This window comes from Papio anubis, chromosome 4, assembly GCF_008728515.1.
Source record: "Papio anubis isolate 15944 chromosome 4, Panubis1.0, whole genome shotgun sequence".
In the NCBI taxonomy this organism is placed as follows: domain Eukaryota; kingdom Metazoa; phylum Chordata; class Mammalia; order Primates; family Cercopithecidae; genus Papio; species Papio anubis.
In genome coordinates, this window is record NC_044979.1 from 49,505,206 (window position 1) to 49,649,384 (window position 144,179).

Consider the following 144,179-nt stretch of genomic DNA (forward strand, 5'->3'; position numbering starts at 1 on the left):
GCTGTAACTCCTAAGTAAAACATAATTGGACCCCAAAAACATTCTAGCTTGTGATGGATTGACTTTTTTTATAATTTATTAAGATATGAGCCACACACTATAAAATCTGCCCTTTTTATGTGTACAGTTCAGTGGTTTTTCATATATTCAGAGTTGTGCAACCATCACCACTATCTAATTTTAGAACACTATCATCACTTATGGGTTGAATTTTGATCTATGAGAGATAGAAGATGGGGAGCAGACAGGAGAAAAATTGTTCACCTTCTATCCTGTGACAGACTGCATTGAGATGCAGTTGTTCCATATGGCCTCTCTGGAGAGGTCCTGCTTGACCAAACACCCAGCTGCGATTTCTTGTAAAACAGGTGACAACTCAGTAACGCAATAGCTTACATTTTATTTCCATCCTGCCTGCCTCACTTTCACTTTCCCATGCTCTAAATTTCCTAGGAGTGAAATATCCAATAACGCTAGAGCATGTAAGCTTTGCCCCAGGTTCTGTTTTTTAGGGTATGGGTAAGACACATGGCATTCAAGAATTTCCACGTTCCGATTTGTTCTACATCTTACTCCATATGTACAGCCACAACATCCTATTCATTATGCCCCAATTCTGAGATTACTTTTTTCCTAAGGAGTATATTCATTTTCCTCTGCTATTCCTTCAGTCTACAATAGACAATGTATTTTCCTAATAATTTACCCATAAGAATTTGCTTTTACTTTAGCAATTTGGCCCAGAGAAACACACCCATTTGATGTTTTAATTATTCTTTCCTTTGGATTCTCCCTGTCTTCCATGTATACTTCTGGTGAAGCATTTACTATAGTCTGCCTTGAATCATAGTCACACTTTATCACCCATCCTACTACCTGCCAAATATTAAGCTTGCTTTCAGAGCATGCTATTTGTTTATTCTCCTTTTACTTTGTGTCTCCCAAGTTTCTTGGAGCAGTATCTTCAGCATAGCAGAAGATCAATAAATGTTGAAATCAATGTTAAGTATCATAACAGAAAAGAATAGCATTTCAGATGCATATATTAGTATTAATTTCAAATGTGGTTAGTAAAGCTACTAATCATCTTACTTGCCCTATGGGTTTCAAACTATAAAGTATTTTGAATCTTCAAGGCATATTTTTCAGAAGATCCAAATTATTTTACTTTATTTTTCTTAGCATGAGGAAATATTGCATTGAAATGGTGGAAACAAAAAGCCACCTATACATTCAATCCTGTCCTAGGTAGAGTTACTTTAAAATTCTGTTTTTCATAAAACAGTTTTGTATGTACCTCTACAAAAAACTAAGAACATGGAAATTTAATAAACCACACAGAAATTCATGCTGCCTGAATAATATCAGCGTTTACCCAGAATATAGTATTTTTTCAGAAAATTCAGAATTATTTTTCCTAAGAAAAAGGTATTACTTCATATTGTTATAAGGTATTAGGTAACACTGAATTCTAATCAACTCCTAAAAACATTTGGAGCATTTGTTGCCTTGTATGTTTCCTGCTTTGTTATATATTAGATAGTCACTTAATAGCAGTGGGCTACTGTTATTACATAGTGCATTATTTTAAAACTGCATTATTGAACAGTGTTGTGCTAATTGCATTTTGTCTGGAAAAAATGCAGAGTGCTTAGGGGAATTTAGTAATAGGCTTCATTTTTATTTCCAGGGCACTAAAGAAAGCTTGTCATTACAGTATACTAATAATTAAACGGAGGATAATTTAAATATAGCAAACAACTGTTGATGACTCATCAACTCTGCCTCTTCCACACCACAAAATTCTAACAACCTGCCACTTAGAAAGTTCCTGTTGATATGTAAATAAGTGGTTTTGTTTCTTACCAGTAAGAATCAAGCCACTCAAGCAGTTGATGTGGGAGCTCAAACAACGGAAAGACAAGAGCCCAGCTGCAGGTCTTTCTGCTATTTCAGATACTATTCAGAAGTCTGCCTAAGAAGGTTTTACCTCTCATTCCTCATTTAAAACCACTAGAAGTTATCCACGAGAGGACCAAAATGTTTCAATAAAAGGCAAATCAGAAAATCACATAAATTAACAACAGGCAAAGAAACATTCATCTTTCTCAAGATAGGTGGAAATATGAGGTCTTTAATGTTATAAATGGTTAGTCCTTTGGTGAGCCTTGCAAACTGTAGATGAGTGAATCTGAGCCATTTTATCTGAACTTAGCTTTCAGAATTTCAAGTTAAACTCACCTTTTATCACAAACAACAACTGTAAAACACCGTGATGTTGATGCAAAGGTCAGAGACCTCACTGATAAAAACTGCTAATCACATAGTATTTATGTCCACTATTCATTCTTGGCACACTTCTGTTCTAAGCCTACATGTTATTCTATTTTCATTCTGCTCTGATGCCTATGCCACATCTAGCTAGGGAAATTTTGTTCTGAGAATGATGTCAATGCAATTTCCAGGAGAGCAGGAATCTTTGTCAATGTTATTTAATTATAAATACCAAGTAAATAATGCAATACCTGGAACATAATTGGTGCTCAAAAAATGTTTGTTGAAAGAAGTTTGGACAAATAGAAGGGTGAAAGGAAGAGATGCCTAATGGAGAAAGGAAGGAAGGAAGGCAAGAAGGGACGGACAGAGGGAGGGAGAGACGGAGGAAGGGAACAAAGGTTTATTGCTCTATTAATTATTCTTTTTCCTGAGCCTGTAGTCTCTTTGACAGCAATATATCTGTGTTAGTCCATTTCCATACTGCTATAAAGAACTGCCCAAGACCAGGTATTTATAAAGGAAAGAGGTTTAATTGACTCGCAGTTTACCATGGCTGGGGAGGCCTCAGGAAACTTACAATCATGGTGGAAGGTGAAGAGGAATCATGGCACCATCTTCACAAGGTGGCAGGAAGGAGAAGTGCAAGCAGGAGAAATGCTAAACCTTTATAAAACGATCAGATCTCATGAGACTCACTCATTATCACAAGAACAACATGGGGGAAACTGCCCCCATGATCCAATTACCTTCACCTGGTCCCGCCCTTGACACATGGGGATTAGGAGGATAAATGAGATTTGGGTGGGAACACAGAGCCAAACTATATCATAAAAAGTTCACATTATTTAACATTTAGATATTATAGGATAATTTTGACAATCTGATGGACAAACAGGGTTTGGGGTATGTTTAATATTTCTCAGGGTCTTTTTAGTGTCATTCTGCCTGCTATATATGAAGATTTATATAAAATTAAAACTACATCTGACTAAGTAAGAATTCAAAGACTTTTAGCTAGAGTGTCCCTGTGGAAAGGTACAGGGACTCAGGTTGGTACCCAGGTTAAGTTTTAAAAATTACAACATATCAGGCTTCTATCATAAACCATCACACAGTGAAGAACTACTTAGTGGATGACTCATTATGTATGAGAGTTTTATTGCATTTTTTGCATTAATCCAACAGATGAATGAAATATCACTTTAAGATACAAAAAAAAAAAAAAAAAAACCAGACTTAAGCTATATGCAAATTCATTTCTCTTCAGCTCTGTTTAGTAGAACATTTTTCAAAATAATGTCACACCTGCTGTGTGAACATGTTATTCTCCAGGTACACAAAATTAATTACTTATTAACATCATATTCACAAAAACCTCCAGGCATGTCTTTAGGGGAAAAAGGAGAAATGAATGTGTAGCTGAGCTCAGTCAAAGGAGAGAAAAGTAAAAACATGGTAAGCTTTAAGTAAAGTTTTAAAATAAAATTGACAGGGAATTCATTTAAATTTTATCATTTAAGTGTAAAACATGAAAATAATTTTGTTGACCAAAAAGATAGCAACGAACAAATATTGAAATAGATGGCTCTAAACCACTCACTTCAAGTAAGTGTTTGCTGTTTTCAGAGGTTAATAACCCACAGTTTGAGGGTCAAAGCAGTTCACAGTATAAAAGCTGTACAAGGCTATAGTATCTACCCTATAGTGGACAAGGGCATTGCACCTACATTAAGAGTGTCTGGCTTAGAATCAGCTCCCTCATTTTTTGGTTGTGTGACCTTCAGCAACCTTTCTATCCCAATTTCTATATGCTGCACAACAGAGAGAGGAATATATTTATCTCTTGGATTTATGAGGCCTAAATACATATAAAGCTCTTAGAACAGTGCCTGGCAAAGACTAGTAGTTCACAAACACCAGAGTATGGCTTGTGTATCAGAAGGAGGTCAAATTAGAAGTAACAAGACCACTTAGAAGTCCAAGTTGTATTGCCTCTTTCTCCTATGTTCTGTTAGCTCACTCCAATTCCTGGAGTTAAAACCCAGTTTAAAACAGACACTAGATCATTACTGGGTTTTTTGCATATCAATTTTTATGTAGCGTTAATGAATACCAGACAAAAATTAAATAACATAGAACATCAAAAATAATTTAGGCTAAATTTTTATTATGTTCTTTAAAAGAATAAATTAACATTCATTATCACTGTGATTATAGTAACATGAATACAATTGCAAATTTATCAATATACACAATTTATTCTTTTCATAGCTTCATTCATGAAGAACTACATATACATATTTCCTATAAAATCCACAATGGGATTTATGCATTTTGGTTCAAAAGACAACAACATATCCGTAGTTAATTAGACTGATTTGTGCAATGTATCCTTTGTTTGCAGCCAAAGGATATAAAATCTTAAAAGTTTACCCAGGAAGATATTAGAAGGTGAATTTCATGAGCATAAAACTTACATCAAAGTATTGCCACTAATATCACTAGCAAGTCATTTCAATAATTCTTCATTAATTCATTTATCCATTTCTTAGATATATATTAGGCAAATACATTCTGTCAGTTCCTATGTTTAAAGTTGGTAATATAAACACAAATCAGATTCATAAAGATAGTCACATCATAAAATAATAATTACGTTTAAATATGTCAAGTAAGTCAACAAAGAGCAGAAAAAAGAATATTTATCTCGATCCTGGATGGTAGGAAAGACTGAGCAAAGTGTAAACATTCCTGCAAATTTTAAAGGATGACTAGGAATTTTCCATAAATAATGAATGCCAAGAGCTCATCTAGCTCTAAAATTCTGTGATATAAATGCTTGCTGAGTGAAATAATGTATTCCTTAGATCACTGCTTCTTGTTCTCTAAGAAAAGCAAGGTGAGGCAACTTGCAAAATTGCATTAGATTTCTTGTAAGTTTTAGCTAAACTTCTTTTTACCAATGTTACTTTTAAAGTTAGTATGATATACAGAGTATATGTTGACTATTGACTGATATTGTTTAAAACAATGTTCCATTGATTTCTGCTATTTCATTCAGGTAATTGATAATATCTGAAAAAAATTATTGTTTCCCCCTCCCAATGTATGACTATTACAATCTACTATAATTTATTTCAAATTTATCATAAAGCATTAAAAATATTGCAGGTGTGTTTTATAATATCCATTAATATGCTATTAATGTAATAAAAAATTCATATGGGAAATAAAGACATAAAAGCCCCCAAACATAAAAAATAACAACTACACAAATATTTCATAATGCTCAATCACTCTTAATAGGAAACTTTCCTTTCTGCTTTTAAATTCTACTTTAAAAAAAAATAACTGAATTAATCAAAGAGTGGTGATTCTACAGATGTGCATCTGTATCTACAGAAAAATGATGATTTTATTGTTGGTCTTCTTCAATAAGTTCAAAATAATCACATGGTAATTGAGTGTCAATTCAATCTTTTCTAACAAAAACAGAGAGTCATGAAATAGGATTAGAGCTGAGCAGTTCAAATGCAGAGAAGATATTTCCCACTATTCAGATTTGGTATTATTGAGAAACACTTTACTCTGTGTGTCACACTCACTTTAAAATCAAAATGAGTTATACGAATTAGGCTAACATATTTATTATTGTTGACACAGTTAAGATCTCAATCCATATAGTAGAATAATTAAAATTTGACATATGGGCATATGGGAAATTATAGAAATATAACTTCTATAATTAATTATTTCCCACATCCAGTAAGTACAACACAAATGGAAGAAGGGCAAATGAATATTCTGTGGAGTCAGCTGAGACAGTGAGTGTCACAATGACTGAGAAGAGGCACAACATCTTAATCTGTTACTGCTTTACACTTCTGCGATTTAGCTCTTAAGAAATTATCATCATGACTGACTGACGACAGAAGGAAACAATAGGGCAGAAGGTTTGTTTGGAAGAATGCTTTATGATATGAAAAGAGCCCAAGTTTTAACTAAATTATTGGCAATGCTGTTCTAAAACAAAGACCAATTCCATACCTAATAAGACAATGATAAATTTTAAAACTTTTGGACATTAGCAAACTGTGTAATTTATATGCATCCTCTTAATAATTTTGCCAATATTTCTCATATCTCCCTTAAATAGGAAAAACACATAAATTGACTACAAACAGATGATACTGTTGTTCGTATTTATGGTTTGATGATTTGGGAAGATAGAAAAGACAAATAACAATGTTTTCACTCCTATTTGTCTTCTTTTGCAAAGGCTAATCCTATGACATGAGATCAGTATTCTTAGAGATAAACCTCTTTCAATCATGTAGGTTTTTCTCTCGTGTAGGTTATACATAGATATATATGTTTAAAAGATTAAAAGATATTTCTTTTCATATATATACTTATGTGTGTGTGTGTGTGCGTGTGTGTGTGTGTATATATATATATATATATATATGCCACATGTCATTATGGATAATGAGGCTATGCTCACCATCATATGTAAACAACTCCAAAAATTCTGACTTATACTTTGGATAATAATGATAATAATGGTAAGGAAAATTCATTCCTTGCTAATTCAATGTACTAGTAATTCTTAATGTATTAAGTATCCTATTTTCTAAGAGACATTTTGGCATAAATATCAGATAAAGTAAAATACTTTCTTTTTAAACTTTCTAGGAATAAGATTGTCACACAGCTGTAATGGTTAATACTGTCAACTTGATTGGATTGAGGGACACAAAGTATTAATCCTGGGTATGTCTGTGTGGGTGTTGCCAAAAGAGATTAACATTTGAGTCAGTGGGCTGGGGAAGGCAGACTCACCCTTAATCTGGTGGGCACAATCGAATCAGATTCCAGTGAATATAAAGCAGGCAGAAACACATGAAAAGGAGAGATAAGCCTAGCTTCCCAGCCTACAGCTTTCTCCAGTGCTGAATGTTTCCTGCCCTCGAACACTGGACTCCAGGTTCTTCAGTTTTGGGACTCAGACTGACTCTTCTTGCTCCTCAGCTTACAGACGGCCTACTGTGAGACCTTGTGATTGTTAATACTTAATAAACCCCCATATATATATATAAATATCCTATATCCTATAATCCTATCCTATTAGTTCTGTCCCTCTAAGAGAACCCTAATGCAACAGCTGACCCTGTGTAAATACTGTGAAGATTTAAGGTAATTTTTAAAGTATAATTAATGTGCTTAAAATTCTCTGGTAGTAAAAATGTACATTTTCATAATTGATATTTATTTTTATATTTGAATTAATTGCTTTATTATGCCAAATGGTAACATTACGTTGAAATTACAAGAACTGCCAATATTCCATGCCTAATTGGCCCTTAGACAAAAATTTATTTTACACACTCAATTTATTTTATATTCTCTACCTCCTGAGTTTAATTATATCTTTGTTTTGGAAAGATATCCAATTCATAAATGGTATTTACTTTGGGCTGAGAAAGATCAAGAGATCACTGCACTTGATTATGAGATTCCAATCTGTACAACAACACTTCATTGCAGTGCTTCTTTGAAATCAAAAGTATCCCAATCGTTGTATCATCAAACAACTTATTACTTAAATCTATCTATTTTAAAACTGGATTATTATTCTGATTTGATTGAGTTCTATTTGCTGTGGGGGTAATTTTTATCCTATAGTGACAAAAATCTACATTTCTATACATTTTAACATCTGTAAATGACTTATACTAACTAGGTTTAAATATCTTCATACCTACAACCAATTCAGTTACATTCTGTTTTTTTGGAATCCACTGGATAATTTTTTTAAAATTTTATTTTAGGTTAGGAGGTACATGTAAAGTTTTGTTGCATAGGTAAACACGTGTCACAAGGGTTTGTTGTACGTATTACTTCATCACCCAGGTAATAAGTCCAGTACCCAATAGTTGTCTTTTCTGCTCCTCTCCTTCCTCCCACCCTCCCCACTGAAGTAGACCCCAGGGTGTCTGTTGTTTCCTTCTTTGTGTTTTAATTTCTTATTATATAGCTCCCACTTGAAAGTGAGAATACGCAATATTTGATTTTCTGTTCCTGCATTAGTTTGCTAAGGATAGTAGCCTCCAGCTCCTTCCATGTTCCCACAAAAGACATGATCTAGTGCTTCTGTATGGCTGCATAGTCAACTGGATAATTCTAAAACTGAATTAGGTCCATTCAGACCTATGGCTAAGAGATGACTGTTTATATTGTTTATATAGTTGTTCTCAGTATATGCAGGAGATTGAATCCATGACTCCTGCTTATACTACAATCCCCACATATGCAAGTCCCACAGTCAGCCCTGTGGAAATGGCATATGAGAAAACGCCCCTTGTAAATGCAGGTTGCTCATTGTGTGAATACTACATTTAAAATGTGTGCTTGGTTGACAAAAGTCTGTGTATGTGTATACCCGAGCAGTCCAAAGCTGTGCTCTTTAAGGACAAACTGTATTTGTAAAATGTGGCTAGTATATCATAAGAGAAGGTAAAAATTTTGAGATAAGAATTTTTAATCTAAAAAAATAGGGTTTATTGCAATACAATATTATTTTTAATGAAAGGGCTTTTTGTTTTGTCAACAGAAGACTCATATATTACACTTCTAGAATTTAACTAAAACCAAAGAGAGTGTACATTGTCCACTAGGATAAGATTTTAATAGCTCACAATAATTCTGTAAATAATTTTAAAATTCTCAAATATCAGAATCTCAATTGAATCTCATAACTGTATCTTCCTTAAATTCAGTATGCAAATTAAAAGTTTAGTCAAAACTAGGGAAGAACAGATCCAAAAAAATCACACGTAACTAATGGCTACTTACAGAGGTCAATTTGCCTAGATTCCTTTGGGAAATACAGAATATTGTGGGCTTTTGCTAGAACTCATTTTGCATTCTGCTTTTGAGCTCTCTGGGAGAATATGTGAAGAGGAATTTGTTGTTGTTAAGTTCCAGAAGATACTGAAGTAAGGATATTTCCAAAACAAAAGAGAGACTTCAAGTTATAACCCAGTATGGAAGATAAGGGTAGGATGAGAAGAGAGGAGTCTTGGAGTAGCAGGTGGGATGAGGAGATAGTCTGGAAAAGGATATCAGTTAACCATGAGCTAATAGAGACTCATGGTTAGTAACATTAGGAACATCAAGATGTTAAGGAGAGTTTAATGAGAGCAACTCAGTGATGTGCCATGTATTAGAAGGGCTTTGAATAAAACAGTTCACAAGAGCTGTCTTTGTAAAAAGCCATGTAGCCCTGGCACAACCATGTATTCTGATTTGTTCTACATCATTGCCATTTATACCACTTATGACAGTATAATTGATAATAGCATCCCCATTTGCTCTCCAGTATTTTTCCTGGTTTGGATGATTAAATGATATGGTTAGTTTTAGGTGAAGAGCAAACCCTGAGAGAACGTTTTGTATGCTAAGTGATTTATTAATGAAATGCTCCCAGAGGAAATGGGTAAAGGAAGAAGAGCAGCAAAGGAAAGGAGAAGTCAAGGAGGATACGAGTCCATGCAGTTTTACTGAAGATGGCTTTTACTTAGTCGTTCAAGGGATGTCGGAATAGAAAATACACCACAGAGATTATCCGAAAATGAGGCAGTGGAGCTGGGTTTCATAGGGACTGGGTGCCCTAGTCACTTGCTAATTGTACCCCCAAGCACTTTAGGAGTAAGTAAAATGACTTCAGCAGCTGAGGACAGTCCTCTAAGAAAGAACCTCAGTATTGGATATGAAAAGCACCACAAGGCTGAAGGAGGAAGGCACAGAGTGTTAAATAGAAACAGGAGATCTGGATAAAGCATCAACAGTGTTCACTGCCATCACTCTATGTGGCAGCCTCCAGATGATTCACCAAGGAATCATATTCTGACCCATCCAGTATAAGACTATTTAATTAAACTAGATTCCAAGGATAAGATTTAGGGGAGCCTATGAACCTGAGGAAATTGTATAATTGATTTTTTAATGTCTGCTTATATCTGCATATTTGTAGAGACAGAATACTATCTTTCTTCCGATTATCACAATAGTCCATAGTCTATGTGAAACTCTGTGGACATTGCAGGAGAAACGGAAAGAAAAGTCAGTGTCTTGTGAAATCCACTTGAATAAAGATGACTCTTTAGGGAAAGAAAGAATTGGCCCAATTCACCAATAACCTCATGTGGAAATAATAGATTTTTACATTGTTTGTATATACCCCTCAGAAGTAAAGAATCCATCAGCCGGGGAACCTAATGGTGTTGGAACCTCAGAATCACATGCTGGCCTTAAATCTGTTATCATGATGTTGAATTTTTATCTGACTCATATTTCTGAGGAAGGATTTATCTGGGCAAATGAGCATTATAAAGAAATGGCTCTTTTTCTCTTGCCAACCTATCAGTAGACTACAGATATAACCAACAACCAATAAACCAACTTGTCTAAAGAACCTTTAAGAGGCTGTAGAAATATGAAATAAGATACTTTCAAAAATAAGTTAGCAAACTTTTTACATTTTTGTTACTAAGAGCCTATATACATTTTGGATAACTCCTTTAAATGAAGTAGTTCAACACAAATGCTAACTACTCCAATAATAAGTAATTTATTATTTTCTCTTTGTATACTTCAGCCCAAGAATCGCGGATACCTCTTGATTCTTACTTGTCTGGCCATACCTTAATAGTGTGATCTTAGTCTTTGTTTATTTACTTCTGAGACATTTAGCAACTTCTCAGTATAAGAGTTGCAAAAATAAAGTTGTTCTTTCTGACTAGAATCTCTAGCTTTCCTCTCTCAAATGGTTTTCATTCCACCTTGAACTGTAAAATACATTATTCTTAATTAACATTTTATAGTCTAACTTAAAAGCATTTTCTACCTAGTTTTCTGGCCTCTCAGAAGTTTTCATTGCCTTGCTACATTCCATACCACTTAATGAGAAACAAAGGTCATATTCAAATATGAAAACTAATGATTAAATTAAAAAGAAACAATAAAAACTAAATAGGCCGGGCGCGGTGGCTCAAGCCTGTAATCCCAGCACTTTGGGAGGCCGAGACGAGCATATCACGAGGTCGGGAGATCGAGACCATCCTGTCTAACACGGTGAAACCCCGTCTCTACTAAAAATACAAAAAACTAGCCGGGCGTAGTGGCGGGCGCCTGTAGTCCCAGCTACTTGGGAGGCTGAGGCAGGAGAATGGCGAGAACCCGGGAGGCGGAGCTTGCAGTGAGCCGAGATCGCGCCACCGCACTCCAGCCTGGGTGACTGAGCAAGACTCCGTCTCAAAAAAAAAAAAAAAAAAAAAAACTAAATAATTATATGTCTGCCAAAATAAATTTTAAGGATTGAATAATGAGTTGAAATAAATGATCAAGATGAAGAGAGTCTATGACATTTGCCTAACATTTGCTTTATGATACTTTACATTTATAATCATATTTCTCCCTCATCAAATTCAAAGTTTGTATTACCAATATCTGTCATAATTTATACTATATTTCTGCCATCATTTCCTGACCTTTCCCATCCATAAAGCTTTTTCACATGGATTGATTTGATAAATAATCTATGTTTTATTTTCTTTCATATCACCTGTTAGTCCTACGCTCTAATTCTTTTATGCCATCCTTTCTTTTTAAAGCAATTTCTAGGAAACACTACTTAGCCTTCAAAGATTCTGGTCTAAAATCAGCAGTATTCATAACACACAAGAAGTTAGATCAGACAGGGTCAATGCAACATGAGGATGTGCTCTACTTTTCAACTTTTATACTGAGAGTCTTGTGTATCCTAAACATCTCTTCCATTCACCAGCCCTTGCTCCTCCTCCAATGCAAACCTGGTAAATATTAAAATCATGAAAATTTTGTCACTTGTAGGGAATATTCCAGAGACAAGCCAGAAAATTGCTGTGGAAACCAAAGGTGGGAGCCTAAGAGATATCCTGTGTTCTTGCAGAGTGTTTGAATTTTAAAAAATGATATGCGCTTCTTCATCCTGGCTCTTAATGCTGACCTACTGTCTCCTTGTAAACTTTGTTTATTAAAATAAAACATTAGAAAATAAACAGAATCATTAAGAAATTATAAATCATCTAAACATAGTTCAAAAAAATTATCCAGAATTTTTCTTTTTTTTTTTTTTTTTAATTTATTTATTATTATTATACTGTAAGTTGTAGGGTACATGTGCATAACGTGCAGGTTTGTTACATATGTATACTTGTGCCTTGTTGGTGTGCTGCACCCATCAACTCGTCATTTACATCAGGTATAACTCCCAATGCAATCCCTCCCCCCTCCCCCCTCCCCATGATGCATTTGGTGCTGATGTTCCCCTTCGGGTCGTGAATTAATTTGTTCAGTTCCACTGTAATTTACAGAGACATCACGATTATTTGGTTTTCCTGTTCTTGTGATAGTTTGCTAGAATGATGGATGGCTGCATCTATGTCCCTACAAAGGGACTTCAAACTCATCCCCTTTTTGTAAGCTTGCATAGTATTCCATGGTGTATGTGTGCCACATTTTCTTAATCAATCTATCGCTGAGGAAGTGGACATTTGGGTTGATTCCAAGTCTTTGCTATTGTGAATAGTGCTGCAATAAACATGCATTGTGCATGTGTCTTTAGAGCAGCATAATTTATATAATCCTTTGGGTATATACCCAGTAATGGGATGGCTGGGTCATGTAGAAGATTTTTACATCTAGTTCTAGATCCTTGAGAATGCATGTACTGTTTTCCATAATGGTTGAACTAGTTTACAATCCCACCAACAGTGTTAAAAGTGTTATATTTCTCCCACATCCTCTCCAGCACCTGTTGTTTCCCTGACTTTTTTAATGATGTATTCTAACTGGTGTGAGGATGAATTTATCTCATTGTGGTTTGATTTGCATTTCTCAGTGGCCAGTGATGATGAGCACATTTTCATGTGTTTTTGTTGGCTGTATGAATGTCTTCTTTTTGAAATGTCTAATCATATCCTTGCCTTTTGGTAGGGTTGTTTGTTTTCTTATGAGATTTGTTTGAGTTCTTTGTGGGGTTCTGGATGTATGCCTATGGATAGGTAGATTGCAAAATTTTCTCCCATTCTGTAGGTTTGCCTGTTCACTCAGTGGTGGTTTCTTTTTGCTGTGCAGAGGCTCTTAGTTTCATTAGATCCATTTTGTCAATTTTGGCTTTTTGCTGCCGTTGCTTTTGGTGTTTTAGACGTAGAGTCTTTTGCCATGCCACATGTCCCTGAATGGTACTACCTGGGTTTTCCTCTAGGATTTTTTGTGAACATTAGGTCCTGCTGTTTAAGTCTCCTAATCCCATCTTGAATTAATTTATAAGGGTAAGGAAAGGATCCAGTTTCAACTTTTCTACTTATGAAAGCTTAATAATTTTCCCACAAGCACCATTTATTAAATGCGGAAGTCACTTTCCCATTTTCTTATTTCTCTCAGGTTTGTCAAAAGATCAGATGGCTGTAGATCTTGTAATTGTATTTCTGAGGACTCTGTTCTGTTCCATTGGTCTATATCTCTGTTTTGGTACCAATTACCATGCTGTTTTCAGGTTATTATAGCCTTGTGGTAAGTTTGAAGTCGAATTTGGCGTGACCTCCAGCTGTTCTTTGACTTGGGATTTGTCTCCGGGGTGGGCTCTTTTTTTGGTTTCCATATAGACTTTCTGAAACTTAGTTTTCAATTCTGGCGAAGAAACTCATTTGGTAGCTTGATGGGGATGGCATTGAATCTATAAATTACCTTGGGCAGTATGGCCATTTCCGCGATATTGATTCTTCCTATCCATGAGCGTGGTATGTTCTTCCATTTGTTTGTGTCCTCTTTTATTTCAGTGAGCAGTGGTTTGTAGTTCTCCTTGAAGGGTCCTTTACATCCCCACTTAGTTGGATTCCCTAGGTGGCTGATTCTCTTTGAAGCAATTGGCTAGATGGAAGTTCATTCCTTGATTTGGCTCTCTGTTTGTCTGTTACTGGTGTGCCAGGGAATGCTTGTGATTTTGCACGATAATTTGTATCCTAGGACTTTGCTGGAGTTGCTTATCAGCTTAAGGAGATTTTAGGCTGAGACAAGTAGGTTTTCTAAATATACAATCCCATGTCATCTGCAAACAGGGACAATTTGACTTCTTCTTTTCCCTAGCTGAATTACCCTGATTTTAACCTCTTGCCCTCATTGCTAGCCAGAACTTCCAACACTATGATATTTGAATAGGGTGGTGAGAGAGGGGCATCTATCTTAATGCCAGTTTTCAAAGGGAATTCTTCCAGTTTTACCCATTCAGTATGATATTGGCTGTAGGTTTTATCATAAATAGCTCTTATTATTTTTTAAGTGCATTCCATCAATACAAAGAATTTATTGAGAAGCGATTTTTTAGCATGAGGAGCTGTAGATTTTGTGTCAAAGCCTTTTCTGCATCTATTGAGATAACCATGTAGTTTCTTGTCTTTGGTTCTGTTTATATGCTGGATTATGTTTATTGATTTGCGAATGTTAGACCAACCTTGCATCCCAGGATTGAAACCCCTTGATCTGGTGGACGGCGTTAACATGTTGCTGAATCGGTTTTGCCAGTATTTTTGTGGGGATTTTTTGCATGCGATGTTCACCATCAGGATATTATGATTATAAAATTCTCTTTTTCAGTAACCATCTCTGCCAGGCTTTGGTATCAGGATGATGTTGGCCTCATAAAGATATCAGGTTGGGGAGGATTTCCCTCTTTTCTGTCAGTTGGAATAGTTTCAGAAGGAATGTTCACCAACTCCTCCTTGTACCTCCTGGTAGAATTCAAAGCTGTGAATCCATCTAGTCCTGGACTTTTTTTGGTTGGTAGGCTATTAATTGTTGCCTCAATTTCAGACCTGCTATTGGTCTATTCAGTTCAACTTCTTCCCTGGTTTAGTCTTGGAAGGTGTAAGTGTCCAGGAAATTATCCATTTCTTCCTAGATTTTCCAGTTTATTTTCGTAGAATTGTTTATAGTATTCTCTGATGGTGATTGTATTTCTGTGGAGATTGATTGGTGAGTATCCCTTTATCCTCATTTTAATTTAAATTCGATTTGATTCTTCTCTCTTTTCTTCTTTTGTGAGATGCTTGCTAGGTGGTCTGTATCAATTTTGTTGATCTTTTCAAAAGACCAACTCCTGGATTCATTGATTTTTTTGGAGGGTTTCTGTGTCTCTATCTCCTTCAGTTCTGCTCTGATCTTAGTTATTTCCACTTGCTAGCTTTGAGAATAAATATTTTGCTCTTGCTTCTCTAATTCTTTTAATTCGCGATGTTAGAATTAATCAATTTAGATCTTTCCTACTTTCTCTTGTGGGCATTTAATTGTTCTCAAATTTCCCTCCTTTTCTTTAAATGTGTCCAAGAGATTCCTAGCATGTTATCTTGCTTTTGTTCTCTCATTGGTTTCAAAAGAACATCTTTATTTCTCACTTATTCATTTAGATTTATGTACCCAGTAGTCATTCAAGAGACAGGTTGTTCAGTTTCCATGGTTGGCGGTTTGATTGAGTTTCTTAGTTGTGAGTTCTAGTTTGTTGATTACACTGTGGTCCCACAGAAGAGACAGTTTGTTATAATTTCTGTTCTTGTACATTTTGCTGAGGTGCTTTGCTTCCCAATTCATTGGTCATTTTTGGAATAAGATGCAGTGTGGTGCTTTGAGGAAGAATGTATATTCTGTTGATTTGGGGTGGGAGGAAGTTCTATAGATGTCTATTAGGTCTACTTGCTTAAAGGAGATGAGTTCAATTCCTGGATATCCTTGTTAATACTGTCACGGTGAGTCTACATCTAATGTTGATAGTGGAGTGTTGAAGTCTCCCATTATTATTGTATGGAGTCTAAGTCTCTTTGTAAGTCTCTAAGGACTTGCTTTATGAATCTAGGTGTATCTCTGTGGGATTTTGTATATATTTAGGATAGTTAGCTCTTCCTGTTGAAGATTGATCCCTTTACCATTATGCTTAGTAGCCTTCTTTGTCTCTTTTGATCTTTTTGATGGTTTAAAGTCTGTTTATCAGAGACTGGGATTGCAACCCCGGCTTTTTGTTCTCCATTTTGCTTGGTAAATCTTCCTCCATCCCTTTATTTTGAGCCTGCTTGTGTCTGGAATTGTGAGATGGGTCTCCTGAATACAGCAGACTGATGGGTCTCCGACAGCATCCAGTTTGCCAGTCTGTGTTAACCCTATACTTAATTGGAGCATTTAGTCCATTTACATTTTAAAGGTTAAGATTGTTATGTGAGAACTTGATCCTGCATTATGATATTAACTAGTTATTTGCTCATTAGTTATTATAGTTTATTCTAACCTCGATGGTCTTTATTTGGCATGTTTTTTGGGATGGCTGTTACCTGTTGTTCCTTTCCATGTTTGAGTACTTCCCCTTCAGGGTCTCTTGTAAGGCAGGCCTAGTGTTGAACAAAGATCTCTAAGCATTTGTAGCACATCTGTAAGGATTTTCATTTTCTCCTTCACTTCCATAAGGAAACTTAGTTTGGCTGGATGAAATTCTGGGTTTTAAAATTCTTTTCTTTAAGAATGTTGAATGTGGCCCCCCACTCTCTTCACCAGCCTTAGAGTTTCTGCGAGATCTGCTGTGGAGTCCCAGTGGGCTTTCCTTTGTGCGCCGTGCCGACCTTTCTCTCTGGCTGCCCTTAAGATTTTTCCCTTCATTTCAACTTTGGGTGAATCTAGCAATTATGTGTGCTGGGTTGCTCTTCTTTCGAGGAATTATCTTTGTAAAAGCGTTCTCTGTATTTCCCTAGATTTTGGAATGTTGGCCTACTTCTTTATAGAGTTGGGAAGTTCTCTGGATGATGTATATCTATGAAGGTGTTTTCAACTTGGTTCCATTTTCCCCCCTCACTTTCAGGCACCCCAATCAGGCGTAGATTTGGTCTTTTACATAATCCATACTTCTTGCAGGCTTTGTTCATTTCTTTTCTTCTTTTTTCTTTTGGTTTCTCTTCTGGCTTCATTTCATTTTCATTTGATCCTCAATGCAGCTGATACTCTGCTTCCAGTTGGTCCCGATTAGGTTACTGAAGCTTGTGCATTTGTCACGTCATTTTCGTGTCATGCGCTTTTCATCTCTTTCGTTTCGTTTATGACCTTCTCTGCATTAATTAGTCCTGGCCATCAATTCACCCACTTTTTCAAAGATTTTAGTTTCACTTTGTGCTGGGTACATAAAGATTCCCTCCTTTAGCTCTGAGAAATTTGATGGACTGAAGCCTTCTTCTCATCGTCAAAGTCATTTCTCCGTCCAGCTTTGATCTGTGACTTTGCTGCAGCGATGGGCCTCTGCGCTCCTTTGCCAGGGGAGATGCGCTCTTGTTTTGAATTCCAGCTTTTTTCTGCCCACTTTTCCCCATCTTTGTGGTTTTATCACCTTTGGTCTTTGTGATGGTGATGTGCACTGATGGGGTTTTTGAATTGTCAGTGTCCTTCCTGTTTGATGGTTTTCCTTCCAACAGTCAGGATGTTGACCCTCAGCTGTAGGTCTGTTGGAGTTGCTTGGGGAGTTCACTCCCAGACCCTGCCTGGGTATCAGCAGCAGGACTGCGGAAGATAGAATATTTCCTGAACAGCAAATTGTACCCCTTAATGCAGTTCTTTGCTTTTGGAAGCTACACTCTCGGGGTGTGCTCACCCTGTGAGGGTGTTGGAAATCAGGCTACCCCTAGTGGGGATGTCTCCCAGTTAAGAGCCTCAGGGTCAGGGACCCGGCGACAGGGAGTCTGTCCCTTCTCAGATCTCAACCTCGTGTTGGGAGATCCCACTGCTTTCTCTTCAAGCTGTCCAGACGAAGTCGTTTGGGTCTGCAGAGGGTATCTGCTGCTTTGTTGTGTTTACTGTGCCTGCCCCCGGAGGGTTAGGGTCTGCAGGGGCAGGCGGGTTTCCTTGAGCTGCTGTAGAGCTCCCACCGGATTCGACTTCCCAGCAGCTTTGTTTTACCTGCACTTGAGAAGCTACAGGCAATGGCGCCCCTCCCCAACCTGGCTGCTGCCTTGCCCAGTAGATCACAGACTGCTGTGAGAGTAGCAGCAATGGGGGAGGCTCCTAGAGCAAGGTTGCGTGGGACCTCCCAGCCAGGTGGGATATGATCTCCTGGTGGTACCTGTTGTTTACTCCAAAGCATTATTGGGGTGCAGTTGCAGGTTGCCGGGTGTTGTTATTATGGTTCCCCTGGCTAGGAAAAGGGATTCCCTTCCCCTTCAGCACAGGTGAGGCGATACCTCGCCCTGCTTCCCATCTCGCTGGTACGGACTTTCGCAGCAGCGACCAGTACGGATCTTCCGGCACTCCCCAGTGAGATGAACCCAGTACCTCAGTTGAAAATGCCGAAATCACCGGTCTTCTGTGTCGCTGGCGCTGGGAGTTGAAGACTGGAGCCGCTCCTATTCGGCCATCTTGCTCTGCCCCCCATCCAGAATTTTTCTAACCCTCCTGGAATTGGCTCAGCAAGTTGCAAAGTATTTTCAATGCCGGCTCTGTGCTGTGTTTGGCAAGTGGCAGAATAGGTCTGATGCAATTAAATTTTAGAAATATTAAGAGATTGCTATGTTCATTTCAGATATATTTTAGTGGAAGATATATTTTAGTGGAATATTGGGAGTGGGTTCTATAGAAATATTAATTATTTCTTCTGATAATTATGATCATGGTACCAAGGATAAATTAAAGAATAGTCTTATAACACATAGATTAAATGTTCTGGATAGAGAATTTGGTTAGAAGACTAAGCATTTATCATCTGATGTTCCATTCACAATATCTTGCCTGAGTCAAACCCAATACATCTTCAGTCCCAAAGACGAAATATTCAGCCAAGGTGAATAGTTTTTAACAATTCATTTACTTCTCATTTTATTTTAGCATTGCAAGAGTTCTATCCCCTTGTCAATCTTTTTATCGCCAGGCTTTTTGCCAATTTTTCCACTTCTGTAATGGAAGGCTTATTTTTGAACTTGGGCACATATGTTTGGGGATCTCTCTAACAAAAATCATAAAACCCATGCTGTCTGGTGGCCAAAGAAGTCATATAATGAGAAAAGAGTCAGTCCCAAAACCTAGAATCTCAGATTTTTAAGTAAAGGAAGTAATAGATCATAAAAAGCTGGTTCATTCAAAGACATTGTTCTAGCACTCAACACAACCATTTGCAATCATTTACGATCATGATATTTGAACACAATGCAAATGAAAATAAAGAAATGTGGGTGTTATTTACATTTTTTAGCTTTTTCAAGAAATAGAACTCTAAAAGGCATTTTGTGACAATATCAAATACTGACAAGGATGTGGAGCAACAGGGGGTCTTATTTAGTGCTAGCAGAAATGCAATGTGGAAGACAGTTTGGCGTTTCTTAGAAAATTAAACATACTTTCTACCATACAATACACTAATTGCGCTCCTTGGTATTTATCCAAACACGTTGAAAACTTATGTTTACACAAAAACTGGCACAGGGATGTTTATAGAAGCCTTATTCATAATTGCCAAAACATGGAAGCAACCAAGATATCCTTCAGTAGGTGAATGGATAAATAAACTGTGGTACATATAGACAACAGGATGTTACTCAGTCCTAAAACAAATGAGCTGTCACAGCATAGAGAGACACGGAGGAACCTCAGACACCATCACTAAATGAAAGAAACAAATCTGAAAAGGCTACCTGCTGTATGGTTACAACTATATCACATTCTGGAAAAGGCAACATTACTATGGAGACAGTATTTATACTATGTATAATACATATAATAGTACTGTGGAGTATCTATACTATGTATAATAGTACTGTGGAGTATTTATACTATGTATAATTAATAGTACTGTGGAGTATTTATACTATGTATAGTACTACTATACATATTGAATAAAGTTCAATGTTCATTGAATAAAGGACATCTTTAATAAGATTTAAGCTGGCATACCCAGTGTAGCAAACTGACAGTGTAGTACAAGTATTGGTGAATGGAGATACAAAAGTAGAGAAAGAGTGTTGCAGGACGAAAAAGTGAGGGTCATGATCAACTCAGTATACCACTGGAGGCTATATGAGTAAACAGCAAACTGTTCTCATAAATGCAGAATGTTGGCAAACTGACAAACTGCGTCTCCCTCCCAGAAGGAATGCTGAGGGCAGTCATGCCCCAAGTGCAGTGTTGCTTGTGATTAGACACATCTGAAGCCTGTTAGCAATAATGTGAACCTGTGATCAATCAAGCAGCTGACCAATCGTTACCTCCTGCTCCCTGCTCTTTCTACCCAATAAATACAAAGGGCTGTTGAGGCTCAGGCGGCTGCCCTTGCTCACTAGAAGCAGGGAGCCCTCTTCTTCCCTGAACCCCTTCTTTAAAGCAGTTTCTTTTGCTTTAAGTTTTCATTTCTCATTCGTCCTCTTTCGCTCAGTCCTGTAGTAACCGTGGCAAACCGTGACAAAAGACAGCTGGATGTGGTGGCTCGTACCTGTAATCCCAGCACTTTGGGAGGCTGAGACAGGAGGATCACTTAAGCTCAGAAGTAAAAAAATAAATAAATATATACACACACACACACACACACACACACATATATATATATATATATATTCAGGCATGATAACACATGCCTCTAGTCCCAGCTAATTGGGAAGCTAAGGTAGGAGGACCGCTTGAGCCCAGGAGGTCAAGGCTGCAGTGACCCCAGTCCGCATCACTGTGCTTCAGCCTGAGTGACAAATCAAGACCCTGTCTCAAAAAGAAAAAAAAAGTAGAGAAAGAAGAAATGTGCTATTCAACAGGACAACAGGCAGTGAATTTAAAAGTTTTTTCAAATAAGTTTGGGAAACTTTTTTTGTGACAGCTACTTATAATGTCTTTCACTATGCTAAATACATTTTGTGAGTTTCAAACAGACTTTGCATCATGTAATATCTCCAAACTTATTTGGTAATAAACTAATTTTTGTGGAAGCATCTCTTGAAGTCAGAAACTGGCTGAACAAGCTTTTGAAAGCTCTTATTTTCTGTGCTATTTCCATTTGGTCTTGGGAACCGTAATATTTGATACATAAAATTCACCCTGCCAACATGCTAGAACTTAAAAAAGTAAATGAGGTAGAGCTCCTATATTAACAACTTTAGCTTCTGTGTATGAATGGGGGAAAGGGCAAACATTTACAATACAGCTTAGCAAATGATATGATAGTGATATACACAGAGTAACAACTAATGAAATACATGTAAAGTTATCATTGATCTGTATCAGGAGTCATCTAACTATAGACCATGGGCAAAACTATCTTGAATCATCAAGGCTGGGCATGGTGGCTCAAGCCTGTAATTCCAGCACTTTGGGAGGTCAAGGCAAGAGGGTCACTTAAGGCCAGAAGTTTGAGAACAGCCTGGGCAACATAGTGAGATCCAGTCTTTAAAAAAGAAAAAAAATTAGGCAGGCCTGGTGGCATATGCCTATAGTCCTAGCTACTTAGAAAGCTGAGACAGGAGATTTCCTGAGCCCAAAAGTTCAAGGCTACAGTGAGCTATGATTGCACTACTGCACTCCAGCCTGGGTTACAGAGTGAGATTCTGACTCTTAAAAATTATATATGTTTTGCATTGCTTGTTTCTGCAAATAAAATGTTGGATTAAAAGCATGCACATTCATTTGTTTATTGTCCATGGCTGCTTTGGCAGAGTGAGTAGTGATGGCAAACCATCTGGACCACAAAACCTAAAATATTTATTATCTGGCCCTTTATTAAAATGTTTTTGCCAACTTGATAGATGTAAAAAATAACTCACTGTAAGTCATGAGTGCTGTAACTTATGGAAATAAATGAAGCCTTATGGAGAGTTTGTTAATTAATCGAGAATATTATTTCATCATACAATGTGTGTGGTTCATAAAACATGGCCAAATACTGTTGCATCCTAATTTGGTAGGATGAATCCCTGTTCAGAAGTCAGGAAACTCATCTTCTCATTTTTCTCATGTAAAATAGGCTATTGGACTACAACAATACGAAATTTTCTGCTAGTTCTAAAATGTTATATTTATGTTTACTTAATACCTATCTTGGTTAAACCTTAAACCATTCTAGGGGTTTTGACAAATGTATAATGATGTGTATACACCATTATATTATCATACAGGATAGTTTCACTGCCCCCAAAATCCTCTGTGCTTCCACCAGTAATATCTTTCCCCCCCTAAGCCCTTGGCAAACACTGATCTCCACAGTACTACTATGCAAAAGTGGCTCTAATACAAAAAGTTTATCAGATGATAAACTAAACATTTATCATCTGATGTTCCATTCACAATATCTTGAATAAAGGACTGTGAACATTGTCCTTTATTCAATGAATATTTTTAAAAGCATTTGAAAAGTCTTTTTTTAAAACAGAAATTTGTTTTTTAGAGAAGTTCATAAAAAAAAATGAGTGAAAGTACACAGAGTTCCTGTATACCCTTGACCAGCCCACATCCACAGCCTCTCCCTCTATCAACAGTCCTGACCACAGTGATACACTTGTCACAACTGGTGAACCTACACTGACTCATGATTATCACTCAAAGTCCATAGTTTCCGTTAGGATTCACTCTCTGTGTTGCTTTAGTTGCACTAGTTGCATTAGGATTCACTTTCTGTGTTGCACTTTTATATTGAATTTTCCATTGAGAACAAATTATTAAATTGTGCTCTGCATAGAATTCAAAACAATAAAAGGGAGAATACTAAACTAAAATCAAGAAAGGTGGACCCTGTAACTTCGTAGTTTTTTTATTTTTTTATTTTCTCACTTCATAGGAACAAATAGATTTTTTTTAAAGTCTTTGGTGAAAGGCCAGAGACTTTCATAGAAACTGGTGGGTGAGAGACTAGACAAAATTTTACATTACAAAAACTAAGTCTATTAATTTTTAGTCAAATAGCAACAAGGGCTTTTTTTTCTATCTGAAAGTACCATATTCAGAAATACTAGTAGAATGAAACGATTGGTTTTACTTACTAAATTTACTATCAATTTCACTTAACTGTCCAATTGTTTAAATAAATTATTTTGAATCATAATACCAAATCTGTGTTCCTTTCTCCTTGGGTTGTCATGCTGTCACTTTTCATTTATTTCATCTAAATTCAAAGGCTCATTGTAAATGCATGAATAATGCAACTGTTTCCATTAAGGCATTTGATTTTTTTAATTAAATATTTTTGCCTGAAGCAGATGATATGTTTTAAAATATCAGTAGTAACAGCATTTCATTTTAGAATGTCTGGTGCTATAATTTTTCTTCTTTCATTAAACACCTTATGAAGAAGCCAAAGTTTTTCATATGATATCTCAAACTAATTTCAAGTCATTATTGAAATAAATAATTCTTAAATCTGCCTATCATGTTTTTCAACGGTTTTAAAAGCTAAAGCTTAAATATAGCATGTGATTGCTATTTTAATCTTAACCCCAATTTTTATAAAAATCAGATATCTATTAATTCTAACTATCGCAAAATAATATAGATGGATCATCTTTCAATTTTTTATTTGGTGCATAATAATTTTATAGATTTATGGGGTAGATATATTGATACACCCATTCAATGTGTAATGATCAAATCAGAGTGTTTAAGATAACCATCATCTCAAATGCTTATCATTTCTTTGTGTTGGAAACATTTCAAATCTTCTTTTCTAGCTATTTTTAAATATACAATATATTGTTGTTAACTATAGTCAACCCACCATTCTAGTGTTTACCCTACTGAACACTAGAACTTATTTCTTCTATCTAACTGTATGGTTTACCTATTAATCTACCTTTCCTTGTCCTCCCCACCACTTTTCCCAGCCTCTGATAACCCTTATTCTACTTTCTACTTTCAACCTCCATAAAGTCAACTTTTTAAGCTTTCATATATGATGGGGACATGTAATATCTGTCTTTCTGTGCCTGGCTTATTTCACTTAACATAATGTCCTCCAGTTCCATCTATGCTGCTGCAAATGACAGAATTCCATTCTTCTGATGACTGAATTTTATTCCATTGTGTATATATATCACCTTTTCTTCATCCATTTGTCTATGAATGAACACTTAGTTTGATTCCACATCTTGGCTATTGTGAATAATGCTGCAATAAATGTGGGGGTGCAGGTATCCCTTTGATATGCTGACTTTTCTTTCCTTTGGATAAATATCCACTAGTGGGATTGCTGGATCATCTGGTATTTCTATTTTTAGTGTTTTGAGAAGTCTCCCTACTGTTTTCCATTATGGCCCTGCTATTTTACATTCAAATCAACAGTATGTAAGAATTCAGTTTTCTCAACATTCTTGCCTCATTTATTATTTTTTTTCTTCTTCATTTTTTTGGTGTGAACCCGGGAGGTGGAGCTTGTAGTGAGCCAGGATCTCACCACTGCACTCCAGCCTGGGTGACAGCACGAGACTCCGTCTCAAAAAAAAGAGCGGGGGGCCCACGTGAGAACAATGGTCATGAACTCAAAGTAAGCCCACTCAGTATGGTCCTTTTGCTTTTCTCCATGGGTACAGAAACAGAATAGAAGTCCAGCAGAATTAAGGAGGGGAATCTGTGTAATTTCCAAAAAACTTCATGAGAGTAAATAGCAGCTTTGAATAACTGGTTAAATCTGGAAGATATTAAGGTCATATTGTGTAAGACCGTTCCTTCTTCCCTTTTTTAATCCCGTAGCCTGATGCTGGAGGTGTCAGAAACAGCAGCTAGCAAGTTGGGAGGGGATTTTACGGCCTGCAAAAGAAATTGGACTCTCCTGATCATTCCTAACTTCGCATTTCTAAATTAAAATTGGCATTATCCAGAAAAAAAGATTTAATTTTGGAATAAGTTGGAAATTGTATATTATATTATGCTGGGCTGAGTCATTATTATATATTTACATATTATATAATTGGGAGCTTTTATAATGATAGACAGGGTCTGGCAAGAACTTTGGGACCTTTCCAGAGCAGATTTGAAGGAACATTTGATTAAAATATGTAATATAAATTCCACATGCTTTAAAAATTTTTAGCACATGTTTCAAATATTCAGTTACTATAAAGAGATTGTAGTAGGGAGAATTTCCTTACTCTCATTATTCACTCAAACGCTGTTGAGAGGGATTTCGTGGATGTAACTGCTGTCTTAATTCAGCTGACCTTACGATAATAGAGATTAGGCCTGACCCAGTCATGGGAGACATTTAAAAGCAGGATGTTTCCCTGCTTTTAATGATCACAGCTAATTGCAGCATCGAACTCCTGGACTCATGCAATCCTCCCACTTCAACCTCCAAAGTAGCTAGGATTTTAGGTTTGAACCATCATGCCTGGATCACTAAATATCATTTTAAAGCCACTGTTTCAACTCAAGCTGAAGCTCTGGTATCCCACAGTTGTTTAAACACTTTCACATCTTATGTAACAGCATTGAAGGGCCTTTCCTCTTTTAATACCATCACTGTGTCAATTATTCCATGTCTCCAGTTCAGTTGTTCAGTCTCATGTGAGCTCTTTGTTAGTCTTCATTAGTGTACTGACATTCATAACCAATTTACTTTAGATTTTAAAGATGTAAAAGCCTTGGACAGAGAACACTGATATCTCTTTACCTATCATTGGTTTAATTATAGCTAATATCTCATAAGAATATAGTTTTGGAATATTTTCTTAAAGCATTTTTCACTTAGTAATGTAAATAGCCAACTGAGGGGCAGTGTTGTTTTTATTTAACCCCCTCCAGATTTACTGATGTATTATTGACAAAAATTGTATACATTTAAGTTGTACACTGTTATGTATAGAAATACATATTCCTTTTGAAATGAATACCAAAATCAAGATAATTAACATATCAGTCACCTCACATAGTTACCATTGTGTAGTATGCATGTGGCGAGGACATTTAATATCTAATCTCTTAGCAAATTTCAAGAAGAAAATATGTTATTATTAACCATAGCACCAGGCTGTACATTCAGTCTCCAAAAGTAATTCATCCTATATCAGAAACTTTATACATTTTGACCTATATCTCTCCCTTTCCCCCACCCTCAACAACTTGTACTCAGGATTCTACTCACTGTCCTATCAGTTTGACTTTTTTAGATTACACATATAGTGATATTACACAGTATTTTTCTTTCGGTGTTGTATTAGTTCATTCTCACGCTGCTATGAAGAAGTACCTGAGAATGGGTAATTTAGAAAGGAAAGAGGTTTTATTGACTCACAGTTCCATGGGGCTGGGGAGGCCTCAGGAAACCTACAGTCATGGTGGAAGAGGAATCAAATGTGTCCTTCTTCACATGGCAGCATGAAGGAGAAGTACCAAGCAAAGGGGGAAAAGCGCCTTATAAAATGACAAGATGTCATGAGAACTCTCTCACTATCATAAGAACAGCATGGAAGTAACCCCCCGGCCCTGATTCAATTACCTCCCACTGGGTCCCTCCCATGACATATGGGGATTATGGGAACTAAAATTCAAAATGAGATTTGGGTGGGGACATAGCCAAATCATATCATTCCGCTCATGGCCCCTCCCAAATCTCATTCCCTCATATTTCAAAACACAATCATACCTTTCCAGTAGTCCTCCAAAGTCTTAGCCCATTCCAGCCTTAACCCAAAAGTCCAAGGCCAAAGTTTCATCCAAGTAAAGGCAAATCCCTTCTGCCTATGAGCCTGGGAGTCTGTAAAACTGAAAGCAAATTAGTTGTTTCCTAGATACAATAAGGGTACAGGCATTGGGTGAATACACCCATCCCAAATGGGAGAAACAGGCCAAAGGGGCTACAGGTCCCATGAAAATCCAAAATTCAATAGAGAGTTTAAACTTTAAAAGGGATCATTAAACTTTAAAGTTCCAAAATGATCTCTTTTGACTCCATGTCTCACACCCAGGTCAATCTGATACAAGAAGTGGGCTCCCGTGGCCTTGGGCAGCTCCGCCCCTGTGGCTTTGCAGGGGATGGCCCCACTCCTGGCTGCTTTCACAAACTGGCATTGTCTATGGCTTTTCTAGGTGCATGGTGCAAGCTGTCAGTGGATATACCATTCTGGGATCTGAAGGACAGGGCCCTCTTCTGATAGCTCTACTAGGTCATGCCCCAATGAGGACTGTGTGTGAGGGCTTCAACCCCACATTTCCCTTCCATACTGCTCTAGCAGAAGTTTGCCATGAGGGCTCCAACCCTGCAGGAGACTTTTGCCTAAACATCCAGGCATTTCCATACATCCTCTGAAATCTAGGTGGAGGTCCCCAAACCTCAATTCTTATCTTCTGCACACCACCAAGCCCAACACCATGTGGAAGCTGTCAAGGTTTGGGGCTTGCATCCACTGAAGTGATGTCCTGAATTGTACCTTAGTTCCTTTTAGCTATTGCTGGAGCAGATGGAACACAGGGCACCAAGTCCCAAGGCTGCACACAACAGGCGAGACCTGGACCTAGCCCAGGAAACCAATTTTCCCTCCTAGGCTTACAGGCCTGTGATGGGAGGGCTGCTGTGAAGGTATCTGGCATGCCCTGGAGGCATTTTTCATATTGCCTTAATGATGAGCATTTGGCTTATTACTTATGTGAATTTATGCAGCCAGCTTGAATTTCTCCTCTACTGCATCATTAGGCTGCAAATTTTCTAAACTTTTATGCTCTGTCACCTCTTGAATGCTTGGCTGCTTACAAGTTTCTTCCACCAGATACCCTAAATCATCTATCTCTAGTTCAAAGTTCCACAGATCTCTAGGGCAGGGGCAGAAAGCCACCAGTGACTTCGGTAAAGCATAACAAAAATGAATTTTACTCCATTTCCCAACAAGTTCCTCATCTCCATCTGAGACCACTTCAGCCTGGACTTCATTGTCAATGTCACTGTCAGCATTTTGGTCAAAGCCATTCCACAAGTCTCTAGGCTGTTCCAAAATTTCCCACATCTTCCTGTCTTTTGAGCTCTCCAAGTCCCTAGGAAGTTTCCAGCTTTCCCACATTTTTCTGTCTTCTTCTGAGCCCTCCAAACTGTCCCTTACCTGGGCCTGCTACCCAGTTCCAAAGTTGCTTCCACATTTTTGGGTTTCCTTACAGCAGTGTCCCACTCCCTCAGTGCCAACTTACTGTATTAGTCTGTTCTCAAATTGCTATGAAGAAATACCTGAGACCGGGTAATTTATAAAGGAAAGAGGTTTAATTGACTCACAGTTCCACAGGGCTGGGGAGAACTCAGAAAACCTACAATCATGGCAGAAGGGGAAGCAAACACATCCTTCTTTATGTGGTGGCAGGAAGAAGTGCTGAGTAAGCGGGGGAAAGACCCTTATAAAACCATTAGTTCTCATGAGAACTAACTATTATTATAACAGCATAAGAGTAACCACCCCCATGATTTAATTACCTTTCACTTGGTCCCTCCCATGACTCATGGGGATTAAGGGAACTGCATTTCAAGATGAGATTTGGGTGGGGACACAGCCAAACCATATCATGTGTGTAACCTACTTCCCTTGGCAAAATGTCCTCTAGGTTCATCTGTGTTGCAGCAAATGGCAGGATTTCCTTCTTTTTGTAAGCCTGAATAATGTTCTGGCTTATACACACACACACACACACACACACACACACACACATACACAAATACACACACACACACACACACACACATGTATATATACACATATACATACACACTTTCTGGTTTTTATATATAGCATTTTCGATATCCATTCTTTCGTTGATGGACACAGGCTCTTTCCTTACTTTGGCTATTGTGAATAATTCTACAATAAATATCGGAATGCAAATATCTCTTCAAAATAGTAATTTTATTTCCTCTGTATGTATACCCAGAAGTGAAATTGCTGAATAATATGGTCATTTTAATTTTTATGAAGGTCCATACTTTCTGTAATAACTGTACCAAGTTACATTCCCACTAACAATGTACAAGGGTTTCTTTCGCCACATTTTTTCCAATTCTTGTTAGCTTTTGAATTTTTGATAATGACGATCCCAATAAGGCTGAGATGCTATCTTATTGTAGCTTTGATTTACATTTTCCTGATGATTACTGAAGTCAAGCATCTTTTCATAGACCTATAGGCAATTTATATGTCTAATTTGCAAAAATACTATTCAGATCCTAGTGTAGTCTTTTACACAATAATTCAATCAACACATTCACATGATTTGCATACTTAAGATGCAACTGTTATTCAGGGTTGACCTTACCACAAAGCATATGGATTGAGTATCAAAATGCAATCCTATATTTAGCCCAGTAGTGTAATATATCAACTGTGGAATGCGGATATTTTTTGACCTATTGAAAGAAAAGTTAACATATTAAGCTGTGGTCTTGGGTCTTAGGTACCCTCAATGTAGATTCTCAGTCAAATTTAATGGAAAAATAATGTATCAAATCAGATCAATAGATCCAGGGAGAAAAATGAGAGTGAAAAGATTATTTTCTTAACAACTTCACAGTATAAATTTAGCCATCCAGGCAATCAGTTAAATGCAAGATATTTGTCAATTTAGATATGTGCCTACTATTTACTCTTTTAATTCTCTCTCTCTCTGTTTCTCTCTCTTCTCCTTTTCTTCACGCTCAGGTTTATTTTCAGCCTGTGTAAAAATAAAACCCCTAGCAAACCAGTCTGTGTTCCCATATTCTTTCCCTGTCTGTCACCAACCACAACCTGAAGACATGAATTTGAATAATTTAATGGATCTGTCTATGTTTAGCTCTTTGACTAACATAGTAGTAAGGAATCCTGGAAATACATCGCAGTATTCTGTTTTACCCCCTGCTCCCACCAAACACACACCTAGGCTTTGAATTACAAGAATGAAGACGCCATTCTTACCCACTTGAATACATTAGTATTATAAAATGCTCAGTATTTCCAGCTAACACTGTTCTTCAGTTACTGTGGGACTACTTCTTTCATGAGTTATGTTATTACTCATAGTTTCAGAAGAATTCATGCCTGACCTGATTAGTTATTGCTTAGAAAGCAGCTCCCGGTCACAAATGAAAGCATTTTTTTTTTCCTCTAGTATATATTAAGAACTGTGAAGGACATGATATTTGATGATACTTGCAAGCTTACAAGTTAGTTTGCTATAGGATCATGAATGCTGGCAGAAGACTTGAGACTCCTGGATCAGAGACAAAGGACAGTATATTACTCACTGCAGTAGCTGCAGTCAGATTATCAGCATTTGGCTGAGTTTCTGAGCCTGAATTCCTATATGGCAATGCAGTGGGCCAGGTGATAACTGCACACATGATGGATTATATTACAGGGGATGAACCATGATCTTAAAGAGCTTGAGTCTTTTATAATGAGCATAATTACATTTGTACTTTGCTCTGGAGGGAAACATTATGCCTTTCAAAGTTCTTCACTATAGAAGTGTCCTTGAAAATATAGTTCAGAACAATGAAAGTCAGTGTCTCTGCTCACAAGATGTGCAGAAACATGAGAGACCTATGGAGAATTGTCTCTTAAAGTGTATTAAAGTCAAAGCTGGGGGAAGAAAATAAACATTCATTATTTAAAGCTATCTTTTGCATTTCAAATAACATTTCTGAGAGTTGTTTTCTTTGGATAAAAAATTAGATGCATATTCCATTAACTTATTCTAATCAAAGTGTATATTCTTTTTTGAACTACAACTCATGTATTATAACTTATAGTGGGTTTTAGAGAAATTTTTTATATATTGATCTCTGGATGCCAAACAATGATTTAAAAAGTAAATTAGATTACTCAGATGTTTGACCTCTTTAATATAGACTTTTAGAGCTTCAGAAAATATCCAATTTACTGACAATTCTTCAGCATATTTTGGCATTATGCTGAGTTAGTCTTGACTCATAAAAAATGATAATAACAAGGTGATCAATATTGCATACACCATGGCCATAAGAAGCCTGGTGTCTGTGATGCCCTAAGAGATGGGTAGTCAATGAGGTAACAAAACATGGAGGGATATATTGGTTAGAGAATGTATTTTTTAAAAAGTAATGGCTAGGCTAGAGCTGTGAAAGGAATGAATATTATCTGGGTAAATAAGAGTCATTAATTAGGTGTATGAGTCTACTGATAAACCTATGAAAGTCTCCTTTATAGTTTGTTTTTATTATTTCTAGCACATTCTTTTGATTCTTTCTTAGATTATACATTCGTATGCTTGAATTATTCATGCATTCTTACATGTCTACTTTTTAACTATAGCCCTAAATATATTAATTATAGTTATTTTAAATTTTTCTATCTGATAATTGCAATATCTTTGTCACATAAGAATCTGGTTCTGATGATAATTGTGTTTTTTCAGACACAATTTTTCTTGATTTTCGTCATGTCTTCTAATTTTTTTAAACCAGACATATTGGGTAACAGAAACCAGACTTAACAGTGTGAGGATTTGTGTTAATTTGTGTGAGGGTTGGGCTGTGTTTATTATTTGCTATAGCTCTAGGTACCACAGACTTTGAGATTCTCTAATGTCCTTGTTTTTGTTCCCTGTTTCTCTTTGTGTTTCCCTAAGAACTCCTCCTCATATAGAGATCTGGCCTTCCAGCTCTTTCAGCTATAATCCAGTTATTACATGAGAGTCTTGTTGATATGTTGGTAAGGAATAGGCAAGGGGAGAATTCTATAATTTTCAGAAGTTTTCCAAAATTATTATTTATATGTTTCTATCAGTTTATAGCTCCAGTATCTTCTGGTCAAAGTAAGAAGTCTCATCTGTATCTCTCTGGATAACACCTGTCTTTCTAAATTTGGCTGATTATTTAACCTTCAAAGTCAATTATCTAATGGCTCCAACAAAAGTCTTTTGTTCCAAACTTTTTCTTCCTATTATTTGCTATAAGAGTGAGAATGACAACTTCCAAGTTGTTTACATGTCAGAGCTGAAACTGTAGCTTTACATTCATAATTTTTAAAATACTACAAGATTTTGACAATTTGTTATAAAGAATTCCAACCATATGTAAAAGTCAAAGGACTGTACAACATAATTACATGCCTATGACAGCACAGAAATTTAATGATTGTTTATACATTGCCATAATTTCTTCAACTATTTTTTCACAGAGTTTTTAAAAAGTAAATTGCAGCTATTATGACATTTCAGTCCTAAATATTTTATTACATACTGACAATATTATTATCTAACCTAATAAAGCTGGCGATAATCCAAAAATAGCATTTAATGACAAGTTTATATGCAGAATTTCCCAGGGGCCTCAACAAATATAGCTCATTAGTTTAATCAGTCAGTCAGTAACCAGTCATGAGCGATGCCATGTGTGGTCATTGTAGCTTTTAAATGAGCTTTAACCTAGAACAGATCCTTTTCTTCATGGCATCCATTGTTAAAGATAGAAGGCCAGTTGTCCTGTAGAATGTCTTATCTTTTGAATTGGCCTGCTTGTGTTCTCGATGATGTTTAACTTATAGCTTTGTTATCTATATTTTCTGTAAACTAGAAGTTAGACCCAAAAGTAAGTGCTGATTACAACCATTTTGCCAAGATTACTTCATAGATTATACTGTTTCATATGTATCATATCAGAAAGCATAGAAAGCCAGCTGCCCTTCAATTGGTGATGCAATAATGGCTAGTTGCTTAAAATGGAAACAGTCAGCTCTACACATTGAAGTTTTCTACTTTTCTCTTGCCAACCAACAAGCACTCCTGTCCTCAACCATGAAGAGAGAACTGCCCAAGTTCCCACTTTCCCTGGATTATCCCAAGGATAGTTATTTAGGTTGTGAAGTAGTCTACTGACTTCAATTCTATTTGACTTGAAGGAAAAGACCCTTTTTCTAATGCACAAAGCTACCATGTAGGGCAGTGGTGGCCCTGATAATTATATATTATGATTTCCACATAGGAGAGATTATCCTTTTGCATTGTGGAAAAAAGGATTTGAGTGGTGTTAGGTAGAAACTGCAAATTCAAGTAAAACATGGCTGTTCTAGACAAAAGATGAGGCAGTTTTAAATATATGAGTAGTTATAGAAATTGGACAGAGAGAATTCAAGAAATATCGAGGTAGCAGATAGAAATTACAGAATTCTGTGTAAAAATACTTTGTATATTTGAAATCATCATCAAATATCTTCCTGGCTTTATCATGAAATAGAAATAATGAAAATATTGCAAGGAATATAGCAAAAGCAGAATATATAAATAGATCACAGAAATTATGTTTATGATACCAAGTAATTTCAGGCTTTTCATAGCCTTAACATTAAAATGAAAAGTAATATTGTAGTCAATTCAATTATAGAATAAGGTATAATTATGTAGTTTCTCTTATTCATATATATCTACCCCCAATATAGGCCCAGACAAAACTATTAAAGAGAAAGATTGCACTGGAAACTTGTTAAAAATGGCAAGGAAGATTTTATTCAAGACTATTGCAATTAGGGACAAAGACTGTTGGAATAAAAGTTGAGCTTGAACTCAACTTCCCTGAAACAAAAAGCAGGAGGATTTTTAAATGCTCAGGTTAGCTAATGGAAAAGTTCTGTAAAAAAGTTGTAAAAAAGAATTTATAACTAAAAGCTTTCTAAAATAAAAGCTCTAAGGAAATAGAGGTAAGAGGCCTATAGTTAAGAAGAAGCTTGTCTAAAATTTAGTCAACTTGAGGAGACCATTAAAGATGTCTCGATCAAAACTCACTCAAGAAAAGAGAGTAAAAACAAAATAAGTTTCCTGGGTTGAGAATTTTTGGATGTAAATAATATAATTGCCATTTTTTCTGTTTAGCTGCATTATTAAGATAGCATAATGTAAATAAAAACATTCTTTTTTACAGTAGTGAGAAAGATTAATGCCAATAGAAGGAAAAAAAATGATCTCTTGATTTTCAGTTTATGAATTCTGTTGCTATTAATTCATCTTGAAAGACTTCAAATATAAGTAAGCTTTGTAAATATACTGATAGTGAGTGTGTTCAACCAGAGAGACAATTTTTTCCCTGTGTCTATGAGGCACAAACAGTTGCTATAATCTTCTCTAATTATTGGAGTGGAGTCTCGTTTAATCACATGTGTTCTAACTCTGCTCTAAGTGAGCATAGGTGATTTGGATAGTGAGATTCTGAAAGAGAAACAAACTAGACAGACAAAAAAAACTAGACAAAAGTATGTAGCCTTAGATGAGGAAACATTTTGTGAGTATGAAAATTCATGTAATATGCTGCTTCAAGTAAATAGCTAACTTTAGAATTTGTGTGCTAAGTGAAATTGTTGAATATTAATTTTTGTTTTATTTTGATTTTCTAAGATATTACAGGATGAATTGTATCTCCTAAGGAAAAAGAAAAAATAGATATGTTGGAGATCTAATTCCCAGTGTCTGACCTTATTTGGAGATAGAGTCATTACAAAGGAGATCAGTTTAAAATGAGGTCATTATTGTGGACTCTTAAGACAATATAACTGGTGTCCATATAAAAAGGAAAAATTTGTACACAAAGTCAAGATACACACTGAGGAAAGACAATGTGAAAACACACAGAGAGAAGATGATCATCTTTAAGCCAAGGGTAGAGGCTTAGATTCTTCCTTCACAGCCTGTTAGAGTAGGTAACTAGGCAGACATGACCAGCGCAAGAGAGCCCCCATCCCAGGAATGTCAGGCGACCATCAGGTGATGGTCAGGCAGTTGTTAAACTGTCTCACTAAAATAATAATTGGTTACAGCTGGTGCTAGGGAAAGGCCTTCTCCCTATAGATAGAAAACACGTGAAGCTGGTGATCACCAACTTCCTGATGAGATCTCAGGAGATCTCAGAACACATTCACTATCAGTATATTTATGAAGCTTGCTTAAATTTGAAGTCTTTCAAGATGAATTAATAGCTGCAGAATTCATAAACTGAAAATCAAGAGATTTTTTTTTTCCCTCTTGAGTGTGCTCGAGCATGTGCACTAAGAGGTAAAATAGCAGTTTAACTGGTATATGAACTTCCCATAGGAACACTCAACTGGTAAGGGAAAAACACCTCAGATGAGCACATGTACAACTTCAGTAAACACGCTGTGCATGCAGCCCCACCTAAGTGCTGGCAGGCTACTATGCATGTGGTCAGTCCACCCCAAGAAAAACCTGAGAGAGGAGAGGTGCAAAAGCCCTGGAACCATGACAATGTATAAAAGCTCAAGTCAAAGGTCAAACAGGACACTTGGATCACTCCAGTTGCCTGCTTGGCCCTTAAGTGAACTTTACTTCCTTTCATTCCTTCTCTAAAACTTTTTAACAAACTCGCACTCTTGCTCAAAAACTTGCCTCACCCTCTCACCCTGCCTTATGCCCCTCACATAAATTCTTTCCTTTGAGGAGTCACTGCAGACCCCCTGTATGGATTCACCACTGCTAACAAGCCCTCAGAAGGAATCAACCCTCTTGACTCCTTGATTTTGGACTTCTGACCTCCAGAACTGTAAGATAATACATTTCTCATGTTTAAGCCACCTAATACGTGGTACTTCGTTATGGCAGCCCTAGAAAGCTAATACACGGGTCTTAGAACTAAAAAGCATTTAAAAATGTTTTAGATTTCTATCTTCTCATTAAACTGTATTTTTGAAAATAATGTTATACCTTCACTTCTATTGACCTTTGTGCCATTTTTTATGTTCACTTGGTTTGATTTATTCAGATGTTTGTCCAAAGCAATTTTATTTGAATTTGCTTTCTAAAAATGAAACACTTAGGGTTCTTGGAACTTTGTATAAATAAATTTTTACTAAATCCAACTGGATTTCTTAGCCAGAATGTTAACGACTTTTCTGATTGACTCAATAAAAACTTGAGTGAGACACAAACATACCTCTAAATCTTTAGTGAGCAATAAATATGCCCAGGTTCATAAAATAATTAACATATCTATTATTTTATACAAATGGTCTAATTCTTTCAAATGTGAAAACTCTTGCCCTGGAAAATCATGTATGTACATTTTAAATGCTTATTATTATTCAGAACCAAAGTACGACTAGGTCTGAAGTGTATTCAATGACTTAGCCATGAATATACACATGTATTTAATTCATATGTGTTTATATGTATGCATACACATTTGTATTTAAAACATTTCACATTTGTATTTAAAACATTTCAAAGGAAATTTTACATAATATTTAAAATTACATGTATTACATAATATGAAAATTTTCATACCACACAAAGGTATGGAAATTTATTGAAAAATACAGGTTTAACTTTAAAATAGCTGTCAAACCAACTACTGTAATTTTTATAATGTAATGTAATTTTTATTTCATATTTTGCATTTGAAAGACTTGAAAGATCGATAAATTATTCCAGTTGTTACAAAATAGAAAAGAAAGAATTCAGCCCATCAATACTATAATATGATAATAATCAGACACTAAGATATTAATCAGATACTAAGAAGAAAATATAGAGGAATACATTTTTAATAAAGAAAATGCCAGGTATATAAATTGTTGAATATTCAAGGTCTCAATGTTATATTTATTTTATAAATGATACTGCCTTCAGGTTTATCTTACTTCCCAATGTTCTTGATGGATCCCAAGATAGATGGATCCCAAGGATACTACAGGAACTTAAAATTTGATATCTTTGAATAGATGAAAACCAATCATAAATAATGCATTTTTGCATTTAGATAAGATGTTCTGCTTGGCTATTTTAAGTTTAAAAAAAAAAAAAAAAAGGAGCAATCCCATGCAGGCGTTTTCAGCAACAAATCAAACACTAATAACCATTTTGCTTGTGTTATGCAGTTTGTCATCAGTACTGTCCTACCTTAAAAATAATATACAATAATCTCTGTCAGTGACATATTAATCGGTTTTCTATGTGTCTCATTTTAGAATGTTTAAGTGCCAAGCTGGGCTAGTATTCATTATTGGAGAGTGCTGCCAATATGTACTTTGTAGGAGAGGAACTGAAAAGCTGAGTCAGGTTCTGAATACAACTGTGACTCCCTCTTCTTCCCACCTCCCACTGGGAAGGAAAGAAGGCCACGCATGATGGCAGAGCCTAAATTCTCAGAGGGTGAGTAGAGGATGAACCTCTCCTTGGTGCCAGAATGCAGAGAGGGGCATGTGCCTTGCCTTGAAGACTTAGCTCTAGCTATTCCCTCTCCCTGGAATGCTCTTCCTAAGAAAGTCACTTGATTCCATCGCTCATGCCCTTCAAGTCTTCTCTAATATCTCCTCAATGAGAAGACGCTCCTAAGTATCCCATTTAATACAGCAAACTTTCTCTCCCTAAAATTTGAGGTCTTTTTTACTCTCTTACTTTTCTTCTTTTGACAATATTTATCACTTTTTGGCATACTATATTATTTAATAATTTATTGTATTTGTGGTTCATTACCTTTAAACCCCAATAAACTCCATGAGCAGAGATCTTTTTTCAGTTTTCTTCCTGTTGTTCTATGTGCTAGGAATACTTTCTAACACAGTAGGTTTTCATAAATATTTGTTGAATGATTGAATAAATGGCTAGCTACAGAGAAGAGTGCCTGCTACCCCTTGTTGAATAAATAAACAAGCAAACAATTCCTGGTGTGGATTTTTTGAGGAGTCAGGACTCTACACCCACCTGTTGGCGGTGGATTTGGGGGAAGTTGCTCTGATGAGCCAAGTGGCTCCCAGATTCTGCAGTGGAGAAAACTGTTTGTTGTTACACACGTTGGGAAAACTGTTGCTAGAGAGAGACTGGATTTTTCTGCTCATTGGATGTCAGCTCCAATGAATACCAAAAGAATATTTGGTATTCTTGGTCTTGTGGTCTCTCAAAAGACAGATCTGTCTGGAATGCATGTGCCCAGCTAAAGGTTCCGCCACAGCAGAGCAGGTGTGGCTTTACCCAAACAGCTTCAAAGATGCCTGGCAGTCTTTGCCCCCTACTCTGTTGCCTACTCCTCCAAAAATATCTCATCGGATTTTTGAAAGGAAGTTTGTAGGATCTTCTACAAAGAAAGAAGTATTTTCCTTCTAGTAGCTGCTGTGAGACGTTATATGTCTCTAACTGAGACCTTTCACATTCAATATTGTGTTATTACCTTTTGTTTACATTTATCACTCTTATTAGACTGCTCCTTGTTATAAAGACCTATTTCTGCTGATTTTTTTTTTGTGTGGCTTCAAAGTGTCTTGGTCTAGTGGCATTGACCCAGTAGCATTCTACAAGCATTCATTTTGAAGTGAAGGGAGTTTCAGCATTTTACTTTGTAAATGTATCTTCAGAAACTTCTTCCTATGATCCAATATATTAGACATAAGCACCTTTATGTACTAGCTTATATTTCTTACTGGCTAAACTTTGATAATTTAGTGGCATTTAGAGAGTTGTTTCTATTTGGTTTATATTAAATTTGAATTCTATTTTAAATTAGACAGGAAAAAAGTGTATGTTTGAATGTGCACATACGTGTCCCTTGTTTACAAATTATATTATATACCTTGAATATCTACAAGATTATCAATTATTTGAGATTCATTATAAGGTATCTTGTTACTATGAAAAAATCATTATGAGTGCATTTTGGTGAATTTTTTTCTTCCATCTTTTCTCTTCTCTCTATAGCTTCCTGTTTAGCTAAAGAATGAAGGTAATTAAAAAACACACACACTCATCTTTCCAAAACTGTATATTAGGAATATCCTTAACTATAAAATTCATAAGCACTCATACAATATACACATAAACTTTAAAACTATTTATTTAAAGTTCAATGTGTGATGGAATCTTTTCTTTCACATAACTGCATTCTTCACTATTCCTATTTACTATTTGAAGTAACAGCTACTCAAAAATATTAATCAGGGAGAATTCAGTATATTCATGTATGTAGATAATTATATATAAAAATAAAAAAGCAATTATAATAGAAAATATAAAATGTTATATTTAATGTTCTATGTAATCCAATTAATACTTTTAGAAATAAAACAATAGTATCTTTCTGACTGCAAGTATAAATCATGGTTGAAAATAAATCATGAAAGTCACCCAGAAAACATAAATAAATAGATGCCTCTTTGTGACTCCATGAAGAGCTTATTCTAATGGGGTGTGTGTGTGTGTGTGTATATATATATTAAAAAAATAAATATATATGTATATGTACATATATTAAATATGTGTATATATACACACATTATATATACACATATATTATATATACATAAGTATATATACATTAGAATAATATATATTTCAAGCATATGTATGTATATTTCAAGCATTCTCAGCTTTTTAACTTTTCAGTATATTGCAGATATGTTTTTATTTAAGTTTTATTTAAATAAGAAGATTTTAAGGAAAAATAAATTTTAAAGACAGGAGCTTCATTTGGGTTCACACTGAAAGAAAGGAAAAATTTTATTCAATTGCAAATGCCAAAATCTGGACTAACAACATTATGCTTGTTCGAGTTAGCAATTTGTCACTTCAGTTATCAGAAAATGCAATGAGTTGTTTACAGTCTTGAATTTATAATTGTGACCCAGTGAGTGTGTTTGATTCCACAGATCAGAAATTAAAGTTTATATTTGACATCTTGCATTTTTGTATCTGTTTTGCTACCATTTTTGTGCTGACCTTTCAGGTATTCAGAATTTTCAAGGAGAAGAAACTGATGGTGCATTTAACCCTTTTATTATCTATAAATACAGTAAGAAGTGAGAGTTTATAAAAATATAAAGCTTGAGTTAAATTGTTTTTGGATCTTAAAATATTGCCAAGAATTTCACAGAAAATCATAGACACTACCAAGCACCGTACCAAAACAGAAAGTAAGCCCTTGATAATCATCTGTCAATCTCATAGAAATCATCACAGAATTGGTATGCTGAACTTGGGCCCTCTAATTCATGGAGAAATATATGTATAAAATTGATATTCCACAATAAAATTTCTCAGGAAAAAAGTGAGCAGAAATTGCACACTTAAAAGCATTTCTTTTGACTAATTTGCTTATGATTAGCATTTACAAGTTTAATTAATAATGATCAAATAATGCTAAATTTATTCTCTAAGAAAACAGCTATTTTGTAATCTGCCTAACAATACTTACTTTGAAACTGACCCTTCACAATTTGTCCTCATCTCTAGGGAATCTCAGCTCCTACTACCTGTACTCACTAGTACAGGGTAATTAATATATATCCCAGCAGCTTAGTCTCTGTTTCACTGTGATTATTTTAAGAAGTGTCAGGGGACAGATTCCTTTCTCTTAGAAAATAGAGCATGAACTATAATGAAGGTCTTTTCAAAATCATGGGCATTGTCACAGTTCAGCTGGTTTAAACTGAGAGGCAGCTGTCCAAATATCTTTGCCATAATTAATGCCCAGCTACGATTTAGTTATTTATCCTCTTCTCTATTATTTGGCCTAAAGATTTTACCAAGATGCATAAGAAAATGCTTCAAAATGGACAGAAGAAACTGGAGTAAATTCTCAACTTTATGAATTAATGTTTAGGTCAGAAATAATGTAATTCAAACATCTCTTTACTTTTACAGCTGAACTAACAGGATTCTGATACTGAGTTGCTTATCTGTCTTGCTAGCTAGCTGACTACCTACCTATCTGTCCATCTAATTATCTGTTGCTGTGTTAAAATACCCCAAAATGTAGCCATTTAATAACCATTTGTATCAAACTTTTGTGGGTCATGAAATCAGGCAGTTTCTAAGACAGCTACACTCATATGCCTGGTAACTTGACAGGAATGTTGGAAGGTTGAAAACAGGTATACATTTCTTCCCTATATAGGCTCAAAGTCTCATGGTGGTTCTCTCCAGTAGGGTAGCCGGACCTATTACATGGAAACCCAGGACTTCTAGAGATCAAGACAGTTCTTTCAAAGAATAGACCCAGAATATGCAATATTATTAGTCATACCCATTATTCAACATAGTCATTTACTATTCTGATTCAAATGGTGGGGAAACCAACATAACCACTCATTGGAATGAGTGTCAAATAATTTTTGCGATTTTTAATATACCATAGTCCTCACTCTGGTCACAAATTATTCAATTTTCTCATGCAACTTCTTGACTTCCCAGGATCCCCCAAAGTCTTATCTTATTTTAAAATTGACTTGATATCCACTGTCTCATTATCTAAATTAGGTCAGACGTGGATGAGACTCCCTCAGTAAGATTCCTGTTAATGCAAAGATTTTTTAATTAAAGACATAAGTAAGTTATATTCCCCACCCCCAACACACACATATAAAATACAATTAAAAGGGGGGCATAAGATAACTTCAGTAAACATGCATTTGCAAAAAGAAGGGAAGAGGAAGCATATAACAATCAATAGGCTATAGAAATTCTGAAGTCCATTCATACATTCCTAGTTCATTAATTAGAACCCAGTCCTGCTCCCTGGGACAGATTCTCTGCAATCTCGGCTTCATTATCTGGGCTCTATATTCTGCCTTCTGAATCATCTTTCCTCTTACATTAAAAAAAATGTCCAATGTCAATAGCTGAATAGCCCTATCAGTCAGCTTCCTGCTCACTGAAAGTTGGAAACTCCAACTTCTTCTGAACTACTGCTTTCCCTTTTGATTTATGCTTCTGCCAATGCAATTTTTTTGAAAAACAAACGAAAACTCTGTGGCTTTACTCTAAGCTTTATTGGTGTTCACTTCATTAGGAAAAAAAATCTTACAACTATATTTTTCTGAGATAGGCTTTGCTCAAGTTTGGGTTGTCTGCAACGTAGCTGTAGAAAACTCCCCTGAGATTCTGAAAGCACCCATCTGTTATGCAACAAAGAGGGTCTGAAGTCTTACCAAAGTTTGTTACAGCCTTACATCTATTCCCTGATATCATGTTTCATGGCTCTGGATTTTATCTTTCACCTGAGACTATTTCTTCTTTTGATAACTCTTTGCTGGCTAGAAAGACTGTTCTGCATACATTGTATTTCTCCAAATTTAACTTGAAAACTTAACAGTTGCTTCTTTAGTACATATATCAGAGGCCACTAGAACTAAGTTGGCGCTTTACAAATTCTGCATAGAAATCATCTTAGATCATTAAGCCACTTGGCATTATTTCCCATCATTCATATTACTATAGGTAACAGCATTGCTAAACCTTCCACCACTGTATAAAAAGGATAACCTTTAATCCAGTCATCAAATACCCTTTCCTCACTGTCCCTCAGGGCCCCATCTACTTCTAAGCTTTCACTGTCAGTCTACTTGAGGTCCTCCAAGCATCTACCTACTGCCTGGCCCAAAGCTAATGCCACACGTTTTAGGTTTTTGTTACAGCAGCATCCCACTTCCAGGTAACAAATTCAGTTCCAACTATATATTGCTGCATTTACAAACTACTAAATACATACTGGCTTCAAACAAAAACTATACTTTTATATCTCATGATTTTATGGGCAGGAAAAGCCAGTCTGAACAGAAGTAGCTCCATACGAAACATTTCTGTTGAATGAATTTCTAGTGTAACCAGGAACTACAGCCCATTTAAGTGGTCATGTTCAAACAATGTGAAATGTATTCTTTAAGAAGAAAGCTATTAGTAAACAGCAATCCAAGCTGCCAAGTTGGCTAGGCAATTCAGCTTTATATGCCATCCTTAGGGATTACTCAGAGGTATTTAGCTGATGTCTGAGCTGGAGTAGAGGGGTCCAGCACACCTTCAATCACATGCCTTTACAGAGATAGTTAGAAAGCTGGGCTTGAACTGCCCTTCTCCCTCTCCCTATGGTCTCAGGGGATCTCCATATCTTCTCTCTGGCTAGGTAGCTGAACTTCTTATATGGTAGCTTAGGACTTCTGGAGACAAAGGTGAAGCTATCAGTCCTCTTAAAGACTAGGGTAGTAACTGGGAGGGTGTCAATTCAATTCTGCCATATTTCACTGGACAAATCAGTCAAAGCCCAGCCCAGAACCAGGGGTGGAGAAAGGACTTCACTTCTGAGTAAAAGGGCTATCAAAGAATTTGTGATAGATTTTAATCCACTAGAAACAACATGCCCCAGATCACTCTGTGAGTTAGTATGGTCATATCGTCAGATGTGGAATCAGGTCTTCTGAACCCCAATCCTTCTTTGTAAATGTTTATATTATCTTTGGATATATATATATTTATACACACACACATGCATACATATATATACACACACATATGTATTATTCTTTCACCTATCACCTCTTTTTTTCTTAAGATAAATTTCTTTTATAGTAATTTAATTAAATTTTTTGATCGTAATTTAAATTACTACTCTTTCACAATCTCATATGAGCAAATTATCTGAGTAACATTTCATGTCAGGATCTGGAAATACAATGTTGAACAAAATAGAGTGTGGCCTGCGAGTCGTTCAGCATTTTTAAACATACAGTATTCTTTGTCTACATTGACGAGTTGATGGGTGCTGACGAGTTGATGGGTGCAGCACACCAACATGGTACAAGTATACATATGTAACAAAGCTGCACGTTATGCACATGTACCCTAAAACTTAAAGTATAATAATAAAAAAAAAATTTATATAATAAAAATTTCAGTGAAATAATATATACAGTATATAAATATAATATAATGAGGTCCATGTTCTCAGCAGTCACTTAAGGAATAATTCAGTTAGATAGGAAGAATAAGTTTTAGTTATCTATTGCACAGAATATTGGTTATAATATATAATGATGAATTATTTCAAAGCTGCTTCAAGAGTATATTTTATGTGTTTTCATCACCAAAAAAAGATAAGTATGTGAGGTGATATAATTGTTAATTAGCCTGATTTAGTCATTCCACATTGAAAACATATTTCAAAACATCACATTGTACCCCAAAACTGTATACAAAAATTGTCAATTAAAATAAAATTCAAAAAGGAAATAAGATATTACCTATACCTTTAGTCTTCTGTGTGCCTCCTTTTGATATTAATCACCTTCTTTATATGTTTATATATACACACACACATATATAAAAGTAGACATAGTATTTTTTCTTTTCTATTCAGCACTATTCTATATGTTGTATTTAAATCTTGGCCAGGGTTTTCTAATTTAGATATTCTAATATTACTTCTAGGCACTTGTGTACTCTGCAATTAACTTCCCCTAGACCATTGACCTTGGAATAACCATTTTACTTATTTTAAATATTGTCTTCTGGAAAATAGACATCTCCCATTGTAACACTTTGCTCTAATTATATTTTCTTTTTTGTAAATTTTTAACTGAAAATTAAGTTTTATAATTGACAAATTAAGTTCTTAATTGACACATAAAATTACACAGATATATGGTATACAACATGATGTTTTGAAATATGTATACATTGTGGCTGATTAGATTTTCACCCCCTCTAGAATTTGTGTGTGTGTGTGTGTGTGTGTGTGTGTGTGTGTGTGTGTGGCATGGTAAGAGGTAAATACATTTTTTATTTGTTTCATGTGGGTAACTGATTTCATCATCATTATCTGTGTATGAATCAATTATTTCCCTCATTGATCTCTAGTGCTGTATGTAACATAAATCAGGGCTTAATATGTGTATTTTTTTTATTTTGTCTATTCTGTTCCATTAGTAAATTTATCTATCTTTCTAAACAAATACCATAAGTTACTTTTGATGTGTGAGTGGTAAATACCCACCAACATATTCTTTTTCTTAAATCTTTTCAGTAATTCTTGGCCCTTTCAATTACCTTATAATTGGTATATATGACTTGCAAATTCCATAAAAATTAAGACAGGGGTATCAATTAAGATGGTATTATTCTATATGTGTCATTAAGACTTTCCAGCCATGGACATGAAATATTTCTGTACATTAAATAATTCCTGAAATACTAGAATATGACTATCTCAATCATAAAGTGTTTCCTTTTGAGACATTATTAGATTTGGTTAGATAGTATAAAGTTATTTGTACATGTACTAATAAGTGAAATTGTCCTGTAGTTAATTTCTCTTTGAAAGCAGCAGAGTTTAATGCTTTAAAGCATGGATTCTAGAGTCAGGTTGTTTGCATTTAAGTTCATTCACTACCAATTACGATCATTGTTGTCTCAGAAAAATTACTAAAATTTTCCGTTCCTTCAACTTCTCATACGCAAAATGGGAACAGGAGGAGAACCTACTTCAGCTGGTTGTTAGAAGGATTAAATGAGTCAATAAGTGTTTAGAATAATGCCTAGCACATAATGAAAGCTACATGGGTTTTGTAAACACAAATAGCAAGGTGCACTTTCATGTTTTCATTATCTAATGTATATCAAACTTCTAAAAGTAGACGGATATAATTAACGTGTTTTTTCCTTAAGGGATTTTTAATAAAATGTCAATAATCTATTCCTGGAATATTTGACAGTGAGTCTAGTTTTGCTTTTAAGTTTTTGTTTGTTCATTTGGAGAAGCATGTATGAATTAGTTTTAAGTTCTTATTTCTTGAAGGTCTATTCAAGTTTTCTATGTTTTTAATGCACAATTTTCAATAATAAGAGATAATGCAGGCAAAGTTTCCCATTTGTGGAGCTTCCATTTTTGTGATAAGGAGACAGAAACAGATTCCAAGAATAAATAATTCAAAATAAAAGCAAGAGACAGAGTAATAGGGTCATGGTTTTAATTGATGTCAAATGCTGAGGGAAGTCCTCTTTCATTAGAGGATGTATTCATTTCCTAGGGATGTTGTAACAGAGTTCTACCAACTAGGTAGCTTAAACAAGAGAAATGTATTGTCTCACAGTTCTGGACCTTGGAAGTCCAAAATGAAGGTGTCAGCAGGGTTGATACCTTCTGAGGACTGTGAAAGAAGGATCTGTTTCAGGAATCTATTCTTAGTATGCAGATGGCTTTCTGTTCATTTGGCATTTTCCCTGAATGTTTGTCTTCCAAGCCTCCCCTTTCTATATAAGGACACCAGTTACATTGGATTAGGGCCCATCCTAATGATTTCATTGGAACATAACTACATCTGCAACAACCCAATTTCCAAATAAATCAAATGTTTAGATACTCAGGGTTAAGAATTCAACGTACGAATGGGGTTGTGCATAATTCAACCTAAAACAGATGCTAATCGAGCAGAGATCTGAATAAGAGAAAGATAATCATAAGAATTACTGAGGAAGAGTGTTCCAGGCAAAAGGACTAGTCAAAAGTTATGAGGTAGGAACTTGCCTGGCGTTTCCCAAGAACAGCATGTGTCAGTGTATATGGTACAGAAATGAAGGAGGGGAAGGGTGGAAAGAAATGGGATCAGAAAAGCAGCAGGGCATCAGATCTGGAGGAGCCAAGCCTAGAAGACCATGGTTAAGGTCTGGGGTTTATTCTGTATGAGATAGGAAAACACTGAGAGTTCTGAGCAGATGAGTGGCACCATCTGTCTTGGTTGAGAATAAATAAAGGAGTCAAGTTCAAAGAAACTTGTATGCAGCAATCACAGTGATCTAGAGGAGAGATTATGGTGCTAAGAGTAGAATGGTATTGGGAGAGATTGTGAGAACTGGCTTTATATCAAATGTATTCTGAAAGTAGATTCCACATATTTTGCTAACAAGAATTAGATTGAAGTACTACTAATCAGTGACTGTTTAAATTAATTTACCAGGCTGTAATTTGCCAGAACACATGGGTAATGTAAATTTGAACTTTAAACTTGCAGTGGGTCAGGGATGTGGTTAGATTTTCTGAGAGGAGTCACACACAAAAAAACAAAAACAAACAACAAAACCTCCTAGCCCCCAAGCTGAATTAGACCACTTCTAGTTTTGTTTTGTTTTTCTTTTGATAGGTTGGCAGATTTCTTTTTTTCTAGTTCTATTTTACTAAAGATGTGAAGACTAGAGCTTTACGGATACAATTCTCTATGCTGGGAAAGCCCAAGGAGTCCTCATTACACCCATGCCCAATCCATTCCACTTCCATGTTTACCTAGAGGCTGCTATAAGATCTCAGTCTCTAGGTCAAAGAGATAACAAATATCCAGGGAATCATGCTCCCAAGTTAGTGTATCACTGCAGCTCACTCTTGGTATTTGTTGTCAACAGATTTTTCATTCACTTACTGAAATCAGGCCTACAATTTAAAAGAATGTTCAATTGTATCCAGCATCCTGAAAGTTTGGAAGTGGGCAGTTTCTCTGGACATATATTCTGGTAAAGAAACAGAAACATGCACACAATGTTTGTGATATAAGGTAAAATGGCATGCCTCATCTGAATTCACAATACAACTTGATCAGCTAGAAATTATTGAGGATAAGTGCAACTCTTGATTATTTTCCATACAAAACTGCACATTCATCTTGGTAGCATGTACATAGTACCATTTCTCAGCAGCTATACTTACAATTCTTTTTTTTTTTTTTTTATTTTGAGACAGAGTCTCACTCTGTCACCCAGGCTGGAGTGCAGTGGCACATTCTCAGCTCACTGCAGGCTCCGCCTCCTGGGTTCGCGCCATTCTCCTGCCTGCCTCAGCCTCCCGAGTAGCTGGGACTAAGGACACCTGCCACCACGCCTGGCTAATTTTTTCTATTTTTTTAGTAGAGACGGTTTCACCGTGTTAGCCAGGATGGTCTCGATCTCCCGACCTCCTGATCCGCTGGCCTCGGCCTCCCAAAGTGCTAGGATTATAGGCATGAGCCACTGCACCCGGCCTATACTTACAATTCTTTTATTCAAGAAACCATGTTTCCTTTTGTTTTGAAATTTTCTTGTGTTTTGACATGCCAGGCTTTCATATTATTTGAGTTATTAGAGTTCAGTGTTAACAATAATGAAATTAGGGAAAAATTTGCTACATAAATGCCATTTTAATACTGAATTTTTTTGTTTTCGTTTGCTCTTGGGTACCAGTACAAGAAATTTAAAACAAATAAAATTGCTAAATAAAAAATTAAGAATAAAAGAGATTAAGTAGGGCAGGCCAAGATGGCCAATTAGAAGCAAATGCAGCCTGTGACTCTCACAGAGAAGGAAAATGGCAAGTGAATTCTACACCTTCAACTGAGGTATCCATATTCTCACATTGAAACTGATTAGGTGGTGGGCATGGCCCACAGAGAGCAAGGAAAAGCAGGGTGGGACAATAGCCCACCTAGGAGCTGCATGGAGCAATGGGAGCTCCCAGCCCAAGCCAAGGGAGGCAGTAAGTGATCAGGCAAGGAAACCATGCTTTTCCAATGGATCTTTGCACCTGTAGATCAGGAGATCCCCTTGTGAGCCTACGTCACCAGGGCCTTGGGTCCGAAACACAGAGCTGTTCAGACTCGTGGTGGCAGCTCAGGCATGCACAAAGACACACGGAATGTGGCTGAAGCCAAGGAGCCAAGGGAATTCAATGAGGCAGGAGATCCATTCATTCTGCTAGGAAAGGGGCTAAAGCCAGGGAGCCAAGTGGCATCATTCTGCAGGCCCCACTCCTACAACACCTCATAAGTTAAGGCCCACAGGCTTGGAATTCCAGCCAGCAATCAGAAGTAGGCTGGAGATGCCTGAGATGACCAAATTCCTGGGCGGAAGGAAGGCCACTATTGCTGTGGCTCCAGTTGGCCGTCCTGCTTCACTGGCTCTGGGGATTCTGGCTGATTTGGACTGGGAGAAATTCCCCACTGCACAGCATAGCTGCTATGGCAGATTGTGGCCAGATTGCCTATTTAAATGGGACAGCAAACTATCTCTCCTCACTGGGCAGGGCCTCCCTGCAGGAATTTCAGCAACTCCAGCCACAGTTTTACAAACAGAACTCTAATCTCCTTGGGACGGAGACCCTCAGGGGAGGGACAGCCATGGTCTCTGTGGTTCAGTCAAGTCAGCCTTTCCTGCCTGCTGGTTCTGGAGAGTCTGGGGGGTCTGGACAAGGAAGGTTTCCCTCAGCACAGTGCACCCACTTTGCCAAGGGGTATCCAGACTGTTTCTTTAAACAGGCCCCTAATCCTATTCTTCCTGACTGGGTGAGACCTCCCAACAGTGGTCTCCAGACACCTACAGTAACGTTCGGTCCAGCATCAAGTCAATGACCCTCTGGGACAGAGCTTCCAGAAGAAGGAGCAGACTGCCATCTTTGCTGTTTTTTAGTCTCCATTGGTGATACTTCCAGGTGCAGGAGGGACCCAGGCAATTAGAGTCTGGAGTAAACTGTACTCTAATTGCCTACAGCAAACTGTAGCAGCCCTACAGAAGAAGGGCCTGACTGTTAAAAAAAAAAAAAAAAAACCAGAAAACACAACAACAACAAAGATTCCACAAAAACCCCACTCAAAGGTCAGCAACCTCAAAGATCAAAGGTAGAAAGATCTCAAATCAACAACTTAAAATCACAACTAAAATAACTAGAGAACTAAGATCAGAGTGGAACTGAAGGAGATAGAGACACAAAAAACCCTTCAAAAACTCAATGAATCCAGGAGAGGAGTTTTTGAAAATATTAATAAAATACACAGACCATTAAGCTAGACTAATAAAGGAGAAAAGAGAGAAGAAGCAAATAGACACAATCAGAAATAATAAGGGGACTATCACCAATGAACCTACAGATGTAACAACCATGAGAGAATACTATAAATACCTCTATGCAAATAAACTAAAAAATAATCTAGAAAAAAATGGATACATTCCTATACACATACACCCTACCAAGCCTGAATCAGGAAGAAACTAAATCCCCGAATAGACCAATAATGGGTTCTAAAATTGAGGCAGTAATAAGTAGCCTACCAACCAAAAAAAGCCAAAGACCAAACTGATTTACATCTAAATTCTACCAGAGGTACAAGGAGGAGCTGGTACCATTTCTTCTGAAACTATTCTTAACAATTATAAATGAGGGACTTCTCTCTAACTGATTTTATGAGGACAGCATCATCCTGATACAAAAACCTGGCAGAGATACAACAAAAAAGAAAACTTCTGGCCGATAATCTTCATGTACATCAATGCAAAAATCCTCATTTAAATACTGGCAAACTGAATCCAGCAGCACATCAAAAAGCTTATGTACCAAGATCAAGTCGGCTTCATCCCCAAGATGCAAGGTTGGTTCAACACACACAAATCAAAACATGTAATTCATAACATAATCTGAACTAAAGACAAAAACCACATGATTCTCTCAATAGATGTAGAAAAGTCTTTGAATATAATTCAACATCCCTTTATGTTAAAAACTCTCAATAAACTAGGCTTTGAAGGAACATACCTCAAAATAATAAGAACCATATATGACAAACCCACAGCCAATATCATACTGTGTGGGCAAAAGCTGGAAGCATTCCCCTTGAAAACTGGCACAAGATGAGGATGCCCTCTGTTGCCACTGCTATTCAACATAGTGTTGGAAGTTCTGACCAGGGCAATCAGGCAAGAGAAAAAAGAAAAGTCTTCCAAATAAGAAGAAAGGAAGTCAAATTATCTTTATTTGCAGATAACCTAATTCTATATCTAGAAAAACCTATTGTGTCAGCCCCCAAATCTTCTTAAGCTGATAAGCCACTTCAGTGAAGTCTCAGGATACAAAATCGACTTGCACAACAGGCAAGCAGAGAGACAAACCATGAATGAACTCCCATTCACAACTGCTACAAAGAGAAGAAAATACCTAGGAATACAGCTAACAAGGGAAGTGAAGGATCTCTTCAGGGATAACTACAAAGCACTGCTCAAGAAAATCAGAGTAGACACAAACAAATGGGAAAACATTTCATGCTCGTGGATAGAAAGAATCAATATTGTGAAAATGGCCATACTGTCCAAAGTAATTCATAGACTCAATGGTATTCCCATTAAACTACCATTAACATTCTTCATAGAATAAGAAAAAAAAATTAAAATTCACATGGAACCAAAAACGAGCCCAAATAGCCAAGACAACCCTAAGCAAAAAGAACAAAGCTGAAGTCATTATGCTACTTGACTTCAAACTATACTACAGGTCTACAATGACCAAAATACATGGTTCTGGTACAAAAACAGACACACAGACCAATGGAACAGAATAGAGAACTCAGAAATAAGACCACACACCTAAAACCATCTGATCTTTACCAAGCATGACAAAAACAAGCAATGGGGAAAGGATTCCCTACTTAACAAATGGTGCTGGGAGAACTGGCTAGCCACATGCAGAAAATTGAAACTGGATCCCTTCCTTACCCCTTATACAAAAATTAACTCAAATTGGATTAAAGACTTGAATGTAAAACCCAGAACTTTAAAAACCCTAGAAGAAAATCCAGGCAATACCATTCAGGACATAGGCACGGGCAAAGACTTCATGATGAAAATGCCAAAAGCAATTGCAAAGAAACCAAAAATTGACAAATGGCATCTAATTAAACTCAAGAGCCTCTGCATAGCAAAAGAAACTGTGCAGAGTGAAGAGAAAACCTACAGAATGGGAGAAAATTTTTGTAATCTATTTGACAAAGGTCAAATATCCAGAGTCTACAAGGAACTTGAACAAATTATCAGGAAAACAAAACAACAAAAACAAAACAAAACAAAAAAACAAAAAAAACCACACCCCATTAAAAAGCGGGCAAAAGACATTAACAGATGCTTCTCAAAAGAAGACATTCATGTGGCCAAAAAAACATGAAAGAAAGCTCAACAACACTGATCATTAGTGAAATGCACATCAAAACCACAATGAGATACCCTCTCATGCCAGTCAGAATGGCAATTATTAAAAGTCAAGAAACAACAGATGCTGGTGGAGATGCGGAGAAAAGGGAATGCTTTTACACTGTTGGTGGAAATGTAAATTAGTTCAACCACTGTAGAAGATCCTCAAAGATTTAGAAGCAGAAATACCATTTGACCCAGCAATCCATTACTGGATATATACCAAAGGAATGTAAATAATTCTATTATAAAGATACATGCACTCGTGTGTTAATTGCAGCACTACTCACAATAGCAAAGACAAGAAATCAACACAGATGCCCATCAATGATAGACTGGATAAAGAAAATGTGGTACATAAACACCAAGGAATACTATGAAGCGATAAAAAGGAATACGATCATGTTCTTTGCACTGACATGATGGAGCTGGAAGCCATTATCCTCAGCAAACTAATGCGGAAACAGAAAAGCAAACACCGCATATCCTCAGTTATAACTGGGAGCTGAACAAGGAGAACACATGGACACATGGAGGAGAACAACACACACTTGGGCCTGTCAGCAGGGGCAGGAGGAGGGAAAGCATCAGGAAGAATAGCTAATGGATACTGGGCTTAGTATCTAGGTGATGGGTTGATCTGTGCAGCTAACCACCATGACATGTTTACCTGTGTAACAAACCTGCACATCCTGCCAATATACCCTGGAACTTAAAATAAAAATTGAAGACAAAAAAAAAAAAGGTAAAAGAAACTTCTGATAATTTTGCTCTTCACAGGACCTACAACCAAAAGCATTAACCATAATGGCAATATTGACATTTAGATTACTAAAATGTTTAGTATACAATTAAATATATATTTATAATTATTTACAATTTACAATTTAACACCAAAGAAAAATAGACAATTTATAAGTTTAGGTCTCTATGAATTCACAAAGTAAACATGCCATTTTAACCAAAACTTAACAAGAAACAAATCATGGGAAACCATTGTTGAGGCTTAAAACAGCAAAGATACGCTTAGACTAATTTTGAGCTTCAAATAAGTACAATGATACAATATGTATTTTAAACTGTGCTTGTGAAAATTACTCATTATTTTGTGTGTAGTTTTATTTTATTTATTCTCAATGAAGTTTAGCATTATCTGTTATGCTACTGATAAACATCTAGGTTTTTTCCAGTTTGAGACTATTATACGTTTTCTACATAAATTTTACTATGCATATCTTTTGATTATCATATATGTATATATGCAGTTCTTTGGGGAATATATTTAGAAATAGAATATCTGGTCATAGGGTTTCCACATGTACTGTTATAGCAGTTACTGCCAAAGTGTTTTCCAAAGAGACTGCATAATTTGCAGTCTCACTGGTGGTATGTAATGTTCCAATTTTCCACAACCTTACCAACAATTCACTTCATTATAGCCAAAGTAGTGTCTGTGAAGTTGTATTGCATTGCATTTTAATTTGTATATCTCTGATAACTAACAAAGTTAAGTCCTCCTCAAATGTTTATGGATGGTGTGGGCATCTTGTTTTGTGAAAATGTCTCAACTCTTTTGTCCAAAGTTCTTTTTATTTGGTAACCTACTCTTTTCTTAAATGTTTGTAAGAAGTTTGTATATATTCTAGATATATATCTAGAATGGTTTGAGTCCTTTGAAAGTTATTGTTTTGCAGTTTTTTCTCAATTCTGTGACTTGCCTTTTCATACTTTTAATCTCTTTTGATTAACATAAATTATTGATTTTAATGTAGTCGAATGTATAAATGATTTCCTTTATGTTCAGTAAATTTTGTTCTGTTTGGAAAAAACATTTGCTTATCCACACAGTCATTTTTCTTTCTATGCTTTCTTTCAAATGTTTCATTGTACATATTATATTGTTTGTAAAAAAATTAGAGATTTGCATTTTTCTTTAGTTTTTATTGCTTTATTGTACTATTTACTACCCGGGTGAATGTGAACTAAATGTCAGTATAGCAGATAACCTTGTTTTATTCCTGATGTGTAAGTGTTCAATAATTTATAATTGAATATTTATATAGGTTTTCTATAATCAATATTTGTCAGATTAAGATAAAATTAAAATATTATCAAATTATCACAAACATTGTATCTTAAAATAACACGAATTTGTTATCTTATATTAACAGTTCTAGAGATCAGAAGTCCAAAATGAGTTTTACGGGCTCAAATCAAGATGTCAGCAGAGCTGTATCCTTTCTGGAGGCTCTAGGAAAGAATCATTTGACTTTCCTATTCCAGTTTCTAGAGGTTGCCTGCATTCTTTAGCTGATGGCTCTCTTTTTATCTTCCAAGTCAGAAATTTCATTTATCTTCACACCTCTGTCTCTAACTTTTTACTCTTCTGCTTTCTTCTTTTCCTTACAAGAGACCCTGTGATTACATTATGTTCACCCACAAAATCCAGGATAGTCTATCCTCAAATCTTTAATTAAGTCATATGTTTAGTATCTTTTGCCATATAAGATAACACATTCATAGGTTTTAGATAATAGGATGTGGACATCTTGGGGAAGCCTCATTGTTCTGCTTATTACCATAACTTTTCACTGTTTTTTTATATTACTTTTGCTGTATTATTTATCTTTCATCTTTTTTATCACTTCTCAACTACCATTCAGATATTCTCTATCAGCCTGCCTTCTAGTCCCCTAATGTAAATTCTGCTAAATTCTTAATAACAGGTATTGCATTTTTCATCTATATAATTTTTATTTGATTCTATAATGCATTCATTTTTATTGAAATTCTTTAATAATCTATTTTCTTTCCTTTTTTTGAAAATATAAATTATACTCCTTCTAAAGTCCTGGTTGGCTAATTCCAAAATGAGGGTCAATTATGTGTCTGGTTCTATTGTCTGTTTTTTCTCTTGTTCAGTTATATAGTCGTGTTTCTTATATACTTAGGATCTATTTTTTACTAAATACTGGAACTGGTATATTTAAAAACTGAAGAGGGTCCAGATAAATAATAATATTTCTTTTCATGTAGAATACATCCATTTCTCCTCTAGGCAGATGTATTAAAGTGGTATGTTATCTAACATTCTCAGTGACACTATGGTAGGTAATATTATTACTAGCCATTCATAGATGAAGGCATTGAGGTTTCCATTTGCAGTGATTGACCTACTCCTGCCGGGGCCTGTAGAGATACTTTCTTTGATTAAGTTTACTTCCATCTTATTCAATTTATAATGCATTTATATTCCATTTTCTCTCGCAATGTATAGGGACATTTATAAGTACTCAGGAATGCTAACAAAAAAAAAAAAAAGTTGTACATGAGTTATGATAAGGAATATTCATGTTTGAGTCCAGCTCATCATCTGAGTCCCTTCCAACTTTTCAGCCTGATTCTCTGCAATAAAACCAATACTACTATTAATTAATAAAAATATTTCTCTTTTTTCTCTAAACTATATTTTTCTGCCAATTTAAAATCTGTTCCTACTCATCATTATGCTTCGTCTTACCTCAGGCCACTATTCTGTAGTATCCAAATACCAGCTCTGTAGGAAAGTGTCTAAGAATTATTATGTCATACTTAACTTGGCAATTTTCTTTCCTCTTTGCTTCCACTTCAGTGTGGGTTGTGCTGAGTGAGAGTGGGAAAAGAAAATGATGAGAGAGATAAAAAGTTGAGAAAAATACTCAGATTAATCTGTCAATCTACCTTGACACAAGAAAACAACTTGTCTAGAGCAGTATTATGCAGAGAAACTAAAGTTGTATCCATCCAGTCTCTTTCTCAAGCCTGTAAGGCTTTTCTTGACCACTAGGGTTTCCCCTTCAAAAAAAATAAGGGTCTTTTGATTTGCATTTCTCTGATGGCTAGTGATGATGAGCATTTTTTCATGTATCTGTTGGCTGCAAAACCACAGTGAGATACCATCTCACACCAGTTTGAATGGTGATCATTAAAAAGTCAGGAAACAACAGGTGCTGGAAAAGATGTGGAGAAATAGGAAAACTTTTACACTGTTGGTGGGACTGTAAACTAGTTCAACCATTGTGGAAGACAGTGTGGCGATTCCTCAAGGATCTAGAACTAGAAATACCATTTGACCCAGCCATCCCATTACTGGGTATATATCCAAAGGATTATAAATCATGCTGCTATAAGGACACACGCACACGTATGTTTACTGTGGCACTATTCACAATAGCAAAGACTTGGAACCAACCCAAATGCCCATCAATGACAGACTAGATTAAGAAAATGTGGCACATATATACCATGGAATACTATGCAGCCATAAAAAAGGATGAGTTCATGTCCTTTGTTGGGACATGGATGAAGCTGGAAACCATCATTCTCAGCAAACTATCACAAGAACGGAAAACCAAACACTGCATGTTCTCACTCATAGGTGGGAATTGAACAATGAGAACACTTGGACACAGGAAGGGGAACATCACACACTGGGGCCTGTTGTGGGGTGGTGGGGTAGGGGGAAAGATAGCATTAGGAGATATACCTAATGTAAATGACGAGTTAATGGGTGCAGCACACCAACATGGCACATGTATACATATGTAACAAACCTGCACATTGTGCACATGTACCCTAGAACATAAAGTAAAATTTTTTTTAAAAAGTGTCTCTCTGTATTCTCAAAGAACCTAAGGGTGCCTTTACCCTAGCATTCACTACACTCTGAAGTCATGTCTTGGAATTCACAAGGAGTTGGTTTTAAGACTCCTCAGGCACACCAAAATCTGCAGATGCTCAAGTTCTTCATATAAAATGGTATATTATTTGCATATATCTACACATATCCTCTGGTATACTTTAAAACAGATTATTTGCATATATCTACACATATCCTCTGGTATACTTTAAAATATCTCTAAATTACTCATAATACCTAATGCAATGTAAATGCTATGCAAATAGTTGTTATACTGTATTTTCTATTTGTATTATTTCTTGTTTTGTTCCCCCAATATTTTCAATCCATGGTTGATTGAATTCTTAGACGCAGAACCCACAGACACGGGGGCCAATCATATTTAATATCTGAATATGTTTTTGTTTCCCTCTTGTATACTGTAAGTCCTAGAGGCCAAAGGTTACAGCTTAATTATCTATATACTATCACGACTCTATTCTTCCCTTCACAGTAGATTTATTAAATGAGAAGTTGGCACTCACTCTGCACTTTCTCATGGCTCATTCACTCCTTAGCTCAATGTAAACTACCCATGCTGTCTCATAACAACACTAGTCCTCTCAATAACAACACTAGTTATTATTTTATACTGTGTCAAAAATAGCCCATATTACCAGATCCCACAGGAAAACCTTAGGCCCTGTTATGCAACATCTCTGGAATAAATAACTGCTAATCACTCTTTTTTGAAATTCTTTTTTTCTGTTTCTATAACACTTACCTCTTTGATTCAATTCCTATGCTTCTGGTCATTACTTTTCAGTATTCTCTATATACTGTAATTTCTCTACTGTGCTATTATGTGCCTCTATTCATTTACATTCCTCACTTCATTTTGCCCACTTCACTTTAAGATAGCATCTGTTAGAGCCATCTGCTCCTAAGGAGAATTAACAGGTTACAACGGTCTACTGCATGGCCAATTGATCCACTGACTTCACTGATGACATATTTCTTTATCTCATCTCTACATAATAGGTGTGGTTATCTTGCTCAGAAAAACAAGAAACAAAAATGGAAAAAACTACCTATGGCTGATGAGGAAAATCGACTTCCTGGCAAAGTGCTATCAGGAAACCCATTTGTCTGCAAAAGGGAACGACTCTATCTGCATGGCAAAGATGTCTGCCATAACCACAGGAAAAGAGTCAAGGGAATGTGCATGTATGGGTTCTGCAATGCTACAGAAGAACATTTCCTTTTGCTCTTTTATTTTTACCTATATCTAGTTTATACATTACAAAATTGGTTCCATGACTAAAATGAGTCACATCTAAATTCTACTACAAAATGAGTCCATTCTTGCACATCTTCTGATACCAATTATAACATTTGGTGGAGGTCCAAATAGGCAAATGTGTTTTTTCTTCCCAGTAACCTCTGGTGCCACATTGAATTTAAAGAGCATTTATCTTCTGAAATCTCCTGAAGTTCCTCAAGGTAGGAAAAAAAAAGATTGTACTTTTATTTCAGAAAGGAAACCCCAAAAGTACTGAGAGTATAAGATATGAAAAGGACCATCAGAAGAATCAGGATGAATTCCTTAATTCCTGCGAGTGTGCCATTTAGCAAATCGCCTGAAATCTGGGAATAATTATTTGCATTATGTTTGATGTGGCTAAAACTTATACTTCTTAATATTCTTGAAAAACAAAAAGGATTTCAATATCATTATGATTCAATCCACATACATCCTCTTGTAGCTCCCATAATTCCCACGTGTTGTGGGAGGGATCTGTTGGGGGATGATTGAATCATAGAGGCAGGTCTTTCCCATCCTGTTCTCATGACAGTGAATGGGTCTCACGAGATCTGATGCTTTTAAAAACGGGAATTTCCCGCACAGGCTCTCTCTTTGCCTGCTGCCACCCACATAAGATGTGGCTTGCTTCTCCTTGCCTTCCAAAATGATTGTGAGGGCTCCCCAGCCGTGTGGAACTGTAAGTCCAATCAATAAACCTTTTTCTTTTATAAGTTGCCCCGTCTTGGGTATGTCTTTATCAGCAGTGTAAAAACAGACTAATATATATCCTCTCATTCTAAAATCATATGAGTATTCCATTCTCTGTGAATATTCTGACCATTCAGAATTCAGTTTGTGGCTTATTTTCTTTTGTAAGAGATAGAAATATTTTAAGAGCATAGAATAGAATCTGTCTATGTTTAATGTGGAATCTCTCCAGGACACATGGAAATAGTGATGTGAACTCTCAGGAAGGTGTTAGAAGGAAAACAACCTTCTCAGTTGCTTCATATGGACAATTACAAAGAATATGAAGGAAGCAGTCTGGTGACATAGTAGGCAGCTGGGAGGGGCTAAGAGAGCAGAGCAGGAGGAATGAATCGTAATTGACCTTCCCCAAGCCATCCTCACCGAGAACACATCCCTTCATAGTCAGCGTGGCTGTCTGCTCAAAAGGACAGATCACAACTTCCTGCAAACAGTCCTAACACAACGTAGTGATGGACTAGACAGTTTGGGACTACAACTTGAAACTGAAATAAGTTGATTTGATTTTCCTTTTAAAAAATGGCAATGAGTTGTACTTCTAGATCAAAGGTGTAATACCCAATTTTCATAGAAACAGTTATATTTTATCAACTTGAAATTCTGAATCTCTAAATATTAAACATATTAATTGCATGTAAATTACCAAAAACTGGCTGACTTAATACAACACATATTTATTCTGTCACATTTCTGGAGGCAGGAATTGTGAATCAAGGTGTCAGCAGGGCCATGCTCCCTCTGTGGGCGCTAGGGAATAGTCCCTTGGCTCTTCCTACCTTCTGGTGCTTGCTGGTGGTTTTTGGCATTTCTTGGCTTGCACTTGCATCTCTCTGATCTGCCTGCCTTCTTACCTCCTTCCTCCCTGTGTTTCTTGGTGTCCTTTCCTCTTTGCACCAGTCACTGAATTTAGAAGTCATCCTAATCTAGTATGGCCTCTTATTAACTAATTACAGTTGCAAAGACCCTGTTTGCAAATAAGACCACATTCTGAGATTCCCAGTGAATATGAATTTAGGGTTGTGGGGGGAGGAATTTTACACGTGTATAAACAGGTTTTTCTTTTCAGAAGAATTCATATTTGACTAAGTTTGTATTTTATTCTGCATTGTAATACATTGGGGAACAGAATGTTCTTATCAAAAAGTTATTTGAAAGAGATGCAAGGTTTCATTTGTGATAATAACATACTTCTAATTGTCTTCTCATCCAGTCTCAGTCATATCTCAATATTATGGATTTGATCAGTAAAAGTGAAAGCTATAGCTCCATTGACATCCACTGTGCCTATCATTTCACTCTGTGGGGCGGATTGCTATAAATACGAAGTTCTACCTTGTACTCAGTCACCAATTTTCCAAATTGCAGCCATCTTCATGGGTCATCATCTATGCCTAGACCACAGCAATCAACCTGGGATTTCCTTTTCACCACCATTGTAGAGAGTCTCTCTCATTTTCCTGTGTTTGAACATCTGTTTCCTGTTCCCATCCCATCTTTCTATTCAACTTTATTGGTTAAGTTGCTCATTTTTGTAGAACACATCCTCTTGTACCTTCTAAAGAAAGGTGAATAAGCAATTAAATTTTATTTTTCTTGTAAGTCTGAAATATAATTCATGGTATCTGTGCAAAAAATAGATTCGTTAGTCGGAAACAATTTTCTTTCAGATATTTGAAGTCATCACACATTGTTTCTTGCTTCCAGCATGTTTGTTGACAAATCCCAAGATTTCAAATAGTTGTCTAATTTTGTAACACTTTCTACTCAGTCTTTCTTTTTGTCTTTTTGCTTAAATCTCTGAGAGAGCTCCCAGACTTTATATCATAACATCTTCATAGGGCTCTTTTTTCCACAATACATGTATTTTTAGTTTTTATTATGTTCTCTGATAATTTCCTTTGTGTCATTTTGTTTTAGTTTTATAAATGCAATAGCCTCTATTACCACTCTTAGGATATTAATATCAAGTTCATTTTTTCTTTCTTCATCTTTGTTTCCTCCAAGATGCTGTTTTTTTCCTATTGGTTTATTTTGGTTGCTATCTTTCTCATTAAAGATTTTTCCCCAAGATATTTGGTAATCTATTTACTTGCTTATAATTAAGATGGGGTGGAGAGCTCAAAAGCAGATAAAAGCTCTGAGCCTCTAAGTGGGGACTAGCAAACTTGAACTCTACAGCAGAAAGATATGGCCAGTTTTCAGGAAAACCAGGATGTCAGTATCTTTGTTTTCTTCTCTTATGGGAAGGCAAATTTTCCAGAGATAGATCTTCTAGTCTCCTGCTATAGAATAGAAGTCTGGTTTCCCATGTTCTAGAAGTCAAGCAGAAGTAAGGGACAAAAATATCAGTATTTATATGTAAGTGATCCATTCATTCTCTTTATGATACTGTTTGTTGGCCCTCAACAGTCCAGTCCACGCACAGTTTAACCTTCACCTAGCACCCAAATCTCAAGAGCACTGACAGAGTAATTGGTGATCAAATGATATGCAAGAGATTATCCAGGAATCTTTTTTAACATCCTCAAATCTTCTTTAACAGCAAATTACTTCACTCTTGGTTCCATAACTGCTAGTTCCTGAGGTTTTTGAAAATTTTACAGTTCAATTTTGGTTCTTTCACAGTTTTTTTCTATTTCTAGGTTAGTGTTTGCTAAGTGGGTAGTCCTTGCCCATCTGCTTTCTAACACCCAAAATGCTGTTGCAGTGGTTTTTCTCTCCTGTCTTTGTGGGTCTATGTCTCTGAAAAAAATTACTTTATGATAGTTTTAGTGAAGTTTGGATGGATCAATATTAGTTGTTTATATTAATCTGTCATCTTTATACAATTTTATTGTATAAAGGATTTTAAAATTATTAGATATAAATGAATAAAAATAAAGTAATTGACTATCCAGAAAGGTAGGATCTCTGTCTCTTGAACAAATTAATACAAAATGTAAGCTAAAATCTACAAACAATGTGAGATCGTTAGCTGATTTTTTTATTCCCCCAGAGGAAAACAGGGATCTGAAATACTAGAGGCAAAGATACAAGTCTATTGATAATCAGCACCACTTCCAATAAATCTACCATAATTGTACAGGTAAGAATGTTGGCTAGGCGTGGCGGCTCATGCCTGTAATCCCAGCATGTTGGTAGGCTGAGGCGGTCTCATCACCTGAGGTCAGGAGTTCTAGACCAGCCTGACTAATATGATGAAACCCTGTGTCTACTAAAAATATAAAAATTAGCCCGGCATAGTGGTAGGCACCTATAATCCCAGCTACTTGGGAGGCTGAGACAGGAGAATTGCTTGAACCTAGGAAGCAGAGGTTGTGGTGAGCTGCAATTGTGCCATTGCACTCCAACCTGGGCAACAAGAGCAAAACTCCGTCTCAAAAAAAAAACAAAAAGTACAGGAACAAAGAAAAACGTATGAATATTACGGAGAAAATAAAAATGTATCATTTTTATTAAAATGAGACAACAATCATAAGTGACTACTGATATCACAAAAAAGAAACAACCAGATATCACGTACCTTCTGATGTAGGTGGACTATGTCATAGTTTGGGCAAAATATTGAATGTAAATCAAATCAAGATCTAAATATGACTATCAATTTACAGGAAGCAGAGGGATTATATCAGATTAACTGACATATCAGGGTAGAATCGGAAAATAAAACCTACATTCGGAAATGACAGCAGTGCACTCTAAGAACTTTCTGCAGTAATGGGATTGGTCTTTTTCTGCATTCTTCAGTAGAGTAGCCACTAGCCACATGGGCTATGAAACACTTGGAATATGCAGGTGTGCCTGCTGTAACATTGTAAATTGTACGTAATTCAATTTTGTATTCTTTTTACTATTAATTGATTGAAATTTAATAGCTAACTGTGGCTAGGAGCAACTACATTGGACCATATCAAACATTCACTCAATACCTAAATAGCAAACAAATAAAGAAATATAGAAGGGGATTCTATAGAAATGACTTAAAATGTATCCATCAATTGCAAAGTATAAATATTTGAATTCAAATTTAAAGAAATTATACAAAATTGTTACAAGATATTCAGGGGAATATGAGTACTCATATTTGATGATACTAAGGAATTATTGTTACTTTACATATGATAAAAATGTTATGGTTTCGTTTCAAATAGTTTCTACATGAAATATCTATGTAAACTCTTCCCACAAGAAATTATTTGATGACTTTGATTTGGTTCAGCATAATCCAGAATTGGGTGGACAGATGAAACAAGGAACAGATGAAACAAGATTGGCCATAAATTTGTTGAAGTTGGTTATGTGGAAATACATCATACAATTTTCTTTACTCTTAAATATTCTTGAAATTTTCTAATACTTAATGTTTATAATACTATGTCCCAATTGCAGTCATTCTGACTCTAATGTACAACTAGGGTTGAGATAACTGGGGAAGAGAAAACAATGTAGAGTCAATATTTTAAGTGTAGTTTTAAGTTGGGAATAGAAATAGTTAAGAGACATTGCATAAAGTGATAGATGAGTCTTCTTTACCCTTCAGGAAATTCTACTACAAAATTATTTCAAACTCATTTGAGGTTTTAGGATGATGATAATTTTAAATAATCAATTTTTTAACTTCAGAATTTTGGTACATGCATAAAGGGAGGCAAATGTAAGTTGCAGAAGCAATCAATAAAAATAGATACATCCTTTTAAGGTATCCTTACCATGCCCCATGTGAAGCTAACAAGGCTCTACCTCCAGAGAGATGAAAACCTTGGCACGTACTCACTGTAAGTCTTCAGAAATGAAACCAAATATGAGCAAAGACCATAAATAAAGATATTTATTAATCATTAAAGTCATTTGAGAAACCAGGAGGTTTTCAGTATGTTTTAATTAAATAATCAGGATCAGCTAATGCAGACAGAATTAATAAAATTATTTTTTCTCTTTCCCATTGATTCAATCATTTATTTTCCTCTGAATGTGGAGCATTTTTTTCTACTTGGAAGTTTAACAAGAAGCCATTCTTAAAAATAATCCTTCAACGAAGTCTCGGGGGCCATAAGTATTTGCATCTATATCATTGCAGGCTTTGCAATAACTGCAAAAGATCCACTTTTCTGATCAATCTCTTTTAATCGTCATATCAATTAAAACCATTTTATTTATTCAAAATTTGCAATGATTAAATTCATAACGTAGTGTTCCTACTGGCATAAAGAGGAGGAATTTATTATGCACTGTGCCTGCCAATTTAAATATATTTTCTTACCTTAAATCTCTTCTCAATTTCATTATTATTATTTCTATGGGGTGGATCAGAAAGTCAAGAGATCGAGATTATCCTGGCCAACATGGTGAAACCCCATCTCTACTAAAAATACAAAAATTAGCTGAGCATGGTGGTGGGCACCTGCAGTCCCAGCTACTCGAGAGGCTGAGGTAGAATCACTTGAACCTGGGAGGCGGAGGTTGCAGTGAGCCGAGATCGCGCTACTGCACTCCAGCCTGGCAACAGAGTGAGACTCTGTCTCAAAAGAAAAGAAACAAAAAACAACAACAAAAAAATAAGTAGGTTCAGAGGGGTTAACTCAGTTGCTCAAGTTTATACAGTGAAGGAATAGACTTTAAAACTAGTTTGACTTTAATTCAAAAATTATTTTCATGATACCATATTATCTTCTACTCTGCTTTTTATCTAGCTTTTACATGTACACAAGAAAGGGAGAGGGACGGAAGGAAAAGGAGAGAAGTTGAGAGAGAGAGAGAGAAATTGCCAGTCACACATTCTGTTGGGAGGATGGTTTAAAGTGTTATCTAAAATAGAATGCCAATTAGAATGAAAATTTCAGGAAATATGAATGCATTTGTTTCCTGAGGCAGCCATAACAAATTACTACAAAAAAATGTATTATCTCACAGAAGCTCTGGCAGCAGCAGGCTCCATACCCCTCTGCACCCACCCCTCTGGCCTCTGTCTGCATGCTTGGCTTTGCCCTTGGAGTCATTTTGTCTCTAGAACGGTAGCATATATTCTCAATCAATGATCCCTATCAGCTCACTTCCTACCTATAGAATCTCAAAAGCCGAACACCCATTCTTCATTTCATTCTATCTCTGTCCTCTTTTGTCCAAGCTGGCAGCGTTTCTGCTAAAACAGTAGTCTCAAACATCTTGTCTGTCTCCCATGTAAGCCATGGGTGTACATACTATGAGACAAAAGCATTCTCCACACATTCTTCCTAGAAAATTCCAGCCCTATTACTGGCTTTTGTTGAGAGGGTTGATTGGATCCAGGAGTCATACACCCAATTCCTTCAGCAAAAGTTATCCAGACACGTACTCCAAGCTTTCTCCAGAGAATGCTTTCCTAACAGTAAACAGCCTAGTTTAGCATACTTTAAAATCTGCACAAGTTAGAAACCCATCCAAAGAATCCAGTGCCAATTCTACTTTGATTAACAGTTCTTTCCTGAGTTTATCTCTTTCTTCTCACATTTTGCTATATGCAATAAGGAGAAACCAAGGCACATAATTAACACTAAAAAAGTTGTCAGAATCAAAATGGAGTCACTTATGCAAATCCCTAACAAAAATAGAGCTGGGAGGCCATAAAGGAAAGGCTCTCATGCACATATGCCTGTGATAAAATATTACAAGGATTCTCTGAAAAACACAGTCTTTCACAATGGCCACCACAACCTTACACGAAGAATACTTCTGCGAGGACATCTGCCCAGCAGCTGTTTGTTCATCCTTCGAACTGATGCATGTTCAGCCTTTGATCCCCATAGCCAAGAACAAATATTTCAAAATAACTTATGTAACTCTGCTTATTCTGTCTTTAAAAACCCTTGCCTTGCTTTGCCTCTGTGGGTACACCTGTGTCCCTTTATGGTTCTCCATGGCAATTATCTTCCCAGATTTAATCTCTTATCTATTCCTGAGTAAATTCATTTTTTAAGAGCCACTCTTTCTGTTGTTATTTTAGGTTGACAACACCTTGTTTGCAAATTTGCTCAATTAAACACCCACTCCACTGCTTACAAGTTCTGTTTACCACCCAACAGTAGAAAACAATTCAACCAAGTTGTCTTCCTATTTGTAACAAGAGACATTTTTTCTCTGGTCTTCAATATTATGCTATTCATGTCCTTATGAGATCTCACCAGAAACACCTCTAATGTCTATATTTCTACCAAGAATCTCTTCAAGAAAATCTAGGCTTTTTTCTTTAATATGCCACAAAATTCTCCCAGCCCCTAACCATTATCTAATTCCAGAGCCACTTCCTATTATAACAATTTGTATTAGTTTCCTAGGAATGCCATAAGAAAGCTATTAATAACGCAAACTTAGTGGACTGGAACAACAGAAAATTACATAGAGAAAATTATATATAAAAAACATTTTATGTATATATAAAACATTACTACAGAATCTATATTCTGACACATATACATGTATATACACACACACACATATATACGGCTCTGGCTCTCCTGGCTTCTGTTGGTTGTCAGCAATCTTTGACATGCCTTAGCTAATAAGGGCATTATTACAATCTTTACCTCTGCCTTTACATCACCTTTTTCTTTCTTTTTTTTTTTTTTTTGTCTCTAAGACTGTCCCCAACTTATGATAGTTCAACTTATTATTTTACTTTATGATCACATGAAAGTGATACATGTTCAGTAGAAACCATACTTTGAGTATTAAAGTTTGATTCAAATTTTTTATAACTTTTTAATAAAATAGGTTTGTGTTAGATGATTTTGTCCAAGTGTGGTCTAAGGTAAGGTAAGGTAAGGTGTTATCAGCACTTTTAAGGTTGTCTAGGCCAAGCCGTGATGTCCCATAGGTTAGGTGTATTAAATGCAATTTTTGAATTATGATTTTTCAACTTACGATGAGGTTTGATGGGGACGTAACCCCATCATAAGTTTAGGAGCAACTGGGTGATACACCTGTGATTCACTTTTGTAAAGACACCAGTGATTGGGTTTTGGGTTCACCCAGGTAATCCAAGATGATCTTAAGACCATTAAGTTAATTGCACCTTTTGTCCAAAAAAGGTTACATTCAGAGTTACCAAGAGTTACAATTTGAACATATATTTTTGGGAGCTATCATTCAACCTACTAGAGTAGACTATATGTACATGTAAGTGCATGTGTGTATGTGTATATATATGTACATATGAATACATATGTATTATTGAAGAAAAGTATGTAGCTACATAGATCTGATTAAAATTTTGAAAGATTGAAAAGTGTGGAACGAAATTTGTTTCGTTAATGATGCTAAAATTAAGCTTATATGTAATATTATATGTTCAAATCATACTTTCACAGCTGATGAAAACATTACATTCAATCAAATAAATTTCATAGAAATAAACAAATATTCACCCAGAATTGTTGGGGAAATACAGATACAGACATGAAATACAGATATACAGAATACAGAATGATGGAATACAGATATGAAACCAACCAGAAACAGCTGATCCTTAACGGAGTAATAAGTTTATATTTACATTATCTGCTCTGCCCCTGTCTTTGAAAGATATCAGATATTTATTCTTTAGGTACTGCTATCAAATCAGTTCAGAAAAGCAGACAATGCTAAAGTAAAGACACGTCAAAAAGAATGTTCTTTATATAACACAAGAGTAAGGATGGACTTAAACACATTTTGAAACTAGAGGAAATGGTAGTAAAAAAGATTCCATGTTTCCATCTTGAATTATAAATCTACATTTTTGTTTATTTATTTATGGTTGAGGGTGAATATACAAGCTAGTATAAATTTTTTAAGTCCGTCTTGTTTTCGATTGTCTGGGTATCTAATATTTCACACTTGGCCTCATTCTACCATGTAGTTGAAGACTTCTAGACAACTACTCTGTAATATGGCTGCTCTTCTGCAGATAGGATTTACGCATAGTGTTGAATCTGCAAGAATTATACTCCATGTGTCTATATCAGGGTTTTTAATGCTCTCAGGACAAGTTATCAATTGTTTAAAACCCACATCACCATTGAATCCACTTCTTTGCTAGGAATAACTATATTATAGTAGCAGTATCATTTTGTATAATGTTTTGAAAGAAAAGAATTATTGCTCCATATAGGAAACTTCCATTACTGAAAAACATATGGAATATACTTTATTTTCTTAGCTGCTGGTATAAAATTTCTCTTTGTGCAGACCTATCTTTTTTGAGATAATAGAATATCGCTGATGAAGCCTAAGTTCCACAGTGCCTGACTGTATTTGGACTGCTGTTTTGGTTAGAAAGAGTGTAGAGGAACTTCTCATTCACACCTGTGGAAGGAACGTATTTGTTCCTAAGAGGTAGTAGAGAAAGAAAACATTGGAGGTAAAGCATCAAAGACAGAAATAAAGAACACTATCAAGAAAGCAAAAAGACAATCCACAGAATGGGGGAAAGTATTTGCAAACCATGTATCTCATAAGGGTCTAGTATCTAAAATATATAAAGAGCACTTACAGCTCAACAACAAAAAGACAACTCAGTTTAAAAAGGGCCAAGGACTTGTAGAAATGTTTCTCTAAGTATAGAAATGGCCAACAAACTTAACATTATTCACTGTTTGAGAAATGCAAATCCAAAGCAAATTGAAATCTCACATCATGGATGATATCTACTAGGATAATTTTAATTGAAAATAAACAAACAAAAAGTGGAAAATAACAGTGTGTTATCAAGAATGTGGAGAAATTGGAGCCCTTGTACATTGCTGATGTGAATATAAAATTGTGCAATTGTCCTTGATAAGTTAAATATAGAATTACTATATGATCTAGAAGTTCAGCTCCTGAGTATATATCCAAAAGATTTGAAATCAGGAGTGCAAACAAAACTTGTTCACAAATATTCATAGCAGCACTATTCATAATTGCCAAAAGATGGAAAAAAACAAATATTTATTGCTGAATGCATAAAATGTGGTACATACATACAATAGAATATGGTTCAGCAATAAACAGAAATAAAGTACTGATACATGCTACAGCACAGATAGACTTTGAAAATAAGCAAAGTGAAAGACGCATAATATAGAAGGTTACATATTGTATGATGCCATTATGAAATCATGAGTAGGCAATTTCATAGAGACATAAAACAGATTATACTTGGTATTGGGTTCCTTTTTGTGGTGATGAAAATATTCCAGAATTAGATAGTGGTAATGACTGCATAGCACTGTGAACGTACTAAATGCCACTCGTGGCGAATTTTATGATATGTATTTTATCACCATAAAAATGAAAAAAATAAACATGAAAATACTTGGGAAAAAGGAAGAACAGAAAGAAACCTAGGAAATTGCTAGGTGAGCCATGCAATACCTTCTTCTTTCCACCACGACCGTATACTTTGGTCTTTTCTAAAAACTAATTAAATAAGTGAATGGATTCCTTTGGGAAATTGGTGTCAAAACTGAGTTAACATTATGCCCCCATCATCAGCCTGTGTAGGTGGGGGCAGCAAATGTGTGATATACAGATTTAATTTAAAAATTATTGAACATCTCTTTATCGCTATTCTAAAACTTGGGAGCTGTACAGCAATATAGCAAGATTACTGTCAGAATCTATCCCCATAGTCATGCTTTCCTAAAAATAATGCTCAATGTTCTCCCTCATCCTTCCCCCTGTGACGCTGTGGAGGAAACCTTCAATATTAAATTTGAACTCAATTGAACATGGACATAAACGATGATCACCAAGTCCCGGAACAGGTTGTGTGAGCCCCTTGAGGCGTTCATCCAGTGCTGTTTTGGAGAAATCTCTATTTCAATCTATTCCTATATGCTAGTTATTGGAAAACAAGAGACAATCACAAAAACAAGTTGACCTTTTTGTGTTCCTTGAGCCCAGTCACGAAGGGCCCTCACAACTGGGCCTCATGCCATGCAACTTTTTACAAAATAAGTTAGGGTCCCAGACTGCGCTGAACCTTCATGAGACCTCTTCTCATCTGTGCATGGATGGGTGGCGACTCTGGAGCCCAGGCTGTTGCTTCCCAGTCTGGTGGTGAATCCTCCGGAGTCTGGTGAGAGTAAATATATACCTTTTCCCTTCTCCCTTTCCCATTGCAATTTGCTTATCATTTGCTTTTTGTATCATTTGCTTATTAAATCAATTTGCTTATTATATTACTTTGCTTATTATATCATTTGCTTAATATATCCCATTGCCATTTACGTAGGATAAAGCTTGTTTACCCTTAAAGGTATTGTGTGTGTGCCTTTTCTTCTCCCCTTGCATGTTTCCCGCACAGAACAGACACATACAGGCATATACCTATCGAAAACTCAGGGACTTTCCCTGACTGGTTTCAGGTATTTCATGACATCAAAAAACTCACCATCTTGTCAACCCTACCAAACTTTATAAACTATGTGTTGGTTTGGTAGGGTTGCCACATTAGTGCTCTTCTCCTGTTTTTGGTTACCAGATTTGTTCCCTGTGTCTAAATTACTGTCTTCCAATTTTTCTAGGAAGCACCTCTCACCATCTTTTATTAAAACTACTTACCCTTTCCTCTGAAACAAAGCACAGACAGCCCTGAATCTGAAACCCAGGTCTTTGGCCAAAAACTTGCTTCCTACTGCCAAATATGCCTAATGCCTCCTGCCTCATTGAATTGCTAAATACTGTCTGCTTTTAATTTCTCTGCTACTTGGCTCCCCTCTTCTGTCTGCCAGGACACTGTTATTTCATGCTGGTCCCCCCTCAAAACCTGTGATTGTTGGGGCCATGATTTATTACTATGATTATTTTAATAGTAACAGACATATTGATGACTAACATTTATTTTGTAGTATGTACAAGGAAGCATAGTAAACACTTTAACTATCTGATTTCCTTTTCCCATCAGACAGGCAACTAAGGCTTATTTCATAGATTATAGCAATTTCCCAGGGTCACCCAGCTTGTAAATTCATGAGCTAGAACTTGAACTTGGGTTGTTCTGGCCCCAAAGATGATGATTTTCAATTACTATAACATATTGTTAGGTCTAGGGCTCATCACTGCACTACGGCCACTGTTACATTAAAGCAGTGTTCCTACAAAAGCCCAGCTGGTGGGTAGGCTGGACGTGAGTCTTATTTGGATGATGGGCTCCAGACCATGGCTGACTGGGGATAGATGTTTGAATTTTGACTTAACTAAACTGTCACAAAGACCCCAAAGGGGTTTCAAGGAGTGTGCATTATGAAACATGGTGTGGACTATTGGAACATGATGTCAAAGAATTGTTGACACTCATAAAAAGTTCCTTTGAGTACATTGTTTTTGATATAGGTGAAAATGGAAGATAACTATTTACTTGACATCCCTCTTAAGGTGTTTGTCCTACGTCTCAAGCAAGTTCTCAAAATACACGGAATTGGGATACCTACAGAGTGCCTTTGTTATAAAGGCATTTGAGATATAAGATCCATATATATTGACAATTCTTATTGGTAAGTATATTTTGAAACTATGAAGAGCTTTGCCAAACAGTATACACAAACAATTGTGCTATTTTATTTTTTTCTAATGCATGTTATTTATTTCAACTTCTTGTAAATGTTTCTAACATTTGGGAATTTGTTTTTAAAACTTCGTCTTTCATTCCATCCTATTACACTCAGGTAATCTGCCAAGTTCCTAGAGTACTGAAAATTCAAATAAAGCTACTCATAGCCTCAAAATAAAATACATTTCTCTCAAGAATTATTTGATTATAGAAGGATTTTCCTATAGGTGTCTCTGTAGGAGAATTCATTATTTGGTAATACCGCAAAGGCTGCACAGATCTGGAGGAAAGTATTAGATGAATTGTGGTCACATTTGATTAGATTTGGACCTGAGGGAATAATTCCATACATCAAGGTAACAGGAGAATGAGCTCATCTGCGGTGCTTTGTCCCTGATGAATTTCACTCTCTACTAAACATGAATAGTTAATTTTTAAGGAGGATACAAGAAGCACATGCATACCACATTTAGAGGTGAAACTATTTAATCTCATACTTTGCTATAAAATGTATTTTAGGTCTAATCACTAGAAACCAGAAAATAGCTTTTGCTGTTACAGTGAGTCAGTAATTTATGTGACTCTGACAAGTTAAAATTGCCTAGCTTGCACATCTAAAGGGAAATTTAAAAATTAGTAACAAGAAATGATATATTCTTGTCAGGGAAAAATAAATACTATAATTCTAACTTACATGTGAAGTATTTATGATGATCTTGGGATTTTTTCTTGTTTATATATATTTTTTTCTTATTTGGATTTTCAAAGGAATTTATTAGCTGTTTTGCTATTTTTCTATGCTTAAAATTTTCCAAGGATATGCATTTAAGATTCTATATTTTACTGTAGTAGGAACAGCAAGCAATGAGTTTAAGGAAGAGACTCTAGAAAGAAATATTTATTTTATGTTAAGCATTTTGTTAAACTATAGATTAATTTTATCTCATTACACACTTACTTTTCAGGGTAGATGTAACAGGATTTCAAAGTAGAAATCCTGTTGTCTCAAATTTAACTGAGGCTCTGATGTCAAAGAGCAGAGCAATAGGTCTGAACCAAGTGGTTTGACCACACCTATGCAGAACTGGCAAAGAAGGTGCCTGTTGTTCTGATTTGCATGTCTCACCTCAACATCCACGTCAATAATATTTAAGTGGTTAGAGAGGGAAAGAGAGGGAAAGTATTTGAATTTCTTTGGACAGTGGTGGTATTCATATGAGACGAGTGATAAATATTTATTCCACATTTTAAGCCATCAAAAGGGTATTTTAAGACTCGGGGAACTTGACTTTGTACCTTATGAAATATTGAGACAGATGCCAGACTGTTATCTATGAAGGTCCAAATATATGAGTTTGTGGTTATGGTTACCTAGTTGCTACAAGAGCATGGAGAGTTAAGTTGGGAAGTAGCTGCCTTCCGCTTGTCAAATGTTAGTGTTTGGGGGGAACTAGTTGTGTATATTTTGATGGGAGCTAGCAAGAACTTAGTTTGGATTACACCAAAACAGGGCTGTGTAAGAGATGATGGGACCCAAATACAGAGGATCTTCTTCCAAATGCTCACTTATTCACTCATTCATTCAACAAATATTTATTGAACATCTTCTACATGCCAGGCATAATTCCAGGTACAGGAGATGTAGTAATGAATAACATGGGTAATTTTTGCCTTCTAAAATCTTATAGTCTATTGAAAAGGACAGAAAATAAGGAAATGTGTAAAATTGTGAAAAGTACTTTGGCCAAAAATAAACCATTGAGTAGGGGAAGAAAGGTCTAGTAGAAGGTGGTTAACAAGGGCCTGAATTCAGGAGGAATCTGAAGTGACCAGCCACCTCAGAAAAGATGCATTGGCTGCATCACAGGGAGTCTACCTGGACATTTACAGGGAGTTGGGGGTGAACTCAGAGAAACCAAAAATATCCAAGGTGAGAGTCAACTTTCAACCATCTGCCAAGCCTAGAAAAGACAAATATCATTTCACAATGGGACATTTCCTCATATCTCTCCTCTCACCTTACCCATCCGAATACTGGAGAAGCCAGGGGTGAACTAATGGGTGGTAATGTGGTTTGGCTGTGTCCCCACCCAAATCTCACCTGGAACTGCGCTAATCCCAACATGTCAAGGGCACGGCCAGGTGGAGATAATTGAATCATGGGGGCAGTTTCCCCCATACTGTTCTCATGGTAGTGAATAAGTCTCATGAGAGCTGATGGTTTTACAAATGGGAGTTCCCCTGCACAAACTCTCTTGGCTGTCACCATGTACAATATGCCTTTGCTTCTTGTTTGCCTCCCACCATGATTGTGAGGCCTCCCCAGCCATGTAAAACTGTGAGTCCTTTAAACCTCTTTCCTTTATAAATTACCCAGTCTCAAATATGTCTTCATTAGCAGTATGAGAACAGGATAATACAGGTGGAAAGATGGGAGACTGGGGGATCAGAAGGAGAGGAGGATTAGCAGAAAAAGGGGGAATAGGGAAGTAGACCACACTGGCCTTTCCCACTTCTGTTTCAACCCTGCAGAACACTCAAGGTGTGGGAGGGGAATGTTGGAACCTCAAATGAAAGTTTGAATTTTGATTGTTCAATTGCACTCACATTGTAATGAAATGAGAGTGAGCTTGCTTCTGACTAGAAACATACTGAGGACTTTTTTTAAAATCTAAGAGCAACTGGAAAAGTCATGGGACTTCTGTGAGAGTCCATGTTAGAAGTAACTAACAACTAATGCACCAAGGTCGTTTGAAAGGAAGTGGGAGGAAAATAAAATTGCTTAATGATCAAGTCCTATTAAGTTCTACTCTCTTAACTTAACTGTGACAGTCAGCGTTACTAGAGAAGTAATGAAGCTTAGAGAGTGAATTGACCTATTCAAGTCCATACAACTAAGAAATGATGGAGCCTGAAGGCAAACATAGGAAAATCGAAGCTCTAATTGACTTGTGTGGAAGAAGTACTCTGGCCCCAATGCCTTGAAGCAGAAGAGCATTCAAGAATAAGACTTTCTTTATGAAGGATTCTTTTCCCTTAAAGTCCTTTAAGGGCCACACAGATTGAGGTTCAATACATGTTGTGTATTGAAAAGGGAAACATTTCTTCACTGAATGTATAGTCTTGAATGTGGTAGCATCATTCCCCCACTTCCCTACATAGGATTGGCCGATAGTGTCTTCCACTGCTTCTTTGTCCCATATGCCCAACCTGATCCTCACTCATTAGAAATGCAGGGTGTAAGTCTGAACTGGTATTAACGTTAACATAGATTCACAATGCACTTTCATCCAACTGATTATTTGATCTCACAATAATCCTAAGAAGAATAAGTATTTTTATGATTACTTTGTCATAATAATAAAAAATAAAACTGAAGTTAAAAGAGGATAAAAACTGAATCTAAAGAGTGAATTGCCCAGGGTCATAATACTACCAACTATTAGAAACAGACCTTGAGCATTCCTCTTCTAGTTCACAGTTAAATGTTCTTAAGGGAAACTTAAGAAGATTAAAGAGAGCACTGTTAACCATAGTAGATAAAATACTGTGTCTGAACCAGATATGCTAAATATTTTTCAGTTTTTGCTACTTTTAAATTTAATATTTGCTATACTTTAGTCTTTTTTAGCTATACAAATTCCCTCTGGCACTCTACTGAGAACAGTTGTTTGTTTGAAGGTTTTGTTTAACTTCAATTTTTTTTCTGTCCTTGTGCTTCCCTAATTTCTAAGTCAGAAAAAAGCTAAACGTTTCTCTCATTAACGTGTATAGCCTACTCCCAGTGTTTCATGTGTAGTAAGAAAATTCACTTGTGTACTATTGCTTCCTAAAGAAAAACTGCTAAGGCTTTACTAAAGGTGATTCTAACAGGTGATAATATTCTAACAGGTGATAAATATTGAAAATTCTAACAGGGGATAAATATTGAAAGAACTTAGCCAGTGGATCCAAAAGATGAATTGCAAACAACCAAGTTGAAATTTTTGTTTTTATTAATGTACACACATTTGAGATGTGTTAATAGATGTAATATGCATTAATTAAATCTTCACCAAGTTATAATCAGTAAAAGGAACTTTAAGATTGTAATGTTGAAATATCATAAGAATCTTTACCTATAAATGTGCAATCATTTATTAAATAAATTTTTCATTTAACATATACTTAATGTCTCCACCTATTGACCTACTATTGTTTCTGTTTTGGAGTTGCTACTATATAGTATGCAAAAAACTGAAAATCTTTTTATAGAATTGAAAATAGAAATAGACTACCGAAATGACCAAGTTATAATGATTACACAGATGTGTATATATACTCCCATATGCATAAAAAATATTACAGTGCATATGTCCTTCAAGGGCAAATGTATTATTAGGCCATTCATCAGTTGACTAGAACTTAGGGTGTTTGATAATGACAGCGCTTACTTTTTGGAAAAAAAAAAAAAGTTGCAGATTACTAAAGTTGAGGTTAATATTTTACAAGGTACTTCACAATTTTTTCACTACGAATTATCATCAGTGTTATCAACATAAAAGAACTCTCTCCAGTGAAATGCTCAGATTAAATGAGGATTACATGCTTTTCCATTACTTTTCTTATCTTTATATTCTATTTGTAGCTATATATACAGATATCCTTGAAATTAGAAATACAGCCAAAGTGTTTTCTTCGTAATAAAATCACATTTTAAATGAATATTAATATGACCAACATTTTATTTTTAAACTTTTTATTACAGATATTTTTAAACATCTGCCAATTCAGAGAGAATAGTATAAAGGGCATTCATATTTCCATTAAACAGCTTCAACAAATGGCCAATATTGTTTTATCTATTCCTTCCACTTTGTAATTATTTTGAAACAAACACAAGACATATTAAAACTTATTCTTAGCAAACTATCACAAGGACAGAAAACCAAACACCACATGTTCTCACTCATAGGCGGGAACTGAACAATGAGAACATTTGGACACAGGAAGGGGAACATCACACACCGGGGCCTGTTGTGGGGTGGGGGTGTGGGGGAGGGGTGGCATTAGGAGATATACCTAATATAAAAGACAAGTTAATGGGTGCAGCACACCAACATGGCGCATGTATACATATGTAACAAACCTGCACATTGTGCACATGTACCCTACAACTTAAAGTATAATAAAAAAGAAAAAAAAGTATTCTCTACTTTATGTTATATCTTTAAGAGATACTCTTTTAGAAAACATAACCACAATAGCCCTATAATCCTAAATAATAGTAATTGCTATATACCATCGAATATTTAGTTTATATTCATTCAAATGTCTACACTTTGGTTCCATTTATTTTACTTAATATATCTACATATTGTTTCTTTTGTAGCTTTCTTCTCTCACTTTCATTATTCTATTTATTTATTGAAGAACCCGGACTATTTTTCTTAAAACATTTTCTAAAGATTAGATTTTGCTAATTGCATTCCTGTTTGTCTCTGTACTTCCCACAAAATGACAGACTAACCGATTAGGATTTTGTCAAAAATGAATATAGCTGACTTTTCTTTTTTTGCACCATATCTGAAGGCATCTAACAAGTGATTGCTTTTGTTTTTGAGACTGATCAATAGGTTCAAGTGTTGCCACCTCCACTCATTCATTAAAAAGTTTCCTGGCAGGGGTGGTGGCTCATGCCTGTAATGCCAGCACTTTGGGAGGCCAAGATGGGTGAATCACCTGAGGACAGGATTTTGAGACCAGCTGGCTAACATGGCAAAACTCTGTTTCTACTAAAACAGTACAAAAATTAGCTGGGCATGGTGGCACGCCCCTGTAGTCCCAGCTACTTGGGAGGCTGAGGCAGAGGTTGCAGTGAGCAGAGATTGTGCCATTGCACTGCAGCCTGGGTGACAGAGTGAGACTCCATCTCCAAAAAAAAAAGTTTCCCATCTGCTTTTCACTCACTAGTGTCAGCAGACATTGATATTACAAAGATTCAGTAATTACAGAGATCCAAAAATCTCTATTGTAAAGTGGTAGAATTCCAATTCAATTGTTTCTTGTACATTTATCAGCTGCGTGTTTTTCTATAGAGGCAGACACTTATTCATCTACTATTTGGTTAACTTGAGGTGCAGATTTTATAATAAATGGAAGATAAATGCTTGCTTGTTCATTTTATTTACTGGGTTTTAGAATTATGAAGTGTCTCCACAGATGATCCACATTTGCACAATGAAAAATGAGTTCTTTTTAGTTGATTTTTAATATACACAATATATTGCATCACATTATTCTTATTATTCTTTTTGTTGCTCATGAAATAGAAGGACCTTACAATTTGGTTTTAGAGTTCTTTATACACACGTTAGTAGTCTTCATTACCTATCTCGCTTTCTTTTACAATAAGAAACGCTAGGATCTTTTAGCCTGTTTTTTCCTAGACCTGGAATCAGACATTTCTCCAAGAAACCTGGCTTGTTGTAGTGGGAAATGGAATTTAAAGGCTACAATCCATACTTTATTGAGTTAATCATTGATTAATGTGTTTTTAAATCAGAATGCCAGATCTCCATCGGTCAGGAAAATATTTTAAGGCTCATATAGGTTTTCTGTACTTGAGTTTTATATATGTCTCTTATAAATAGAATATATATTTTCGTTGTTGTTGATTTGTTTATTGTCTCTCAGTCTGATAATACCTTAATATCCTCAGGGGAAATGACAGTCCTACTAGTTGTCTTCTACCATGTTTGGATTTTATCATTTTATTGCTTTTTATTTGTTTTACTTTCTTACCTTCTACAGTTGTCTGTATAATGATATAGATACATTTTGCATTCTGTTTCTATTTATAATTGCTTTTCATGAATAATGTTTAACATGTATATTTGAAGTCCAAAGTTGGTCAACATCTCTACCTTTCTACTGAACAATAAAAGGACATTAAAAAAAAAAAACAGTTCTCTCTCATTATCTCTCTCATTATCTATGCTATTTTCCCCCAAGCATTCCAGAATTTTAGTTCTTTTTGTATTTCTATAACAACACAATTTGAATATTACTATTATAATTCATGCATGTATGTTTAGATTTACCAATGTTTACTAAATTTTGTGGACCATGCCCTCTTCCATCTCAGATCATTCTTTAAATTTTTGTTTTTTTACTTTCCTTGAATGGATTATTTAGGTTTTTTGTTAGGTAATGACTAGGTCCCTAATCATTTTTAAAGTGGAAGACAAAATTTTACCTCCAAGTTCTTGCTTGTGGTCATTTTCTCTATGACTGTGGGCAGGATCTATAAGACAGCCAAACAGAAACCTCTGAAGCTTGAGAGACTGCTTGCCCAGTGGGAAATAAGGTCATTTTTCCCTACCCTTTTCCCAGCCTCCCATTATAACCACCACCAGCCTAACCTCCAACTATGCTCTCGGGTTCTTTTTTAGTAAAAAGTGGAAGTTTAATCAAGATGGCCATATTATCCAATTCTATGTTACTGAAGACTTACTAAGGTATATTAAAGTATATATGCATGGCATTTAAGAAGTCAATTTAGAGATATTTCCCAGCAAAACATCATTTGAAGACAGAAAAGGACTTATAACATAAATTGGAATATATATATATATTCTATTTAAAAGTAGATATTTGATTAAAGATAATGTGAGGCTTATTTTTGTCTTTGAACTCAGCAAACTGGTTTATTTCATTCTATTAATGTTTACTTTGACCTCTGGCTAAACAGACTTTGTGTCTTTTTTTTTTTTAAGTGCTTTCCTCCTAATATGGCTATTCACTGGTTTTATATTTATATCTTATCTTTCCTTGGAGAGTAATGGTTAGTAGTCATAAAATATCTTAAGTCCAGTTTAGTCCGGAGGCATCCCAGAATCTTTCTAACATAAACTCATACCTCCTTTTTAACATCTCTGCTATCCTCTGATCACATCTCCCCACACAAAATATTTTTCTCCCTAAACAGACACTTACACACACAGCTACCATGTATAACATTCTAGAATAACCATACTCTCCTCTAGTTATGACAGTTGGAATATATCACATAAATGAATTTCTTCAATAATATTAAAATGTATTTATTCCCAGAAATTTCAATATATTAATCTCTAATGGTAGGAATTAAAAAATAGAAGTACATATACAAAGGTAAACATACAAAAACTGTAAATTCCTAAGAATATGTTGGATCAATGTAGCAATTAGGATGTATATACTAATAATTAGAAAATAGCATGTATTCTGTTCTAAGACCCAACTGAGTGAAAAAATACTTAGATGCTAAAATACCAACCTTAATGGCTATTTATCTGCACCTGATGTATAAGCATTATTATATTTACATTCACTCAACAAACATATTGGCTCCTAAGTGTTATATTCTCTGTGCTACAATCACTTGCAAATCATAAGGTACCTTACAGTTGGCAAAATATTTTAATATGGTTTGGCTCTGTGTCCCCACACAAATCTCACCTTAAATTGTAGTTCCCACAATCCCCATGTGTCATGGAAGGCACCTGGTAGGAGGTAATTGAATCGGGAGGGCAGTTACCCTCATGCAGTTCTCACGATAGTGAGTGAGTTCTCATGAGATCTGATGGTTTTACAAGGGGCTTTTCCCTCTTTTGCTTGGCACTTCTTTCTGCCATCATGTGAAGAAGGATGTGTTTGCTTCCCCATCCACCACAATTGAAAGTTTCCTGAGGCCTCAGCAACCATGTGGAACTGTGAGTCAATTGAACCTCTCTCCTTTGTAAATTGCCCAGTCTCAGGCAGTTCTTCATAGCAGCATGAGAATGGACTAATACATACTTCATACAAAAATAAACTATTTTGGAAGAAAAATTATCCATGTGAAAGACAATATGATATAAATTACTAGTGAATTAATACAGTAAGGGATACAATGGCATCATAATTTCTAAGGGTGAAGGTCTATGACAATAGCCGTGGTTTTCCACAGTACCAAGGCTTGGGGCATGTGTACAAGTTAAAGATGATGTGTTTCTCCACGTGGCAGTTGGCCTTTCTGCTAAGAAAAATTTCCCTTATGAAATTAACTATTAAACATTGGTTTCATTGACACTGTAACTCACTAAATTAAAATATCCCAAATAATTAACAAGATTAAAAACTTCAAAGATAATATCTACTGAAATGACATTAACAAAATATGTGTTGTCCACATGCAAAGTGCATTTAAGTTTTTCAGTTCTATAGATTGACTCTTATAACTCAAATATTAAAACCTTCTATAATTCAAAGAGATTTTAATATAGTATAAATACATCGAATACAATGGTATAAAAATATGCTTTTTTATAATCACTGTGAAAGACTTGGTAATGCAATGGCAAGAGAAGGTGCATACACTGATTGTATAATCAAATGACTATTTTCCTAAGACAATTGAAATTTTGAAATAATTATAAACCGCCAGCAATGGCAGAAACCCTAATTTCTTCTATGAAAAATTAAATTCAAATTCAATATATTATAAAACACTTCTCTTGGTATGTTCTTCATCATTCATTAAAATACAGAGGACTATCACTATGATTTTAAAGTGTCTGATAAATCAGAACCATTAATCTAAATAAATAATTTATCATTAATTACAAAGGTAAAATTTGACAACTCACAGAAATGCTATTATACTCTAGGTGGCATCTTAAATAAGGGACCATATCTTTGATGGTGTTGAAAATCAGATCTAAAAATGCAGTGGGATGGGCTAAGAATGCTACACAAAAATAAAAAATAAACTGCTGGATATTGTGGTAGTATAGTATTTATTACTTATGCTTTCCTGAAATTTCTTGGTTTATAACTAATGACAAGCAGAAGAGAACATAGATTCATATTCATTATTGGGAAAGAAACAAGTATCCCTATTATATGGAAACATGACTATATGGCTCCAAAAAATCGGTTATTTGGCCAATTTAGTTAACAACTAAATATTTCAATGAAAAAGGAATGATTATTTGTGACAATATGGTATTAAATTGGCTAAGAAATATATTTGGATGACGATTTTGGTCTTTGTATTTGTACTTGGATGGCTGTAGCACTAGGTCACTGGAGCTTCAGTACCTGGTCTTTCTTCTTTAGCTCTTTTTGCCATACTGTAGCTTGGTACCAAGGGTTTCCTTTTTTTCTTTTGACCCTGGCAGACTTTTAGACTATTTTGAGTTATGTTTTATTTGAGTTATACATTTTGTTTATCCGCTTGTAGCAGGAAAGAGATCTCTATTAGTATATTCTTCTATGGTGAAGAAACAGCACATCTTAACTCACTTTGTACTATTGTCAGCTTGTCTTAGCCTAGGTTCTGCCAAGAAAATAAAGGCGATCTATTTGAGGAAGTGATTCCAAGAAAAAGGAAGTGATCACAAGAAAAGGGAAGAGATCACAAGAAAAGGGAAGAGATCATAAGAAAGGTGAAGAGTGAAACGAAAAGAGAAGAAAGTCCAAGGGTGAGTAACTAAGTCACCCAGCCTTGTGGGCAGTTAGGACCTGACCCTGCTAGGAATCTTGTGAAGAGCCCTGTGAAGAGCTAGTCCCCCCTCAAAATTATCCACCCAAAAGGAGAAAGAGGAGAGACTTTAGATATCCACCTGTTCCTATACCATATTTGGCAAGGGTGGATTCATGGGGTGTTCATCCGCGTGCACTTCTAAGCTTATGCCTGAGTCAGATTGAGCAGCTCCTTGCAGGCAATCCACACAGTGGCAGCAGAGAAGCCCTGAGTAGAAAGCAAGGATATCTGATGCAGCTGTGGTGATGTAATGGCAAGTCGCATCTGCTTGCAATAGCTGGTCTCAAGAATTGTGGTAACAAGGGGAGGCTAAGAGGATGAGAGGCATGGTGCAAGAGAGGTTTATGTATTACTTCTTGGAGGAAAAATATCTTACTGCAGTTTAATTTTCTTTGAAATGAGTGAAATCCTTTTTTGTTAAACTACATTTTGTTAAAGAACGGAAAAATCACAAAAACAGTGAATGCAGGCATATTATCCTCCAACTTCTCTTACCTGATCAACTTTTCAAAGCAAAAACATAGGTATTTCTTTCACCAGTGAGACCCTTTGATTGCTTTTACTTCTTCGGAGCTCTTCCCTAACCATTATCTGCTCCAACGATTTTGCTTATCCAGTTATGCTTTTAATTGTAGACTGTGTATTTTTTAAAACTATGCCTTTTCTCCAAGAATCCTAATTAAACACTATATTGACACTGTCAAATAATCTACCCTTATCCTTTATCATCAGTTTATATTTAACTATGTGTAGAAAATTATATATGTGATGCATGTGAATGTTTGTGTTTTAGACTTCCTGTTAGCCATTTAATTGGCTACTGGAGGAAAAGATTAGCAGGTAAGTAAACTATTGCTTAAAAAATTCATGAATATAAAAATGCCCAGGTAAATTTTGAGGATCTGTAATTAAATTGGAGAAGACAAAGCAGCTCTGCTAGGTCTTACAAATTATATGGAATGAAGTCCATAGTGTTGATCACTCATGGATTTATCAAAACGAACTCAATTTAATTCTCAAATATCATTGCTGCAATGTTAAATTTACAACCAATGTATGAAGCAAGAACACCATGCATGCATTATGTCTAAGAGCTATTTATTCCTGAGTTAAATAAGCAAATATAAATTGATAAGTTATCATTTTCAAGAGAAAAGCCATTGGTCTTTGCTAAACTCCATTGTATGTACTTTTGCAAATAGCATTCTTTATAGTAAAAGCTAAAATTATGTTACTCTCTTTGAATCGTTTATTACAACAAAATTAAGCCAAGCAAAGTCTTTATTACATAGACATTTAAATCTCACATAGATATGAAAAGTAATTTAATGAATTATTCACTTTCATTGTAGTGTGTTCTGATCACCTCCTATTCACTCCATTGTTAATGAGGGAATCCCTTGCACTAAATAGTACATGATGGCCAAATGGATGACACCTATCATTGGCCCAATGAAACTGACAACAGTTTATTAGTCATATATATTCACAGACTAGGACATCCCATGCCATGCAAGGCTACATGGGGTTTTTACTTGGTAATAGAGTGAACACGGATATTGGAGACAGGCTTTATAGTAATAGGAGGGTGAGGTGTCTGCCTTCTGGTTCCTGCAGAAGAATGTGATTGGTTTGTTAGAGTAATTCCCCAGAATGGCAGTTAGGTTGAGAGCCAGGTGGAGTGCAACTGATCTGGCATAATAGAGGAACTAGCCAGGTAGGCGTGCTTTCTTTAAGAGAGTCAGGACATGTATCTGGCAAGAGCAGGGAAGCTTGTAAGATTTACGGGTCTTGTGAGTCCCAAAAACGTCAAAGCAGCACTTGAAATTTTAGACCTTACCATGCAATGTATTTAATATCATTCTAAAGGGATTGGCCTTTCAACATGGGGTCACTGAAACCAGATGTTTAAAAGATAGACTTACAATAGCCATATTTTTATTGACTACAATGATTCTTAATGGGAAATATTTAAGCTTGGTATAATAGGTAGTTATAAAATGAAATTCAAATGTTAGCTGCTGTGGTACCAAGATACTGAAATACAGATTTATATTTGGATTTACAAACACAAAGGCTACTATGGGGAACTTCAGCTGTTGATACAATAGTAAATCCTCTAATCATACTATACGGTATTTTCCTCAACTTTTGTTCACTCTAATAAAGCTATCTTGCTTTCTACCTGCCTACCTCCAGGAATCATGATATTAAAAAAAAAATAGAAAGCAAAACATAATGAAAAAAAACATAATAAAAAAATATGTATAATAGATGCAATTATTTATCTTTGCTAATTGTAATCACAAAAAGTCACTTGGAAAAATGAATTCAAAATTATATATAAGAAGAACCTTATCAAAATTATGTGAAATCTTAGTATCCAGAGAGAATAACATGCGTATATTTAGCAGAACATTACATTTGTTCTAGTTTTTTGCTGTAATAAAAAATGAACATTTTAATATCCTTGTTGATATGTCCACATAAGTTAAAATATATATTACTGTTTTAAAACAAATAGATATGTTTAGCTGTGTATAGATATATTAAAATGAGGGATTTTACTTAAATATAATAAAATAACATATCCCAACTTCTGTGATGTGTTCACATAAAAGTGGCCAAAGGTAACATAGAACTAAGGTTAAACTCAAGTAACAGAATTAGTTCCACTAACTTTTGCTTTATTTTTCTGCTGAGATGATCTTTTAGAAAGATTCATGAAGCTTTACTAAAGCTCAGACTAGAAGCAGTGTGGAAGAGGTAAAGTTAAGTGAAACAGATTTATATGATGAAATCTGATTTATAGAGCTCATACCTGCCATCCAAGCAGAAAATGTAAATGCTCTATGTTGGAAATGGGAGAATATTTTAATTCCGAATTCCCTGAAGGCATTAATTTTTCACTTTTATTATTCTTTGGATTAACATTCAGATTTGAGTTGTTCCCATTTGCTTTGATATACTCAAAACATTGTCAAATAAATAAATGTATTACATATGGTGATATATTGTTGGTGATATATTATATATTTATTATATTTGTTTTCTAATCATCTTTCACAAGCTTTAAATTTTATCATATTCTCTATGTAGCAATAAAGCCATTTCCATTGCAAACTTATAACAATAATGGATAGCAACCTTCAGGGGATACATTTCTGAGAAATTTATTTCCCCTCATATTGCTTAGCCACCCAAGGAATGAATTTGTTTCCATGACAGATAAGGACTACGCCGATCATTTTTAAAATGGTCTTGGGGCACCACAAATCAATAACAGAAAAAGAAAATGCAAGATAATATTTCCTTTCATTAGGTTGATAGATGGCATTCCAGATTTATGCATCGAAATTGTCTCTTTAACAGTTATTAAATAACCCTAAGCATACATCTTGGTTATGTGGGTTCTGTTTCACATTGAGTAATCAAGGCCCAATTCTATTTGGTGACAATGTGGTTAATTTACAGAAACATAATAAGATTATATCAAATCTAAAAGATAGAAGATAATTACCACAAGGCATAATATTCTACACTGAAATCTAAAAGTCACATGATGATATAACTTTAAATTAATTTTTAGTAGAAGATACTTCTGCAACATCAATGCATTCCATAGGAATGTTTGTTGTTGTTTTGTTTTGTTTTTTAAACTCTCACTTGAGCAATATGTACTAATAATGGTGATCTACAAAATTGTCATAGAAATGGACATACATTCCATAGCCTATATTAAATTCAGATATGTTGAATTTCTTACAAAAATATTCCTTTAAAAGTAATTTGAGACAAACTGAAATGGTAACATTCTAAAAAGGTATTTTCCTATGATTGCTGTCGTTTTCCTCTGAGTGTTATAAATGCGTAAATCACATATTATAAATGGAAAAAATGTTTCCTTTAGAGAAATTCCCTAAGCATTTCTTTAGAAAACTGATTTTAAGGTTTTACTTATATGAAAGTTGTTTGTATCCTTTTAGCATTCAGATATCAAACTAAAATATATTTTGAAGTGCTATTTTTGCAAAAATTACCAATTGCTTTGTTGAAAAGTGCAAAATTTATGTAATTAAGTGAAGAAAAAATTTCCCATTTGATGTAAAGCTCCATTTGATTGTCTGAATTCTTCATCCTTCATTAAGTACACATCATCTACATACCAGAGAATTGAAAATGTTTATTAATTCGAGTTCTATAGATAATTAATGGACATATTCCAGGATCCTCAATAGGTCAAGGGAAAAATAAATGAAGTGGATAGGTGAAAGTAAATATTGGCAGTTCCTTCCCTAACTGATCTTATCTTAGAATTTAAGGGGCCAGATGATTCCTTTAACAGATGGGGGACAATCTTCTGAGATAACCCATGTCTCTTTAAATATTTACTTTTCTTCATCATCAGGTGTGACAAATCTAAGTGAATGACTTAAAAATTTCATTTAAGAATAAGTATATTATGCCTCACAAATTGTAGTTCAATCAAATATAAAGCATTGTATTTAGCCATTACACATCAATGAGAATGACTAAAATAAAAAGGTTGAAAACATCAAAAATCATCCATGGCTTTGTTGAGAAGTGCAAAATTTATGTAATTAAGTGAAGAAAAAAATTCCTATTTGATATAAAACTCCATTTGATTGCCTGAATTTTTCACCCTTCATTAGGTACACATCATATATATATACCAGAGTCTTGAAAATGTCTATTAATTTGAGTACTATGGATAATTAATGGATTGAAAAATGTACAGATTCAATCCATTACTTATCAAAATCCAACTTTTATTTTTGCAAAGATGAAAAATATAATCCTAATATCCTTAAGGAATTGCAAAGGAACTCAGATACCCAAAAGAATCTTTAAAAACAAGAACAAAATTCGAGGACTTACACTTCCTGATTTTAAAACGTATCATAAAGCTACAGTAACAAAAACAATGAGATACTAAGTCATATAGGTTAGAGAATAAAATTGAGAGTCCAATAATATACCCATCATAATCTATGGTCAATTGATTTTTGACATGGCACCAAAACTATTCAATGGGGAAAAATAGCCTTTTCAACAAATTCTGGGAATACTGAATACCTATGTATAAAATTATTAAGTTGGACAGCTATGTTATGTCATTCACAAAAATTGACACAAAATGGATAAAAGCCCTAAATATGAGTCAAAACTATACAACATTTTAGTAAAAATAAATACTGATCAATCTTCATAGCCTTGGATTTTGCAATACACCCTGAGATACGGCACCAAATACACAACCACCAAAATAAAAATAAATTGAATTTCATTCAAGTTAAAAATTTTTGTATCTCAAAAGACACTATAAAGAAACCAAGTGAAAGAAAACCTCACAAAATAGGAGAATATTTTTGCAAATGTTATATCTGATAAGGGTGTAGTATTTAGGATATACAGAGAATACTTACAGTTCAACAACACAAAGACAAAGAAGCCAATTTAAAAGCCAACAAATTACTTCAGTCCTCATTTCTTCAAAGAAGATAGACACATAGCCATGAACAACAAAATGCTTAATATCACTAATTACTAGGGAAATGAAAATTTTAAAAAATGAGATATCACTTCACATACAGTGTAACTTTTCAAAAAGTGTTGGTGAGAATGTGGAGAAATTGGAGTTCTCATACATTGCTGATGGGAATGTAAAATAAGTACAACTGCTTTGGAAAATAGTCTGGCATTTCCTCAAAAACTTAAATATAAAATTACCTTATGACCTAGAAATTTTACTCTTAACCACTATCCAGGAGAATTGAAAATATGTGTTCCAAAAAAAATTAAATATAAATGTTCATAGAAGCATTATTCGCAGTAGCCCTAAAGTGGAAACAGTCCAAATGTCCATCAACTGATAAATGGATAAAAAATGTGGTATGTCGATACAATGGAATATTATTCAATCATAAAAAGGAATGAAGTACTGATACAGCCATGATGTGGACAAATCTGGAAAACATTATGCTAAGTGAAAGAAACCAGATACAAAGGTCACACATTTTATTATGCCTATTATATAAAATATCCATAATAAGCAAATTCACAGAGATAGAAAGTAGATTAGTGGTTTCCAGAGGCTGTGATTAGGTGGGAATGGGAAATGACTGCTTAACTGGTATAAGGTTTCTTTTTGAGGAGATGGAAACATTCTGGGATGAGAGAGTGGTGATGGTTGCACAACACTGTGAATGTACTAAGCCACTGAAATATATTTTTAAATGGTTAAAATGGTAAATTTTATGTTATAAAAATTTTACTTCAATAAAAGAATATAAAGAGGGAAATAGTGATATAACAGCATGGGTGGACCAAGACACACGATATTGTATAAAGAAGGCTTGGCCTTTATGCAATAAAGAGTACCTATTACATAATCCATTCATATGAAGTTCTAGAGTAGGTAAAACAAACCTATAGTGAAGAACAACTTATATGAAGCAATAGAGAATTTTCTAGGCTTGTGAAATTTTTCTTTATCTTGAGGAAGGTGTGGATTACACAGTTTATGCATTTGTCAACATCTGAACAGTGTGATTAAAAATTATACATTCTATTGACAATCAGTTCTAACACTTGTTTTGAAAACATAAATTCGTTCCAACCTGACTAATATATTAATCAGAATGGAATTTTGTGTTTGCTTGTGCAGGATTTGGTCCATGAAAAAAAAACTAGCTGCATGCCAAAAATTTCACCAAGCTTAAATGAGATAAATAATGCACAAACAAACATTTCAAACATCTAGCAACTATTTCAGTTCACCATGTGTGCTGTAATACATTCCAATGCTCATTTAGTGTTACAACTTTCTGTCCAATTTCAAATAACCCACTGTACTGGATTGAATAGTATCCCTTCAAAATCGATGCCCACTCAGAACCTATAAATATGAACGTATTTGGAAATAGGGTCTTTGCCAATGCAATCAAGTTAAAGTGAGGTCATACTACATTAGGGTTAGTCTTAAAATCAATGTGACTGTTGTCCTCATAAAAGGAAGATTTGGACCCAAAGACACAGAGTCACAAGGGAGAAGGCCATGTGAAGACAGAGGCAGACATTATAGTGATGCGTCTACAAGTCAAGAAACACCAAGGATTACCAGCAAGCACCAGAAGCTAGACAAAACAGGGAAGAACTCTTCCCAAGAAACTTCAGAAGAAGCAACAACTGTCAACACCTTGAATTCAGACTTCTTACCTCCCAAAGTATGAGAAAATAAATTTCTGTTGTTTTAAACCTCCCTGTTGGTATTAATTTGTCATAGCAACCCTAGGAAACTAATATACCCACCTTCCACCACTTCACAATAACTTGTAAGCTAAACCCTTCGGAAGCACACTTCCACAAGCAAATGTCTGGTCTTTTAAACACTTAAAGCATCATATATATTATAGCATTTATTTTTATCATGTCCATTTAATACATGTAAAACTTTGCTACCATTTATCTAGGTTCATGTCATTTTTTATGTCACTGATATATTCCCCTCAACCCACTTTTCCCATAAGCACTGTGTTTTGTTGGGCAATTTTCCATAGCACAGTAATTTGGGGAGCACATATATAACATTACAGCAGAACTGACAGTGTATAAATGTTACCTCAATAAAAAATAAGTATACAATTCTTTAGGTATCATTTAGAGCTCTAAATTTGTATAATAAAAATGCCTGAAATCAGTAATCTATGTTTCAAAAAGTTTTAAAAAAGATTATTTTTAACACCTTTATTGATTTATCATTTCTACACCATGAAATTCATCCATTATAACTGTTCAATTCAGTGAATTTTTTTAAATATATAGTTTTGCAACTATCACTATACTCCAATTCTCAAACATCATAATCACTCTGAAAGCTTGCTTATGTATCTTTGCTTTTTCTTGACATTTCATATAAACAGAATCATAAAATATATAGTACTCTGTGCCTGGCTTCTTTATCCTAATGTTTTTGAGGTTCATCCCTGTATTGCACGTGTCAGTAAATCTGTTCCTTTTTATTGCTGAGTAGTAATCCCTTGTATGGAAATACAAAGTTTGCTCATCCATTTGCCAGTTAGTCAACATTTGCACTCTTTCCAGTGTTGGAATACATTATGAATAATGTTTCATGCTTCAAACATTAATTGGCAAGTCTTTGTGTGGGCATATGATTCAATTTCCTTTCTGTAAACATAGAAATGGAATTACTGGGTCACATGTAAGTATATGTTTCACTTTTAGGAAATTGCCAAATTGTTTTCCAAAACGACTCTGACATTTTACATTCCCATAAACAATGTATAATCTTTTTAGTCTTTCTATACCCTTGTAAATGCTTAGTAGTTTCTTCTTTTGATTAAAGCCATTATATCGAGTGTCTAATGGTATCTGATTGTGGTTTCAATTTTCATAATTATAATTTCCCTAATGACTAATCAAAATGAGCATATTTAGTAACATAGCTATTAACCGTTTGTATATCTTCATGGGTTATTTGTCTCTTTGTATCTTTAGTCCCTTTTTAAGAAATCGTTTGTTTATTTTCTTATCATTTAGTTGTAAGAATTCTTTATATATCCTGGATATTCTGGATACAAGCACTTCGTCAGATAGATATTGAAAATATTTTCTCCTAGTCTTGAACAGCAAAATATTTTAAGTTTTAATATTGATGAAGTTCAAGTTATCAGTATTTCTTTTTGTGGATATTTTGGCTACATATGTAGGAACTCCTTGCCGAACCAAAGTTTTCAGAAGTTCTGTGGTACTAGATTTTATATGTAAGTCTATGCTCTATTGATCTATTTTGAGTTAATTTGTGTTATGGTGTGAGGTAAGGGTCTAAATATTCCCAAGTCCTGTGTGTGTGTATATATGTATATATGTATATATGTGTATATGTATACATATGTATACATGTATACATGAAATTCAATTGTTCCAGAACTATTTGTTGAAAGTGTATTCTTTTCCAAATTTTAAATTTTGAGACACTTTTTAAACTATTGCACACGTTGGCGTGCAGTGGCACCAGAACAGCTCATTGCAGTCTCCATCTCCTAGGCTCAAGTGATCTTTCCTCCTTAGCCTCCTGAGTAGCTTGGTCTACAGGTACCTGCCACCACATGTGACTAATTTTTTAATTTTTTTGTAAAGACAGTCTTACTATGTTGCCCAAGTTGGTCTTGACCTCCTGGGCTCAACCAATCCTCCAGTCTCAGTCTTAAAGGCTTGAGCCACCATAATCACCATGATCTGTCTTAACTTATTTCTTAAAAATCAGTTGACATAAATATAAGGATTTCTGAACATTTAATTCTATTCCATTTATCAATATCAGAGGAAAGTAAACTTTTATAAAAGGGCCAGATAGGTAATATTTTAGGCTTTTGTAGGCCATGTGATCTCAATTACAACTACTCAAATCTGTCATTGCAGTGTAAAGCAGCCATAGATAAAATGTAAATAAACGGGCATAACTGGGTTCCAATATGATTTTCATTATTTAAAAAAAAGAGGTTGGACATATTTGGCCCACAGGTATTAGTTTGTTGACCCACAGTCTATCTGATTCTTCTTATATCAATATCCCACTGTCTTGATTGCTTCAGCTTAGGTTTAAAATTGGGTAATGTAAGCCTCAAATTTTGTTCTTCTTTTTGAAAGCTGCTTTGGCTATTCCAGCTCTTTGAATATCTATATAAATTTTCTAATCATCTCAATTTCTGCTGAAAAGCTTACCAAGACTTTGATAGGAATTGCTTAGAATACATTGATAACTGGGATGTATTGTAATTAAAACATACCAATGAATATGCATAACAATCAATGAAAATGCTTTGCCTCTCCTTTTAGTTAGATCTTCTTTAATTACTCTCAAGCGATTTGTAGTTTTCAGTATGAAAGTCTGGAACCTCTTCTGTTGCATTTATTAATCAGCATATTATTCTTTTTGGTGCTATTGTAAATGGGATGGCTTAATTTCATTTTCTGAAAATACATTGCTAGTATATAGAAACACAATGATTTTATAAATTGATCTTGTGCCCTACAAATATGCTAAACTTGTTTATTAATTTTAATGTTGTATTTCTTCTGAAATCCAAATGTACATGCAAAAATATGCCATCTATGAATCAAGATAGTTTTATCTCTTCATTTTCCACTTGGATGCATTTATGCCGCCTTCTGCCCCTGTGTCCCATATAACGTTAAATAAAAATGGTATAAATGTACATTCTTGCCTTGGTCATCTTATAGAAAAAAAATCAGTCTTTAACATAGCATATGCAACATTAGATATCATGTTAGCTCACAGTTTTATATAGATACCCTTTAGGAGGTTGAGGAAGTTCCCCTTAAAACCTAGTTTCTTGAGAGTTGTTAAATGAATAGGTGCTAGATTTTGCCAGAAACCTTTCCACACCTTTTGAATGACCATGTAGTACTCATCCTTCACTCTATTGACATAGAATATTTTGTTAATTGTTTTATGTTAAACTCACTTTGCATTCTTGAGATCAGTTCTACTTGGTCATAATGTATAATTATTTATATATTTTGCAGGACTAGGCTCGCAAACAGTACTTTGTTAGGAAATAATTTCCTCAATTTTCTTGGTCATTCTAGTTAAAGGTTTACCAATGTTGTTAATATTTCAAAGAACCAAGTTTTGCTTCATTGATATTGCTCTTTACATTTTCTATTTCATTGATTTCTACTCTGATCTTTTATTTTTAATTTTCTGAGATACTTTTTAAATTTTGAGACACTTTTTAAACTATTGCACATGTTGGAGTGCAGTGGCATGAGCACGGCTCATTGCAGTCTCCATCTCCCAGGCTCAAGTGATCTTTCCTCCTTATCCTCCTGAGTAGCTTGGTCTACAGGTACATGCCACCACACGCGACTAATTTTTTATGTTTTTTGTAAAAACAATCTTGCTATCTTGCTCTGGTTGGTCTTGACCTCCTGGGCTCAACCAATCCTCCAGTCTCAGTCTTAAAGACTTGAGCCACCATAATCAGCCTCTGCTCTGATCTTTATTATTGTTTTTTCTGGGGGCTTTTCTTAAATTTCATATGGTAGAAACAGCGAATTGATTTCAGATATGTCCTTGCTGCTTATATTTCCATTAAAGCTATAAATTTCTGTAAGCACTGTCAGCTATCTCCCTCATATGTTTAGATGTGTTATTTTTATTCCATTCAAAATATTTTCAAATTTTTCTTGTGACTTCTTCTTTGACCCATGAGTTATTTATAAGTCTGTAGTTTAATTTTCAAGTTTGTGTGCATTTGATTAATTAAAATCTGAGTCACCTCTACTCTCTACACCTTCTTACTTACTTCCTAAAAACTCTGGCAATCTAGATTCTGTCTCTTTGATTCCACTAAAATTCCTCTCAACAAGATTGACAAAGATCTCCTGTTTTCCAATCTCATACAAATTAGTTCATCTTCATGTTGCTTTATAATTTGGAAACTTTTTAGGGCATTGGCTTTCTTCTTTTCATGAGTCTTCCAATATCAAAACGGCCAATTTAATAACACTGCCATCTCATAGATTTCCTCATCTCTTCAGTTGCTTCTCATGATTATCACTTGTGGCACATTTTTCTTTGCCTATCATTTAAATGAGGATGTTCTTCACGCTGCTAATTGTTAATGCAAATTAGTGGCTTTCTGCCTAAGAAGGTAAATTAGAGAAGCTAACTTGAGCATAGTCCTAACATAGGCTTTTACTGTGGTTCAAGAGAAGTGCTGTGAAAAGCATTTGTATAAGAATTATTCTTCACCCTAATTCCAATTTATTCAGTGACATTGAACATACTACTTGTTTTCAGTTATGCAGACACACACACACACACACACACACACACACACATATATATATATATATATGCTTTTTACTTCACTGAAATGCTAGAACATCTCCAAGCTGTTTGCAAATCATTTTTTAAAGCTTCTGAGGATGTTATATAAACTCCAATAAATGAAAATGTTATTGAAGTCACAGCTCAAGAAATTTTTAAATCTGTAGTGTTGTTATATTACTAGTAATTTGGTAATGTTCACAGTGATAAAGTCAACACCTAGTTGCAAATTTACAGGCATTTACTCTAAAGTACTTAATTTTATAAATATTTTGATTCATATCAGATACCAACAAACATACAAATACTTTCTTAGTATGGGTTGTCCTGGAGTGTGATAATGAATCATCCTTACCTTGGGTTATTGAAAACTACCACATCCTAACTAAAGTAATGTACTAAAATAAGTTGCAATGTCATCTCTTTCTCATTCTTCAAACCCTCATTATTGGCTAGATATGTTTCCAGGCCTACATTAAAGACATATTCCCAATGCCATATACTTTTATTATTGAGAGATACTTCTTCATTGAGTTATCAAAGGAGAAGGCATGTACTGTGGTTTTATAATTTTAGAAATAGAAGGAGCCTAGAGCTCATCAAGAGAGTCAAAGTAGCATCCTGGTTAGCAACATTGGCTCTGCAGCCAGATGGAATGGGTTTCAGTTCTATCTCTGCTACTTAGTACCTGTGTGAAATTGGGCAAGGTATTTAATCTAGCTGTGCTCAGTTTTCTCATCTGTAAAGTGGGGTTGGTAATTGTATCTATACCATAAGGTTAACATTAAACAAGTGTGTGTGTACATATGTAAGTTTTATAACAGTACTCATCACATATTAAACAACCACCAAATATTAACTATGATTATTATCTACTTCAACTCTTAGCTCATACATGAGCCCATGCCACTCAGTTCAAATGAAATCGTTTCAGTAGGCAGATCTCTCCAGATCATGCAGAACTGTAGATGGACAGTTACATTGAGGAGAATCATCTTTAGAGAATTCCTTTGGCATAGTTGTCATCACTGCACTCATGATTCGTATGTGGTGGTTCCATATCTGTTTCAGGGTCATCAAATATTTTACACCAGGTACATGAGCAGAGAATCAATGGAGTTAGGGTAACAAGAGTTTATAAGAAGAACAGAAGAAACTGTTTTATTCATTGGTACTCCTACGAAGTATATTACAGCAGCTAAAAAAGCGAAAAGGAAAGATTGCATTGACTGACATGAAGCAAATTTTTATTCTCACTGAAATTTGTATTTTCTTTGTTGAAATAATAGGGATAGTGTACATATATGTTTTTCTTTCTTTTGTAATCCATTCCAGTTAGCAATTATTCAAGAGTCAATCAGTAGGGACCATATTCAATTAAATATTCAACAGAGTGCATTGGTTGTTGTGTTTCAAAAAAGGCTAAATTTTTGAATGCCATAATTTTTAAAAATGTAAATTTCTTTCTAGAAAAAAATAAGAATACACTAGATTCTTTAAATCTTACTATGAAATATAAATAACAAAGAAAAATGGTACATATTTTATTTTCCTTAGAGTTATATCATCTTTCCAAATCTTTTTCTTTGCTTTATGTTTCCTTTCATAAGTACACCTGCTACTCCTAAAAGAGGAGGTATTATTTTATTTTGGTTTTGGTAAAACCAAAAATAATTACATAAAAATGAAAATAAGCTACCTATATTATATCTACTTGCTCTTGCTTGCCATTGTTGCTCTATGCATTTAACGTTCTCCTAAAGTAATATATTCTTTTATAAAGTAATGAATCAGATGAGTTATTTTTTGTTAACCAATGTAGTCTTTTCAGTTGAATTCCACATAGTAAAACCAATAAACACCTTCTGGTTTAGAATAGCAACATTTTGAACGTGTTTTATACAATAGCAATTAACACTTCCAATTCCCAAACATTAAAATAATATTAGTATGTGTTTTTGTTTCACCAGTATATAATTTATCTAACTTGCCCCAATACACAGTTTTACATTGGTTGCTTTTTAAAGACTAGAATAAAAACTTGATTATATGTGCTGTATTCAAATAAAAAAAATCTATGGAAGACTTAAAAAGTAAAAGATATACATTCTGATATGGAGTAAGCTGACCATTTGTCACCCATTCCCTTTTATAGACTACAACAAGAAGCTATCCTGAAAAGAATGTAATTTATACCAGGCTAAACATAAAAAAGTACTGCCAAACATAGCAAAACACAGACAATTTAAAATATGTACTTTTTTGCATTTTGCATCTATGCTTGAATAATTATGCCACAAGGTAAAAAGTGTTTGTGATTCTCTTTAACAGTGTAATTACATGGACTGTCTATTTTTTCTTTCTTTTTTCTTTTTCTTTCTTTTTTTTTTTTTTCTAGACAGAGTCTTGCTGTGTTGCCAGGCTGGAGTGCAGTGGCGTGATCTTGGCTCACTACAACTTCTGCCTCCCAGGTTAAAGCAATTCCCCTGCCTCAGCCTCTCAAGTAGCTGGGACTACAGGCATGCCCGGCTAATTTTTTTTACTTTAGTAGAAACAGGGTTTCACCATGTTGGCCAGGATAGTCTCAATCTCCTGACCTCGTGATCCGTCCACCTCGGCCTCCCAAAGTGCTGGGATTACAGGCATGAACCGCTGTGCCCAGCCGACTGTCTATTTCTTTCAGGTAACTTAGAATCCAAACAATTAATAACAGAAGGAAAGCAAAGATAAGCCATTACTTTCAGTACCCATACCTTCTAACATAGAAATGCAATGGTCAGTGTTTCCTTCCTTTTGCCTTACCTTGACATTCTTCAGCTTGCAGCAACCTGTTGTTGTTCTGTGCACTTACTTTGTTACTAATCAAGGAAGAGAAGGTTAACAGGATGCTTCTATCATCCTGTCTAGAAGTCTAGGTATAGGCTTGGTATATTTTTCAGTTTTAAAGAGCTTCCTAAATGCACTAGGTACTCAAACTTTCCCTCCAGGAATGTCTGTGGGATCCACCATATTGCTTTTCCTATTGCTTACACTGTAGAGGCCAACAGTTTTATTAATTTTGATGGTTCATTTGTCATGCTTCTTTATCATCCATCTCTGGGAAAACAACTTCAATCCTTTGGAATCGAGTTAAAGCACTACAGTTTTTAGGAAAGCATGTCTGACCCTCTTTTAATCACCCCTGACTCCCCTGAACTCTTCTGAATCCTTTTAGCAACATTTGTGTCACCCATTTTACAAAATCATATGTAACATGTTTTGCAATTTTATATGTCTATGTATAGTCTCCCTAAGACCTTATATTCGCCAGGGTACCTCCCATGACTGCCCTTAATGGATGCTTAGTGATACTAGAATCCTTGCCTTTGACTGATGTTTGCATCTCTCATTGTGGAATTTGTTCTTGCAAGCTGTGCCTCATAAAATATGACACTTTGCTTAAAATATGGCAGGTTGGCCAATATTATATGCTGAGATTCAAAGGGATTCAACTTAAACCAATCTCCCAAAAACATCATTGTCTTTGATTGCCCTTCAGAAAAAGAATTTAGTGTTTCATCATGTGTAAATTTGAACATCCAAAAGTAGGCTTCTTGAAAAAGCCATGTGTGTTCATCACATGGCAGAATTGGACTGTTACACTAAAGTGAGAGTGCAGCAATATTTGTCAACGAATGTAACAAATATTGTCTCAGTAACCAAGATGTAATGCCATAATGGAGAGGATGCAGAAAAATCTAATACAAGTGGTCTCTGCAAAGCAATGAATCAAGAACATGCAATGCTAAATTCTTAGATGTGTTCCTCTGTGTATTTCTTGCCCTTCTAAACAAGCTGCTTTTGTTCTGGTGAAGATCTTCCATGGTATGCAAGAAATGCTTGACTATTGAATTTACTCTAATGTTTTAATATAACATTTCTCAGAAAATTATTTGCATTTCAAAAGGGAGAATTTAGTCCAAGCAACAAACAACTAAAGGTAGGTGTTGTTTTATCCATTGTAATCTGTAAGAGAAAGAGGAATACTCATTGACCATAACTATGAGCATTAAAACTAAATTTTGTAGGTAATTACCTACTCTGCTTTCAGGTGATGGAAACCCACACAAGGGCTCCCTACTTGATTTAATTTTATCTCCTATGATGCAAACTTCCATTGTCCTTCCCTTGAGTTACTCAGTCACTTCCAGTATATCTCCCTGCTTCTATTCTTGCCTTTCTCCACCCGATCTTTTTTTAAAAGTTAGATCATTAAAAAAAAAAAAAAAAAAAACTAGATCCCAGTTTTAAATAAGCTAAGCACTACCTCCCCACAGCAAGAAAGCGTGATGTTTCCACTGTGCTTACAATAAAATCCAAATTTTTTATGCCCTATGAGCAATTTCATGATCTGACCCCTGCCTTTCTGACATTGTCTTACTAACCCCTTTATTTAACTCCATTGGCTTTTTCCCTGTCTTTTGTCAAACCCAAGTCATTCCACCTTTGGTCCTTTACACTTGCTCTTTTGGGTGCCTGGAAAAGTCGACCCAAATGTTACTTCTTTGGAGAAATCTTAGTCTCTCAATCTAGACTTCCCACCCCCGATCCAGTCACTTCCCCACATCACTCCCTTTTGCTGTCTCCACTGCAGACAGAAATATCTAAAATGTGCTTAGTGTTTACTTTTGGCTTCCCCTCTTTAGATAGAATCTCCTTGATCCGTTCTGTCATGAGAACCTAGAGCAGCACCTAGGCACTTAGTGTATATTGGCTGAATGAAACATGACTAAAGGCAAAAGCAACACATCTCAGTGCTCAGTGACATAATTCACAAAGAGAAGAACAAGGGTCTGAATTTAAAACAAGGACAAAGAGAGGAAAAATTAATTTATCCTGGGGAGGTAAAGAGACTGCTGACATTCTTCCAAAATTCAGGAACTTCTGTTAGTGTTTCTCCCCTACTCATTGAAGCAGAAAATGCCAATGAAAAAATCTGAGACAACAGGATAATTAAGTAAATAAAGTAGAACAAATTGAATATTAAATGTTAAGATAACTTCCGTTTTTATTATTCAATGTAAAAGAAATAATGCCTGAGTATAATAGGTGATTCCTTTTACTTTAAAAAATTTAAATGTGTTATGAATAAGCATGTACCTATTATTTTAATTAAATACAAATTAGGTATAATGTGCATCAGTGTATCATAAAATTTAACCTCCATCTAGGAATAACCCACCTTCAAATATGCACAGTTGATGGAGACTTGACAAGTGAATTGGTAACCTTTAGTATTAAATTGTCACTTGCCCTGTATTTCCCTGCCTTTAATGAATTTATATTTCTTGTGCCCCAATAAGATAGCTGAGTCTCTGACTGCATTTCTTCCTCTTTGTCCTAGACAAGCCGCTATTGTTTTTCCCTCACAGATATGTCACCCCTGTCTATTTGCCTGTGACTAAACCCATGTAACCTGATCGGCCTCCTAAAACCCTTTCATCTAATCTACTCATCGAGATTCTTCTTCTCCTTCAAATGAATCCCCAGTTTAATCTTCAGATGGGCTGAGTAATCAATGGTTCAGGTAAAGACTATTTCCTTTTCATCTTGATCTTATGTATGAGGATTTTTCAGCTGCTGAATTCAAGATGGCCAGAAAAGTACTTTATTTTGGTGCCACATTTTCCTCCTTTGCTTAATTTAGAAATAATTTCACTCCTGCAAACAGATCTTGCATATTTGTGAGCGTGAGCAGGTTAAGTGGTCACCTATTATCTCTATGAAGTCCATTGAACTTTTCAGAAAATAGAATTCTTTCATGAAGCATGGAACACATGACTTGCAACATCCTAAAAATGTATAGTGTAAGTGAAGGTATTTCCATTGCATATTTTACCTTTGCTTTAAAAGGAGTTTATGTGTTTATCAGTTGGGAAAGATTCTAAATTTAATGAATGCAAAAGCATTGTTCAAGTTTGTCATAAAAATGACAACTCCATTGACCTTTCCATATTCTGTCACAAGTGGGAGTGATAGATTGACAGATGGTCCTGCACTGAATACTGCGAAAAACATTACCAGGACTCTTTGTGTGTATTTATGATACAGAGAATTGAGTTGCTTAAGAAACATTCAAAACAGTCCTAGAAAATAAAGGCTTTAAACTTTTCATCTGAAACTATTTTTAAAGGGAAAAAAAATGAGTCATTGATATGATCTGAACACAGTATTATTCTAGAATCAACTCATATGGATTATTTTCTCAATACAAAAAGAGTAAACAATCACACATCACTGTTTGTCTCAAGTATTGCTTTACTGTAATGCTAATCAAAATGGTAGGAATGATTTCTGTGTTTTACAATGCTTCATCAAAAGAGCACTTTATAAAATAATGAGCTGTAGAATGCACATCATCCCTTCAAGAAGGTAAATAAAACTAACATTTACTATTGTTTTTATTGTTGTTACCAATCATTAGTATTGTTATTCTTAACAATGATTATTATGGTTGCTTTTATTTTACCTTTCAGAAAGAAATATTCAAAAGGAGCCATACAACAGAAAGTGGTGTACATCAGAATCTTTAAGAGCTTTTATTAGGATGCTCTCATGGATGATGGTGGGAGAGGGAGTAGAAAAGAAAGAGGAAAGGCAGAGAGGTATAGAAGGAGAGAGGGAAAAACAGAGGCTACCAGTTAGAGAAACATATCGCATGTTTTGAAAAAGAAGAGAGATCATTTTAAGCTTATGGGTAAAAGGCACAGGTAAGATACAATTTTAACATCTTTTCCTTCTACAACCATTGTCTAGTCTAGAATAAAGCCTGAAAGTCTAAAGTTTGTCATGTCTAGCAAAAAAAAAAAAAAAAAAAAGACTTTGACTGTCACGAAGACGTTATGTGCTACTACCATTCTATGCAAATGTTAAGTTCCTAAAAATTGTATTAGTGATAGGTTCCAAACTACTTCAATTATCAGCCTAATGAGATACCACTCTTTCCATGTATCAGTCCTAAAGTTTCAGTATTATTTTTTATACAACCTAGATTTTTAAAGAAGAGCATGAGGTTTCAAACAAGAATAGAAAAGGATGGTGCGTAATGTGATAGACAAGAAACAGGAGAAATAAAAGTAATGCCCGGGGAGAGAAGACTCAGGAGAGCAGACACATTTCAGCGTGATGAAAGAGTGCTCTGAAGAACCGTAGGCCACTTGAGATTTAGTATTCATTGAAAAGACAGTGCCTCCAACAAGAGAACCATAGTTAGGTTTTATCTATTTCATGTTTTTATCAAGCATGGAAGGGTTCTGCAGGACAGGAAGAAAGCCTATGGGAGAATGAGGCAGAGTTCATAAATCAATCCCCTTATTTTACATAATATTCCCACATACATAGCTGCCTCTCTTTCCAGAAGTTTTTAGATGGCCCCATTTCCTTGAACTTACAAACAAGAACAATGTAAATGCCAGAAACGGTATTCTTTACATATAATAGCATATTCAGCAAATGTTTGTTAAATATCTGAATACCTACTCACTGCCAGACACTGAAGATAGAAAGATGACTATAATGTCACAGTATGTAAAATCTAAGACTGAGAAGTAAGGCAACATTAACAACTCAGTGTGGGACAGGAGAGCTGCGTGCAGGGCACCACAGGAGCACAGGAAAGTCATGCAACTCACACTAGGAAACCATGGAAGATTTCCTGGAGAAGACACTGCATGAGCTGATGCTTGAAGAATTGGTAAAAGTTCTTTTGGTAGAGAAAAGGAGATTAGAATGTCTAGACAGCAAGAACAGGATGCACAAGGACATTGAAGTGGAAACAGCATGATGCAGTCAGAAAATACAAGTCTCTGTGTGTATTTTATATGGGGGAGTGCCAGGAGTTGAGACAAGGGCCATTGGCTATGAGGCTGAATTAAGAAAGCATTTTTAGGCTAATGAGGAAGTCTAACCTTTATCCTAAAGATGTGGAAATTTGCTGAAAAAATTTTAAAATAAATTTTGAGTTATAATTTATGTACAATAAAGTACATTCATTTAAAAAGTATAATTCAATGAGTTTTGACAGGCAAATAAAGCTGTATAAACGTCACTATAATGAGTATCAGAACATTCCTATCACTCTCTCAAATTTCTTCATGATCTCTTTGTAATCTATTCCCCTGTCCCAATCCAGCCCCAGGTAACCAACCTGTCCCAATCCAGCCCCAGGTAACCAATAGTTTATTCTTGTCTCTGTAGATCAGTGTTGTCTGTATGTGTCAAACAAGTGGTTTCCCAGTTTGATGCTAATACAAATAGAGTTACCATAAACATTTAGGAATAAGTTTTGTGTAGACATGTTTTCATTTCTCTTGGGAAAATACCTAGGGATGGAATTATTTGGCCCATATGTCAGATGCATGTTTAATATTTCAAGAGATTACAAGTTTTCCAAGGTGGTTATATGATTTCATATTTGCATCAGCCATGTATGATTGTTCCAATTGCTCTGCAACATCAACAACAATTGGTATTATCAGTTTTCTAATAGGTGTGTAGTGGTATCTCTTTGTGCTTTTAATTAGCATTTCCCTGATGACTAATGATGTTGAGCGTCTCTTCATGTATTTTTCGTTTATTCATACAAGTGCAGCTTTTTTGGTGGGTTGTCATTTTAAATATTGTGTCTGATTTTTCATGGGTAAGGAAGTGTTTGTTATTGATATAGGAGTTTTGCATATATGCTGGATATAAGATCTTTGTCAGATATATTATTGTGAATATTTTCTCCCATTCTGCATCTCAAGTTTTCATTTTCTTATCTTTGAAAGAAAGTTTAAATTTAATAACATCCAGTTTATTCTATTTTTTATTCTATGATTCATGTTTTTGTTCCCTAAGAATATCAAACCATGGAAGAGTTAATGTAACCTGGGACAAAAGACTAAATGTGCATTTTTTGTTCCGTGTACATGTGAACTGCATATCCTCCTCTTTCATCATTGGAATAGAAAATAATGAATACCATAAACCTTTAGTCATGTTAATTTTCTCCAGCAATAGATACCATGTCTAACATAGCAGGCATGATCAGAACCACTTGGATAAGTTTGTATTGAAGTCTACAGTCAATCTCCAGAATCCACCTGGTTTCTGCAGGAGCCAAAGCAGTTATTTAAATTGGACCTACAATAGGTAATACAATCTGCTATGTTTTCTTTTGAAAAATGAATAAAACTTTATTTTAACACCTAATGGAAAACTTCAATTGATGGAAAAACATTGCGTTCCTGGATAGAATGACTAGAAATATAATATCATAGTTAATTAGATGGACTACGGAGGCAAACACCTGTTTGAATCCCAGCTCTCCTGCTGATTAACTTCTTGAACTTGAACCAGGATTCATGGAAATACAGGAACACATAGCATGCCATCAGGCCTCACAAAGGCAGAAGGAAGATTTTTTAGGATCCAATACAACCGTGGCCACCAGATCATCCAGAGCAGTGTTTCCCAAACTTTAAGGTGAGATTCAACTAGAAATCTTGTGAAAATGTAGATTCTGAGTCATTAAGTCTGAGAATTGACCTAAGATTCTTCATTCCCCACAATCTCATGGTGATGCCAATGCAGCTAGTCTATAGACCACACTTTGAGTAGACAGGATCTAAGCTTCTTCAGCTGAGAGGTTACTGATCCCTCTTCTGCTGCTCTGCTGACATTGTGATTCTTTCTCTATGCGTCAGTAGTTTCTATCCCATTTCCAATTACTACAAATTCCACAAGAAAACAATGATTGTATTGATTTATCTCAGGGCAGTAGGCATATAAGCATATTTTAGAATGCCCTTTTATACCTTGGAGTTGTTCAACAATGAGCTAGCATTACTCACATAATCAAAAAAAATATTTTCTGCTATTTGGGACTAATAACATTGCTACTTTGGCTGCCTTAAATGCAATCCTGGCCAAACAGAAACCCTTCAGGGACCCACAGAACTGGAGAGAAAATACAGACTTGAGAAGCAAAGAATAAAACACAGAGTAGTAAAGAATACATCCTGTGAACACAGCCAACATCTTTGGAAAGAATTACTGGATTCTAAGGGGCCAACAAATTGCATTCTAACAAGAAGAGCCTTGCTCAACTGGACTGAGGATACTTCTAATATTCTTGTATGTCAGTGAGTCCAAATATGCAGTGCAGCTATGTGAGCTAACTGGAAGAGCTAGAGAGAGCTTTGTCACTCATGTTCCTCTAGTCTGCAACTGTGTTCTTCTTTAAACAAACTTGTAGTGTCTCCTCTTCCTGCCAGGCATGGTTCATTGTCATCTGAACACACTTAAAAGGAGAAAGAGAGCTTTCCCTTAGCTAGAACTAGCCTCATGGGTAACTAAAAGGCCTAATAAAATATTTCTGCATATTTGCACTAATTATCAGCACACGGTTTAATCAGCCCAAGATGGTATATTTTGCCGGGCTTTTCTATTGTGCCCTAACGTAACTTTGTAAGAGGAACAAGTGGCAAACACAATGTAGTGTGGGTTTAAACCAACATACAGCCCTCTCCTTCTGTGCAGAGCTCCAGGGTTTGACTGAACACTGCTTCATCAAATGGTCCAAAGACCTTACTGGGCCTCTCAGTAGTTCCGAGCTGAAGGATGATTCCACTTTCACTGGATTTCTGCCTTTGTTGCAGTAAAAGAAAGGACGTTTCTCAGTCTTCCCCTTCGCATGTCATTAACCTATATAGCAGCTGCCTGAGAGGCATTAGGTATGATGGGGCTCTTTCTGGATTTATCGGCTGGGAAATTAGCTGATCCTGCCTCATATTGACTCTCACCTGCCACCTCTCAGTTGACCTCAGCTGCAAATTGCACTTGTCTGGAGATTAACCCTAAAATTATCTGCCCATGTTTCAGTGGGAAGGACAAGCCTCGATTCTATCCCTTAATAGAGTTCTGCCAGCCCAATCCTGTTTTCTTGGTGGGAATTCTCAAGACTCACATATGCTACTATTAGCATTTTATGAGCTCTGAAGGTTTCAGACAGATAGGGCACCACATTTCATCAATTCAGCAAGGAAGGGTTTATAATGTATGGTATAGGCATTATCACATTGTGTCACCTGAGCCAACTGATAAGCATAGATATTCATAGTTTATCTACATAAATAGTTTTTGGTACTGATTTGTTTTGCTAGCATTCCAACTTTATCTCTGAAAACATTCAAACACTATCTGTACCTCTTTGATGTAATAAAGACTTTCCATGGTGGTTTGAGGATGTTTACTTCCTTTTTCAATGCATTGTCACCATGGTTCAAAAAATCAGAATTTTGAAAAGGAGGAAAATCTGTGTGACTAGGAAAAATAGAGAAAAAAGACATCCACTGGTGGAACAACAGAAGACTGTATGCAGAATAATAGAAATGTCTAATGGGCAATTTTTTAAATGTTCACTGAAGGTATATGATATAAACTTCTTTTGCTATCTCTTCCATAAAATCTTTGATAAAATGTATGGTACTAACAATTTTGCGTGAGTGAATATTTGAGTATTTGAAGATTTGCTGTGTTCCATGTTCTGGTGGATGTAAAGAAAACATGCAGACAGAACTCCTGGGCACACGAGCTATTAGATGGGGACACTGGGTGTATTTGTCTAGGTGGTATACTCTTCGGGGAAGTACTACTCACTTTTTAGTAGATGCCAAAATAGTGATGTACTCAATCTGCTCAACCATCTGTTGTGGTCCTAAATTAACAATCAGCTGATATGTGCATTATGCTTTTTTAAACTGATATGTATATAATCTATTATATATACATATTTTCAGATTACATGTGATAATTTGATATATTCATATAATCAAGTCAGGATAATTAGGATACTCATTACCTTAAATATTTATTTTTCCTTTTTGCTAGTTATATTCTAATCATTCTCTTCTAGCTATTTTGAAATGTACAACCAATTAATGTTAACTATAGTAGTTAACGTCATTTAACGTTATAGTTAAATACTATATATAATATAGTAATTAATGTTATAGTTAACGTTATAGTTATTTAATGTTTTGATAGATCAGTAGGGTTGACCCTTCTGATCTATCAAACACCAGGTCTTATTTCTTCTATCTGAGTATATAGATACATATTAGTCAACCTTTCTTCATCCACATCTCTTTCCTACCCTTCCTGGTGTTTGGTAACCACTAATTTACAAGATGCAACTATATGTTGCCTACAAGAAATCCACCTTACATTAAAGACATACATAGGCAGGCCACACTGGCTCATGTCTGCAACCCCAGCACATTGGGAGGCTGAGGCAGGTGGATTACTTGAGGTCAGGAGTTCAAGACCAGCCTGATCAACATGGCAAAACCTGTCTCTACTAAAAATATAAAAATTGATCAGGCATGATGGTACATGCCTGTAGTGCCAGCTACTTGGGAGGCTGAGATATGAGAATCACTTGAACCAGGGAGGTGAAGGTTGCAGTGAGCTGAGATCGCACCACTGCACTCCAGCCTGGGTGACAGAGAGAGACACTATCTCTTAAAAAAAAAAAAAAAAAAATACACACATAAACCAAAAAGTGAAAGGATAGAAAAAGATGTTCCATGTAAGTGAAAACCAAATTAATAGGCTTAACTACATACATGAGATAAAATGGTTACAAGACTAAGACTGTAAGAAGAGACAAAGAAGGTTACTATATAATGGTAAAGAGGTCAATATAGTCAGAGGATATAACAATTATAAATATCTATGCACTCAACACCAGAGCTCCCAAGCACATAAAGCAAACATCACTAGATCTAAAGGGAAGAATAGACTGCAATACAATATAGTAGGGGACTTCAACACTCCACTCTCAGTAATAGACAGATCATTAGGTGGAAAATCAACAAAGCAACCTCTGAGTTAAACTACACACTAGACCAAATAGGCCTAACTGACATTTACTGAGCATTTCACGTTAAGCGCTGCAGAACACAAATTCTTTTCATCAGCACATGGAACATTCTCCAAAACAGACCACATTTTAGGCCACAAAATAAGTCTCATCAAATTTTAAAGAGTAGACATTATATCAAGTATATTTTCTGACCACAATGGAATAAAGCTAAAAATCAATAACTAGAGGAACCCCAGAAATTACTCCAACACATGGAATAAACAACATGCTCCTGAACAACCAATGGGCTAATGAAGAAACTAAGAAAATTAACAATTTTTCTGAAACAAATGAAAATGGATAGCTGGGCACAGTGACGCATGACTGATGACTGTAGTCCCAGCCACTCAGGGGCCTAAGGCGAGAGGATCACTTAAGTCCAAGATTTCAAGGTTACAATGAGCTATAGTCACACCACAGCACTCCAGCCTGGGTGACAGAGTGAAAACCTAACACACACATATATACACACACACACACACACGTGCCTACAAGAAATCTACCTTACATTAAAGACACACATAGGCAGGCCACATTGGCTCTTGTCTGCAACCCCAGCACATTGGGAGGCATGTGTGTGTGTGTGTATATATATGTGTGTATATGTGTGTGTGTGTATATATATACACACAGATATATACTTTTTAAAGTTACATATATATATATACTTTTTAAAGTTATCAAATAGCTGTGAAGCATAAAAGACTAGATGAATTAAAATTACAGAGAATGAATAGTCCCAATTAGGTAAATTAAGGTTGCTGTCTATTAGGAAATTTGCTGAGTCAGAGTCCGAGATGAGGTTCAGATATCACCTAGGCAGAGGGATTCTACTAAGGGAAGGAGAAACCAGTAGAAATGTTCATGGGCATGCCAGTCGGTTTGACAGGTTGGAACATAACGGAGTATCAAACAAATGGCTCTTTTCTCTCATACAACATTTGCTGAGAACTCGGCTAGCATGGCAGGTTTGGTGCTGAGCTGATAAGGCAGAGTGAACTCCCCGGCAGTCTCTCAGTACCTGGGAGACAGATTGCCAAAGGGAGTGGTCTGCAATAAATACATGTCAGATTTCACTTCTGAGATTACTGATATTAAAAGTTGGGCTGAATCTGACAAAGTTGCACTCACCTATGACCTGGATTAAATCCAAATGGATTGAGGTGATCAACTTTAATCTTCTCTGCCTGACAGAAAAAAAGGAAAAGCTTTCTGGAAGAAAATATCTAATTCAATATATACAGTTACTGTATATGGCCAGTATACAATAAAAATGAGGAGACATATGAAGAGAAAGGAAAATATGACTAATAATAGAAAGAAGCAAACAATAGAAGCAGAAACAGAGATGATCCAATTGTTTAAGTTCACAGATAAGAACTTTAAAATAATTAGGATTATTTTTTAAACAATAGAGGAAAAGATGGAAAGTAGATGAAAAGATGGAGAATTTCAACAGAGAACTGGAATTTGTAAGGAGACACAAAATGAACTTCAAGAACAGAACTCTCTGAATAGGTTTAACAGCAAATCGGACGACACAACAGGAGACAGAATTAGTGAATTCATGGATAGGTCAATAGAAAATATCCAAATTAACGCCCACATACCTGCAAAAAATGGAAAACAATGGAATATAACAGAGATATGTAACTGGTTCTAGCAGCAGAGAATAAAAGTAATGGGCAGAAGCAATATTTGAAAACATAGTATCTGAAAACTTTCCAGTCTGATGAATGACTCCATCTCCAGATTCAAGGAGTACAGCAAACCCTAAGTGGGACAAATTCAAAGACAGCCACACTTCAGTTTTTCATGCTGTTAGATTACTAAAAATCAAAGGTAAAGATAAAAATCTTAAGAGTAGATAGAGAAAAAAATAACATTATACTTAAAAGGGCAACATAAGAATAATGTCTGATTTTTCCTTTTTTTTTTTTTTTTTGAGATGGAGTTTTACTCTGTTGCCTAGGCTGGAGTGCAATGGCACAATCTGGGCTCACTGTAGTCTCCCCCCGCCGGCTTCAGGTTGAAGGGATTCTCCTGCCTCAGGCTCCCAAGTAGCTGGGATTACAGGGATGCACCACCCGCCTAGCTAATTTTCTTTTCTTTTCTTTTCTTTTCTTTTCTTTTCTTTTCTTTTCTTTTCTTTTCTCTGCTTACTGCAAGCTCCGCCTCCCAGGTTCACGCCATTCTCCTGCCTCAGGCTCCAGAGTAGCTGGGACTACAGGTGCCCGCTACCACGCCTGGCTAATTTTTTTTGTATTTTTAGTAGAGACGGGGTTTCACCGTGTTAGCCAGGATGGTCTTGCTCTCCTGACCTCATGATCCACCCGCCTCAGCTTTCCAAAGTGCTGGGATTACAGGCGTAAGCCATCGCGCCTGGCCCCGCCCAGATAATTTTTTTTGTATTTAGTAGAGACGGGGTTTCACCATGTTAGGCTGGTCTCGAACTCCTGACCTCAAATGATCCACCCGCCTTGGCCTCCCAAAGTTCTGGGATTACAGGCGAAAGCCACTGCACCCAGCATATCTGATTTTTCAATAGAAACCATGGAAGCCAGAACACGTGGAATGGCATGTTTAAAAAGTTGAAAAACAGAAGAAACATTTGCAGTCCTAGAATTAAATAACCGGTGAAAATATGTTTAAAGTGAAGGCAAAATAAAGATATTTTCAGACAAACAAAAACTGAACTATTTATTTTCAGCACAGTGAAGGGAGTTTTTTGGGTTGAAGAAAAATAATTCTACAAAGAAACACATAAGTGTAAAAACAAATGAAGGACACTTGCAAGGGTAAATGTGTGAGTACAATAAATATGAAGAACATTGATTGTTTTAAGTAATCATCATGTCTTGTAGGGTCTAGAATATACACACAAGGAAAATATATAACAACAGTAACCCAAATGGCAGGACAGGTAAATGGAACTGAATTGTTGAAAGCCTCTAGCGTTGTTCAGGAAGTGATAAATATATCAGTTTAAGTTAGATTATAATAAATCAAGGATATCTATTGTAATCTCTAGGGTAGTCATTAAAACAATAATGTAAAAAGATATAATTAAAAAACTAGCAGAGAAGATAAAATTGGAAAACAAATATTTGTAATTATCATAAGATGAAAAAGTAGTAAGAAAAAAAGAATAATTGGAGCAAATAGAAAACAAATAACAAGATGTAAGCTTAAACCTAACCATATGAGTAATTACATTAAATGTAAATAGACAATATGTACTGCATTCCAACTAAAAAACAGTGTGTGTTTGTGTGCTGGCCTGATGGCACATGCCTGTGGTCCTGGCTATTTGAGAGGCTGAGGTGGGAGGATTGCTTGAGCCCAGGAGTTTGATACCTGCCTAGGCAATGCAGTGAATCCCCTGGTCTCAAAAATAAACAAACAAACAAAAAAAGACTTTAGGTATACAGAAGAAAAAAAAATAGAAGACTGAATTTGAAAAATTAAAAACCCAAAACCAAACTATGTGCTATTTGTAATATACTTTAAATATTAATATACAGACTTTTTGAAAGTAAAAGAATGGAAAATAATATACCATGCAAAAACTGACAAAAAGAAAGCTGGCATGACAACATAAAAATCAGGAAATTATGTGGAAGTACCTACTAAAGCTAAACATATATCTATCTTTTGATCTTGCAATTTCACTCTATGAGTGTCTATGTCCACCAAAAGACAAATATAAGAAAGTTCTTAGCAGAACTTCCCAAAGCTTGGGAAAACACTCAAATGTCCATTATCATGAGAATGAATAAATTGTGATATATTTATATAATAAAATATTTAAGGCAATAAAATAACGATTGATATCTGTAACAATATAGATGTATTTAATAAATATTATGTTGAGTAAATGAAGCTAGACACACACACACACACATACACACGAAAATGGAAACACAACATACCAAAATCTATGGGATACAGCAATGACAGTACAAATGGGAAGTTAATAGCAATAACCACCTACGTTAAAAAAAAAAAAAAACAGAAAGGCTTCAAATAAACTGTAACAATGTTCCTCAAGAAAATGGAAAAGCAAAACAAACCAAATTAGTAGAATGAAATAAATAATAAAGATTAGAGCAGAAATAAATGAAATTTAATCTAAAAAATACTGAAGATCAATGAAATAAAAAGTTGATTTTTGGGAAAAAAAATATTTAGCTGAACTAACAAGAAAAGAGAGAAGACCCAAGTAAATGGACAGAACAACTGAGACCATAGGAACACAAAGAATCATTAAAGACTATTAAGAATAATTATATGCCAACAAATTGGAAAACCTAGAAGAAATAAACTCCCAGAGACATAAAATCTACCAAGATTGAAACATGAAGAAAATAAAACCTCAACAAACCAATAATGAGTGATGAGATCGAAGCCATAATAAAAAGTCTCCCATCAAATAAAGCCCAGGACCTGATGGATTCACTGCAGAATTCCACCAAATTCCAAGAAAAGCAAATACCAATTCTGCTCAGAACATTCCAAAAAAATGAAGAAGGAGAAATGCTGTCCAATTCTTTCTATGAAGCTAACATTACCCTGAAAGCAAGACTAAACAAGGTTACAACAAAAAAAAATAAAGACTACAGGCATCAATATCACTGATTAACATAGATGCAAAAATTATCAACAAAATACTAGCAAACTGCATTCAACAACATCATTCACTACGATTGTGATTCATACCAAGGATGCAAGGCTGGCTCAATATGCACAAATCAATAAACATGATGAATCACAATAATGGAACCAAGAACAAAAAACATAGGATCATTTCAACAGATGCTGAAAAGTTATTAAATAAGATTCGACATATTAATGACAAAACCCTCAACAAACTGAGTATAGAAGGAACATACCTCAAAATAATAAGGGCCATATATGACAAACCCACAGCTAACATCATACTAAATGAAGAACATTTGAAAGAGTTTTCTCTAAAATCTGAAATAAGACATCATCATCACTTTTATTCACCATAATACTAAAAGTTTGGACCAGAGCAAACAGGCAAGAGAAAGATATAAAGCCCATCCAAATTGGAAAGGAAGAAGCCAAATTAGCCTTGTACACAGACAACATGATCTTTATTTTATTTTATTTTATTTTATTTTATTTTTTTGAGATGGAGTTTCATTCTTGTTGTCCAGGCTGGAGTGCAAAGGCACGGTCTTGGCACACCACAACCTCCGCCTCTGAAGTTCAAGTGATTCTCCTGTCTCAGCCTCCTGAGTAGCTGGGATTACAGGCGTGCACCACCATGCCTGGGTAATTTTGTATTTTTTTTTTTTTAGTAGAGATGGGGTTTCTCCATGTTGGTCAGACTGGTCTTGATCTCCCAACCTCAGGTGATCCACCCACCTTGGCCTCCCAAAGTGCTGGGATTACAGGTGTGAGCCACCACGCCCAGCCACATGATCTTATATGTAGAAAAAATTAAAAACTCCTCCAAAAAAAGAAAAAAAAAAAAAACAGAATGGATAAATTTATTCAGCAACAGCACAGGATACAGAATTAACATACAAAAGTCAATAGCATTTATTTACATCAACAGTCAAAAATCTGTAAAGGAAATCAAGAATGTAATCTTATTTAAAATAGCTACAAAGAATATAAAATAGAGAATCAACTTAACCAAAGATGTGATGTTCTAATTAAAATATATATATATATATATATAACTGTTGAAAAAAATACAAGAGGACATACAAAAAGTGGAAAAATATCTTATAGTCACAGATTGGAAGAACTAACATTCTTAAAATTAAAATACTACCCAAAGCAATATGCAGATTCAATGAACTGTCTAATCAAAATACCAATTACATTCTTCACAGAAATGAAAAAAAAAAAGAAAGTCCTAAAATTTATATGGAACCATTAAAGACTCTAAGTAAACAAAGCAATCTTAAGAAAAAAATAAAATAAAATAACTGAAGGCCTGACACTACCTGACTTCAAAGTATACTACAAAGCTATAGTAAACAAATCAGTCTAATATGTTTAAAAAGAGACAGACCAAAGTAATAGAATAGAGGACTTAGATATAAAGCAACATATTTACAGCCAACTCATTTTTTACTAAGACACCAAGAACATATAATGAAGAAAGGGAAATTGTTTCAATAAATTGTGCTGACAAAACTGAATTACCATTTGAAAAAGAGTTACACAGCACCCATATCTCTCACCATATATAAAAAATCAAATCAAAATGCACTTAAAACTTAAGTCTAAGACCTGAAACTATGAAACTAGTAGAAAAATCTCTGAAGAAACACACCAGGATATTGGTCTAGGAAAATATTTTTTCTGGAAGACCTTAAAAGCACAAGCAATAGAAACAAAAATAGACAGATGGGATTATGTCAAGCTAAAAAGCTTCTCAAATAAAACAATCAACAAGGTGAAGACATAACCTTTCAAACATGAGAAAATATTTGCAAACTATCCATCTGACAAGGGATTAATAACCATATATATAAGGAACTCAATTCAATAGGAAAAACACAATCTGATTTAAAAACAGACAAATATCTGAATAGACATTTCTCAAAAGACATACAAATGGCCAACAAGCATATGAAAAAAATACTCAACATCACTAATCATTAGACAAATGCAAATCAAAATCATGTGAGATATCATCCCAAACCAGTGAGAATGAATTTTATCAAAAAGACATGAATAACAGATGCTGGTGAGAATGAGGAAAAGGGGGAACTCTTGTTCACTGTTAGTAGAAATGTAATTTAGTAGAGTCACTACAGAAAACAGTATAGAGGTTCTTCAAAAAACTAAAACTAGAACTGCCATATGACCCAGTAATGCTACCACTGGGTATATATCGAAAAGAAAAGATATCAATACGTCATAAAGATACCAGCACTCCCTTGTTTATTTCAGCACTATTCACAATAGCCAAAATATGGAATCACCCTAAGTGCCCATCATTGGATGAATGGATAAGGAAAATGTGGTATATATACACACAATGAAATATTATTCGGCCATAAAAGAAAAGAATAAAATCCCATCATCTGCCACAAGATGGATGGAAGAGGTTCATTATGTTAAGTGAAATGAGTCAAGCATAGACAAATATTGCATGTTCTCACTCATATGTAAGACCTAAAAAAGCATGTATCTCATGAAGATAGATAGATTGGTGGTTACCAGCTATGGTTTGAATGTGTCTCCTCTCCAAAATTTGTGCTGAAACATATCCATTGTAGTGTTATTAAGAGGTTGGGCCTTTGGGGGAAGTGATTAAGTCATAAATGGATTAGTGCCTTATAAAAAGGCTAGAGGGAACTAGCATAGCCACTTCTCTCTCTCTCTTTTTTTTTTTTTTTTTTTTTTTTTTTTGCTTTTCATCTTATCTGCCAATCAGGAAACAAAATCCACCTCCCCTCAAGGAGGCAGCAACATTGCACCATCTTGAAAGCAGAGACCAGGACTTCACCAGACACCAAACCTGCCAATGCCTTGATGCTAGATTTCCAGTCCCTAAAGTCATGAGAATTAAATTTCTGTTCTTTATAAATTACTCAGTTTTAGGTATTTTATTATAGCAGCACAAACAGATTAAAATGCCAGCCCTGCATCCTTGAGATTCTATATCCCCACTAATCTCTGCCATCACCTCCCTAACCCACATACCACCAGGATGGGATATTGCATTTTATTTGTCCCTCAGTCAATGGAAAGAGGACAACCCTCTCCACTATGGTTGTCATTTCCACATAAGCCAAGGACTGATAGTAGAAGTTGTTCCAACTGCCAATGATGTTAATCTTGTTCATACATGCAGTGAGCACTGGCTGGGTATATGGACATAGTAGACCAACTGTAAGCCAAATTTGGGCCAAAACTTCATTTATTACTTGGTCTTCAGAGCTTTCTACTTTAATATAGGTCAGTGCCGCTCTTCTTGTCCTCAAATATCAATGTCAACTCAAATCCTATATCTAATAATCCTCAAAATGTCCGGATATTCATTCTTCTCCTATGTATACTCACCCAAGTAAATAGCCATGGGTCTTTTGAGGCAAATACATATTTGCTACGGTTTTGCAGGCTTCCTCCTGCAGACACTCCACCTCTTTAGTCAATGATTTCTGGGTCTGAAAACTGCCTCAGGTATTTGGGTAACAAAATCATGGCTTTTTACTGGGAAAACCTCCCTGAGCTCATCTATTCTTGCTTTCTCTTGCACAATTTAACAATATTTAACAAGAATATATAACACTATCCTTATTAGCTGCCTACCCTATTTTATCCATAGGAAACCATGTTCCACTAACTATCCCCACAATTCTCTTTGGGTTAAGTTTCACTATTCCTACCTTTCTAATCACTGCATTAGCTGTGGAGTCCTAGCTTCTGGCAGATAAACACCATAACCTGGCTTCTACTTCTTTGGGGTTTCATCCTACCCTTTGCTATTAACAAGCGAAGAGGCTCTGAAACAACCTCTCTTGCAGTCAGCCCTGACCTACAGAAAAGAGCCACCACTAATCTCATTGATGATGCTGGCAACTGTCTCACCAGCACATTCCTGGTGGCCTTGGTAAATAGTGTGACTTCCAGACTGTCCAGTGGACACCTCTTGTGAGTATTCTGGTTTCACATAACAGTATTCTAGCATGCTCACTTTCATGAACCTTTTAAACCCTTCTAGCCATCATCTGCCACAGCAATTCATGTATGACACCTCTGTTCTGTGTAGGCCATCATATTCTTCAGTCTTCTAGAAGCCACTCTAGGGAAGAGTTTGCACCATAACCTGGCCTACTTCTCATGGGATTAAAATCCTAAATCCCATGAGCATGCTCCAAGCCAATAAGCTATTCCTTATGAAGTGTTAGATTCTGGCTCTCCTGATCAAGCAATCTCCAAGTCTAGTCTCAGGGGTATTCACCTAGCTCCTGTTGATACACTCTAGTTAATTCTCTAAAATTCTTTGGAGGCAAGGAGAAGATTATCTCTTTCTAATATTCCCAGATTTACATGCCTGGCTCGTTTATGCTGTTAATTAACTCTAGTAATGAGGAGAGAAGAAGATAGATACGGAAAGATTTTCCTTTTGTCTTGCAAGGGAAGGCCTCTGCAGTGTCTTTCTAAATGGGAAGAGCACTAGCTCTTTATAGGGGAGAAGTGGGCATGTGGTAAGCTCCGAGGATTCAAAGAACTTTATGGAGCCAGTATCTTTAAGGACCTTCATCCAGTGGTCCCTATTCTATCTGTCATGTTCCCTGGTTTTCCCATCCAAGGTCCTGACCTTGTCATAACAAACACCTCAGTTGAGCATTCAATCATTTTTGCAGCAGGCAGCTCTGATTTTAAATCTCGAGTTGGTCTTCAGTTATTTGTACTTCCCTCCTGCAAGAGATAAACACCTCTTTGTAAGCTTCTGAAGAAGCTCAATAACTTTTGCGTTAAGTTTTTAATTGTTTGTTAACTGCCCTAAGCTTTTCAATATACCTCTGTTGGGCATCGATGCAATTTACTACCAACAAACCAGTTCCATCATCTCACTCTCCCATTGTCCCTTTCAAAGATTTGAATCATTACATCAGCATCAGATCCCCTTCCAAGGGAATTTTGTTCAAAAATATTTTCCTTGTGAAAGTTTAAGAAATTACATTGCCATTGTGTGCCGTAGATAATTTCTGTCCTACATAGCACCTAGATGGGGGTACTCAGTGTTAATCAGGCAGGGAGAACCATTTATTTTTCTGGCTGCTTTCTCAAAACGGTCTTGGTACCAACTGTATCAGGCAGGTTCTCCAGGATGCAAACAGAGTTAGGAGTACAACAGGTTTGCAATGGCTGTAATCTCCAGTGCAGGATTGGGGAAAAAAAAAAACAAAAACAAAACCCTTACCATGTTCCTGATTTTAGGGGCATACCATACAGTATTTCACCAATAAGTATGCTAGTTATAAGCTTTTCTTAAATGTCTTTATCAATTTAATAACTCTTGATAGTTTTCTGATAATTTTTATAATGAACAGATGTTTATTTTTAAAAAACGCTTGTTCTGCATGGATTGTAAGGATCGTATGATTTTTGTACTTTATTCTGTGATTTTTGAATATTAAGCCAACCTTGCATTTCTATGATAAACCTCAGGTGGTCACTTGGCTTTACTTTAGGTATTTCTGGATTCTATTTTAAAAATTTTGTAAACTTATGTTTATGAGAAATATTGGTCTGTAGAATTTTTTGCAATATATTTGGTTTTGTTATCCATAATGCTGACTTCATAAAAAGTTTAGAAAAATTTGTTCCCCTTTTTATTTTGTGAAGTATTTGTTTGATATTGCACTTAAATGTTTGGTATAATTTACCTTCTGGAAATTCAGAATGTTGAATAGATTATTTAACTCACATTTCTTCTTAAGTTTTGTCGTTGGTGTTTCAAGAAATTTAACCACTTACTACAATTTGTAGAAAGTGTTTTCATAGTGTTGTTAAGGTTCCTATTTAATGTTCAAATTTCATCTTAATTACTTCTTAAACTCAAAGAGGTTCTTATTTCCTGTTAATGACTACAGAACATATAGTAATAACCTACAAATTGGGTTCTCTCTCCTTTTTGAATTGTTTAATTCATGGCGTATCAATTTTGTTGATAATTTTAAAGAATTCACTTTGGCTTTATTAAAATTCACCATTATTTGCCTATTTTCTAGTTCACTGAATTTTTTTATTTTGAATTTTATTTTAGACATGGGGGTACATGTGTAGGTTTGTTACATGAAAATACTGCATAATGCTGAGGTTTGGGGTAAAGATCTCATCACCCAAGTAGTGAGAATAACATTTGATAGGTAGTTTTTCAACCCACACCCAAATCCCCTACCTTGGCAGTGTCAAATTGTTTTTGTCCTTGTGTGTCCATATTTGTCTATATGTGCCCCACCTAAAAGTGAGAACGTGAGGTATTTGGTTTCCTGTTCCTACATTAATTCACATAGGATTATGGCCTCCAACTTCATCCATGTTGCTACAAAGGACATAATTTTGTTCTTTTTTATGGGCATGTAGTATTCCATGACATGTATGTGCCATATATTCTTTATATGATCTACCATTCATGGCACCTGTGTTGATTCCATGACTTTACTATTGTGAATAAAGCAGTAATAAATGTATGAGTGCATGTCTTTTTGGTAGAATAATTTATTTTTCTTTGAAATATATACCCAGTAATGGGACTGCTAAGTCAAATGGTAGCTCTATTTTATGTTCATTGAGAAATCTCCAGACTGCTTTCCGCAGAGGCTGTTGGCAAAATCCCCAAAAGCAATTTCAACAAACACAGAAATAGACAAATGGGTCCTAATTAAAGTAAAGAGCTTCTGCACAGCAAAAGAAACTACAACAGGAGGTAAAGCAAGATGGTGAAATAGAAAGCTCCACCAATCATTTCCCCTGCAAGGACACCAAGTTAAAAACTATCTATAAAATAAAATAAAATAAAACTTTTGTAAGAACCAAAAATCAGGTGAGCACTCACAGTACCTGATTTTAACTACAAATCACTGAAAGAGACAATGAAGAAATAGAAAAACCAGTCCTAAATCACTGATGCCATCCCTCCCCCACTTTCAGCAGTGGCAACACGGTTTGGAGAGCATCTCTAGGTGCTGTGGGAGGAAGAATATAGCACTTGCGAGGAAGTGAATTAAGTGCTGTTCTGTTAGAGCAGAAAGGAAAACCAGACCAAACTCAGCTGATGCCCACCAACAGAGGGAGCATTTCAACCAGCCCTTAGCCAGAGAGGAATCACCAATCCTGGGGGTCTGAAATTGAGTACCCGCAAACCTCACCATCTAGAGCCAAAGTGCTGTTGGTCTCTAAGTAAACTTGAAAGGCTGACTACACCATAAGAACTGCAACTTGTAGGCAAGTCCTAGAGCTAAACTCCTAGGTGAGTCCTAGGATGAAGACAGTGGACTGTGGGGGCATACCACATACTGAGACACCAGCTGGGGCATAATATTACCTCTCCTCTAACCCCAGGCAGCACAGCTCATGGCTTCAAAAGAAACCCCTTCCTCTCACTTGAGGAGAGAAGAGGGAAAGGTGGGGAGGACATTGTCTTGCACTTTGAATACCAGCTCAGCCACAGCAGGATACGGCACTGGTCAGAGTCAAGAGGGACCCATTCCAGGCCCTAGCTCCCAGACAAAATTTCTAGACAACCCTGGGGCAGAAGGGAACCCACTGACTTGAAGGAAAGGACCCAGTTCTGCTAGCATTCATCACCTGCTAACTGAAGAGCCCTTGGGCCCTGAATAACCAGCAGCAATACCCAGATACTACATCAAGGGCCTTGGTGAGCCTCTAAGGCTTGCTAGCTTCAGATAAGACTCAGCATGTTACCAGCTGTGATGACTATGGGGCAAAGCTCCTTCTGCTTTAATAAAGCAGAGGGAAAAGGAAAGGGGATTTTGTCTTGCACTTTAGTTAGGTGTCAAGACCACTTCAGGGGGTTAGAGCACCAAACAGGCTCTTGGGGTCCCCAGTTCCAGGACTTGACTCCTAGACAGCATTTCTGGACCTGCCCTGGGCCTGAGGGGAGCCCACTGCCTTGAATGGTGAGTCCCAGGCCAGTCAACATTTACCACAAGCTGACTTAAGACACCTTGGCCCTTAAGGGAATATTGGTGGCAGTCCAGAGGTACTCCTCATGGCCAGGGGTAGTGGTGGTGGCTACTGGGCGAGGCTCCTGTTCCTTTGGAAAGTGGAAGGAAGAGTGAGAAGGACTGCATCTTGTGGTCTGAGTGCCAGCTCAACTGCAATACAATAGAATACCAGATAGACTTCTAAGGTTTTTGACTCTAGCTCTGACTCCTGCATGTACTTCTGGACCCACCCAGGGCCCAGGGGAACTCGCTGCTTTGAAGGGAAGGACACAGGCCTGGCTGGCTTTTCCAACTGCTGTTGTAGAGCCCCAGGGCCTTGAGTGAACAAAAGCACTAGCCAGGGAGTGGTTACAGCCGGCCCTTTGGAAGACCCGGCACTGTACTGGTTTCAGGTCTGACCCAGCACAGTAATAGTGGTGGTGGCTACCGGTGCTTGTGTCACTCCATCTCCAGTTTTAGGTGGCCCAGAACACAGACAGAGACTCTGTATGTTTGGGAGAAAGCAAGGGAAAAGAACAAGTCTCTGTCCTCTATAGAGTTCTCCCATATCTTGCCCAAGACAATCAAGGCAGTACCCTCTATAAGTCTGCAAGAACCATAGTGTTATTGGGCCTGGGGTGCCCCCTAAAGCAGATACAGCTTAGATCACATCCCCAAATTTTTTTCAAATAACTAGAAAGCCTTTCCAAGAAGGATGACTACAAATAATCCCAGACAGTGATGACTGCATTGAGAAAACTCAAATTCAAGATAACACAGAGAATGAATTCAGAATTCTATCAAATAAGTTTAACAACAAAATTGAAATAATGGAAAATAACCAAGCAGAAATTCTGGAGTTGAAAAATGCAATTAGTATATTGAAGAATGGAGCACAGTCCTTTAACAGAAGAATGGATCAAGCAGCAGAAAGAACTAGTGAGCCTGAAGATAGGTTATTTGAAAATACATACTCAGAGGAGACAAAAGAAAAAGAATAAAAAACAATGAAGCATGCCTACAGAATCTAGAAAATAGCCTCAAAAGAGCAAATCTGAGAGTTATTGACCTTCAAGAGGAGGTTGAGAAAGAGAGATGTAGAAAGTTTATTCAAAGGGATAATAATAGAGAAAGAAAGATGACTGCAAATAATCCCAGTGAAGACTACAATATCTAACTCTTCAATGCCCACTCAAGAACATCTGCTAGCATCAATACCATCCAGGAAAATATAATCTCATCAAATGAATTAAATAAGGCACCAGCGACTAATACCAGAGAAACAGAGATATGTGACCCTTCAGAGAGTGAATTCAAAATAGCTGCATTGAGAAAACTCAAAAGAAATTCAAGATAACACAGAGAAGGAATTCAAAATTCCATCAAATAAATTTAACAAGAAATTGAAATAATGAAAAACAACTAAGCAGAAATTCTGGAGCTGAAAAATGCAATTGATATACTGAAGAACGGATCAGGGTCCTTTAACAGTAGAATGGATCAAGCAGTAGAAAACATTAGTGAGCTTGAAGACCGGTTATTTGAAAATACACAGAGGAGACACAAGAAAAAGAATATAAAACAATGAAGCATGCCTACAGAATCTAGAAAATAGCTTCAAAAGAGCAAATTTGAGAGTTATTGGCCTTAAAGAGGAGGTAGAGACAGAGATAGAGGTAGAAGGTTTATTCAAAGGGATAATAACAGAGACCTTCTCAAACCTAGAGAAATATACCAATATCCAAATATGAGAAGGTTAGAGAATACCAAGCATATTTAACCCAAAGAATACTACCTCAAGGCATTAAATAATCAAATTCCCAAAGGTCAAGGATAAAGAAAGGATCCTAAGAGCAGCGAGAGAAAAGAAACAAATAACATATAATGGAGCTTCAATACATCTGGCTGCAGACTTTTCAGTGGAAATCATACAGGTCAGGAGAGAGTGGCATTACATATTAAACTGCTGAACAGAAAAAGCTTTTACTCTGGAATAGTATATCTGGTGAAACTATCTTTCAAGCATGAAGGAGAAATAAAGACTCCAGAAAAACAAAAGCTGAGGAATGTAATCAATACAAGACCCATCCTATAAGAAATGTTAAAGGAAATACTTCAACTAAAAAGAAAAGGACATTAATGAGCAAGAAATAGTCACCTAAAGGTACAAACTAACTGGTAACAGTTAATACACAGAAAAACACAGAATATTATAACACTGTAACTGTTCTGTGTGAACTACTCTTATCTAAGTGGAAAGACTAAACAACGAACCAATTAAAAATAAGAACTACTGGCCGGGTGCTATGGCTCACGCCTGTAATCCCAGCACTTTGGGAGGCTGAGGCGGGCAGATCAGGAGGTTAGGAGTCGAGACCATCCGGGCTAACATGGTGAAACCCCATCTCTACTAAAAATACAAAAAATAAAAATTAAAAAATTAAAAAAATAGCCAGGCGTAGTGGCGGGCGCCTGTAGTCCCAGCTACTCGGGAGACTGAGGCAGGAGTTTGGCGTGAACCCGGGAGGCGGAGCTTGCAGTGAGCTGAGATCGCGCCACTGCGCTCCAGTCTGGGCGACAGAGCGAGACTCCGTTTCAAAAAATAAGAAGAAGAAGAACTACAACAACTTTTCAAGACATAGTCAGCACAACAGTGTATGAATAAAAACAACAAAAAGTGAAAAAGCAGGGGCATGATGTTAAGGTGAATTTTTTATTAGTTTTTTCTGTTGTTTATTTGGTGATGCAAATAATGTTAAGTTGTTATCAGATGAAAATAGTGGTTATAAGAGTATTTGCAAGCCTTGTGGTAACTTCAAATGAAAAAACATACAATACACAAAAAATAAAAATTAAGAAATGAAATCATATCACCAGAGAAAATTATCTTCAATAGAAAAAAACAGAAATAAAAGAAAAGAAAAAGGGAAGACCACAAATCAACCAGAAAACAAATTTTAAAACGGCAGGAGTAAGTCCTTATTTATCAATAATAACATTGAATGTGAATGGACTAAACTCTTCAATCAAAAGACATAGAGTGGCTGAATAAATTAAAACACACACACACACACACACACACACACGACCCATTGATCTGTCACCTGCAAGAAACACACTTCACCTATAAAGACACACATAGGGTGAAAATAAAGGGATGGAAAAAGATATTCCATGCAATGGAAACCAAAAAAGAGCAGGATTCACTATACTTATATCAGAGAAAATAAAGTTCAAGACAAAAACTCTAAGAAGGGACAAAGAAGGTCATTATAGTCAATTCAGCAAGACGATATACCAATTTTAAATATACATGCATCCAACACAGGGGCACTCAAATATATAAAGGGAATATTATTAGAACACAAGAGAGAGATGGGCTCCAATACAATAAGAACTGGAGACTTCAGCCCTTCACTTTCAGCATTGGATACATCTTCCAGACAGAAAATTAACAATGAAACATCAGACTTAATCTGTACTACAGATCAAATGGATGTGATAGATATTTACGGAACGTTTCATCCAAGAGTTGCAGGATGCATATTCTTTTTTTTTTCTCAGCACAAATCTTATACAGTCATAAAAGAGAATGAAATTTTGTCATTTGCAGAAACATTGGTAAAATTGGTAGACATTATGCTAAATGAAACAAGATGGTTACCAGTGGCTTGGAAGATTTTGGGATCTAAAGAGCTGGATTACATAGAAAAAGTATGTTCTAGTGTTCAATAGCACAGTGAGTAATTAGAGTTAACAATATTGTATTGCATATTTCAAAATAGCTAGAAAGGAAGATTTGAAATGTTTCCAACACAAAAAAATGGTAAATGTTTGAGATGATACATATCCTAAATACCCTGATTTGACCATTTACAAAGATCACAGTTACCCCATAAATATGTACAATTACTATCAATAAACAATGACTTTTACTGGAAAAAATTATTCTCAAAGATAGATCATACAATCATACATTAGATCACAAAGCAAGTCTTTTTTTTATTTTTTATTTTTTTGAGAAGGAGTCTCACTCTGTCACCCAGGCTGGAGTGCAGTGGCGCGATCTCGGCTCACTGCAAGCTCCACCTCCCAGGTTCACGCCATTCTCCTTGCCTCAGTCTCCAGAGTAGCTGGGGCTACAGACGCCCGCCACCACGCCCAGCTATTTTTGTTTGTTTGTTTGTTTGTTTGTTTTTTAGTAGAGATAGGGTTTCACCGTGCTAGCCAGGGTGATCTCAATCTCCTGACCTTGTGATCCGCCCACCTTGGCCTCCCAAAGTGCTAGGATTACAGGTATGAGCCACCACGCCCAGCCAAAATAAGTCTTAAAACATTAAAAAAAAATTAAAATATCAAACATCTTCTCTGACCACAGTGGAATAAAACTAGAAATTAATAAGAGGAGTTTAGAAAATGATACAAATATATGGAAATTAAACAATATTCTCCAGAATGACTGATGGGTTAATGAATAAATTAATAAGGAAATTTAAAAATTTCTCAAAACAACTGATAATGGAAACACAACATACCAAAACCTATGGGATACAGCAAAATCAGTAAACAGAGGGAAGGTGATAGCTATAAGTGTCTACATCAAAAAAGAGAGAAAAAAAATCTTTGAATAAACAATCTAATGTCTCATCTCAAAGAACTAGAAAAGCAAGGGCAAACTGAACCTAAATCTAATAGAAGAGAAGAAATAATAAAGATCAGAGCATAAATAAATAGAAATAAAATGAAAAATATACAAAATATCAATGAGATACAAAATTGGTTTTTTAAAAAGTTAAACAAAATTGACAAACCTTTAGCTAGACTAAGAAAAAAGAAAGAAGATGCAAATAAATAAAATTAGAAATGAAAAAAGTGAAATTACAACTGAAACTGCAGAAATTCAAAGTACCATTAGTGGCTACTATGAGCAACTATGTGGCAATAAATTGGAAAATCTAGAAGAAATTGACAAATTTCTAAATACATACAGCCTACCAAGATGGAACCAGGAAAAAAATCCAAAACCTGAACCGACCAATAACAAGTAACATGATCAAAGCCATAATAAAATGTCTTCCAGTAAAGAAAAGCCCAGGACCTGATGGCTTCACTGCTGAATTCTACCAAATACTTAAAGAAGAACTGATACCAATCCTACTCAAACTATTCTGAAAAATGGAGAAAGGATCCTTCCGAACTCATCCTACAAGGGTAATATTACCCTGATACCAAAACCAGACAAAGACACATCAAGAAAAGAAAACTACCTGCCAATATATCTGTTGAGTATTGATGTAAATATCCTGAACAAAATACTAGCAAACAAAATTCAACAATATATTAGAAGATCATTCATCATGACCAACTGGGATTTATCCTTGGGATTAAAGGATGGTTCAACATATGCAAATCAATCAGTGTGATACATCATATCAAAGAATTAAGGATAAGAACCATGTGATCATACGGTGTTTGGTTTTCTGTTCTTGCGTCGTTTGGAAAGCGGTGAACAGCTGCATCCATGTCCCTACAAAGGACACAAATTGTCGCATGGCGCATGTTCCATGGTGTATACAACGCGCATTTTCTTAATCCAGTTTGTGCTGTTGGTTGGTTGGTTCAAGTCTTTAACTGTTGTGAATAGTGCGTGAACATGCGTGTGCATGTGTCTTTCTAGCAGCATGATTTATAATCCTTTGGGTATATCTACGTAATGGGATGGCTGGGTCATGATATCTAGTTCTAGATCCTTGAGGAATCGCCATACTGACTTCCATAATGGTTGAACAGTTTACAATCCCACCAACAATTAATAAAAGTGTTCCTATTTCTCACATCCTCCTCCAGCACCTGTTGTTTCCTGACTTTTTAATGATTGCCATTCTAACTGGTGTGAGATGGTATCTCATTGTAGTTTTGATTTGCATTTCTCACGATAGCCAGTGATGATGAAACGTGCATGTATCTGTTGGCTTTGTAGATATTCTTTTGAAATGTCTGGTTGCATCGCTTTGATGGATTTATTTGTTTCTTCTTAAATTTGTTTGAGTTCTTTGTAGGTTCTGGATATTAGCCCTTTGTCAATGAGTAGATTGCAAAATTTTCTCCCATTCATGGAGTTGCCTGTTCACTCTGATGGTAGTTTCTTTTTGCTTGTGCAAGAAGCTTTACAGTTTAATGAGGATCCGTTTTGTCGGTGCGAGCTTTGCTGCCCGTCACTCATAGGTGGGAACTGAACAATGAGATCCACTTAGTTCGGGAAGGGGACAGCGCTATCACACACAGGGCCTATTAGCAGAGGAGGGGAGGAGGGGGAGGATTGCTGGGGTTATACCTGATGTAAATGATGAATGAGTAGTTGGGTGCTGACGAGTTGATGGGTGCAGCACAGCAACATGGCACAAGTATACATATGTAACAAACCTGCACGTTATGCACATGTACCCTAGAACTTAAAGTATAATAATAAAAATAAAAAAATAAAAAATAAAAAAAAGAACCATGTGATCATTTTAACTGATGCTGAAAAAGCATTTAATATAATTCAACATCCCTTTATGATAAAAAAAATCTTCAAAAACTGGGAAGAGAAGGAACATACCTCAATATTACAAAAAGCATACATGTAAGACCCACAGCTAGTATCATACTGATGAGGAAAAACTGAAAGTCTCTCCTTTTATATGAGCAACACAACAAGGATGCCCACTGCCACCACTGTTATTCAAGATTGTACGGAAAGTCCTAGCTAGAGGGGTCAGACAAGAGAAACATACAAAGGACATCCAAACTTTAAAGGAAAAAGTCAAACTGTCCTTGTTTCCTAATGACATCATCTTATATTTGGAAAAACCTAAAGACCCCACAAGAAAACTATTAGAAATGATAAATTCAGTAAAGTTGCAGGATACAAAAGCAACATACAAAAATCAATAGCATTTCTATATGACAACAGTGAACAATGTGAAACAGAAATTTAAAAAGTAATCCCTTTTACAATAGCCAAAGATAAAATTAAATACCTAGCAATTAACCAAAGAAGTGAAAGATCACTATAATAAAAACTATAAAACTCTGAGAAAGGAAAGTGAAGCAGACAGCAAAAATTGGAAAGATATGCCATGTTCATGGATTGGAAGAATCAATATTGTTAAAATGTCCATACTACCCAAAGCAATCTGTGGATTCAATGCAATCCCTATCAAAGTAGCAATGATATTCTTCACAGAAATAGAAAAAACAATCTTAAAATGTATGTGGAACCACAAAGACCCAGAATAGTCAAAGCTGTCCTAAGCAAAAAGAAAAAAACTGGAGTAATGATGTTATCTGACTTCAACTTCTGCTACAAAGCTATAGTAACCAAAACAGCATGGTACTGGCATAAAAACAGACACATAAACAAATTTAACAGAATAGAGAATCCAGAAATAAGTCCATACACCTAAAGTGAAGTCATTTTTGACAAGGGTGCTAAGAACATACATTGGGGAAAGACGGTCTCCTCAATAAATGGTGCTGGGAAAATTTGATATCCATGTGCAAAAGAATGAAATTAGACCCCAATCTCTCACCATATGCAAAAATCAAATCAAAATAGTATTTAAATCTAACACCTTGAATTATGCAACTACTACAAGAAAACATTGAGGGAAACCTCCAGGACATAGATCTGGGCAAAGATTTATTGAGCAATACCCAACAAGCACAGGCAACCAAAGATGGACAAATGGGATCACATTAAGTTTAAAAAGCTTCTGCACAGAAAGGGATGCAATTAACAAAGTAAAGAGACAACTCACATAATAGGAGAAAATATTTTCAAACTACCCCTCTGACAAAAGATTAATAACCAGAACATATAAGAAGCTCAAACTCTATAGGAAAAATATTTAATAATCCAATCAAAAACTGGGGGAGATTTGAATAGACATTTCTCCAAAGAAGACATACAAATGGTAAAGAGTCATATGAAAAAGTGCTCGACATCATTGATCATCAGAGAAATGCAAATGAAAACAACAATGAGATAGCATCTCACCCCAGTTAAAATGACTTATATCCAAAAGATAGGCAATAACAATCCTGGCAGGGATGAGGAGAAAAGGGAATCCATGTACATTGTTGATGAAAATATATTATCATAAATTATGGAAAACCACTATGGAGAACAGTTTGGAGGCTCCTCAAAAAACTAAAAATAGAGCTACCATATAATCTAGCAATCCCACTGCTGGGTATATACCCAAAAGAAACAAAATCAGTATATCAAAGAGATATCTGCACTCCCATGTTTGTTGCAGCACTGTTTGCAGTAGCTAAGACTTGGAAGCAACCTAAGTGTCCATCAACAGATGAAAGGATAAAGAAAAGCAACCTAAGTGTCCATCAACAGATGAAAGGATAAAGAAAATATGTGGTACATATACACAATGGCATACTATTCAGCCATAAAAAAGAATGAGATCATTTTTAATAACATGGATATAACCAGAGGTCATTATGTTAAGTAAAATAAGCCAAGCATAGAAAGACAAACATCGCATGCTCTCATTTATTTTTGGAATCTAAAAATCAAAACAATTGAACTCATGGAAACAGAGAGTATATAAAGTTTACTGGAGGCTGGGAATGGTAGTCAGAGATTCAGGGGGAGGGGGAGATGGTTAATGTGTACCCCCCAAAAATGAATTTTTACAGCACGATAGGGTGACTGTAGTCAATAACTTAATTGTATATTTTAAAATAAATTATGTAGTTGGATTGTTTGTAACTCAAAGGATAAATGCTTGAGAGGATGGTTACCCCATTCTCCATGATACACTTATTTCATATTATATCAAAATATTTCATGTTCCCCATAAATATATGCTGTATGTCTTTTGTGTTCCCACCAAAAATTTTTAAATAATTTTTAAAAATTAAAAATAAACCATCAACAGAGTAAACAGACAACCTATAGAATGGAAGAAGATATTGCAAAACTATGCATTTGACAATATGCAGAATCTAAAGGGAACATAAACAAATCAACAAGCAAAAAATAAACAACACCATTAAAAAATGGGCAAATGACATAACATTTTTCAAAATAAGACATACAAATTGCCTACAAACATACAAATGCTCAACATAACTCATCATTAGAGAAATGCAAATCGAAAAATCAAAACCACAATAAGATACCTCCTCACACCAGTCAGAATTACTATTATTAAAAAGTCAAAAAATAACAGATGCTGGTGAGGTTGTAGAGAAAAGGGAACACTTACATACTATGGGTGGGCATGTAAATCAGTCCAATTTATTGAGCTTTACTACAGTTTTCACAATTCAGGTTTTCTTACTATATTGGATTACTGTTTCTCATTCTGCCTTCACAGTGTGGGTTTTCAGGTCGCTGATTTGATACATTTCCTTATTTCAAATTCACACATTTAAAACTATAAACTTTCCTCTAAGTGCTACTTTAACTCCATCACATAGATTTTGATAAATTGTATGTTTCTCTCCATATATATTAATTCTTAAAATATATGATTTAATTTCCCAATCATTGAAGTTTTCTTAAACATCTTACTGCTATCAATTCCTAATTTTATTTTAATCTAAGAATATACTCTGTGTAATTTCAATCTTTTGATGTATAATTTAACACTATTTTTTGTACCAGGATAGGATACATGTTGGTGAAAGTAACATATGCATTTGAAACCAGGTATAAACTAGGTATTTAAGTATCGTATTCTAAAACTTTTAGTTTAAGGTGTTTGTTCAGAAACTTTACCTTCATTGATTCTTTTTATTGTATAATCATTTACTGAGAGAATTATGTTAAAATCTCCCATTGTGCTTGTCAAATTTTTTGTTTCTCTGTCAATTTTTGATTCTTTTTTTTTTTTTTTTTCTTTCAGGTTCAACACATTTTTCCAGGTTAGGAACAAACAAATTTATTATGGCTTTGTTTTATTTTTTGTTGATCCTTTCATCATTTGAAAATGGTCTTATCTTTGATAGCATCCTTTGTCTTGAGGTCTACTTGTCTGATATTAATATAGCCATTGCAGCCTTCTTATGCTTGCTGATTATGTCTTTCTCCATTCATTTACTTTCAATCTATCTGGAATTTTCTACTTAAATTGCTTCTTTTTAAAAAAGCTTGAGTGGTGACTTTTAAAGTCCATTCTTATAATCTGTTTTTGTATTTTACATAATTTCTACTTTTATTTTAGATTCAAGGGTACATATGAAGGTATGTTATCTGGGTATATTGCATTATGCTGAGATTTGGGGTAAAATTGGCCCCATCACCCAGGCAACTAGGCATAATACCCAATAGGTAGGTTTTCAACTCTTGCCTGACTCCTACTTTCCCTTCTGCAGTAGTCCCTAGTTTGTATTATTGCTATTTTTATGTACATGGGTACCTAATGTTTAGCTGCCACTTATAAGTGAAAACATGTAGCATTTGGTTTTCTCTTCCTGCTTAAATTAGCTTAGGATGATGGCCGGCAGCTACATCCATGTTCCACAAAGGTCATGATTTTATTTTTTTATGGCTCTGTAGTATTCCACAGTGTGTATGTACCATGTTTTCTTTATTCATTCCACTGTTAGGGTACCTGAGTTGATTCCATGTCTTTGCTGTTGTGAATACCACTGCGAAAACATACGAGTTCATGTGTCTTTTTGGTAGAATGATTTCTTTTCCTGTAGGTATATACCCAATCATGGGATTGCTGGATCAAATTGTAGCTCTAAGTTTTTTGAGAAATCGTCAAAATGCTTTCCACAGTAGCTGAACTAATTTATATTTCTACCAATAGTGTTTAAGCATTTCCTTTTTGCTACAGTCTTGCCAGAATGTTTTGTTTTTTACTTTTTAATAGTCATTCTGAATAGTGTAGATGATATCTTGCTGTGGTTTTCATGTGCATTTCTCTGGTGATGACTGGTGATGTTGAACATTTTTTCATGTTTCTTGGCCACTTGTATGTCTTCTTTTGAGAAGTATCTGTTCATGTATTTGCCCACTTTTTAATGACATTGGTTTTACTTATTAATTTGCTTAGGTTCATTATAAATTCTGGATATTAGACCTTTGTCATATGCAGTTTGCAACTACTTTCTCCCACTCTGTAGGTTACCTTTATTTCTGCTTGTGGATGAGCAGAGAGGGTCCCACTGCACCATGATCTATGCCCAGGAAGGGTGGAGAAGCTCAGGCTGCTGGTCCAGGCAAGAAATTGCTCTCAACACCTGGAGCTCTGCCTTAAGTGAACTGGAAGGGGTCCATTGCAGGATCTCAGGGGAACAGCATGGGGCGCCCAGCTGTGACACGCACAGACCAGTTCCACATTGCCAAGCTGGTTCTGGCTGCAAGTCTTGTTGCCTCAGGAAAAATCACAGCAGTAGCAACTCTCCTCCCACTTCAGGCCTGTGATAGGGGAAGAGAACAATTACGGCACCTACAGCTGAGGTGCTTTCCACAATTCTGGCTGCGGAGGGCCCTACCCTGCCCTGGAGCAAGCACTCCAATCTTTTGCCTGAGACTAAAATGCCTGCGTGGCCATACTGCCAGGTCACCAAAGAATGATTGATTTTGTATGCATCCAGATTAAAAATGCCATCCTTCTGTCAATCTGGGCTCTGGGAAACTGCATGGAGTTTTTTCTAATGTCTTTTCCTCTCAGCATCTCCAAGCCTCTTCCCAAGTTAGTGGCAGGGCATGAGAGAAACAAAGTGATCTCCCTCACCCTGGGTTGTTCAGATCCCCAGTATATAGGTGAGTCAAAGAGGGAGGGTCTCTGCCCCTGTCATATACTGGGGCTTCACTCACTTCTATCAGCTGGACACCATCATGGGGACGGTTTGCCCACATTCTCCTCCCCAGCATCTGGGGTGTCCTTCACAATGCTGGTGGATTCCCATTTTCGTTTTTGAAGTAGGGCTCACAGAGTTTATCTTTATGCACTATTTTGCTATTTCCAAGTGGCCGAAGCACACTAGAAGCTTCCAATCTTCCATCTTGAGGGCAAAAACATCTATCTTTAAATTGAATGCTTTAGTCCATTAACATTTATTTTAGTTGTTGATATTTCTGCGTTTAGGTCTATCATTTTATTATTTAAGTTTGTTCTTATTATTTACATTGATCCCCATTTTGCCTTCAATTCTGTTAATTATTTCAAAATTCCTTTCTAATTTTTTTGTTAGCTTTTAAGCTACATTTATTTGTATTAATTTGTGGTTGTTCTAGGAACAATTTGCATATTTAAATTTGTATATAGTATGTAGAGTTACTACCAGACTGATTCATGTGAAATGAAGAAGCTTTGTTTAACCATGTAACAATTTACTTTCCTATATGCTATGTTAGGGTTGTCATATGTATCCACCTGTTTATATTATAAACTCCAGAAGACATTGCTATATGGTTTTTGTTTTAAACAGTCAGATTTATTAAAGAGAAGCTTTAAAAAATTATATTTTATGTGACTGAAATATTCACTTTTTCTTATGGTCTTCAGTCAATTCTAAAAGTCTAAGTTTCTTTCTGGAATCAGTCTCCTTCATCAGGAAGGAAGGAAGAGCTTCCTTAACATTCTCATAGTACCAATCGGCTGTCTGATAATTTCCTTGTTTTTCCTTTATCTGAAAATGTATTCCTGCAAAATATTTTAATAGAGTAAGTATTATACGTCAATAACTTGATCACAGATGTTATTCCACTATTATTTGGTTGCCATGGTTTCTGATAAATCCAGAGTCATTTGAACTATTGTTCCTCTGTATGTAACATTGTTATTTTTCTCTTTGGCTACTTCCAAGATTTTATTTTTATCTTTAGTTAACAAGAGTTTGACTATGATGTTCCTATGTGATCTTGCAATTTACCCTGTTTGGGGTTTTCTGAACTTCTTGAAACTGTAAATGCACATCATTTAAGAACTTTTGGAAATTTCACTATTTAAAATTTTATTCATTTTCTTTCTCTTTTTATTCTACATTGTGGTTGCCTATATTTTAAATTTGTTGAAATTTTTCCAAAAGTCTGTGAAATTCTGTTCTATTTTTTAAAACATATTCTCTCTCATCTTTAGATTTTTTTAAATCCACTGACTCTATCATATTTATTGTGTTTTTAACCTGTGCACTATTTTGTATTTCACATACTTTTCAGGTCCAGAATCCCCTGATACTTTCATCTTCAAAGATTTTCTTTTTCTTTAATTACTATTTGTGCCCACTTACAACAGCTACTTTAAAACAAAAAAATCAAAACTATGGAACAGTTAGGAGTTGATCTCAGCTGATATCTTTTTGCCCTGAAAATGACTCATGTTTTTCCCAGCTTTTCATATTTCAAGTAAAAAAGAAAAGAAAAAAAAAGGATTTGGTTCTGTATATTGCACAATATGTGTGTAGAGTGTCTAGTTTTGTTATATTGTTCTGAACAATGTTATTTTTGTTTTGGCAGAAAATGCAGGCAATTAACTTGATGACACCAAACTCTAATTCTATTTCACTTGCAGCAAGTGACAATTCAAATCTCAATCCTTTCATTTTTAACATATTTGAGTCTGTTGTTTCAGGTGTAGTTCTCGGCCAGCCAGGCATTTGGTCAAAGTTCCCACACATACCTCAGCTTCCATTTTCTGGATCATTCCATTCTGGGATGAACTCCTCTCTTTCCTTCAGCTGTGGCTGCCACAGACTCTGTCTCATGATGCTTCCGGATATAAAGCCAGCAGATTTTCTACAGAAGTGCCAATTGTCATACACCAAGAAATGAGGCTACAACCATACAGTCAGGAGACTTGTTATTTACCCGTTTACTTTTTCCAAGTTTTCATCCCCTTCAAAATCTGTCTGCCTTGGGTCATGCTCCAGAGCCTTAGGTGCTTGTTTTATTTTGTTTCTCCAAAGATTATCCTTACCTATGAAAATTTCAGTGTACTGCAACCTTATTCCTTCATAGTTAAAATGGAATTTTGACTGTAGGGTTTTAGGCAGTAGTGTCATATAATGAAATTTGCATTTCATCACATCATTGCAGAGCCTTGTTTCTCAGAGTGTGGCCCACAGGACAGCAGCTTCTGAAATTTTTTAGAAATGCTGAAACTTGGCCAGGCACAGTGGCTCCTGCCTGTAATCTCAGCAATTTGGAAGTCAAGGTAGAAAGATTGCTTGAGGCCAAGAGTTAGAGACGAGCCTAGGCAACATAAAGAGACCCCATTTCTACAAAAATATGTATATTTTTTAATTAGCCAGGTGTGGTGGTACACAACTGCAATTCCAGCCACTCAGGAGGTTGATGCAGGAGGATCCCTTGAACCTAGGAGTTTGAGGTTACAATGAGCTATAATTGTACCACAGCACTCCATCCTGGGTGACAGAGTAAGACCCTGACTCTAAAAAATTAAAAAAATTAAGAAATGCTGAAACTTGTTAGAAAGGTTGAAACTCAGCCCCTCTGAAGACCTACTAAATCTAAATCTGCACTTTAACAATATTCTCAGCCAATTTATTTCCACATTAAGGTCTGAGAAACACTACTGTAGAGAATGACTTGCAGCGGTTTAAAGAGACAAGTAAACCAATTAGAAAATTCCTTTTGTGATCCAAATGAGAAATGATAAAAGATCTAGGCCAAGATCTGTCCTTTGAACAAAGGTATTGGCAAACTGTGAGATCTGCAGAGGCAAAAGGGAAACTTTATTTTCTAAAAGCAACTTGGAGACTGGGGGGATGCAGCTTTCAGTGCAACACTAAGTGACGTCTGAGGAAGGTTTAGGGAGCAGAAGTTTAAAAAGGCAAAAAGTATAGGATGCAGGGGGCAATCAGGTATAGAGTTCGATGGAATGGTCTTTAAGTCAGACATTGCAAGTCTTTCTTTGCTGGCTGGCATCAAATGGTCTGCTGGTGGCCACTTGGGAGAATAGCTAGCTGAAGTCTATCTCTGCACAGACAATAGGAACTGGTTTGGCTTAACTGCAGAAAGGGAGGTTCTGTGACACTTTTACATCCTTCTGAAAACAAAGTACAAGACCACTCCTTCACTCTGCTATTGTTATAGGAGTTATTAAGAAATTATTTTAGGCAGATAGAGGGAAAAGGGGTCCTTGGGAAGAAATGATTTCTTTTAAAGCAGCTCCAGAAATGTTTGTTGACTAGCAGGAAAGCACCAGCTCTTAGAGCTTGGCTGGCAAGCTTTGATATGCAAATGCTGGCCATTAGAAATGGGGTCCACCTAAACATGGTGATTCCTGCCATCTTCTTCTTGCCCTTGCCCCCACATGTGCCTGGCAACATGGCAACCCCACATACCCCCATGTGTGTAGATCATGGCACCTTGCATTTGCATATTAAAAGGCTAGGGTAGGAGGGCCAGGTTTTTCATGGACTATGTGAATGATACACCTGGTCAGACCAATCCCCTGGGCCCTATGGAAAGCAGACACCGCCTCCTAGAACATCCCAATATAAGCAGCCACTTTTCCACACCACACAGGTTTTCTCTTTGTTCAAGCCCCCCTCCCTCTGTCTCTGTACGGGGGAACTGTTTTCTTCTTCCTTCCTTCTTTCTTGCCTTTTAAACTTTTCTCTTCTTAAAACTACTCCACGTGTCCCTGTTGTTAACCCCATCCATGTGAGATCAAGAACTCTGGTGTCCCTCCAGTCATCGGAGCCATATTAACTGATTTAACTTTAAGCACTTCAGTTAGCCATGGGGAGATCATTTTTTCTGTTGACCAGGGGCATACATTAACAAAGGAAATAAGTTTTCTTTAAGATACTAATGTTATACAGCCTGGTAAATAATTGGGTAAGGAGGTAGGAAGAGTCTAGAAGGACTTTGGGTTTCAGTTTTAAACAATAATAAATTTCCTGGAGATAAGGATTACAGGAGAGGGGATATATATTTTACATCTACAGACTAAGTTTAAAGTGTCCACGGAATATCCTGGTGGAGATGTCAAGTATGTAAATAAATGGGCCCAAACTGTGGACTGGGTACCCAAACTGTGGATGAGCTATGCATAACTACATTCAGCCTTGCCTTTCTCAATTACAAAGGAGAAAAATCTTAATAATCTTACAGTCCACGTTGAATTATGGGGGCCAATGTAGACAGTTTATCAGATATATCTGAATATGTGCTTGGTGGGTTTTCTAGTGAAGATTCTGTTCCCTAATAAAAAGAGACAGACTTCCTCCTTTTTCTCTCTTTCTGGATCGTGGATACAATGCCAAGAGATGCAACAGCCATTGTGTGACTAGGAAGCAACAAGCATTATGACAAAAAACAATATAATAATTCTGGAGCAGAAAGGCAGCTGGGACTTGGGATATTAATGACTAGAAGGACTCCTGCAAAAGCCATTGGCCGCCTACCTCTGGAATTAATAGTTAATATGTGTGGAAAAAAATATGCCCTATTTTTTTCAGCTACTGTTTGTCAAATTTTCTGTTGGTTACAGCTGACACTTTCCTAATTGATATATATGTAAAGAACAACTCTAGAAAGAGGGCTTGGCAGGAGACAGATCAGCTAGGTAGTTATAGCAGGTGAAGCCTTGGGTTTGAATAAGATCACCAAGAGAGAATATTATAGAGTAAAATAAAAAGAGGGTGGGGAATCAAGTGTTGTATAATATTGTCATGTCAGAGAAACTGGTAGGGGAAAGGAGCAGCTGAAGAAAGGCATACAGCCATAAAGAGAAAGATTGAAGAGAGAAAATTATGTCCTAGAAATCAAGAGAAAAAGTGTCAGGGTTCAAATGCTACAAAGAAGTCGAATTAACTACTGCAGGAGACTAGAATATGCCATTCCGAAACATGACTGGAGGAGGTCAGAATATGCCAGCCCCAGATATGTCTTTTTAGCACAAGGATTATTTTGAGAAACAGCATACACAGGAGAAGTTCTAAACACAGAGGAGAACATACCCTTTTGTAAAAATTTAAAAAAAAAAATGCATCTATAAAGAAAATCTCCTTTCAAGAGTGTCTCCCTCTCTGTACCAGGAAAAGAAGGAAGACTAAATCCCAAGAGATTCATCAATAGGGAAGGCAGGGACTTAAATCTGCATAACAAATCTTATTCTTGTTTACCATATTTTTCCTGGTCACCTCCCTACAGGCAATCTTCTTCATATCTTTTTTCTTTGTTTCAGTTGAAGATGCTATATAAACCAGAGTTTTAAGCTACCCCTTTGAGAATTACTCATTCCCTGAGTATCTCCCTTGCGTTTATGAGATATAGATGTTAAGAAGCTTGTTTACTTTTCTCTTATTTGTTTTCTGTTACATGAGTCCCAGATGAAAATTTAGAAGGGTAGAAGTAGAAGTATTTTTTCTTCCCCTACACCATTCACAGAAAAGTATTCACTAGATTTGGGATATTTGGTGATGTTTGATAAAGCATGTTAGTGGAACAGGAATCAAGTTCTAACAAATCTGTCTGTGAACAATCTGTTTCACATCCACACACTGGGCCATATGACAACCCCAGCAAGTGTGCCTTTTGCAGCATGCTGTTTAGTCCCAGAGTGGATGATGAAAAGGAATGTTGATGAATCATTGCTCCATACAAAAATACAATTTGAAGTGCAGGCTTTATTGATAGAAGGACAGTGGGATCTTTCTTACTGAAAAAGAGAGCCTATTTTATATCCCTTAAAAATAAAAATAAAGTTTAAGTTTAGACACACCTACCAAGTGGGCAACAGGGTAGACTTTCCTGACCCTTTCACATTGAAAAGAACAGTAAGATTCCAAGGATCATTGTCTGCCTAGTTCCTGGCAGCTGTGTCACAGGCCCCAAGTGTGCTTTGAAGATGACAAGCACTTGAGTCAGTCATGTAGGTGCAGGAAGGGAGAAAAAAAGATAAAATGACATAAAGGAAATATAGTAAAGAAAAGAACTTACTGATATTCCTATCTTCTTCCTGACAGTAATCAGTAATATATGGAAATGTTAGCATAAGGAACATTTAAAGATAAATTCTATATAAAAAGTTACAAAAAAGAACCACAGATGTAAAAAATGATTAAAAAGGAGACAGACCAGCCTTCAGTGCCCAACTTAGCACTGAGGGGTCTTCACAGCCGTGGGAAACATTTCTTTTTTCTTTTTATTGCCATGGAATTGGTAAGGACAACTTGAAAAGGCTTGTAGGAATTCAAAAGTCTTTCTTTCTTTCTTCTTTTCTTTTTGAGAATGATTTTAACCTTAAGAAGATATATGAAAAACCCACAAGGTAATTAGTAAAAGTGATAAAATGGTTATGAACAATTAAAATCCTGTTTCATTAGGTTTTTATAGTTAAATGTTGTCACTGATTAAATGTGAGGCTGAGACATTGAATGTGTCTCTCAAAGACCACATATATCAAAATATAGATCAAAGGAGAAAAAGCAAGTCAAGAGAACCCACAGAATAAGCTTGTTAACAACATAAAATGAATAAAAGGTTCACATTAATAACGTACATCTCTATCTTGAGCATTCCACTAAGTACTTTGTGCCCAGAAATCTACATATGTGGGGTTATGTATTCTTTACCTTTTACAAAAACATTCCTCACCAATGTAAACATAGTACAGATGAACAGTGCTAGCTACATAATGTGAGGTAAAATACAAAATGGAATGTGGGGCCTCTTGTACAAAAGGCAGGAAAAAAGCTGTGCTATTAAAATTACTATATATTTTTTTCCTTTCTTCCACAGTCTCTCTCTCTTCATGGTGTTTATTATTTGCCATTTAACAGCATTCTAAATTTTAAAAAATTAAAATTTTAAATAATTTATATGAATCTGACCATTCTTTATTTTACACAATGTCCATTTTAAATAAAAATGAGTGCATTTTACTCATATGTAGCATCACCAAATTACACAATTTGTATTCCTTATCTTGTATATGTCTATGTACATCAATCTTACCAGAATGGTGGAATGATTCCACAAAACTAATGTTGGGCTCAGAATGTGATATCCCAAAATAAGGCACCTTAGCATAACAAGTATTTTAAACTGAAGAAAACTAAGAAAACTGCAGAAGACAGATGGTCTATCTGATCTTCTCAATTCTCCTTTCTTCCTGAAAGCAGGCCCTGAAACCTAGGAAGGTAACTCTCTGACTTCCTCCTCTCCTTCTCCCCTAAACACCTTCATGTGACAGGCATCTGGCCCTAAACCTGGAGAACAGGAATGTCACAGAGACACAGAAAATAATCTGAATAAACAGGACTGGCTGAATTCCCAATGTATTATCATCAGAGCATAACCCTTTGTGCCCAATCACGCGGCTTCACAGCTAGATTCTTTAATCAGACATAGCGTAAAATACACACAAATTTCCCCGTTTCTTTTGATCTTCATTCCCTTCTAAAGGCTATCTCTCATGTCATGTAACATTTATTTATTTATTTATTTATTTATTTATTTATTTATTAGTAGGCTTATCTCCTGTTTGTCTCTCATTGTCAGTTTTATTTTTAGGCCCAGTCAAGATGCTAAGACCTTCCTGCTCTGAATTAAGTTAATTCTTTTAATTTTACTGCTTTTTAAAAAATAGGTTAAAACAAATCATGTTGGTAAATGTAATTTTGCTAAAATAAATATAACATAACCATGGGTAAGTATACAATTCAGTGGTATTGTGTATATTCATATTGCTGTGCGATCATCACCATCTTCATTTCACTTCTTGATGTACACACATTCGAGCAACACTCTCTGCCTGAGTGATGAGTAAGAAAGAACTGAAAATGAAAGAATCTAGTTGCTCTATATCTCCCTTTCCTTTTATGTCAATATTTTCAATGTAAGTGGTTAGCTAATGCAACGAAGTAACACAAATACGAGCATGATAGGGTATGTTTTGAGAATGCCATCATTGCCTTCTTTCTGGATTAGAAGCAAGTTTTGGTTCAAAAGGACAGTGTGGCCTCTAGGGAAGTCAGTCATAGACATAACATCCTATCTCCTAGTGGCTTTGAGTATTACTGAACTCCCATATGTCATATATTCACTAGACTTCTGTGCTATGTGCAAATGAGGCAGTAAGGAACTGTGGACATCCATGTTACACATGTGCATACATCTCTGGTGCTCCATTTTCCCACTGGACTTCACTTACAAAATACAAATTAAAAGACAGAATTGTTGAGAATTTCAAGATGGTGATAGCAGAGCATTGAACTAGGCGTGACACCTTCTGAGAGCAAGGCCCTTGTGACTGCACAAGTCGTAGGCTCAGGAGGCCAGGGCTGTAGACAAGGGAGAATGAAAACAATACAAAATTCTTGCACTTATAGAGCACTTTACAGTCTACAAAATACATTCTTACCCTTTACCTCTGAACTGTCACATTAGTTTTGTCTTCTGGTGAGCAGGCATTATTCCTTGAAGAACTGGAGAGATGCCTAACTAGCCCAAGTTCCATGGGTGACCGAGTGCCTAATGTGGACTAGAAGTCAAGCATTGCATTCCCTAGTTCAGTCCTCAGCTCACACTTCCTTTCCCCCGTGAGATGAGACATCAGACTGCAGAGGAAGAGACTGCATTTGTCTGTCCTTTGGGTGAGTTTTCTGTGTAATCCTTGACACAGCAAAAAGCCACTGAATTATTGTCCATCTAATATGTTGGTGCCAAGGTTGAAGGAACAGTATGATCAGGGTCAGAAAGAGGGATTCAGTGAAGCCTCCCTGAAGGTCATAGACCCTGAGGAAGGATTTGAAGTGAATATTGAGTACAGGCAAAGGCTGTGTGGAAAAAGAAATATCCTCTTCAAGAAAAGCAAGGAAGAATGAACAAGGAAATCAGTCTGGGAAGCTCATGTTGTATGCCTACGTGAAGAGTATCAGCTGAAGAAGCCATGTTTGGCGAAAATTTCTTTAATTCAATCTCACAACCAATCTGCATAAAGTAGTTTCTTTCTTCACCCTGTAGGTACTTAAATCAGTGATCTCTTCCTGTGGTCCTTTGTTCTAATAACCAAACACCCCATAGATAAAATTAACACAGGCAAGTGTGTGTGTGTGTGTGTGTGTGTAACATATTTCTAAACTCATAGTTCTTTTTGGTTGGCTTTTAATAAAATAATTTAACAAAATGGAAACAAGTATACACCACAAATTCACTGAAAATACTTAAGTAGATGATATATCAATTAGATAAATAAGTACTCCAGGGATACATATTTAATTTCCTCACTAATGTTGCATGTTAACATCACTTTTTATCAGTGATAAAAGTCCTAACTTTACTTTTTGTCACCCAGCTGGAATAGAATACCCCTTTTATTTTTAGAGACAGGGTCTCACTCTGTCACCCAGGCTGGTGTGCAGTGACAGAGTCATAGCCTACTGCAGTGTCAAACTCCTGTCATCACCCATTTTTAACTCATCAACCATCTTCCTGAGTAGTCAGTGTTTCTTACACTTGACTTTTCTACAGAAGTTGGAACCAAGTTTGCATCCAAAGCCATTTTGCAGGGGCTTTCATTTGAGGCTACTCTTACAAGAAGGCAAGACTGCTGCACACTAACTGATGAAAACTGCTCTCATTCAAGAGTTCCAGAATTCTGTATCATCTGAACATAACTGCCAACATCTCATTCACTCACTTACTCACTCACTCACCTTAAAAGACAATCTACAACATCAACATAAGCAACACGACACCTCCGTAGATTGTGTTCTCTTTGGGTGAAAAGAAAATCATAGCCGCTTCATTGCCTACTCTACATTTTTCCTTTTGTCCTTCTGATATTTTCCTGAAAAAAATTATTTCATTTGCTACCTCTACTCACTGATATTAGAAACATAGCAACATCTGTTGCCCAAACATAAGATTTTTAAAACCCTGGTAATAGAAAATAAACTAGTGAAGCGATTTCTTCATCTGGTGACCTGTCTCACAAGGAGAAATTATCTGAGTGGATAAAGAGTAATGTAAACCAGTGCAGAACCCAATGATGAAGTGAGTGTTAGATATAAATGCCTTGAGGCTATCAGCTTTATTCATCCCTTCATCCCCACAACCCAACACACTTGTCTGGAAAATGATAGAAAGAATGCATGTCAGTTTTGATATTTTAGTCAGAAATTTACATCATTCAGTGTTTGACTCTGAAAACGTAATGTTGGAAATGATTAGGTAAATTAATCCAGAGTTTAAGACAGAGAAAGAAGAGTTCATTCTTTGTTACTGCTGTTAGTGGGAATTTAAGCATGACACAATGTTTTTGGCAGCTCTGTTTTTAAGAAGGCAAATGACTGGATTGCAGCTGAGCTAAAATATGCAAATTCTTCACCTGCTTGAACCACTCAAGCAAGTGGCCAGGTGATCCATTCTTCACCAGCACATAAGTGGAATGCTGGAAGCAAAACTGCCTCCTCTGCCTGGTTATGCCCCATTTTTTTTGGATACTTAGTAATGCAGCTCATGTCTGTTTATAGCTACACAACTATAAATAATAAGGTCTCCCTCAGGCCTACTGTGAACAATAAAAAGTTTTCAAGAATAATAATACTAAAAGTCGATGAACTATATTAATACAGTATAAAGACAAAGTTGTTGCCTGGCAATTTCATTGTACAGCATTCACTGAAAATTCTTAACTAGGAGAGATTTTTATGTTACCCCCAGGGAATCTCCTTTATCTTTCCCTGTACATCTAGATTTAAATGAATGAAAGCAATCTTGTAAAAATCCCATGAAAAAGAGACATAATCTTCCACCTCCAAAGGGGGAAAATCAAATGAAACAAAATTTGTTAATAATAGCCCACTGACAATTTTTACTAACATGGCAGTAATCTCAGCCCTAGAGGAGAGATTCACCATGTCTAGAGCGATGCTTTGCAAAGTGTGTCCAAAGCCCACTGCAAAATGTAGATTCTTATTGTTCAAGAAAAATAAAAATAAAGTCCACAGTTTAGATATATTCCAAAACCAAATCCCATAAACCCCATAAGCAAAACTTAAGTCATCTTGATTTCCCCAAAATGCTATCTCTAATCATAAACACAAAACATAAGCTTTATATCCTTGTTAGCCTGATTCAGTGAAATTAAACTGGTCAGCTATAGACAAATCAGTTTAAATGTTTTATTTGCCCTAAAAAAGAATGTTAATGTGTAACAACCTAGTACAAGAGTGGGAGCAGAGAGGGGATCAGGAAAAATAACTAATGGCTACTAGGCTTAATACCTGGGTGATGAAATAATTTGTGCAACAAATCTCCATGACACAAGTTTATCTACGTAACAAATCCGCACTTGTACCCCTGAAGTTAAAATAAAAGTTAAGAAAAAAGACACTTCAAAATTCTGTACTTTTGATATTTACTAAAGAATACGGCATTGAATTTTCTGTTATACTACTCATCTCAAAAGCTCAATTATAGAATTTTAGTGGAGTATTAGCTAAAGGATGTTCACTTTATCTCTCCCCACAGATATTCTAAAATTATCCTTGTAGTTTCCTTGTTGTCAACCCAGATTTCAAGTCAGTAGTTATACTTGACCTGTGCCATCTTAACCTGTGATAGAACTGAACTACTTTTACAAAACTAGACTTTGTTGTATAGTGTGTTAGCTGCAAGCTTTCTCTGAAATATTTATTGCAAGCATATGTTCAGCACATCACAATGTTTCCTTTATGAAGACCCCTGGTTTGCTACCAAGAAAAAAATAGCTCCTCCTTAACCATCATATTTTCTCTCTCTTTGCTTTGGCTACCTAGAAGCTAAGAGCCAAATTTATGGCACACTTTAGTAGGCATTAAGTATCTAATATCACAAATTTTATAATGAATTTTAATTCTAGTTGAAATTATTTCCCCTCAATTTTCTTTTTCACCTGTTTGCTTCACTTACTTTAATTTTCATCTTGCTTTTCATATTTTACACCTGAAGCTTCTTGAATTATTTTTGGAACAATGAAGGACATAAGTAAATTTTTATTGTCCAAATGACTGAGATTTATAAATTCATAACCATTTGAAGTCCACTAAATATAAGTTTATTGTACAAATTTTATATTTTGACCTCTGATACAAAACCTACATTATACAAATTTAACATTTAATATTACATATTTAATATTATTGAAAAAAGGTAAAAAAATAAAAGAAACATGCATTTTTCACTAAGTATTCAGAATAATGCAGAGCTAGAAAAAAAACACATTTCTAGTCATTGGCAGATAAGAACTTTCCATAATACATCTTTTTTGTTAACAGTAACAGGCATGTCTGGCTTGCCTGGGTCCAGAGTTTCTATCTCAAATTGCATGAATGAGCGAGCCATAATAAAATCCGAGAATGATTTAGGAACTTAGGCTCAGCTTTTGCTTCTTATTTCTTCTGATAAACGTGTTTCTAAAAGTATAATCTTTAGTGCCAAGAAGTCAATTAACTTAAAAAATTGCTAACTCTGCCAATAACCAGTAATATGAAAGCAACCCTTTTGCATTGGGTGTGAATAAATTAAATGAACACACACCTTCTGCTAAATCCAGCCCTGAGAGAAAGTTGTTTCTCTGTGGTAAGGCTCTTTGTAATGAGAAACTGAAACAGCAAAAGGCATCTGAGTAATCATGTGAAGTTTTCCATGTGGCTTTCAGTTTATAAGACACTTTCGTTTTATCCAAAGGCACAGAGATCTACAGAGACCTATCTGACCCCAGTGTTTCAGGGAACAGTGATGGCCTCTCCATACATATAAACCTTTCTTCTGATGAGATGAGAATTCTACAAAATTGGACAGGTAAAATAAAAATGATGATCAAGATACACATATTGTTGCCA